Raw genomic sequence first — 121,896 nt, forward strand, 5'->3', positions numbered from 1 at the left:
GCTGTCTCGAGCCATTCTGTGTCTGTGAGGCTTATCATGGAACGATCTTCGTCCCGGACGAAGGAAAGTGCAAGGCTTTCCTGAGTATGACCACTTTATGACCTAGTATGATGAGCCACATGAGCGACGAGTGTCCTTCAATGAAGGCGACACCACGAAAAACGAAAAGAGCATGGCATTTGATTTATCCCACTGGCCGCCCAAATTAATATTGGTGGTTCGAGAAGCTCATATTAAACTTCTCAGGACTATGCTTGTTCTTCTGGTGCGGGAACTTGCAAGGGAGTAGTGCATCAAAAAAGAAGTGGTTTCCGCTGGTTAGTAACGGTGAGTAGGTGGCGTCGATTCATGACGATAACCCGGTTTGATGGTTGAAATTTAAAAAAACCAGGAACCTGCGGGTGATAAGGCTGAAGTCCTTTGAGTACAACCAGTGACTATTAGGTGGTGGCTACCGTAGACAATGCTGCAATTGTCCGCCTCTGAGTCATGAAAGACAACAAACAGGTACAAACAGTGGCTAATATAGTCACTATCAGCGAGTCCACTTTCTTTCAGCAACCACCAAGTACGAACAACACCAAGAAACCTATTCGGAGATCCATGACTCGTCATGCTAACCGTAAGCTGGCGGCATCGAAGATGCGATCAAGCACTCCGATGTGTTCCGTCGCTACCATCAAGCAATCCGCAGGCTCATCTTTGAGCCTCAAACGCCAGCACTTCAAGCAAGAACATCTCAAACGGCAGCGGAGGCGACTCGCTTTCGAAGTCCAAAAGGCAAAGCGTGAACGTTGGGCTCAAGCTGCTCGCGAAACACAACGAATTGTTCTTGGGGATGGCAAGTACGTCGAAGAGAAACTTCCTTCTACTCCTGTCTCATGTATCATACCCCCTACCCATGTCTCTTATCCTGATAACGCCTCCCCACAAGTAAACCCTTCTCATTCTCAAGGACAACACGCCATGACAGCAACGCATGTCACACACGACATATCATTACAAATCATCTTGAGCAAGCAGGGAACAACGTTCTTCCCTCATTGTTTGGCTGACTGGTGCAAGCCTCCCGCAGGCGCTCCTGCCCGAACCAAGTCAACTATATTTACGTTTGTTGCTGGCTCTACGCTCACGGCTGCTCGGCAACTTCACGGGCGGCGACCGGATCTTACTCGTAGTTCGCCGTATTCGCCCTCTACTACGTCAATCGGAGTTCTTTCCTTTGCTTCACCCAAACGTCCTGGCGGAGGCTATATAAACGGCGGTAATGAGCAAGAAGAGGTCCTAGCTAGGTCTTCATCGCTTGTAGCTAGTCTTCAGGCCGACCAAGCCAAGGAGTTTTACACCACCCACAAGAAATTTATTAGCGTCGACGGGGCTGGTCTCAATGATCACTCTATGATATACAGCCCAGGTGTCGTCGCCTTTCGTCAAGATGATAGCGATAACGCATCTCCGCTCACGACTGTGTCGTCAAATGACTTCATACCCCCTTATCTTATTAATGTTCTCTCAGCTGTGCCTGTTAACGCAGCTGCAATACGTCAGAACTACATCATCACACCATCAGACGCTCATATCTTTTTGGACGGTATACGCGACAAGATGCGGGACCGCATGGCGAGGGCACTTCGCATCTTTGAGGCACGCGGTGACCAAGCTATCGTCCTTGGTGCATTCGGATGCGGTTCTAGCGAGAACAAAGTTGAAATGGTCGCGGAGATCTGGGCAGACCTCCTTGTATACGGGGAAAGCGAAGAGAATCGTGAAGATGGGAAGACAACTATCCCGCACGCGGCGTTCAAAAACTCATTCGAAGAAGTTGTGTTTGCTGTTCCCGGTAAATTATTTGAACCGTTCAAAAAGGCATTTGATATGAGAGTTTTCGAAGCTGAGGTGTCTCGGGCAGCTAGTGAGTAGGATTCGAAGCCATTCCTAATATTTATTTTTGACGAGTTTTCCAGCCTAGTATATTATTTTTCTCATTAATATCGTGCTCTGTGAGCTTGACATCAATACTGTACTAATCTTTCTTACCTGTATCGTTCCATATCCTCTTCCTTCTGTGCATTGTCTGCGTGTATCAGTAGTACTCTTACATATATGCCCTCATGCCAGCGCGTGCTGTGGGGCCGAGTAGCAGTTGAGTAGCGAACGTAATTTAATTCTAGAATGCTCAAATTGAATGCTTGTCGTCTCATCATCGGACCGTTTAATGTCTGCCAGTAACTTTCATGACGCCATCCAGCGATTGTTCATAACGATGACTCATCCCATTAGGACAGCCTGAAAAGGTAAGTATATAAACGTCGCACTTACTAGTTCCACTTCAACGCTCAGCCTTTCTTCCCTGGAATCCGTGCGTCGAGCACTAGTACTGCAGTTAAAAAAGTCAACCTCGTCAGTCAGCAATAGATTCGTGCTATGATGCGTGCCAGTGCGTGGGGAATAAAGAGGCGTTGCTAGTAAGCCTGAGGGCGCTAGATGATGTGCACGTACGAAGTCTAGTAATTATTACGATTTTGCTAAGTGCTTATCTTTTCCCTAGCTTTCGTATTTCTTCTGCCGTTGGGTTGATGTTCTGCGACGAACCGAGTGTGAACCAGGGTTATCTCAGAGATTTTTCTCAAGGCTCAGAAAACCTGGTGGTTTTACCGTCACACCGCACGTGGACTCCTGCAGGCACACGGACCGAGATGAAGATGGAAGTTCGTGGACACTCTCGTATTTCATACGAACTTAACCTAAGGCTAGTGCTAGCCCGCTATGCCTTAGTCTCCCTTAGCAAGTTAGTCGGGCCTTTATAAAATAAAGCCAGTCGTTTAATCCTGATCTCATTAAGCTGTTACCGTAGGTTTGCAGACTACCCCGTTATCTCGAGTGATAAGCCAAATATCGGGCATCCGGTCCGCAGCTCCGTGACCTTCCGCACCACCTCCTTCATGATCAGTTGACCTCATCAATTTCGTTATGATGTTAAAGTTCGAGTCTATTCTCAAACAAGTACCCATCATTCCCTGGCACCCTTCTAGTCTTCCCCACTCCCAATGTCGTCTCGCCAACCTCGTATATTGATTTGTGGTCAGTCCTGATCCGTCGCGGCCACATTTCATATACTTACAGGATCGGTACTCGCAGGAAACCTGGTTTGGGCTCATGAAGACGCCAGACAGCTTTTTGATGGGCTCGCAGACATTGTTGTACGTTTATCATAGTTATTTCTCCTCGATATTCACATCTAAGACATGTCCTAGGTTATGGATTCCCCAAATCGCCCAGATTTCCTTGCTGGGCTAAAGACAGGAGGAAGGTACCACGGAATTGTGGGCATCTACCGGCACAACACCTCCGCAGACCATATCGGCGTTTTTGACGAAGAGATCATCGATGCTCTGGCTGAGACGGGGACTGTCCAATGGATCGCGCATAACGGTGCAGGTTACGATCAGATTGATGTTTTGCGATGCGCAAAGAAAGGTGACTACGCTACATTTTCAATGTCCTGAATCCGTTGGGTCTTTCACCCAATGAGCTTACATCTGATTTAGGCATCAGCGTGTCTAATACTCCTGGAGCTGTTGATGATGCGACTGCCACTACGGCGTTGTACCTTGTCATTTCTTGTCTCAGAAACTATGCTTGGGCCGAACAATCCCTTCGCCAAGGGACATTCAAATCGGTCCTCAATCCTGGGCGGGCTCATGATGTTACGGGACGCACGCTGGGTATCTTAGGCCTCGGCGGTATTGGTCTTAGGCTTGCTCATCTGGTACACGCATTCCCTATGCGCGTTGTCTATTACTCGAGGAATAAGTCTGCCAATGCACCAGAGTGGTGCGAGTACATCGACAGCTTGGAGGGGCTCTGTCGAGAAAGCGATGTTCTGAGCGTGCATGTTCCTTTACGTAACGAGACGGTTCATCTGGTTGGCGAGAAGGAGATTCGGACGATGAAGAAGGGCAGTATCATCGTGAATACCGCGCGTGGAAAGGTTATTGACGAGGAGGCGATGATTCGCGCTCTTGCAGATGGTCATGTGCGTGAGATTGTTTTCTGCTCTCTTTGCCACCTCTCAATTTACGACCGGGACAGCTGTCATCTGTTGGCCTGGACGTATACCCAAACGAACCTTTCATCAACCCGCGTTTACTCGAATTCCCGCAAAATGTACTCCTTCCTCACATGGGAACAGAGAACCAGGATTCCCAGCGTCACATGGAGGTTCGTGCGCTCACTAATTTGAGAGACTTCCTTCGCGATGGTCAAGGGAATGATCTGATCCCTGAGTTGCGGAGTAGATTGTGATGGTCAATTGTGGAACATTACAATATTCGGTGGGTCGCCATATGTGTGCATATGAGCGGCATTCCATCAGACATGGCTACCTAGGACATACGTACATAGTGTCGATCAAGGATAATCATTTACGAGACTCTAAGGCCAAGATTAGCACGAAAACAAACTTCTGAAACACTTAAACGCCCGTCGTTGAGCGCTGAATCCCACCTGAACGACGGTCGACAGGTGATGGTTCCTGGACTACTACCATCGTGACCACACAAGCTATCGAAATACCGAGCGGGCTGCGGTTGGCAGTCGTCGTCCAAACTGTTCAATGTAATTGTCAGTACTTGCTATTTGTGTTGCAGTCTAATGAAAACTGAACTTGCTCGTTTTCAGAACGTTGACTCCCGGTTTGGACCCACGGTGACGCTAACCTGTATTTAAATTAGTACTACACTTGGCAGCGCTTCAACTGACCGTTACTGATGCTAGTGATCTTTCCCCATGGTCATAGGAATGAAGTTGACAGATATCGTAAAAGCCGTTTTGCCGCTGTTAATCGCGATTTCAAGTTGAGAACTAGTGCAGTGCTATCCCGAACGGGAACATTGGCTTTTATTGGCGCAGCTCTAGTTTCACTCCCACCTTGAGCACAACGAGCAACACGATGACAGATACTATCTACACGTCGTCCTACCCATCTGTCCCCATTTGTTCTCGTTCTATCTTCACTCATATTCTTGGTGTCTCTTCCTCTTCCCCACGGGGCACAGTCGGTGGCTTCCCCGCTTCATCACCCGCATTCATAGATGCTCTTTCCGGTACAACAATTTCTCGCGGAAAACTTCGCTCATATGCTCTTCAGTTAGCATTCTCCCTTCATAGGCTTCCATCACCGCTAGAGAACCACACCAAGACAGTGCTCATTTTCTCTCCCAATTCAATCACATGGCCTGTCATGATGTTGGGTGCGGTAGCCGCTGGCTTCTGCGCGACGCTTGCAAACAGCGGATACACGTCGAATGAACTAAAGTATCAATACATTGATGCAGGGGCTCATCTTATATTCGTCCACCCTTCGTTGGTTGGGACGGCCCGGACCATGCTAAGATCCCTTGGATTATCTGAGCAGGAAATACGGAGCCGTGTCATCGTGGCTGAAGTTCAGTGGATCACGGGTATCAAGGACGCATCTATTCCAGATGACCAGCTGAAAGACCTCGTGACTATATCGCAACTACTTGGTCGCGGAGAGCTCAAAGAAGAAGTCAGCTTCGACGGCGAACGGTCAAACGAAACTGTATATCTCTGCTATTCCTCTGGCACAACAGGTCAACCAAAGGGTGTCGAGACCACCCATTACAATCTCATCTCCGTCCTCGAGATAATCAAACCGGTCTGGCCCAATTCCAAGCCATGTCTTACTCCGTCCATCCCTGTACAAGGTGGTGTAGATGTGTTCTTTGGGTGTCTGCCCTATTATCACATCTATGGCGGAGTCAAACTTCTCCTTTTGCCGTTATTCTTGGGTGTTCCTGGGGTTGTCATGGCAGGGTTTGACCCTGATGGCTTCTGTGCCGCTATCGCAAGATACCGCGTGACAGTCGGCTTTGTTGTACCTCCAATGCTAGTAGTATTTGCCAGACACCCAGGCAGGTCTTCTTCCTCATTCTTTCTCGCATCACCGCTTAAATTCCAGGTCTAACTGCGTATGGTACTATATATCAACCTATCTCGCATCATTATATAAGTGCCAATGCTCCTCGTGGATCCAACTCCCTTTAGGGTCTGTTGTGTGCACAAACACCCACTTGTCCTTTTCCCCTATCATATATCTCAGTTCTAACTTCTGACTGACACAATCCTACGTTTAGCTATTCAGAAACATGACCTCACCTCCCTCACGGTTCTCTTCTCAGGCGCCGCACCCCTCGGCGCCGAGCTTGTTTCGACCGTCATGAAGCGCATGAAAAGCGTTGGCGCAGATGTGAGTATTCCACAAGGTGTGTTTTCGTCTCGTTTTACTTTCCTGGAGTGCTGGGTCTCAAATCTTTGCATAGGCTATGGTCTCACCGAGACCTCACCGACGGTATTCCTCCTCCCTGTTTCTGACGCCAGTAGTCATATTGGGGCAGCAGGAGTACTTCTCCCAAACTTGGAGGTCAGGCTTGTTGGTGAAGCTGAAGGCGAAGTTCGCACTTCTTCCCTCATGTTTATCTAGGATAGGTCAATGATGAATCTCCACAGGCTCATACAGATATCCCAGGCGCTGGTGAGGTATGGGTGAGAGGGCCAACGATCATGAAGGTATTCTGCTTGTCAACATCCTTCAAACCAGTTTGATCATGCGTTTCATGTTAGGGATACCTAAACAAACCTACTGCAACTGCTGAAGCTATTACGCCTGATGGATGGTTCAAGACTGGTGATATCGGCGTACGGGACAAGGATGGGTTTTTCACAATCGTGGACCGGAGAAAAGAGTTGATCAAATATAAGGCGAGTCAGTCGCTGCAATGCGTCCAATTGTTATTTCTCATTTGGTCATGCACATAGGGTTTCCAAGGTGTGCTTCTATCCAATTTTCTTCAGGGTGACCACTCAACTGATAGCTAATGTATCAGTTCCTCCCGCCGAGCTGGAGTCAGTGCTATTACAGCACGCTGAGATTGCAGACGCGGCTGTAATCGGGATTGAGAGTAAGGAGGAAGCGACGGAATTGCCTCGGTGAGCCCATGATTATCTTCTCATGAACCATACCAATAGCTTATAACTCCCAAGCGCATATATAACACCTTCCCGCCCACTTTCACCCCAGGAAGCATCTTCATTCGCACTAAGTGTCCAAAATTGGGTTTCACAACGTGTAGCGTCACACAAACGACTGAGGGGAGGAGTTGTCATCATCGACACGATACCGAAAAGGTCCGGTTACATTGCTGCCTCTTTGCTCTATTGTCTGGCTGATGAGGCGAAATGACAGTGCTGCTGGAAAGATCCTTCGTCGTGAACTTCGCGAGCGCGCGAAGACTGATGTTGCTGAGGGACAATTGAAACCTCGTGCAAAGCTCTAGTCCTGGAATGGGCCAACCTCTGCTTGCGGGGTAAGGTAAACTTTCAATACCAAAGGACTCTAGAGTGCCCCATCTATTTTGCTGCATACTAACTTATAGAATCTATCGAATGTTTATTGTATATTACATTGGTGCTCACTAGTACTGTTGGTGCTGGGGCTCGGATGCATCACATGACCTCGTATATACCCCTTTCTGATGGCTGGAAGCACTTACGGTTCTTTCTTCTGCCTGAGATCCTCAGATCGGTTGACCTACATTTTGTCTCCAATGCCATACCCTCACACTCATGGTGATTGATCCGAGGGGCAATCATTAAGAAACAGATATAAACTTGGATTGGGTAAACTTCACCCTCGTCCGGTTTTACATTTATGACCATGCCTCTAAGGTCCGGAGTGTCCAAAATCGACGGGCTAAAATAATTCATTATGTAGCCCTAATATGTAGGTTTCTGAGATTGCCCTGAGAACGCGTTCTCCATGAACCATGGCGCTCGACATCGATCAGATCAAACCCCAACACAGCATCGGCTGAAATTTTACAAATCGATTCTTACAATAAAACTGACGGAAAATTCCAAGATCTAAATAAAATGATCATACTATCAGATCTAGCCAGGTAAGTGTGCTACCGACTTCAAGTATGGGCTTCATCAAAGGGACTATGCTGCACGTGACCGAGGTCTGTCCTGAGGTGCGGTAGGTGCAGAGGTATTCGCGGCGGGGGCAGCACTGAGACGTCGTTGGAAATAGTGGACAGCGGGTAATGACATGAAATACAAGATTGTGAAGCAAATGGCAATAGGGATAGCGATGAAGCCAATAATAAAGGTGGAGTAGTTTGTTGTTGACACGACAGAAGCGAGCATGGGGCGTGGTTTCAAATGTCTGGACGTAGGAACGCTAGCAGTAGCTTCCTCAAGAGACAAGACGGTTGCTGAAGGCGGCAGAGTAACGGCTGCCACGACTAAAGTTTTCCGAGAGGTGTTGAACTCCATTCCGCGGACCCCAGCCCCGACGGTTCGGAAAACTTGTTCTGGCGGTATCGGCCCGAGATATCGATGGTCCTCTGTGCTAAGAAACGTGTACTTGAACAATGCGCACTGAGCCGATGAGAAGCCGCGAAAAGAAAGCAAGGTCTCAGGTCTGAGAACAGTATTATAGATAGATGTTTGATCTTCCTTCGCTCCAGGACGCTCGACCAGCAGACTCTCGCATTTGTGAGATACCGAAAACACGTGGGGAGCTGAAGAAAAGAGATACAAGGTGTCCCTATAAGAATTCACAGTGATATGCATGTGCTTTGCGAGGAGGGCAAGGTGAAAGGTCGACCTGCACTGTTTAGCAAGCAAACAGATACCATCCAGATACATGTGCGTAAGACTGTCCCAGCGCTTGATAAGAGCTCGAAAAGCACCATGGAAACCAAGAACATGAATAGGTCGAAGTACTGATGCTGCGGTTCCTTCTATACGTGGGCCTAACTTAGATTGACCCGAAGAAACTTCAGAGATCCATTCGAAACGCTGCGGCTTGAGACTTGATAAGAGATCGAATAATGGCGAATCCACTCTTAGCCATAGAGCGTGTGAGGCTGTAGCCGTGGCAAGTTGTTGGTGAATCTCTGGAGTTGGCAGGCTCGATTCCAACGGGACTCCGATGTTAAAGCGAAACCTGAGCGTGCGAAGGTTTGGAAAAGGGGTAGCAGCGCTGAGCACGCTAGGTGCCGCAAAGCTCTGTTGCTGGGATGATGGTAAGAAATTAACTTCTATGCACTTGACGTATTCCCTATCGGCAGCTGTCAGAGTCGTCTGACTCGGGGAAATACAACGATGTATGAGGTGTAAGACTGACAACTCCGAGTGTAAGATGATCGTAGATAGAAATATGGGTTTTGCCAATAGAAAAACATGCCGGTTGATCATGAGCGCGTTGATAGTGCATTGGATGGTATCGTCAAAAACGAGACAGAGAATATGGCTCAGAATAATGTCTGGGAGAGTAGTAAGATGATCCGAGTGCCTAGGAAAACGCGAGATTAGCTTATTGTTTCCACTATAATTTGGCTTTTAAACCTGCTGTTTGGACTTTCAGCAGTTGCCATCATCGAGAGAGTAGATGTAATTCGATCAAGGAGTGTGCAAGAATCTGGCAAGAATCAACGTGAAAGTTCAACGCTCGGCGAAATGTCACGTGATGTTCATTTTCAATAGCAAGCAACTTGACTAACTTGTCCTAAACCACAAACAAACTGAGTCAAAGGACAACCAACACTGGTAACTAGAATTTTTGAAAGGGACGCCAGACTCAGAGATGTGTTCGGAACGTACGGAGCGCCCACTTCACCCTAGACCTTGACTCATAGGCTTATCCATCAATTATATCGAACATCTGCACCGGTCATACGGGCTTGGTCCAGTGGATAGATCCATCCGAAATTAGCTGCTCACAAAATTAGCAGTAATTGATTAAGCACCTACGAGGTCAGCTGACGGCCCAGCATATAATGATCTCGTCATTGTCTGAATGCTCTGAGCTCCAAACTGCATTGTCTGATATCCTCTCGACTGTACCATGCGTGCTTATTACTTTGACAACCTTGAGGGTGACCAACGTCTCCCGCATGACTCTGGCATGGATGTCTCAGATGAGATCTTGAAGTCCATTGGTGTCTTGCACTGGCACATTCCCATCGATTCTGAAGGCAAGTATGAGCAGGAGATTGCTGCTATCGCGAAGGAAAGGAATTACAAGAACCACGATGTTGTCGCTATCAGCAAAGAGGGCCTTGGCGATGAATTTGAAACAAAGATCAAGAACTTTTACCACGAGTGAGACTTGATATTTTCGTCCATTCGGAGTGTACTCACTAGGATATGTATCCAATAATCTCAGGCATATGCACGAAGATGAAGAGATCCGATATCTTCTTGAAGGCACCGGCTTCTTTGACGTTCGTGGTATGTAATAACCTAAACTCCAGAGCTTTTGATGGAATTTACGCTATGTAGAACACTCCAGTGAATCCTGGATTCGTTGCCACATGAGTGCTGGTGACCTCTTAGTACTCCCTGCGGGTATTTACCACCGCTTCAGTCTCGATATGAGCAATCGCGTCAGGACCATGAGACTGTTCAAGGTTTGCTCTCAGTCTGTTTTCTATTTTAGTATTCTGACTGCCCTTGCGCTCCAGGATGAGCCCAAGTGGATTGCGCATAACCGTGGCGATCAAACGGATGCTAACCCCTACCGCTTGGAGTACTTGAAGAGCATTCAGGTCCAGTAAATCAATATGTCTATTGTGGAGCATGTAATGTATACTATGAATGAAATATCCCAATTAACATTGCAATTTATAGTGTTCCGGCTTTCGCAGGCTGGAAACCGCTGCATCCCCCCACCTCTACTAACCTCCCTCTGGCCCAGCCAACAGACCCTCATCCTAGAGGGCAGTTGCCTGCTGCGGGTGCTAAGGAGCGGTCAGACTCAATGGTGCTCTGCCACTGAACGCTTCTGACATGGGCTTTGTTCCCCTGCCAGTTCGCTAATCACCTAACGAATGCACCACGTAACTGATCGCGGTCCTGAAATATCATTAGGTGTTGACGCTTTTCGCTAATTCCCTGCAACAGTACACATTCCAGTTCGATGTCCACACTGAGCATGAAGGCGATGAAGGTGCCCAACTTAAGTTATATGATGAAGTTCAATGCACTCGAATATCACGCGTCAAGAATTTTCCTCATAACATCGAGGCACGATGTAATAAGAGATAGTTTGAAGTAAGTACCTAAGTACTGTATACAGCAGCTACGTTGAGCGCGGGACATTCCATATCAGAAAGCGTACGAAAGCAAAAAAAGGAATAACAATACAGCGTCATCTATGAGTCAAGGTCAAGTAATACAGTTTTTCAGAGCCCCTGCCGATTAACAAAACAAACAAAAGTCGTAACGTGCGTAAGAAAAATGGGAATCCAGAATATTGTCCGGAATGGTCATCGGAGAAGGAAAAAAATTGCGGCTGGGTCTGACGACGGGTGGTCCGCATCGAGCTGGACCCTCAGAAAGTGGTGCAAATGGCGGAAATGACAGTGGGGGCGCTGATAAATCGCAATAGCGCGAAGAAAATATGGGAAATGGGGATGAGATCATAGGCAGCCGTAGCGGCACACCCTGGCCTCGACGTCTTCTGACTCTTCAGGAGTAGGTTCGCGTTCAGAAAAGACTTCTGCTGCTGGCATGGCCTCGCGCTGAAAAAATAATAATACATAAGCCACTTGTTCGTCTCGTATCAAATCCAAGACGACTCACAGCAAGAATCCCGGTGTTGGCGAGTGCAACAGCTTCAGGAGCTGCAACAGGTACAGGCGATGCAATTGCTGAAATGACATAACCCATCAATAAAAGAACATATCAGGAAGAGAATAGTTTAGACTCACCCAAGGTAGCAAAGCATGCGATCACGTAGATGGGAGTGAACTTGACAAACATAGTGCTTTGGGAAGTTGTTTTTTAATTGTTCTGTTTGACTTTTTGGAAAAAGCAGATCAGATCAAAAGCGGATGCGCAGAACAATAAGAGGTGCTCGTTGGAGTCATGAAACCTGTACGATAACATCTTTATAGTACCTTGTATGAGTCCTTCTGTGAGTTTTCAACTCCAGTCGACTCCTTGAGATTGCCAAAGGAGGTTGGTTCAAAAAGCTAACGACCAAATTTGGGTAGTACCTTCAGTCCGGATTGGGACGTTAGTTTGTTCGTCGCGTCACTTCGGTTTGCACACACTTGCACAGCTCCGCACGCATGCGGAGATAATCGATAAACCATGATAAAGAAGCAGTGATTGAAGACGTATTTGGATGTCCCCTTGTTAGCTGTCAGGAGAAGCAAAAATTACCGTCCTGTCTGGTCCCGCGCCAGTTAATCTACAGCGCCTGCCTTTTTGGGATGAAGGGGATGACATCAACTTGAAGTCGGTGCACTCGAGAGAACCTTTACGATTGTGCGTAAACGCTCTGCCCTCAGGGTCGACTACCAATCAATCGCAGAAGGGCATGTCATTTCTAAGGATACCATCAAAGACATTGGTATATACAAACCAAACTGAGCTCGTGATGATACACAAACTAGTAACGAAGACAGTGAGATATATAATATTAGTCAGTCGCATCGAGCGAAAGTCCCTCCGTACGAGATCAAAGGATAGGCTATCAAAATACATAGCAGAAGGACAGAGGAAACCGAGAAATGAGCGGACGGTGAGACGACACCAGCTCTCCAGAGAGTACTAGAAGACATAAACGCAGTGCATATACGCCCATAACGCGAGGGATGCTGCTAAATGAGCTAGGAAGCTAGCCATATATAAAATAAACGTACCTACTAGAGAAATTATAGGCATCCATAACGACATATACGGGCCTCCAGACCATTGTCAGGATCATCGAGGAGTACGGAGGGTTCCGCGATGGGTCCTCCGTCTTCGTCTCGTACCAAGGCGGCGGCGGCTTCATGCAGCTCCAAAAGCAGAGCAGGCTCGCGTCTCAATAAATCAACCTCGAGCAAAGCCTCGCGCTGCACGTCTTCTCGTTCAAAAACTTACAGGATACAAAAAGATGGCTTACAGCAACGACATCCTTGAAAAGAGCGATGCCCTCACTGGGTGGAAGAATGATGGGGATGGGACTTGCACACGCAAGGAAGGATCCTAGACAAAGTTTGAATCAAATAAAACTAGGGCAGACGATAATTCAAATACAAACGGCAAGCAAAAAGGAAGAGGGCGAGGACCGAGAATGGGATGGATTTGGGTGCCATAGTTGGTGGCTTTCGAAAAATGAATGTACCAGGAGTGGTTGGAGAAATCCGAGCCACAGAAAGAGGGGCACACGGCGATAATATGTGCGAGGTAAGGATGACAAGCGATACTGTGCTCGCACTTACAATATAAAGAGATTGCCTACGTTTGAAGAGACCTTTATACTAAGACCTTTTGTCTTTGTGTCTGTGATACGGATGTGGCCGAGGAGACAAGGCTATCGCGTTTTGCAATATCATCCGGGACCTGAGTAGAGCTTGAGCGACTCCATGTGGCCGATACCGCAACTCGGACTGGACCTACATTTTAGCATTCAGGCGTGAGCACATGGGCCACTCCTGATCCTTCCTCAGATTCTTGCGAAATTTGTACCTGTAACATGTCTCGTACTTCTATGGTAGATTTAATTCCATGTGCACTTCATCGAGGTGGCCGGGACTGTCGATAGCGAGATTTAAATCAAGCTAGGATGAGAGATGCGTTTGTGGTAAGATCAAGAAGTCGAGCAAACTGAGAAAAACAACACCTTCCGTAAAAGGCGACTAGTAGGAACAAGAGATCATCGCCTGTAGTGCAGATTTAGCAAGCCTGAGCTTTTGATGCCATGATGCGGCATCATGATTACTTCACTGATGCTATGCTATTGAATATTTGTGGTTTGAACGATAGGTGTCATAGTACAAGAAGGATGTTATGGCGCAAACTTTCTGAGCATATCAAGTGTAGTGACTGCTTGGCGATATATAATTATGGTTGAGAAATCGAGATGGATTTGTGAAACTTGAAGGAACATTAATATTGGGCCTACGCGCCGCCTTTGATAGCCTGAGTGCGCGTCACTTAGTCATCTGCTCCCTCATTAAAAATTTAGAAATTTATTGTAAACTAGCTGGCGTGAAGTTGTCAGACCTTTTACAGACGTCTTTTCTGAAGATTCCTACGGGCAGTCACAACATATGTGAGGATCTCTGCAAATATTTATTTAGCTTCAAAAAAGTCGTGAATCATTGAGTCGTATTGTCGTTAATCACGTGGCCAAAGCACGTGGTTCAGTACACCATCGCCCACACACAAGACAACAAACTAACACCTATACAACTTATCGAGAATATCCCAACAACCCGCCGCAGTCCAAACCATGCGTATGTGGCGATACCAAGAAGCGCCATGATAAAGCCGGCGCCACTCAGGACCAAAATTGTATAATAGCACCGAGTGATGAGATCCAGTGGGGAAGTGGACGTCCTGGATTGAAGCCGAACCCCAGAAGGCATCTGAAGGAGAGACTGTACAAGATACAAAGGAGGGACGGCTTTAAGTAAGAGCTGCTTTCCATTATTGATTTCTTGACGTAAACCAGTATCAGGGAGTTTGCCCAATGCGTCGGCTTTCGCATTGGAAGGGGAGGCTGCATCGACGGTCTTGTATCGGATGAGAACAAAAGACGTAACATATCCCAGAATTGCTAACACCGGCCGTAAGTGTCTCCTCGTGCTTCCAAGATGATGTCGGCACTCACAAGAACAGACATGGAAAATGAGGGCACCAGTCAAACATGCATAGACGAGTTCCCGATATTCCAAGCTTGCATTAACTGTCACCTGCGACGAGGAGGAGGTGAGGGTGAAGAGCTCTCCGTCGATGGAAGTAAGGAATGTCGTCTGATGGGTTGTTCCAGATTCATGTAATGAGAGTCACTGAGTGATGGCTTACTATAACAGTGAGTGTCTGAAGTCGTTGCATCCATGCTGCTATAAGTGCTGAATCGTCTCCCGCAGTTGTTTGTGCATCCTTTTGAGTCATGTTGTGGACTTGTTCATCACGTTGACCATCTGTGGCATTTCTCGATATTTCTGCTAGATTAACAGAATGTTATCAGATACATACCGAAACTAGGCCCTGGGTCGGCTCGTTCGAGGTCTCGTTGAGTAGACATGACAGTCATAAATTGCAGATTTATGTGCAAGAACGAAGCTGCGAGCCGGGCGCCTGCAGCATCCAGTTAGTGCATGTAAGAAAGCTACATTAAGATTCCTCACTGAGGTGCAACGAGGACTGCGTGCGCACTGGAGTGACAGACTTCTTGGAACTCACCTTTTATACCTGTATTGCGCCCAACAGCGTGGACTCACGGAAACCGATTAATCAACCGATTGCGCCAATACGGATCTCAAGTTGGCGTCGCCAACGTTGTTGATAACACGGAAACATTATAATTCCAGACATGGAACAAATTTCGTCACGATCCACGCCGCCATCAGTGGCAACTGTACAGGCAGTCGCCAGCGGCAGTCACGAATTGATTATGGAATGGATGGTTTGCTTATCGCTATAGCGCTCATCCATGGCGGGTTATTTTTTAACTGTCAAACCGTGTGTTCCAGTTCGGAAGCTAAGCACAAAGTGCGAGATCCGGGTTATGCATTAGTCGCTGTCTCCTGGTAGAGATCCACGAGCTCGAGCTCGACTGGCATCTGATGATGACAGACCGTGATGCATCGTTGTCATGAAATTTGCTAACAACGACCAGGCCATATATGCATGTCTGCCTCTGGACACTGATTAGTACATGTGAATACAAGATGTTAATTTAGAAACCGGAAAAAAATAGTTGCGTACCGTACATAGAGCGCTTAAAGTAGAAATCCTATCCAGGCCAGCATGCTCAGCCGATTAGTGAACATGATGCATGAGTTCAACGTTTGAACGCCTATGCGACGCATTCACAGCAGCAGAGGAAATGAAAACAACCTGCTTCAAATTGCAGACCGGCAATCCCCGCGACTGTCGCTCTAGGCCCAGCTGACAAAGCAAGTCCCCAGGACAGAGCACCACCATGACAGAATAGACTGCCAACTTCCGCTCAAGCGTAAGCGCTTAAGCCCCAGACGATGACGGATTCAAGACGCCTTGACCTGTGCAATAATGGTTTTCCTACGCTCCGATGGCCATGAATTTTGCATTTAATCTGTTATTGGTCACCCTTTCAGGCTAGATCTATTATCGGAGAAGTCGACTGTCGGTGCCGACACCTACCAGCTTCATCAAGCTTGGGAGGATCTACACTTGCAGCCAAAGTACGTATTTTACTGTATGCTCACGCAGATGCCACGCTAACACCAAGACAAACTGCCGTGAATATCCTCGCAACCTGCTGCAGTGTCAACCACGCGTAACCGGCGATACCAAGAAGTGCTAGAATCCAACCAACATTACTTAACACCAAAATCGTAAAATATTAGAGTCAGGAGATCCAGCGGAGAACGGACGTCCTATATCCGAATTTCCGGAGCAAATTCAAGGGCGCCGAGCTTTCAAACACGCCGGATGTCGATTTTACAACGACCCCATTATGATTGGAAACAGAACGCGGCACATTGCAGCTGTGCAGGAAAGGCAATCGCACGGAGGAATCTTGACTGGCATCGTTGACACGAATAAGAGCATGAATATAAGCGAACGATTCAAAGACTTCATAACAAATGGAAGACAACAAAACTACTGCCGTAGCGAGAATCATGATCTACACGAGCGCGAGAGCCGTTATTGGGAGAGAATAAATTCAGACTATCAGGGAGGAGAAGGCAGGTCTACGTTATCCTCCAAGCGGACTACCTTGGATTTAGGGACAAAAACACGATGCTCTTCAACCCAATTCAAGACCTTCTCAAAGTTTCTGCATCGGTGAGGAATGTTGAAGTTAGGGAAAGGATCTTTGACTCCCTCCACCCAGTCGTAAGTGAGCATCGTCACGTCGCCACGACACATAATGATCTGCCTGAGCATTTCGATGCAGTGATCTGGGACACGCCATAAGCAGATGTGGTCCGGGCAGGAAACAATATACCTACCGAGATGAATGCGAAAGTCTTGGGGGGATTCGTGGGCATCATGAACTGAGTACTCATCACCCCAGCTGACTCTGCGAAGCATATCCTACAGGGGAGTGAGTAAAGATTGACCACCCTCCCTGTATTACAACTGACTATGCAATGGAGCTGGTGGATGACTTCTACTGTGGCCATGTAACCTCCACCGTATTCTTCCGGGTACCTAGCCATGACGGGAGAAGGTTTCTCTCCTGTTCTGAGCAGTTGCTCAAGCGTCATACGTATTGGACGCGCTGGGAAATATCATATAGTCAGTGAATGTCTATGATGTAAGCGAAGCATAGGACGCAACCATCAAAAGATATCCTATCCCATGCGGCGTCAATCTCTGGAGACGGGCTGCCACGATATATGGAAGGGGTGCCCAGAGTTCCGTTGAATCTTATGATACCAATGGACTCAATAGCCTCGTTTGCTGGAGCTATGACGAGTAAGCAAGGTCCCGTGCGTTGATGCTGTCTGTCCACCTACAGTACAAAACTACGTCATCGATAGACGGCGACCGTGCCCATAGCACGAAGAACATCATTGTTATGGACACCAGCACACCATGGCTTACCCATGGTGACCAGCGAAGGAGACGGAAATTTGCAAGAGGTCTTGTTTCTGTATAGCTATCAAGGAGGTTCGTATCGTCACGATCGTCGACTCCATCGACAGGAGAATACGATGCAGAATATTCCTTACGCATAGCTGGCGCAAGAAAAGGATCTGAAGTCGGTAGGGTTTCAAGACACTTGGAATGCACTTGAAACAAAGTTGTACTCGGGGGCAAGCTGGAACCCAGGACCTGAGTACATAGAGGGGCTTGAATTTTGACTGATGGAACCCACGTTGGTTCTTGAACTGGCGGTCAAGCTGGCAGTACTGGTGTTCCTGGATTCAATCAAACTCGGGCTTCTCACTTCTCCGATCATTCAAAACCTGTTGCTTCCCATTGAATACTTTCCAGCGCTCCGCTGAGGCATGTGGCTTCCACATCAACGGCATGATAACATAACACGCCTGAGATACAGTTGATCGGAGAACATGTTCGAAATCAATACACTCCTAAATATTTCTCGCATCTACCCTCGTTTGTTCCCAACTGTCCCTACAATCCCCGAGTTCAGCAAACGGAGTTCACCCAGGGTCATGGTCAAAAAATTCTCGCAGTACTCTCCTGTCGATGTTATTGACAAAGATAATGTGGAGGAATCATTTGGTGATGCAGAAATGTTCCGTGCAGAACTTCGTCCCAAATTGCACATCCTTTGCATGTGGCCTATATTGAGCCATGGCGCGTTGATATGCACATCGATACTCTTTTTCGTGCTATGGATGGGCACGCCTTCGCCCCGTCTGCATGACGACATTCCTGTATACTGTGAGTGAACAGACATCCTCGGATAGTTGACTAATAGTGTTGATGATTTTTCACAGCTCCAGCAAGTGGTGCTGTTGACTCCATGATCGTAAGATTCAATGGGACTCTCGACTTTCCTTCGATCTATCGTGGTCCCTCCTTCCCCAGAAGTTGATGCCGCTTGGGCCAGGATAGCTCACGATGGTGCGTCGCCTAATTTCCCCCTCATCCTAATCAGTAGATGTTTACGTCCATGAAACCTCAGTGCTACCAACTCGGATGTCACTCGAGGAAATTCTCAAAGCCGGCGAAGTAGATTCACCTTCAAAGGTCAAATATCCAGCCGAATTTGGTGGGGGTTTCATGGTATCCATGGAAGCCCCCCACCAACTCCACTGTCTGGTGAGCCATACTACATCAAAAGTCTAGTCATCCTTGCCTCATGTTTTGTAGAATTTACTTCGTAAAGCCTCGTGGCCCAAGTATTACGGACCCATAGATATTTCGTTCCAGGACACGCCCGAAGTAGTCCGAATGCATCTTGGTACATCTGCTTTTTTTTATTCATGCACCTCCTGCTTATTGTATACAATACAGATCACTGCATTGAAATGATCAGGCAGAGTATCATGTGCAATGCCGATGTGACGATCATAACATGGGACTGGGTCCAGGGACACGAAATCCCATACCCCAATTTCAACACCCGCCACCAATGCAGGGACTACGAGAAAATCTTGGATTGGGCTATCGAGCATGCTGTCCATATTCCGGAATCGGCGATGACTCGTTTTGAAGATACGGTTGATATTCCCTTACCCTTCCATCTGATGCACGATGATGTATGACTTGCTGTTTACTTACTACATACATTCACGAGTATCTTGCAAGAGCGGAAATGATTGAGAGCTCAGTAGAATTAACGTGCTGTTTGTACATCAATGACGTAGAAATGAATGAATAATATATTTTGCAATTTACGCGCTCGATGGGTCAAGCTTCGAGTACGAAAAAGGAAGTTGGGTTTTGGACTTGGCACGGGATGTTTGTTGTTGTTCTCCAACTTGAACGTCGTGCTGGTCGATTCTTTCAGGTATCTTTAGTGCTGTTTATGTATCGGTATTCAAGTACTCATTTTTTTTAGCGTGTAGGCTCTTATTGTTGTCTGAGTCGCGCCTGAGATTCTGATAGCAAAGCCACAAACGGACAAGCAGTGATGAAAGTTTTGATTAATAGCTCGACACGGCTATAATCCACCTCCACGGGACATCGGTGAACTGACCTAGAACTTGGCTATAGATTTCCCTATACCGAGGCATTCTGAACGAAACCTCTTTCAAGTTACTCCTCTGCCCTGACCGTGTCGAGTCCAGCACGAGCGGTGATTAAAGACATCAAGTTCTCCGTTTTACTGTTGCGATCAGAAACTGGATCCCGGAACCGAAACTCGTTGCAATTTTTATCAAGTCCGTTTTCAAGACTTTGATGGTGCTGATAACGACTGGGAAGACCTAGGTTCACGCTGACAGGACTGCCACCACCTGACGTTAGTGCGGGCCATTAAAGAACCGAGGTGCGCTGCGTTGATTGCGGGGCCCTGACGTCGTAATAAACGACTTTATATTTCTTTTAGCAACGAAAATAAAGGACATGCTCTTTACACGCTCTATCCATATTGTCATATAGTGGTAAATAACTTTCTCAGGCTCAAAAATATTCTGATGTAGTTGAGGTTTACTTTGTTTAGCCCTAAAATGCGTACCGATAGTGGAAAGGGCTTGAACGAAGTTGGTGCTAGTGCATAGAACGGCACGTATCATCACCTCATGGGTACCAGTCAAAGATCAGGAAAAACTAGCCAACTAAGGTAGGCTGAGGCTGATATTTTTGTGTTTAGTATCGTCTTGTTCCAATATGGCAGGATCATCAACAAGAACTACTAGTGGAATACTAATAGGACCCTCTTTTCACTTATCAATGGTTCGGTTGACGACGTGCTATTCACAATGAGGCCTAACTAGACCGTCGCACACCCAACTTTTCACTCCGCTGCATCACTAAAGAACGAGGGCCAGACAGAGTTCTAAAATTAGCCACAGTACCACATGTTCGTCCTCTATGTCTCAAAATCAGTAGTTAGTCAAGTCCAGGCTCACCGTCACATGTATTTTCAGGCACCCTGCTCCGCTCACGTTGGATCAATTTTGTTGCGCTGATACAAAAATGAAAGAAATCATCTTCCTTGTCACCGACAATCTTACACATTCATGCTCCCCGAGGCACCAAGCTAAGATCAGCACGTCAACTGTATTGCGGATTGCGCGAGGACGCTGTTCTTCTTTTTATTTCCAGATGAATTTTGCCTAACTCATGCACGCGTGATGTAGCCTTTTCAATCGACTGAGATAACGCTATTTGATTGCGCGTGGACAATTTCAGCGTACGTACTACTCGGGCGAAAACATAAAAATTCTCGATGTATGCTAAAGCAGCCTGAGGAACAGATACTGGCAAAAGAATCACCAGACGGAAGCTACTGGACAGCAGGCAAACACCCGAAATACTTGTAAAATGTACGATCGTACGATCGTACTTGATGGAATTTCCATCAATGATTAAACGCTACCAGGACACACAGAAGCGTCAAGGTCAGAATGCGAGGATGTCGATGAGCCTCTGGCTATACATTTCAAAGATCCGGCATAATCGGCGGTACCCTTTATGAAATGAGCAAACTTTGCTCATACATGTATTTTTGGCACTCAAGAGACTTGCGCCGCAACAGTCCTTTAAGGCCTTAACCGTGTTTTATAGACAAATCATGTCTTACAGGCGTTCTTATCACTCTTCAAAAGCTGATCAATGTTTCGAGAAGATGTGGGGGAATAAAGGTATTTCCCAAGTTCAAGTTCGAGGCGTTTGCATCGCCGTAAGGTGAAGCTTTGAAGATCTGATCAACTGTCACTGTCACTTATCTCCCTAATCAGCGTGATTGACACTTGAACGTGCCGCGCATCATCGAGTACGGCGGTTCGGGTCATAATCCAATTTGCAGATGTGAAATGAGGCTGTTGTCCCTCTTTCTCGCATGAACTGAGCTGATCCGAAGATGAGAATTCGGGTTGGCGGTCTTGCCTCGTTGAGATTGTTAGTGATTTTTCAATGACTCTGATGGCTGATTATGTACGCTTAGGACAGCCCCTCACAAAAGTTCTGAGTGGATAATGCTTCAGCCAATTCAGGTGACCTGAGTCACGAGCGGGCGTACGAAAAGGTATAAAGTCCTCTTGAAGATCCCAATGTAGCGCATCGACAAAGCACCAGTCGCATTTCTTAACTCAAACATGAAGCTTACTCTCAGTGTCTTCAGTGCGCTCGCATTCATCGTGGTTCTTGCTACAGCACACCCCGTGCAAGATGCCAACGCTAAGCGTTCCTGTGAGTAGTGTTCAAATCACGAATCATCACTATGCAGAGGTTGATAAACATAACTTGCTGCCAGCTGTAGAGGAGCGCAAGGGAATTCACGCTGATGACTTCAACTACCGCAACTACGAAGTCAACGCTGATGACTACAATTACGGCTCGTACAAGAACGGGAAGCGCAAGGAAGTTCATGCCGATGACTTCAAATACAGCGATTACGAAGTCAACGCTGATGACTTCAATTACGGGTCGTACAAGAACGGGAAGCGCAAGGAAGTTCATGCCGATGACTTCAAATACAGCGATTACGAAGTCAACGCTGATGACTACAATTACGGGTCGTACAAGAACGGGAAGCGCGGGGAGCTTGATGCCGATGATTTCAACTACAGAAATTACGAAGTCAATGCTGATGACTTCAATTACCGCTCATACAAGAACGGTGCTGGAAGGAAACGCGAGGAACTTGATGGATGAATCCAAACATCGCCATTACCAGTGGACTTGGCGACAGGTTCTACGCAGGTGAGTTATCAAACCGTATGTCTCAATCTTTTGTGAAAGTCATCCATCGTATTAGATCTGGCATCCGAGTCACTGCAGCCTCACCCACAAATAACTACCCTGTAGTACATCCATCTGCAAATCTTGACTCCTTTATCTGATTGCTTGTTTTCTGACATGTTGGATGGCCATGTGATGGGATCTCGGTTGGCTCATGCTCTATTTACATTTCGACTCAAATACAGACCCGCTGAGCGTTCTTGCCATTAAGCTAATATCTGCTGACATTGCGTATTGCATTTTCCAACTCGTGTGTCGTCATCTCAAATTCTCTCAGGTTCCCGCTAAAATGAGATTAATTGTAACTTGCTCAGTGTTAGCTGGCTTTCGTCGAGGTAGATGCCATCGAGGAACAACTATATCTTCTTAATTTTGAATGTTCATACTACGGGAGACTACGTGTTTGGAGGTCAATGCATAGCATTGCCGCTACACGATTGAGTACTAGAGTACTAAGCACCCACCAGCACGACCGGCACCTGCTGAAATTCGACCTCCGTGCTTCACCTGTTGAACTTCTCCGAGATCAGCTTTCGCCACTCGACTTGTCCTTGGTGTATGATATGCCAAAATTTGTTCGGAAAACGAGCTAATTTTATTCATCTTGCAACTGGAATATTATACAAACAACCTCATATATTTGAGGATCCTCGTCCCATGCATATGCAAGGATTTAGGATGGAACAACATAGTAAGGGATCTGTAGACAATTTAAGGACTCCAGGACATGAATAAACTATATTAGCGGCTTCAGAACCTACTAGATTACAAACCATATCCACAAAAAACCCTCAGCATCGCAACTCGCCTCAATTGTCATGAAGCGAAGCGCCGAGCAGTCCTGGTTTCATGAACGGTACAGAGAAAGGCGGAAGATCAAATGGATTGGTGATGGTGGCACCCAGGGCTGTTGGGAATTCCTCCCCACTAGATGGAAAGAGTTTGAGATATGCACGAGAGGGCGTTCCAAATAGATACCAGGCAGGGTCAGTGACTTCTCCTGTCTCCTCAGAAGTTGGGGTTGAAGGCAATAATGGCAGATCGTATTGAGAGGGATGGTCATAGGCGAATGGATCCGCATTAAATGGGTCATCTAGACACAGAGAATTGGCTAGCGGCAGTGGTCGAGGCGTAGGATCATCGATGAAATCTCTGAAGTGGTTAGCTTGTCCAAAAAGGCCAACCGGGGAACATAGTGGTTTGGGATGCTTCGTATCAACAGACGTGATGAATATGGTGGGTGCGACGGCAACGTGTACTTTGGCTGATGTGGAGCGAGCAAACTTGCATAGCCACCGCTTCTCCTGCAGCTGTTGTCTTAAATTCCCAAGGTATCCAGACGCAAGTGAGTCTTTGAACTTGGGGGGACAAGAGGGAGCAGGGAGAGACAATCATATCAGAAGATGTTGGGGAGCCCTGGAAGCCGGACATCACGGTTAGCACCGATTCCGATTTTGGCACATTGCATCGTGTACTATTCAGGGATCTGATTGGAATGACGTTCTCCTGAAGCTTAGTATACTGGCTCTCGCCCAGCGAAAGCTTTTCCAGGGTTGCACCAAGCTGTCGCACGATGTAATCGCCCGTCGAATGAGAACGTAGGTTAAACATGGACGGAGATGATATTAGGGTAGGGGATACACCAGAGCTGTCTGAGAAGGGGTCTACAGGGGCCTTCGAAAGAAGAGCTAAAGTGGACTTCGAAGTGCGCATATCAAACAGCGATGAATGTGACGACTGCTCCGACGGGGCTATGCTCTGTTCAGCAGTGGTGAACCGGGTAGCAGACTCTGAGACAATGCGCGCATTATTGATTCCTGACAAGAGACTCGAATGGTCGGTGTTCCATTCGTAAGGTGGATGCCTGGAAGGAGGTGACAAGCTCATATCAGACTCAGGCTGGGGTGATGAGGCTGAAGTAGTCTTCTGCTCAACCGCGACCTTTCCCTTCAAACGATGGTGCCTAATGGACTTGAGAAGGTGGCTAAGTTTGATGGGCGAGACTTCAGCACTTGCACCGCGAGTCTTGCGATGGCGTTGCTGGTTTTTACCAGTCTTGAGCTTGCCGAGAGAGAAAGAAGGATGTAGCATTTCTGAGGATGTCGTAGAGCACAAGATCAGTAAACGTAAAAGCAGTCACCTGCTCACCCTGATTCACCGTCAAATATTAGAAAGATGACTGGCCCAATAAACTGGTCATTCCAATGATTTTGGGATGGTCTGGATGTGAATATTCACATCTCTGCGGCATAGAACGGCTGTCTTCCTGTGCGGCGGTTAAACCCAAACCCCAGCTTTCCACTTCAAGTCGGAGTGCGGACTTGAAATAAATTCAAAGATCGTTAAAACTGGCGACGTTGAGGAAATCTCAGTGTGAGTAATGGTGAGCTCACTTGATGGGACCAAGCTCTACCATAATGATACAAGCATAAAACCAAAAAGCAGGCGTTACCAGGGTTCGAACCTGGGTTACGGGAAATCGTATTATCAAAATCCCAAGTGATGACCACTACACTATAACGCCGGCGGTCTTCGGGCAGAAAATTACGTAATTGTAGACATACATCACTCCTCTATATTTTTAATCTTATTACTGACAGCTGATAGGCTGAAACTTTCACCGCATTCCCATGTGCTCCACACGCGCCAAAAATTGTGCTACCCCCAGAATTAAGCTATTTCAGTAACCTCTGCACTCGCACCGAGAACCACAATGGCGCAACCTGCTGGCACACCGGTTGATTTCCCAATCAACACCTTGCGGGTGTTGAGGCGTTTGCCGCAAAACATATAATAGGTGCGTATGAGAAGTCTTGTCGACTGTAGGCCCAGTCAAACCCAGTGGACACTCAGGCTCGTGAGGATTCTTGTGGCTACTAGGTCATCATTCGCTGATCCGATGCTCCAGGCACTCGATTCTCAAGGCCACGCCCCAACTGACCTGCAAACACGCGCACAACGCTGCAGGTAAAGTCTAGTCAGCTGAAACATGAATGAAGATCTCGAGCGAGCAGAAGCTGGTCCTAGTGTTCAGCACACAGATAATGGTATACACACCACACCATTCCATCAATACAGCAGAGTAATTGAGAAATGTGACAGATGGTCAACGTGAAGAGCAGGTCCGCGTCGCGACTAGAAATGGTTTAAATAATGTTGCAACGACACCAGGAGATAGCTCAGCGCTTGTGGCAGTGTGGATGCAACGACTTCAAATCCTCACCTTTATAGTAAGTCATTACTCGGTGACTCTGATTGCATGCCATTCTGGAATAAACCATCAGACAACATTTCTCGCTTCGATCGACGGAGGACTTTTTGAGCTCACCACGCCGTCGCAGATGCCACTTCAAGAATTTGTTTATGCATGCTTCGCTGGCGCCCTCGTTTTCCATGTTTGTGCTTGTGAGTGCCGGGATGCTTCGAGGAAGTGCAAGGCGCTCACGAGCTGACCTAGCAATTCTGGGATATATAGCATCATTTGCTCTCATTCGATATCAGCTCAGTGATGTAGCTCCTTCTGATACAAAGAACACCGAGGTGGGTGAATTTCTAATTCTGGTTTGCACCATCCTGAGATCATGCATGGGACGCAGCGAACGCTTATGACCATCCCTCCTTTTGATGCTATGAGCACCTTTTTTCAAGTTGTGCCCTTGAATTCGGGGCTCCAGATTACATCCAGGACGTCCATTCCTCCGCTGGATCTCCTGACCCGGTGCTATTTTACGACTTTGGCGTTGAGTAGTATCGGCTTCATTTTGGCTCTTCTTGGTATCGCTGGTTACGCGTGGGTGATACTGCAGCAAGTTGTAGGGATATTCACGGTAGTTTGTCTTGGTGTTAGCATCGTGGCATCTGTGTGGGCGGTGCTGTAAACTACGTACTTTGACTGCAGGTCTAGATTATCCCAGATTTGATAAAACTGACAGGTGTCAGCAGACAGTTCTAGCTTCACCTGCGAACATTCTATTCCCTACAGTATTTAAGCTCACGTTAAACTATTAGTAGGGCAGTTGATCTTTTCCCCCCGAATAACACTTGAGTTCGACCAGTCAAAAATATGTGACATTTAGAAAACGCACACACTTGAGAGTCGAAGTTTGAACATTTAATCCATTCGAAGTTCAATTCTCCAGTGCGCGTTACACAGCTGGCCACACAGTGTAGCAATTGTTTCGTCTTCAAGTTGTTCAACACAAATGCAAATAAACGCCAACTTTTAAAGTTGAGCTCAATCGTGTATTTGTTGCCTTCAGCTCCATGACTTTCTTCTTGCGATATTCATTATTAACCCTTCTCAAACTATTACAATGGGCACCTCTGCTGGCGACCCTGGATCCGTTCAGTTCTGTTCGGACCATCGACGGAGACTCTGCGGTCCTCGAGAGACACAATAACTTCCTGTGGCCAAACCCTCCAGCAAATTATCTTGCCGCCGGATTTGCCTCAAGCAATAGAAGCAGTCGTATTTCCGCTAATGACCACCATTCTCCCCCGTCTTCCTCCACTCTCACATATGCACTCTTGATCTCCCAGCACAAACACTATTTTTCAAATTTTGTGGACTCTCTAGGTCAGGCTATATGCTCCAGACTGTGCTTATCTATGCTGACATCTACATTAGCTCTGTTGTACTCTGACCAGTTGACTTATTTTAACAGCGGTTTTTGCAGCATCCTGGTCTTGGTTGCCCTCAACTTTGGTCTCATATGTCTCTATCCTGTTACTCGCCTCCAGTCTAAAAACAAGATTCGACCGGTACTCCTATCGTGTGGTAGCCTCGAAACTATCTTTCCTAGGGATAGCGAATATCCAAGTGCAGCTATTTCGCGCGAGCTATCTGGGACCGGCGAATCTACAGATGGGACGGAGAGTGTATGCGTCACTCCCGACCAAGAAGCGTACAACGGCGATCCAGGTTTTCTTGCTACACAACAATACATTTTGCGAGCTCCCAACAAACGTACCTTACACGAGGATCTGGAGAGTCCCAAACTTATGGGTGCAGCCTCACACCTATATAACAGTCGATATGTACTGCCACATGAAACAACTAGCAATCATAGTGATACCGAACGCACACCGAGTCAAGAGTCTGAGTCCTGCGATAATCCAGCGTCCCTGGACGTCCCACCTTCCCTCAAATCGTCGAGCTCTGCGGGTTTTGAACTTAACATCCACAATAGTAAGCCCCAGGACCCACGCCAACCCTCACGCCTGGCGCATCTCGTCCGTAACTTCCCGCCACTAGCTGAGGCTGTATCTCATGAAAAAGCAATACCCCACGATGCGCATCGGCCAGCTCGCAAGCATGATGGTGCAACTCACCATGGCGACCTCCAAATGACTATACCTGCAAGGCCCAATCATGACGAACACCTTTCCGTTTCAAGTAGCCAAGCTTCTTTTTCATCGATGGTTTCCCGAAAGCGAAGCTGGTCTTATGCGACTGGGATCGGTGTCGATTTCGAGGAAGACAGTGATTCAAGTTGCGAGGAAGGATCTTTCTGCAGCGAGTCGCCAGGGGATCAATTGGCTCTCGGATTATCTTCACCACAATCCATTGACAAGAACGAGAATCACGTCACATCCTGTCTTTCACAGTCAACGTCCAGACGCGATAATATACTAGGGTGCGGCTCTTTTTGTGATTCGGAACCCACAGCTATGCCATTCGATATGCACCGCCGCAGTGCCAGCACGCCGGTCCCTTCTAGCCGGGGCAATGAACATTCATCACATGGACTTGTCGCCACCGAGGTTAAACAGGGCGACAATCCGTCAAGTGGAACAGAACATAAATTTGATGGACCAGATTCATTCTGGGAGGCAGCTGTGCAAGAGAGATTGAGAGTCACCGCCACCTTTACGACTTCAGAGCCGCTCAAACCGAAGGGTGCCAGGACAACATTTGATCTGTCTCAAACTGCCGTCACTGATAACGACCAACCCGACAAAAATATTTCGAGCGGGTCCGCGGCTCGCTCGCCCCCCTGGTCTATTGTTGCGCAAAAGAAACTGTGTGTCCAGACTTCACCGCAACAGTTCGATTCCGGCGAAACACAGGATCAGCCCCCTGACGACAATGTTGTACCAAAGTCGGGGACGTCGGGGTTGGCTTCCAATCAAGCTGACAGGTATGTTGATCCGAACGGATCATAAACGTTCTCTGATAAGCGTCGATACAGCCTCACTAGTTTGACCCTACGTTCAGGCGCTTATGCGAAGTATGTTCCCCCGCAACGGCGTGTGGCCGGCGAGCTTGTCTATACTGTCTCACAGCAGACAAAACCCACGTCGCGTCGTTCGGAGCGCATGAAATTTGGATTTTCGTCGCCTATGTTGGAAACCAGATCTCATTCGTCTACCTTGTCTCCTTGGAGTCCGTTCGCACCACACGAATTTCTCTCTCCCACTTCAGAAGCAATCGCGTGGAAGCGTGGTGCGCTTTACTTGGCAAATCCTCCACCAAACGAATTTGCACATATTGATGAAATCGGAAACGAGAAATCTTGGTATGCAAAAACTAATTTGAAGGCGGCAGACCCAGACGACTGGTTGTTAGGCAACGTTACGGAGAAGCATGTTGGGGGAAAACGAACAGTGAAGGAGGGATATCAAGTAGATGCTCATACATCTCCGCAGCAGCGCTGTCATGGCCTGTGGAAGAACGGTCACCGTCGATGTGAAACATGATGAAGATGAAGCTTTCCCCCTTGAATGCTACGTGAATTTTAATGTTTTTTTTTCTACGTATTTGATTTGTCCAGTGACCATATGGTAGTTTTGATAGTTGTGGACTCGTGCTGTGTCATAGGTGACATTCGGCTATAGGCGTTTCCATTCTACGTCATTATGCCATGTCCTACGTGTATCGGGAAGACCCAATGTGTGCTAGTAACGTATTAGGCCCAAACTTCTATGATTCATGCGTTGAGTTTGATGTAAGTCCAAAGATTTCCATTCGGCCATCACCATGTGAGTTTCAATTCTGATCCAAAAGCGAAACGCTGGGGCTCAGTGGCAGACTCAGAACGCTTCTGTGTGCAGCAAGGATAAACCAAACCTACCTAAGCTAGTACTTGAACTCAAAATAATGATCAGGTGGTTGCGCCACTGCTTATCGTCATCTTCGCCACTTGGCCATCCGCGTCTTGGATCTCTACTTCTACATCCTGTGCAGCGTCCACAAGACCATCTTCTTCGTTATCATTCACGTCATCGTGGTTGGTTTCATCGAGCCTCATCTCCTGTACAAACCACCTTGCGCCCTCATCCCATCCAATCATCTCAGCTTCGCCCAGGGGCGACCTTCCAGCCTTATTTTTGATATCAATTGCATCGACCCCAGTAAATCGAACCAGCTTCTGCGCTACTTCGAGATGCTGGTTCACCGCTGCCCAGTGCAAAGCAGTCGAGCCGGCATTATTTTGTGCAGAGAGAATAGAAGGGGAGACAAGAGGAAGAAGATAATCCAACACGTCTACGAGATACCTTACGCGAATCAGTCCTCATGGTATCAAGAACGTTATACAATGAAATCGCGTCTCACCTATGTGTCCATTTCCGCATGTCATATGTAGCACGGTGTTTCCGTTGTCGTCATGGACGCTGGAGAGAGCACCTGAGCCGAATTTTGTTACAAAATCTTTGACTTCGTCGAGATCATCGTATCGACATGAAAGGAGGAGGTTTTCCTTGTCATCGTCTGTGGGCAGCGGCCATGTAGCCATTGTGAAAGATTTAGAAAATGATATGAAATCAGATTTGTTCGTCTGCATCTACAGCCCGAGATCCGACGACAGCCCGGTGGCAGTGTACCCTCTGCGACTTCCCGCCAACCTGGTGCTACGGATAAATGGAATTGGTACGAGCAAACCAAACTAGTACCGTATGGCTGTAATTGAACCTGTGCTGATTGCTCCCGGTTTGTTCCAACTACCACCATGATCTTCTCAGCAGGAACGTGCCACAACGGGTATTGTTGCGATAACGTCCGACTATCTCGAGGTTACTCCCAAACAGACTCGCTTCTGTTTCGCGACCCGGTTGGGATTCTACCAGTACTATATAGTTACGTCTCCATCATTGCTTCATGCAACTCTCAAACTGCTCTCCTCTTCCTTCCACTTTGCTCGCCTTTAAATCATGGCCCACATGAGTCCAGCCGTCACTCTTGTATGGGCAGCGCTTACAACTATGGTCTGTCTGATATTAGATTGTTCTATGGAAGAAATACTGATATCCATCTCCTTTAGTTTGAAGTCTTTCTAGTCTATCATCTCTGGTCCTTTGACCGTTTCAAATCTCTGAGGTTGGCGGATTTTCTACACATAATTTCGAGTGCCCTAAGCCCATTTGTACAGGTGGAATCATGGACCGCGTTCCGGTACATTCAAGCGGGTCATGACGGTGTGTCAGGGCTTCCTTCTTTTCCATTGTATCAATCACACTGGTCTCACATAATCTCACAGTATTCCTATTTGACCAGCATTCCGTTAATTACAATCTACGCTGTGGGCTTCTCCATTATCAAATACAATAATGGTTTCACTGTCATCCCTGGGATGGGTAGTGAGTGAGCCCAATCCACAATATTGACGTCTCTCGCTGACGCCAAATTTTCAAAGTCACGCCCACTCCGTACGAGCTGTGGAGTGACAGTGCACAAAGCGCAATCCTCCCTCTGTACCTGTGTTATTCATTCGCCTGGGCATTAGAGGTGTGAGTATGCTAAACCGATATTCACTGATACCGGCTCACATTTCAACCAAGGGTAACACACCTAGAAGGTTCATTTTTTATGCCTTGGCATATAAGTTCAGGCTAAATCGCGACCCGTAGAACTATGTTTTTGGTTTTTCCTGATTCGTTCTGGCTCTGCGAAACAAGATTGGTTCCGCAGCCTATATTTCAAAATATGGGCAATTGGGTCCATAGTCGCAATCATTTGTATGCCTCTTATAACGGTTTTCACACGGGAAGACCCCTACAAGGTCTGTCATTGCATGTTTGAACATCGGACAAAATTTGTAAACTCTGACTAGTGCGAGGCTTACACATTATTAGCCGGGGGTCTCGGAAGCTTGTCTTTAACAATATGGTTTCTTCCAATTTTGTGGACATTCCCCAAATTCCTTCAGAGCCTGGTAAGTTCATTCCGATCGGCAAGATTCTGATCTGGTCTGACCAACCCTATTCAGAAAAAAGCCGATGTTGATACGAATACAATCGTCAGGCTTACAAAGTTTCACGAGCTCAACGTAAGTTTTGCGCAGATGTGACATCATTGCTCAACTCATGTGCGATACATGGAAGTGTATTCGGGTCTTATTTCGTTTTCTCTTCACAATTCCGTTAGTGATATTGGGCATCGATGGCGTCAGACCGCATCAGCACATCAACGATAACATGTGCGTGTGTTACGCGCCTGTGTCTAAAATATGTCAACTGTCATGCTAAATTTGTCGTTTAGGTTTGCCACTGGTATGCAACTCCACCGGATGGGCTTGAGTCATCGACTCATCTTTCTAACTAGACTTATTGGGGATGATTTCGGGTATAGGCTGTGTCGTATCCTCTGGGATCACTCTTATCGTGCGTCATTTATAGGTGCTAGTCGTGCAAGTTGATTCGAAACGGTGAGCCTCAGATATTCTTCCCGCGCTCAATCAAGGCGGAAATGGCAAGTAGGGAGGCGGCTCGCGAGCTCCGTCGGTTCCCCCGATCAAACGCATTTGGAAAAGATCCTATGAATATGCAGCGCATATATCAACATGTGTCCTCAAATAAACTGCCTCCCTATGAAGTAGTAGCTCCCAGCCACTCAACACAGAAGATACCATTCGAAGAAATGTCGGACGAGGAGAATCAAAAATATTGGCCAAGCGAGATGTCACCTTCACTATGCATGCAACCAAATCGCAGAATGAAGGATGGGAATGTGGAAATGGGGACTGTCTTCACTCTCACAGACGATAATCTGCCGAAACGTAGTAAAGTTATGCGGAAGTCGGATATAAATCATCTTGTGTATAACTGGCGATCACCACTTGGTAGGGACTCCTATTAGTTCTACTGTTGTAGATGGGTGCTGATGGAGAAGTAGAAATTGACGAACCACCGCTTTGGTGCCGGTGATTTGGCGGTAAAAATGCACTGACGACATTGTCATCCTATTCGCTACATTTGCGGGCTACTTTGCTAACTCTGACTCGACACGCCTAAAACTTCACCGACGGGCGGCTACTTATGTACTCAGGCTAGCTCAGAACTGAACGAACAAATATGTAAATACTGTAAGTACATGCTGATCATATTCATAATGGATATGCACCGCAACACTGTAAATAATTATCATATTCGCATGGCGTCAAAATTATCAGATTATAGTGATGATGTCCCATTAATTGGTGCATGTTATTATAACATTGGAATACATCAAGATCAATGAGGGAACAATAGTGTCAAGGTCTGACTACAGGTACACTAGTGCTATGTTTGTGTTGTTCAGACTTTTTTTTATTTTTTTAAAATCCAATTTATGTCCAATTGGGATATAGTACCCTATGTAGGACAATGCTAACTAGGAAAAGGGGGACACCCATGTCCCCTGCCACATCTCCGGTTCCACAAATGCCCTGATAGAGGGGTGACCTCTATTAGTCTGCTGTTCCCACCAGCTATTTTAGATGCATGAACCTTCCAATCCGATGTCCTGCATGATGTGGGAATCATGCATGGACATGAATACTAGGTGACCCTCAAAAGACAAAGTCTGTTAGCTTAGTCCTCAGACTAGTCGACCAAGGACCGTGTTTCAAATCCTGCCAACCGCATTATTTTTTGAGACCATGTTTCAATTCCTGCCAACTGCATTATTTTTGAGACTATGTTTCAAATCCTGCCAACTGTATTATTTTTTACCTACTTTTCTTTAGTGTATCTTTGCTAGTAGTATTTAGTTACATAGTCTTCTGTAGTGTTTCTTTACTTTACTTTTTCATTAGGAAGCTTTGACTCACCTGACACTTCATAAAATTATACCTACAGTTGCGGACAGGCGAAGTCCACAAATTTTGTAGGGCCTGCATGTGATTTTTTCAGGCCAAACTGAGGCCCGATCCAAACTCAGGCAGTGAAAATACAGCTAAAAACACTGCTCCGAGGTTTTTCCCACGACATTTTTGGCACGCCAAATTTTTTGATGTCTCGTATGATACTTTCTTCATGACATGTCAATAAAACTATGACAGAACTGCTTTGATTGCCATCATCGCACGCTGCGAAACCTGACGGTGCTGTCTCTGTTTGCGCACAGCCCATTCTGCTGCTTTCCCAGTCAAACCTATTCTGTATGCACTCATAAAACGGTACGATCTGTTGATAAACCGCCGGATAACCTCGACTGGACAGGAATCAAGGATTTCCCGCGCCACTTTCTTGGCTGTTGCAAAGCTCGGTTTTGATGCCTCGCGGTAACGGTATTTGCACCAGCCCCAGTACTGCCTCAACAGTTAAGGCTATGAGTTAACTTCGGATATACGGACCACTTACCATCTTGATCGGATTCAGTTCACAGTGAAATTTTGGCAGAAAAATACACTCGTGACCCTTGCTTCTAATCAACTCCTCGAGCATCGATGTCTGACACGAGAAATCATCTTGTTGACTGAGGAGTCGTGCCATACAGCAACTTTTGTTATCGATTGGACAAACAGGAGAGCACTTCGCACGCAAGCCTTGGACATTAAATCCACGCTCCTCGAGAACAGTTTTCAGGCCCTTTGGTTCATCTTTTGCATTAGTCATCTTTTGCACGAGTCCGCGCTTCGAGATATCAGGATTATTTAGAGGGATGACTGTGTCGCGCTGCCGACGCTGCTTGCCACCATCAAACTTGTTCATGTTGAATGCTTTGAGAGCATCGGGAGGAAGAGATGCGTGGGCTGATGAGTTATCGAAAATGAAGAGAGCTTGGCAACCTGGGCTGCTGACTTCCTCGTGGATTTCAATTGCTGATTTTATCTGTTCGAGCAGGTTTTTGTGTGTCCACCAAGGGTCACCGTTGGCACCAGGATGAATGATTTTTCGGGCATCTTTTAGGATTGTGCTGTCAGAATCTTGCAAGATGAGCCGACCATGTTCCTCATTGATGAAATCAGACACGTGAATCAGACGTCCACGTCCCTTCTTGCGTAGAGGTTGCTTGTCGGGCTTTAACCTTGTACGAGAAAAATAAGCTGCAGTATCACCATGACCATCACAGAAGGCTCACCAAGCATTTCGAGCATTGTCGTTGGCGTGAAAACAACATTCATCATGCCAGTATGGCTTGATCTGACGTTCTCCTTGATTTAGTATTGGATCAATTCTCGTCAACTCTGGTCCTTCAAATCGAACCATCCGTGCCTCAAACTTTGCCATTGCTGGCAGGTAAACCTCCTGTCGATACTTCACAACATCTTCTCGCTCGTGACCATCCATGTAAACTCCTTTCCTTATCATAGTTTTCCGCCACCCAAGCTTTATCAACCACTGTCGAGCTGTGCGTTCGCTAATCGGGTTCTTGGGAACAATACCCAGTTCAGGAAAGATTGTTGTCGTTACTGCACTTTGCAGAGCTTGTGGTGTTACAGTTCCTGTTGGCAAATTTGATAGCCACGTTCGTGCACGATTCTGCACTGATTCGTCATGCAAGAAGGACCGAGCATTCTTGCTACCACCTTGCCTTTCAACAGGGAGCTGTTCGAATATTTGGTAGTGACGGGCCAGTGCACGGACTCGACGTGCAAACCAGTTGCCATTCCCGTCATGCCACTGACGAGCAATCTCTAAACTGGCACCAATGCGGGAGGCACCTTTGAGACGAAGAGTAGCGAAGTTGGATAGAATAAGAAGCTGATTGATACGAGAAAGGGGTAAAGCTTTCTGCCCAGCTCGAAGATCATTCTGGATTTGATTGCGAAGTGTTTTCCAGTCACGAATTTCGGTATTGGATGCAACTGTGCTGTCGAGCTCTTGTTCCCACTCCTCTGCATCACCCTCGCCTGAGATATCTTCCGGATTGTCATTTTCATTTGTCGTGTTGTCATGCACAGCATTGGTCTCGTCCGAATCACTGGCAGCGTCTCGATCATCGACAAAACTTGGATCTGACATCATCGAAACACTTCATGCATGAGGCAGGATTATCAAAGGGCTTGACTTGAATGCCAGCTCTGCTGGTTCACTAACTGGTGCATCTGATGAGTCAGAGAGTGCACCAGGAGCAATGGAGCCTCGCGTTTGCTGAAATCCGAATGAACTGAGCAATGTTTGGCCCCTCCAACTTTTCTGATAGCGTTGCTGTGTCCGCTTGGACTTGCTCATGACATCGGGGCCCTTAGCATAGGTTGCAGGTCGTGCTTCAGGGAGGTGAGGTGTATGGTATTTTTTGTTGCTTTTGCACTCATGCTTGCGCTTCGCTGCAGCTTTTTGCATCTTCCTTTGCAGCCTTTCAGGAATCCAGTCAGGATCCTTCCCATCTTCTGTTGCTGCCATCTCTGCAAGCTTCTTCCCAAATTCTTCGTCATTCAACACATCCAGTTCAACCTCTTCATCAATGTCCGATTCATCCGAGTCTGTTGATCCACGGTCAACATATTCATATTCTTGCTCGAAGTTGATCTTTAATCCATCGAAAGCCACTGTAAGTGTCTCATCCTCCAAATCAGACTGCCAGCCTGATTCCGTTTGACAAGGACTTGATTCTCGAGTCGAGCCCGCCGAACCCAATGCAGATGCAGGAGAAACACTTTGCGATACTTGATGTCGAAGACCGGTGATGTTTCGTGCTTTTTTTCTGGGACGGCCGCGAGCCATGATGAGTTCAATTGTCAATTGTACAGGTTTTTTCCCATGCCATTTTTTGACGGACTCATGTTTTTCTGATTATCGATTCAAAGACAACTCAGCGAAAGCAATCGATTGCACATTTTTCCATATTTTTAGCGAATTTTTAGGGGGCACGCCAAATTTTGGACACTGGAAATGTCAAAATGGCAGCCATGAGAAATTGGCTCGTTCAAATGTATTCTAGATGTCCATTAGTCTATGAAAACACTGCTTCTAACACTTTCCGTTAAGTTGTGCGTCCCAGAAAATTCGGTCTGTAAATTTGCGGACTTCGCCTGTCCACAACTGTACAGGGTATGATGTCATAAGGCTCCACAGATACTCCTGCAGGTATTCTGGTGAAAGATATTATGTCATCAAGCTGTAGATTATTCTACTCCAAAATGACTCACTCTGACTCATTCATGGAAAGTTCTGGAATCTTTTGCTCCACAATGATGTCATAGCTCCCTATTTTATTCTTTTATTAGGGTTTGACCCAATATTTTGATTGGTCCTCCTTATTTTTTGTTGTTTGTGAACCTAGGTTACTTTCCCATGCTAAATGTATATAAGGAGAGCCAATTCTCCACCAAAATAATATGATTTCCCATTTGTAGCTATCTGCCTATCAGATATTTCACTTGCAAAGTTAGTCCCTTTGAAGTGAGAACAAGTGCAGGGAAAAGAATTCCCTTGAGATTATAAGTATCTTACCTTAGAAACTTATCTAGTGCTATAGACCAAGTGTTCTCGGTCACATATATTATCTTTGAGACCCCTTTGTCTCATTGCTCTGTGCCCTTTGACTAAGCGATCTTAGTCATCTATCATATTGTTGAGACCACGTCTCACTAGTTGTCCCATAGACCAAGTGATCTTGGTCAAGTTCCAGTCCCATTTGTTCAAGCAATCTTGAACATATAATATATAGTTGAGACCGTTATCTCACAGTCAAGTGCCCATAGACCAAGTGATCTTGGTCATATTTTGTATATTTGAGACCACGTCTCACTAGTTCCAGTAACCAAGTCCAAAGCCTAGAAGGAGATTTCCTAGGCAAATATGTCCCAGAAACTGAATTACATGTCTAGAAGCTTATTCCTAGACAAGAGATTTGAGTTTCAATAAAGAAAATTAAAGCTCCAGCTAGGTTGATCTTTACAAAAGATTAGTTTAGTGAGCCTCCCAAGAACTCACACATTATTTACCATGAAATACGAAAAGTCTCTAGCGAGTAGAGGTGAGCACGCAGGACGGTAGGAGCTAGACGTTAATATATTATCTCAGTATCTTGGTAAGAGACTCGTATGGTGTAGTAAGTACCTAGACATTAATATATTCTACTTGACTATCAGCTCAGTACGGAAGGAGGGAAAATGGATCTACTCACATCTCAGTATCTTGGTAAGAGACTGAGATGCAACTACTGTAATATGCCTTGTATATAGTATGAACGGGTGAGTTAGGAATAAATTTTCTGACATATGGGAGATAGAGGAGAACGAGAACGTCGGCCGAATGCATCAATTGCGCTCGTACCTTGTCCGACGTCGATGACGTCGGTACCTATTCCTCTGTGTCCAACAAAGTCGTAGACGGTGTTAATCGAGGACTGGCAAGAAGTCTTATCCAAAGTGTAATTGTGGTGTCATTACATTTACACGACTTTATATAAGACCCTCGGTTATTAAGACACTGCAGGACCATTACCGTGCGGTTTGTGATAAGTTGGTCCTGGACATATGTTGTGGATGATACAAGTACTTGGGTGCCCACCTTTGAAGACACCCATGACACGCTCAAAGACATGATGGAAAGACCAAATGGAGCACTCGACTGGTCTAGAAAGCATAACTCAAGATTCAAAGTCAACAAATTTGTGCTCATCGACTTCACTCACAGCAAAACTCGCAATCGACCACCTCTCGTCATTCAAAACACCACCATACATCCCACTGAGCACCATTGTTTCTTAGGCTTATTAGTTGACCAAGAACTAACATGGAAATATCACACAGGGCACGCAATAGCTAAAGGAACGGAATACATCCTCCAACTACGAAGACTCTCAAGGCCAGCAAACGGAATATCGGCAAAACTCATGCATCAATTGTATCTAACTGTAGCAGTACTGAAGTTCACCTACGGAGCGAATCTGTGGTTCAGACCTATCTACCGAAATGACCTCATAGCGGAACAAAGAGGATCAATGGGAATAGCTAAGCGATTAGCTAAAGTCCAAAGAATTGCAGCGTTAAGTATCACCGGAGCCATGAGAACAATGGCCATGGACAACCTGGACAACTACGCTAACCTAATCCCACTTCCCCTCCTCCTCCAAAAGATATGCCACCGTGCAGCACTACACTTAGCCACCCTCCTACAACGTCACCCGCTATACGATCACCTGCAGCACATCACCAGGCATCGCAACATAGCCTGTCACTGCTCATCTCTCCATAACCTGTTAGACACTTACCAAATCTTCTCCAAGGATGTCGAAATGTTTGATCCCGCCAACAGATCCAACAAAAGGAACCCGAATGCCCACCACACACACATCACAAGGAAGGTAAAGGACACCATCAAGGAACAACGAAAGCTCAAAGACAAAGTGCAAATATTCACAGACGGTTCGGGACACAACGGAGGAATAGGCGCAGTGGCAGTTCTAATAAGAGAAGGACAAGTACCCAGAACATTGAAGTACTACCTCGGAATGGACCGGAAACACACAGTCTATGAAGCAGAAGTAGTCAGCCTATCACTAGCAGCAAAACTAATCGCTACAGAAAGAAACATGACCTACCCAGCATCAATCTTCGTGGACAATCAAGCAGCCATACAATCCAGTGAGAGCCGGTATATGAACTCAGGCAGCTATTTAGTAGATCACTTCTGCAGACTCACAGTGCAGCTTGCTAAGAGAAGAGACGACAGAGGCCTCAACTTTGACCTCACAGTAAGATGGATCCCAGGACACAAGGGAGTAGCAGGGAATGAGTTAGCTGACACAGCAGTGAAGGAAGCAGTGGAAGGAGAGGAGAAAATGAGCCTGAGAAGACGTCTACCACTATTCCTTCAAGATGGAAAGCTCCCAGACAGCATATCAGTGCTAAAGCAATGGTACCAATCAGATCTGAACAACAAGTGGGCCGATATTTGGAAAAGCTCACCCAGATACACACACCTATCAGCCATAGATCCCAGCACACCATCCAACAAGTTCATAAAGCTTGTCGCTACCCTCCCAAGATGCCAGACCAGCATAATCACTCAGCTCCAAACCAACCACTCCCCCCTCAACCAGCATCTACACCGCATAGGAAAAAGTGACTCACCATATTGTCCACACTGCCCGCAAACAATAGAAACCGTACCACATTTCCTATTCGACTGTCACCAATACACTAGAGAATGCCACTTTCTCAACAACGCAAAGCCAGCTCCCTCACCTACCTGCTCACATCCGAAAAAGCCAAAGTCCATTCATGTGATACGTCAACAGCACGGGAAGATTTAAGTCCACATTCGGCGAGATTCAGACTGACTAAATGTACATGACTCAAGCATGTAAAATAATGTAACAGGAACACATACTCAAAACAAAACCAATAACTCCAAGACAGAAGGGAATATAGGTGCGGGTCACCTAGTAGAGGAAGAGAAGCAGAAGAGATATCAATAGTCGGGTACAAGCATCAAAATGCGACAATGACAAGAAAATCACCACACCCGCCTTCAATCTCCAAAGTAGCTCACAAACTACATCATCATCATTCCCCTTGTATGAAATCGGCGTCAGCCTTTGCCTGACAACAAGCTGACAGAGTACGCATACATCCACTCACCAAAAGCACAGATTACTATAATTACATATGTTAGATAACAGGAGTAAGCCCCCTGAGTATAGGGCTATGTCCAACATAGGGTCTACAACCCCAAAGGACAATAAATTGGATTTTTTTAAAAAAAAAAAGTACTTGGGTGTGACACTGTGTACGAAGGGAAAGATGCAGCACAGAGATTTAAGTAAAATAAGGTAAGGAATACGGGAGGTCTAGCTGTGTGTTGATCTGCAGCTAGGGAGCTAGAGGGTCCTGTTTTCCAGCCAGAAGAACTTTTCTCCACTCAAATAATGGCCTGTTGAGGCCATTGACTGATCTGCTGGAGTAATGCAGTTCCTGTCGTCTTCGAGCGATGATTTTTGAGTTGGCGTCCTGCGCCTCTATTGCTTGATTGATTAACATGAGGATTGTCTGTAATAAGGTATTTAGGCAATTATTGTCTGTCATTGTGGATTTGGGGGGAAACATCACCAAAGGTTGAGCCCAAATGTCCTGTGCTGTTGACATAATGAATGAGTGGTGTACTTGCTTTAGGGTTGGACAATAAATATGATAGAGAATAGGTGCGGCGACAGAGGCTCATTCCTGACTAGGCTTGTAGATACTGTCTTTACCTTATGTTTGCTATTTTGTAGCTTACATAAGGAAGTTACCTCTTCACCAGTTTCCAGCACCTTGAGTTTGAGTCTTTGTAGTTTCCTCTCTCTCTGAGCTTAGAGCTTAGTACAGAAACCTTTTAGGGTCGAACACTGTCTTCTAGACAATGTAGCTAGGCAGCAAGACCCAACATTATTCAGACTAACCATCTGAATTGTTGAACCTTCAGCAGAAATACTGCAGGGGAGAACTACTTTGCATAGGTATGGTGGTAGGTGTCACTTAGGGCTGGATTCCCTAGGTGATTCTGCAGCTCGTTTGGCCTCTCGATCTGCTATCTCATTCCCCTCCACACCATCATGCTCCAAGATCCATCTTACGGTAACCTTGAAGTGGTGGTCTCAACTAGATTTCTTAAGGTCAGCTATTAGGCTGCGAAAGTGATCTATCAAATAGTGACCTGGCTTAGTTGAGGAAATGTCACCAGATTTAATGGTAGCCTGATTGTCGATGAAGATAGAAACAGGATATATGATGTCGTCTTCTGATGAGAGTAATTGAGCGACCAGAGTGAGACTGACAGCTTCTGTCTCGTAAACAGTGTGTTCATCCTTGGAGCCCAGGTGATATTGCAGAATCTTCAGCTGTGGGCAGCCATTATGAATGAGAATGGCCGCTGCTCCCACCTTGTTGTCAATGCCGGAGCCGTCACTATAGATCTTAATTTTGTCCCTATTCTCATCATGGTCCTGAATGGCAAGTTCTCTTGAGCTGGCAATAGCGGTGCAATAAGGGGTCTGAGAGCTTGGAGGGTGCCTGTTGTGTGTAATGATTTCTATGGAATTCATGTCAAGTTTGGTGGCATAGTAAAGATGATGAAGGGAGGATCTGTGACAGTGGGTGGCAGGGGGGGGGGGGGGGGGGGGGGGGGTGCCACTAAGTGTATGGTGGTTTGGTAACATAGGTTTTGAATCCTGTGGTCAAGGGGGAGCAGTTTTGCATGAGCTTCCAACATGTCCAATGCCATCGTGTGCATGGCTCTGGTGATACTCAGGGCTACGAGGTGTTGGACTCTCCCTAACCACTTAACGACACCCATTGATCCATGCTGTGAGGTGTCACCATCTCCTACAAATAGCAGATAGCACCAAAGACTGACCACATACAGCATTTTTGGGAGGGCTACTGCTAGATATAGCTGTCTCATTAGTGATAGTGGTATTCCTGATGAAGTGGATGAGAGACAACACAGCTGAAACACGTAAGCAGTTCTCTTTGCCAATGTGTATGCAATGTGATCCTTCCAATGGAGTTCCTGATCTAGAATGATGCCTAGGAAGCGAGCGATGTTGTTGGGGTGATCGTGGTGCCTTTGGTTATAAGGGGAGGGTGTTCCTTTTCTGAGTTGAGGGAGAAATCTACTAAAGCAAACTTGGAGTTATGAACTGCGGCCCATTCATATCCACCACCTGGTCATTCTAACATGTGTTTGAGGGTGGTGTGAGTCTCATGGAAGGATAACCCTATGGCAATGAATGCAGTGTTGTCAACAAATGCGAGTGTCTTTTCATTCTTACCATGACCAACAGCTATATCAACAAGGTCAGAGTCATAGATGATATATAGAATGATGGAGAGTGGGTCTCCTTGGCTGATTCCATTTTGTATCAGGATCCATTCAGAAAGATGACTGTCGAATTTGAGTTCCAGGGACTTACATCTTTACACAACCAACAAAGTGGATTTACTGCATATTGAATGCCCCTGAAATATGTTATCTTAGCTGACGTTGTGTTTGACTAGCGGTGTAGAGCCTCGCATCTCCACAGGCACTTCCCTCTGAATTCTCCCACTTTCCCTACAAACTCCAGCTCTAATCCATAGGATATGTCTGGCGCATTAGCGCACTTATATTTTATTTCACAGGTTCCACGCGCGCCCTTGCAGGTTCACGCACTTTGCACATCCACACTTGCAATGTCCATGCACTCGTCCGTCCATCCATCCCATGTCCTTAGATGTTCATTGGTGCGTTTTCCCATCATATTCCCTTTTTGATTAATTAGTTTCCATCGCTAATACTCAGCTCTGCACTTCACGTGTAACTGAGACCCTGTTACATACATTGCATACTATTTTTAGTCTGTTCAGCTCGTTACATTGACTGTCTAAAGTCGCGCGCTTCAGTTCTCAGTCTCCGTCTTAGCATCAGCCAACCTTAGTTGGGGTGTTAACACTCGTCTTGCCTCATCTTTCCCCTGCTTCTCTTGCTCGCGCGTGTTACCTTCGCATCACACACCTCAACCTTTGCCTTTCGCACTTGCGTGTTCACCTTTTGTACATTGCATTGTTTCCACTTTGCGCGTTACTTAGCCCTAGTACTTCATTAGTTGTTTGATGTCCCTCTTTTTACAAAGAGAGGTTTCCTTTACTCAATTAGCTGCCCTTGGGACAACGATTTCACTCGCGCCCGGGTCTATCTGTGTTTGCTTAGCTTAGCACCAACTTTCCCCACAGTTTAGATTTCTCATCTTCAGTGGGTCAGCATCTCTGTGGTTGAAATTCTCAATTTTCTACAGTATCAAACTGTTAATGGTATAGTGGCCACTCTTCCTAGGTTCATTGAACCAAGTACCAGATAAGAAATCGTGTGAATTCCTACCAGCCAAATGGTTATTGGTCGAGATACTCATGGGCAGATTGTCTTGCCCGAAGTGGAAGCCACAGCAGCAAGTCTCGCGATTGTAAACTTTCTGAGCCTCATCAATTTCAGAACGACGCATCGTCCCAAACTCAGGCCTTCGAGCAACTAAAGCTTGAAATGCTAACAGTTTGTCGCCGGTAAGCGACTTCCCAGAGCTAGTGGTTACCTGGGTACTGCACACAGAGTGTGGTGTTGACGGGCAAGGGGGACTTTCAACCAGAAGAGCTGCCACAGCAACCTTAGGTGTGCTACCTGCTTCCAGAACCAATTTTATTGCAAGGCACCCCTTTTCCTGTTGTGCCCTCTGATCAAGGACCCTTCCACTTTGTAGCTTCAGGAATGAAGATGAATCTTCACCAGACAGTACTTCAAGGAGATATACAAAAAGTGTTCGCTTCACCATAGGAATAAGCGAAGGGTGGTCAACTCCGTGGAGAATAATAGAAGTGGCAACTGAAACATACTTTTGATGTTCAGCGACTTGCAGCGTAATCCAGTTGAGGCAGCCAGCCTCATCCTTCATAGCCATGGTCACACAGGACCACAAGTTCTCACGCTCAACATAGAACCTCAATCTCAAAATATTGAGCATGTCGAAACAACTCAGTTCGGGGAGGGAGTCGGGAGTCTTAGCGTCTTTGGTGGAAGACATGATCTCGAAAAATTTCGGAGCAAGGCTCAATGGCGTCTTTAGAGTAAAGAGTATGTTGGTTTGTAAGACCAACACAGAGTCAAAAGAAGAGAAGATGACAAAAGGATAGAGAAGAAGTAAAATAAAACAAAAAAAGTTGCTGTTCAGACTTTAGAGCCACCTTTGTGATGGCAGGTAGAAGTCCTTTCGAACTTTAGATGATGGCACAACGATAACTGAAGAGTTCCTTTGCAATGTTAACCAGATACAAGCCTAGTTGTGATTGAAAGAAATCTGGGGACTTCCTACAAACACGATATTATATACTAGGTAGTGTACGGAGTCCGTGATAAAATAGAATAACAAATAACAAGAAAATAAACATACGCTTGAACATACGGTCCTCGGCTACTGACGTTAGCCGAGTCTGGAGCGTTCTAGTCCTTCGATCGTACTCGTGTGCGGCTGAACCTTTCCATAACCGCCACAACCTTTCGACACTGAGGTAATAGCGTGGGAAAAGTACTAGTGTTGTCAGAACTATTCAACTGAAACTGAATGCTATCACAACGATTTGTGCTTGTTCATCGTGATGTGGTCGGTAGCGTACCGTCTTCCATCCATCTCAATGCGGCATTCATTTTCTCAATTTCAGCAAACACATATTCAACGCTCAAGTTTCGATACGGGCTCCATGCTGCAAGCGATGGTTTGATTGCGCCGAGTGTCACGCGGAGTCGGAAGATCATATGTTAAGGAAGACAGCTGAGATGGTGTTCATGTGCAAGAAGTGCAAGAAGGCCTTTAGGAAAGACATGTCAAACTACGAGGAGAGCGATGAGTTTTGCCCGCACTGCGACAATCACTATGTAAGCGACGACGCGTTCTTGCGACCGAGATCTCATGACACTACTCATAGGTCATTGATGCCAAGACGCCGCAGGCAGTGATTGGAGTTGAAGGCGAAGATGCGCGAGTTGATGCACGGTGAGGTCTTTTTTTTTTTTGGCGAAATATTGCTCATGGGTTGATTCCTTTGCATAGGATGCTCAAAGATGATCGTGTTCAACAGGATCCAACGCGATCCATTTTTTCAAGGGATTTTACGGATAGAGTGGGATGATATCTCTCTCTCGATACCCTTGCGTTCCCTGCTTTCTGCCTGTGTTGCATGCTATCACTTTAGATCGATCACTTGTTCAGCGCTGCAGCACCTAATACTCAGCCATTTACACACTGTGGGTCATGTCTGAGATGTGACTCAGAATGCACACTCCCGGAATCCTACTCGACTGTAACACTCTCAATCATATCTAACGCGGAGTAACGTTTAGTCGATCAAAACATATGCATCTCACATGCAGCAACACTGACACCATCAACTAGTGAAATTCCATCCACAGAGTATAGGATGGAATCACGGTTCACCCGCGTGTGCTGACTTGAGTAGTGCCTAGCTCCCAACGTGGACTGTAGACATCCCCCAATCCATTCCATCTCTCACCAGTGCCTGCTACTACATTGTAGCGGAATGCTTGGTACGGGTCTCCATGCCGCAGTCCTGTCGCTAGATGCACATCTGCCGCCCTGGGTTAGGGTTCGCCCTGCAGTCTCCGGAATGCTCGTGTGAGTCTGCGCCCGGTTCAAAGTTTAGTGAATATTAGACTAATATTTTCATGCTGGCAGGTGTTTTTGGCACGCTCAAGACCTGCCAGCAAAAAGCGATACCAGGATGTATGGGCTCGGCTCGCATCGGTTGTTTTGCCGTTCAGATCACGATCTGCGGTGGCAATGGTAGCCTGCTAGCAGCTATATGCAAATCTTATGTTGCGTTAGCTCCTGGAGACTGCTACTGGCAGTTGCTGCATCATGCTTCTTGACCCCTGGCTTGATCAAGGATTGTCGTTTTCGTACTGGAATCAAAATTTCCAGTGGATCTGGATGAATCGGGATACCCAGGGTAATGCAGATGCGGCAGCAATCGCATATGTGCACTGGAACCACATGGGACAAAGTGTTCAATTCACGACATGTTCATTATGTAAATGACGTCATGAGCTAGTATGTTGAAGCTCAATTCTTACATAAATAATACAGAATTATGTGCATCCCATTAGGGATGTTCAATTCTAAACTGTCGTTGTCAATGTCGACTTGACCTTACGACCGTCCTCTCGTAAACTACTTACGCAGACCCTGAACCTTTCCTGATTTAGCCGCTACCGTGTCGGTTAAACCTTCGCATGGGAGACATTCTACACCTTATCGCAGAGTATCCTCGTCCCAGCCCAGGTTAGCTACCTGAACATTCCCATGTAGGAGTAGTAATTTTCCTAAACATTTATTCATGATACTTTTGAATCATTGATTTGGGGAAAGATTTAAAAATTATTGAGCAATACTACATAGAATGGTTTACTAGGAATAGGATTAGGACGAGGATACTCTGTGAAAAGTAGATTTCGCAATAAACATGAAAAGCTTTGAGTAGTTAAATTGGGCTCTAACAGCAATTGCAAGGAAGGATAGTGACATAGTCACGGTAGAGTGGTAGACGCAAGGTTTGACGACTAAATCAGGAAAGGTTCAGGGTCCACGTAAGTAATGTACGAGAGGACGGCCGTAAGGTCAAGTCGACATTGACCATCCCATTCGCACAACGCGGTCTGACGTTGGGCGGGAGCGTCATCTCAATATTCTTTGCGCGCTAGTCCTGCCACTCGTCCAATCGGATTTCAAACGAGTTACGATACATACATTAACCAGTACTACTAGAGTTCAATCTCGGGGTCACTCTCGGAGATGCGGCCACGTTTTCGTTGCTCGTGGGACTAATATTTTCCTACTCGTCACTGGGAGCCAACGGGCCCATCGGGAGCAGGGTAGACTTGGATTTATTACACATCAAGTGAAACAGGTTTGTCCTCCCGCCCTCTCTGCTTGCACCATCAGCCCACTTGCAATGAAGGCTATCAGCAGTAGGACCATTGTCCTTGCTTCGCTTGTGGGATTTGCTGTGGGAGGTAAGATCTACACTCTGAACGAGTGTGTTCGTGGTGAAGGCTTCTATGACTCCTTCAATTTCGAGAACATCACTGACCCCACCCACGGGCGTGTGTATGTCCTATCGCCATGCATGTAATTCGTTCATTTTTAATTGAATGACAGGACGTATGTCAACCGAACAACGGCAGAAAGCCTCAACTTGACTTATGCCACGAGTGACACCTTCATCTTGCGCGCGGATGACACTACGGTTTTGGGCGTCAATGACACGGGTCGAAATTCGGTCAGGATTCGGTCCAATCGTTGGTACCATGAGCATGTTGTTGTGTAAGTGGTTCCTCGTGGATGAGTCTCACTAACTGACGCATTGTCATTAATAGTTTTGACATACAGCACATGCCCGAAGGATGCGGGTGAGCTTATTTAATTTGTTCGAGGGTCCTATCGCTTACATATCTTGAAATAGAACATGGCCCGTAAGTAGGCCGTTCCGATGACGCAAGTTTATATTAACAGATAACAGGCTATCTGGGAAACCAAAGAGTCCGATTGGCCTGCCAGTGTTTGTTCCTTTTCCTTGTGTGATAACTCTACCATCTTGACGTACATCCCTTCACCAGGGTGAAATCGATATCCTCGAGGGCGCAAACAATGTGGTGCCTAACCAGTCGACGCTTCACACTAGCCACAGTTCGTTCACTATAACACTTGTAACTGTGCTATTTTTCAACATAACACAGATTGCTCCATGTCAAATCACACTCACCAAACAGGGTATGTTTGATGATCTTGATCCGTCACTGCATTGAAATTCGTCCGGCTAAAATGTTCACTGTTTAGAACCTTTCTAACAACCAACTGTGATGCTTCAGGTGATGTCGCCACAGCTGATTCCGATCTCGTACTAAAATGCAATAGTCGCTTACAATGTTGGGTGTGGTGTACAGCACACTCGAGACAACAACAGTTTTGGTCCAGGATTCAACCGCATTGGCGGAGGATGGTGCGTTACGGGCCCAGAAACTTACTTTCAGTGCTCTTGCGGCTTACAAGTTCATCTGCAGGTATGCCATGGAACGCACACTTCACTATATCAAGGTTTGGTTCTGGGAGAGAGATGACCCATGTGTTCCCCTCGACGTTCGTACCGGTGCATGGATCATCGATACTGAACACTGGGTAATAGTTTTCGCATCTTTTTTGAATTATGCTTACACATGATTTGACTCCCAGGGCATTCCTGCCGCCAACTTTCGTAACAGCACTGAGTGTGACATCCGGTCTCACTTTGGAGCCAACAACATTATCATTGATCTGACGTTTTGTGAGTCTTGGATTGTTTTCTAGTGGTCTTGCATGCTCATGCCCCGCGCAGGCGGCGACTGGGCCGGCAACCCGGCTATCTACAATGCTTCTGGATGTCCGTTAGACTGCGTGACTTATGTCAACAGTAAGTATTCCTGTGCAACTGACCAGTATAACTGCGAACCCTTTTCAGACAACCCTAGCGCATTCACAAACGCCTACTTCCAGATCTCGTCCATGACCGTCTACGAATAGATGTCGCAGAGCGGGCGTTTAGTGTGTTGTTTTCTTATTAGTAGGTCAAAAATAATCATTGTCGATGGTGCAGATTATATACCCATGGATGTTACTTCACTTACATACCGTAGAATGCGAGAATATTCGTTCCGAGATTCTGCAGATTGATGGGAAGAGCGTATGGCTCCCTGAGACCAATGCAAATGGATAAAATGTTTGGTTGGTTTCAGGTCAAAATCAATGTGATGTATCCTCCCGGTGAACGGCACTGGCGTCATGATACACCCATGGTGTATTACGACGTCAGAATTATTCACTGGCAACGAAACTTTAAAAGCGTGTTTCATCATTGTTCTAGATGAAAGAAGGTTGCGTGGATTTACAGTCTGAGATATCAGCAGCAGAATTTGCAGCCAAATACCACACGCATAAACACTCCTGTTCGTGTATCGCTCTTAAAACAGAAACTAAGCTGATGTAGTGCTAACAGCCGAAAAGTAACTACTAACCTGTTATCTGAGAGTCTTGCACATTTAGGAAGGTGACCCGAGATCCAAGAAGGAATCACCGGCAAGGACAGGCTCAACCTTCGTTCCGATATGTGTCATCTACACAGCAGAAATTATTTAGTCTGATACTGATGAATTCGATGGATAGTTACCAGTTGGTCATGCCCCCCCTTCCGCCACCGCTGCCGTATCCGCTGAGGGAGTATGAACATAAAATTTAGAAACCTGCTCTTCCATTCTCCCATTCTTGCTACATTTCCACTGCACCTGACTAAATTCCTCTTGCTGTGCGCCTCTAAAACTGTCTTCCGGTGGCTTGCAACGCATCCTAATCAGGTTTCAGAGGTAGCTGTGTTTTAAGCGCAACAAAGCCTTTGATTCATCTTGAAGTGTTAATGGCGCTATTGAAACAGCTTTGATGGCCTTCAATGTCCTTTGAACGAAATTCTAGAGCTAGAGCGTACTGCCTTTATGAGCGCTATAGCCACGATTTGAATTATCAAATTCGCGTGGCAGTTCACGCACCGAATGGCACCGCCACTGGCAATTGAGGCGTGTATACGCACTCTCAAGAACAAACTAACGGACGACTCAGTTTGCTTTGAAACGACGACATTCCGTACTTCAAATTTAATTGTTGCACTTCTCCTGATTGTCATTTTCGCCATAAATCACGAATTATGTCTGCCAGGAGGCAGTCATCGACAACATCTTTGGCCAAATATGCACGGACCACATCACCCGATGCCAACATTCGCTCTTTGGATTTCTGCAACTCTTTTTGGGGTGTTGACGATGGAGGTGTAAATGTATTGTTTGCTCGAATGCGCGGAGCAGCAAGGACAATGGAGGAGTTGAGAAATTTCTGGAAGGAGAGGTAACTTGACTTTCGTATGTTTTTCTAATTGACCTTTACACTTGTCTGCAGATCTGCGATCGAGGAAGATTATGCAAAACGGCTTGCGAAGTTGGCCAAAATGTCAATCGGCAAGGATGAAATAGGGTGAGTTCCTCAAATTCTTTGAACCCTGACTTTCGCCTGCGGGCCGCTCTTGTCGGTCGGGCGGGATGACATAGGTGTGGCTCTGCAAGTTGCAGAACTACACGTTGTTCCACAAAGCACTTAGGGATATGTATTTCCCGTCTCATTACTCGGGTCGAATACACAGCGTTCAGCTGCGTGGTGGCGCAACTTTGCATCTTGACGTGTGGCTTACGCCTGGGTTTCATTACTGATCGCAACTCGCAGGGAACTACGGAACTCCGTGGATACGTTGCGTTTGGAAACCGATAAGCAAGCTGGGTTTCACCTGCAGCTTTCGCAGCAAATACGGAATGATCTCGAGGGTCAGGCCGCGGCTTTCTCCGCAAGGCAACAACACCACAAGAAGACGTATCAAGCCGCTATCGAGAAGGAGTTCAAAGTGAAGCAAACACGCGAACAGCACGCAAGCAAAGCTCGGGAGAAATATGAATCTGATTGCCTTCGTATCAACTCCTATACTGCTCAATCGACGCTGGTTCAGGGCAAAGATCTCGAGAAAATTCACCTGAAGCTCGAGCGTGCCCAGCAAACAGTGCAAGTGAACGAAAATGATTACGCTCAGTTTACTCGGGTGTTGCAAGAAACTATGCAGAAATGGGAGCAGGATTGGAAGGCCTTCTGTGACACATGTCAAGATCTTGAGGAAGAGCGAATGGAGTTTATGAAGGATAATATGTGGGCCTATGCCAACTCCGTATCAACAGTATGTGTCTCAGACGATGAGGTAAGTCTTTCACCGTATCATTGGCTATCACTGTTTAGCAATCGGTCCATATAGTCTTGCGAGAAAATGCGACTCGCCTTGGAACAGATGGAACCGGAGAAGGAGATGGAGAATTTTGTTCGTGATTACGCAACGGGAAATGCGATACCCGAACCACCGGCGTTCGTCAACTATACCAGTTCCGATGCAGTGCCCTCATCTTCTGCTCGCATTGCTACTCGTCCTGCAACCTATGCTCGAACATCCCAGAGGTCATCGGCAGGGCGTAGTGCACCACCTCCGGAACCCGAAGACGCTTACGACGATACAAACCATGCAGGTGTAGGGGCGATTGGTGCAGGAAGTCGCAGCTCTCCTGCTGAATCTACTCTCGCAAGAAGTCAGACTCAAAAATCTCAAAGTGGACGCTCTCAAACGAACGGTGTCAACGGACACGTCTCCCCTCTCCATGATGTTCAATCTCAAGCGTCCCAAACCCAGAGGCGTGATAGTACAGCCTCTGCTCTTCGGTCTACACAAGATCTTAGGCTTACACGAGAGTCCCATGTGGATCCAGTTGACCCTACGGTCTCTAACACGCAGTTAGTTATCGGATCGCAGACTTGGAATGTTGATCCGAACAAGGACCCGCAACAGCAGAGAGGCCAACCTCGGACTTCGCCTCCTGTCGGAGAACAAAATGACCCATTAGTCAGGCAAATGGCTGAGCTGAGCACTGCAGCTGCCCAGAACTTGGCAAGACGTCCCACCGTTCGCAGGGATACACTCTCGGGACAAGATCCCCGCAAAGCCACTACTGAATCTCTTGTTACCCCCTCTTCAGCTCACTCCGGCAATCGCGATTTCCGCAATTCAGCTGAAGTCGTGGTTGGGCCTTACCCTCTGGCACCGTCGCGATCGAGCTCTCCAAATCCTCCTAAACCTGTTCTTGCAGCCCCTCCGCCTCCTTCACTTCCACCTTCTTCGAATCTCCCAGTCGAGCAAGTGCTCAATAACTATGGCCGTACGTTCCCAGGAGAACAACGGTCTCGTAGTAGGGCCAATAGCTTTGTTGGTCCGCCACCTCCTGTTAACAATTACCAAACCCAAGATCCAAATGGGGTACGCCCTACTAGTAGGGGGGGTTATCCTGGTGTTGGTACTCAAAATCTAGGTCCTCAGCCTCCAACAGGGTCACTTGTTCGTGCGCCGTCGATGGCTCAAAGACCAATCACGCCCAACAACCCAGTTGGCATTGCTCTCGGCCCAGATGGACGTGTTGTTGTGGATCATATGGCACATCAGCCCCCACGACAACCACCTTACGTCCAAGCGCAACCACCCAGCGCTCAATCATACCCAGGGTATAATAATAATGACAGCCGGCAGCCGCAGCCTCGCGTAGATTACGGTACTGTGGCAACTTATGGTGCGCCTGCTCCACAACCGCAACCTTACAGCAACTATAATCACCCGCCTCAACGTCCTCAATATGATTCTCAGCCTGTTGTTCCCTACCAGCCGCCGCCGCCGCCGCTGTCATCGCAGCCTTACAACTACGGTCCGCCTGCGCGGAATCCATCAATTACGACTCACCCAAGTCAAAGTACCATCAATCATCAACACCCTCAGCAACCATATTATGGTCATAACACGAATACCTACCGTGCGCCAAGCCCTGTCATGACACGCACACCTTCTCCACAGCTCCCACGTCATCCACCACCTCCTACAGGCGCTTATACTGACGATGGCCGCCCCATCCTATTTTACGGTATGTTCCATGGCTTGAAAATGAACATTGGTGTGTTTATAACATAAATCGTACCCTCACAGTAAAAGCACTGTACGATTACGCAGCAACCATTGACGAAGAATTTGATTTCCAAGCGGGCGATATTATTGCCGTAACTGATACCCCAGAAGATGGGTGGTGGAGCGGAGAGTTGCTTGACGAGATTAGACGACAGGCTGGTAGGCACGTGTTCCCAAGCAATTTCGTATGTTTGTTCTAGTCATATAGCTCTCACTCGCTTTCAGCGCGCTGCTCATTTACACCATTCTTTTGCTTACTTCACATACCTGCTATGTTTCCTTACTGATGCCAAACCCGTGACGAATCTCTTGACGCTTGTGATGTGGTACACATTCTTTTCGTCGACCTTATCTACTGGTGGATAAACATTTTGGTCCATACGTGCTATATTTCATGTTCGCTGATAAGTCCGTGCGAGTGGCAGCAATGGATCTGATAATCTTCCCGAGCCTCTCCTCCATGATTCTAGAAATTGTGACCTCGTCACGCGATGTAACGTTAAAGTGTGACTTGTAGGGGCCCGATAGTAAGTATTTCACATCAGGCTGCTGTCACCGATACGACACGTTACATTAAACGTTCATTTTGAGATAGCTGTGCAGACTCGTGCGCGTTTCTGTCTATATGCAAACTAGTGCCATCTCCAAGTCTCATACTTACCATCAACTTTCGAGTCTAATAGTACACGTGCAGGCAACCAAGGGGTAACGATGAGTTGTCCTTTGTCTCATGATCATTTGCACCAGCTGTTTATGTCAAACTGCAGAATGCTCATTCTTTGCCAGCGCCTCGAATAAGCCGGTTATGACGGTTATTTCCCAGCCCAGGAACCATGCTGAAACATGGCAGTGGAAATTGTGTATATTGGGAGAGATTGACATACTTATAAGGCTCAGCGCTTCATATCATCGGCTCTGGTTCAATTCTATCCGAGCAAGGATAACGGTCATCGCATTTGTCTTCACCCGAAGTCGGCTCCGGTGACATCTCGAAGTATTAAAGGCCCACTTCTTGGTGAGTTATCTGTAGTAACTTCGTAGCTTCGCACTTTACCTTATCTTGAAATCGTTACAGCTCTTGTGGTTCATCAATACTCGAACGTTGACCCTTGACGCTCCCGACAATCCTTGAACATACAAACCATCATGCGTCCATACGCCATTTACGAGCACCCCGATTTCAGCCTCTCCACTGAATCGGTATCAACGCTACGAAAGATCGCAGCGGCTTTGACTGCCGTTGCTGCATCCAGCGCAGCTGTATATGAATACATCGCCTACGCTGGGGTTGGGCGGTGAAGGTTAGTCGCACTTAAATCGGTTTTTGGTCGGGTCATTGAGTTCCCCTGCAGTTCTGCGCTTCTTCAGGCCTGAGGCGATACCAATGGATGTCTGAGTGTTCCGTGAAACACGAGACATCGCCTCCTGTCAATCGTCGGAGAGTCGATTTGTAGGATCTAGAGCATATGAAGACTTCAATAGAAGCAGGGGACGGGCTTACGCAGACCCCAAATCGGATCGAGGGGTAAAGCCAAATGTAAGAGTCAAGAGTTAACGGTGTATGGTTAGATGCGGTTACTGCAGACGGTTGCCATCCGGTATGGATTCTGAACCACTATGTATCATCAGTTAGGGCATTCTTTTGTTGTACCAATCATCTCCCCATCATTCTTATGTCATATGTGATACAATGCCATGGTTCTTTTTTTTACTGCTATCATAACAGTCACTATTTTATAGCGTTTCTTGTGCAATCTGCTTCCAAGCTCGGTCAGGCAAGCCTAAGGGTCACCGCAAAATGCGAATGTTCTATGATGGAGAAGGAAAGTACAAAAGATGGATCTACAGCTGTTGTATCCTCTGCTGGACCTTTTCCCTGACAGTTTGATACGCATTCATAATCGTCTGCTCATTGATTACAATCTCAGTTGTGTCGGCCTTTGGTCGACTAACTCTGGATGCGATTGTCGTCGAATCCGTTTCCACAATAATTCTGTGAAGACGGCGGTGAGTATGGGTTGGATCATTAATCAAAAAAACGCTTTACCCATCATCGATTGTTTCATCTAGGCACAAAAGAACCATGTCGAGGTTCTCCAGCACAGCCCGCTTCTCAACTTGATTCCGCAACAGCAAATGTACAGCGTCAGAGAACGCAGTGAGAGCAGAGTAAAGCATGATTTCGTTCTCTGTTGCACCGCCGATGATGTAGAAGATGAGGTCTAATGTATGTCGGAAGACTGCAAGACGACCGTCGTAGAGTATGATATCGGCTGAAAGTGTATGCATCTAGCTGTGAGTAGGTTTTGCTGTTGCACATGCAGCTACGCACCTCCAGGCTTTTTTGTTTTCTGCCACAGGCCCTTTTCAAATGCTCGTTGGTCCTTCAATGTCAAAAGTTCCTTGGACTCGCCCTGAGGATGACCTTTGGGTCGGTAGTACTTGGCAAGGACACGATGTCCTTCAGCGTCTAAGATGAGGAACGCGTTTACACTATATAATGACAGATTCATCTTCAAAAATGAGACACAAAGTTAGCCTTGCTCTGTTACAGTAGATGAGTCCAACCTTCATCGACGTGGCCAACAAATCGTTAATACTGACCACTTGTGGAAAGCATCCGAATAATGTACTAACGTCAAAAAAGGAAATTATGACATTGACTCTAAGACAGACTACACTAGTGCCACCTACTGGCGTTAGACGTGTTTCATTTCGTCTGCGACCTCCGAGAAAACCCTAAAATTTTCAACTTTGATGATGTCACTCCGGTTTAAGCTTGTATTTTTTACGCCAAAAACTCATACCGAGGCGATCCTGAGCATGCTGTTCAAACAATGCCCAAATGTACTCGGTAAGATTGGTCAGTATGAGGAATGCGCGTTCATCACTCCTGGAGTCGGTGAGTCTTGCTGAGGCAGTGGCTGTCAATTGATTACGTCTGGACAACCTGTCTGAGGTCATCCATAGGGCAGTTCAAGCCAGGACCAGGCGCTCGACCTCTCACTGGAGAGCCTGGCAAGCTCGAATACGTGGATGAGGATAGGGTAGAAATTGTGGTTAATGACCAAGGCGATAAAGTACAACTCAAGGATGCGATCAGTCATTTGAAAGCGGCAAGATATGTTTTTCATAAAATTGGACGTGAGCGTCCTGACATTTGGCCTTCAGGTTCATCCATACGAAGAGGTTGCATATGATGTCTACAGACTTGAGGACGTTTAGGTCACGCAATCCCTTACTCGCCTTGGCTGTCTCTTGGACGGCTTGTCGTTATCTCAATTTGAAATACAGCTGAGCCAAATGACCCAATCCGCTTGTAGCGGGTACCACTGGTCGGGTGAAGACGTCTTGTTCCTCCACCACCTCACACTTTGGTTATGCGAAATGAAAAACACGTCTTGGTCAACAGTGACTCATCTTGCATCGTGGTGCGGGATTTCCCTGAAATTGATGCAGCTATTACTAAAGCCGTCCCGCAAGTGTCCGAATATGTGTGCTTATAGCCATGGGCGCGACTCATATTCCAACTTCGGCCGCCCCGCAATATTTGATGTGCATTGCTGCAAACATGTTCACATCCCATCAGTCAAATGACGTTTTCTCAGCTGGTTCAAAGGGCGCGTGGTTATCTGCAAGTGATATGTCGCATCCCCAATCAGATTGCGGTTTTTCGTGTCACTTCTGTTTCAGAACATACTTACAAAGTGGCAGACCTGATGTATCATCGCACGACCAGTGGAGCTACCACAATACTCAATATCGAGTGTATTCGAACGTCCCTTATCGTCGCCGCAAATGCTGTGCATCGGAGTGTTGGACCGCTGTGCTTTGCAGTCATTTAGGTGCGTTTACGAGCGCTAAGTTCAGTGCCAAAGGTCACAACACTGCCTAGTTGACACCTATCAGCGTGGTTGGAGCGCTTGACACCCTTAGGTTTTTCTCGCCTCACCTGTCCCGTCAGCCTGATCGTGCTGTGGAAGCATGCGGCTGGCCTTATGAACCTTTCATACTCCCCGAGGGGTGTGTTCGAGGCACGGTGCAAGATATAAACTGGAGTTCATCATGGGGTTCACACAGCTTTCAAACGAGTAGCTATATAGAAGCTTCATTTCCCTGCTTCTTGTCACCTCCTTCTTTTCACAGAACCCGGCGATGGGTCTAGATTATTCCACCTTCTCCATCAGGTGCGTTGATAGGCGTCACTGTCGAGTATATATTTGACGTCATTCATTGCACTGTAGAGATGCCTTGGGTCCTCAGACAGTCTTACTACAGCGTTCGACGACGACGACCAGCGTCGTTTCACGGGATCGCACTCTTGCGAAACAGGAAGCCTTTCTGCCACGCAATCAGGCGGATGCAGCGCGAAATCTAGATGACGTCAGTTCCACAAGGTGATTATTAGCAACAGCTATCGTCATTATACAGCGTATTAAATCACGATGGCTCGGCACCGCAGTTGTCCAATACATCAGTCCTTTAATACAAGTCTACAACACACACATTCCATTTCTCCGCTACTTCCATTTCCAAATATGTCCGAGAGTTGCATCCCTACCTGCCCCTGCTTCGCGATCCACAATACGTCATCTGCTCATGTCTATCAGGAACACCGCTTCCCAGATCCGTCCATTGCATGTGACACAAACCATCAGCTCCTGCTATATGATTCAACATATCCTTCTCAAGAGATAGCCCTGGCACCTGTAGAACAGTGTTCGTAAGTCATACGTTGCTAAATTTATTCCAATTCTTTACTGATGCTCTATGAAGCAATGGGAACCAACCCATCGAGTCTGGAAGCTTCTCAAGGACCGCAGGTCAGGGCTATCAGTATGACGCACTATCCCTGGACACCACCTTCGATCATTCCTATTTAACCACCGACGATAACAGCGAAATGACGCATCCTACATCGCCTCCCTTTTCTCTGGATAGTTTTGACAGCACGCGTCCTCCTTGGATCTGCCAGCATCCTGAACCACGCAATCGTCCCCCATATCCTTTGCGCGCAGTGCCTTTCCCTCTTACCGACTTGTTTCCTGGATCTTCTTCCCTCACCGCACAAGAAGAGACAGTCGGCGTCTCTCATTTGCCTCAGTTGAACGCTCAAGAAAGCGAGCAGCTTAACAGCTTCGGTGATACCGCTGGGTTATCTCGGTTATCACATCACATTCCTACACACCTACCACCGCGCCCTTATTCCGCAGATCCCCCGCGTACCGGAGTCCTGGGGAAACGATTGAGGAGAAGGTCCTCGGATTCTGACCTTACAGATCGGGACACTACAATAGCTGCACCGCCTCAGGCATGCGATTCCCGCTCAGAATCCAGGATTAATCTTACAGTCGCAGCACCGCATGGTGCTCAGCCACCTGTGCATCTCCGTGCACAGCACGCTAAGGTCACTGCCGTCGTGGAGCCATCTCGTCATCAACAACCAGTACCAAAAAAGGTGGATTGTGATAACTGCTTAGTCGACGAGACTGTCGTGCGGATGAGAGAACGACCTTTCCTGCATGTTTACGAATGCCAATGGGACAAGAGTCACTCCCCATGTGGTATGCATATCGAAGGTGATCAGGCCAGCGTCACAGATCATCTCGCTAGGTTTCATGGTTTCACGGGTGGTGAAGGAGATACCGCTTGTCTCTGGGACGGATGTACCTCAAAAAAGCGCACCGCTATGAAAGGTACCAGCATCGCTCGTCACCTCGTCACGCATATCGGCTACAAAATAAAATGTACCGCCTGCAACGTCGAATATGCGCGTGAAGATGCGTGTAGGAGAAGTCACGCAAACGCGAGATCAGATTGCCAGCGGATGCGGATAACCCCTGTCCACGGTACCGGGGTTATTACGCTGAAGGTCTCAACCTACGAACACCCCGCAAAGAAAAGACATGTCGCGGACGCGCAGACCCAAAATTCTATTTATCACAGCCGTTCTACCTAATCACTTCATGATATGCCGACCTTCCTTTTGTCTTTCTTTCTTTAATTTCCACTTAGATGCTAGGGCTCGTATACCCCGTTCTCAAACCTCATGATAGAGCCCGTCTCATAACTTATTGATATCTATCGACACACATACTTGTGTAGTCCATTCATTTCCGTATCCATATACTAATTAGATTCTCGGGTTTTAAAGTTATATGGATCTCACCCTCATTGTCGTAGTGTTATGCTTATTATGTAGTCGTCACTTATACCCTTTATAAAGTTCTAACGCGTTTCCTTGATCGAGTGTAATCTAATGGATGAATAACATTGTGATTGCAATTTTCAACTACGCGAGAATCAGACTAGAAGGAAGTCGTGCCTTCTAGTATATAGGAGGATCATTTCGGACGCACTAGTACGTTGTCGTGCTACTCTTGGTGCGATCCTGTCCAAGTGGAACAACTTGAACGTGCAGGTACTTGACGGTGAAACTCTTTTCAAGCCTTCACTTCGGCAGCGTTATGAAGGAGGCGGCCTGATGCTTCATTCCAGGACAGTATTTCTTCCAAGATTAGAGTCCTCAAGGTAAACACACCTGTTATTGCTAGTCAGAATCATTCAACGTACATGATAAAAATCCATCTCGAAGCGAGATGTCAGTACGAACTACGAACCGAGCTCATGTTGCCCGTCCGAGTCAGCGTCGCGTTACGACTGGCCAGCCCCCGATGAGACCCCAAGTGGATTTAGTGGTGAGTTTGAGTCCCTGTTCGTCCCGTAATCTAGTAGTCGGTCCCTTGATAGATGGAGCCGCCCGCGTTCAAGTTATCTACAGGTCAAATATTGGGTTGAGCTGAGTTCGTCGGGATCATAAACAGTATCCATAATCGGCTTAGGTACTATACAAATAGTAGTAAATACCTGCTGGAAACATCCCTACATACATTTGAAATGCAAATGCCTCGTGATGAATACTACATGCTGAACTTTGCCGACATCATCTCATCGTACGCCCCAAAATTTACCCTGCCAAACGGACACTCGCAATATATAGGCGGCGGCCACTGTGTCACGAGTGCGCAATCTCTACAGCCAACATGCTCGAGATTTTGTCTGGTGGATTAATCGCAGGTACAGTAGTTCCAAGGTAGTTTCGGGATATGTGTATGGGCCAGACTGAAGTATCATCAACACGAACAAATGCTGTGCGGAATGCAAATACACTTCCGTGGTTTGATCAATGGGTTTTGCTTGCCACGCCACTTTAAAATCGACTACACCAACTCTCTCATTTCGCGAAGACGACTATCGATCAATTACCAAGTTCAGGTTGGTCAATGAGTCTAATTATTAATATACTAGCACGCCCATACTTCGTATCAAAACCGGCACAAATATCTTCATGGAAAATCTCGCTGGACCATCAACTCGCCCCAGTTCCCGTCTCATAGCAATCCTGTCATCAACCTTTTCTTCATTTCTAATCAGAAGCAGAAGTTCTAGATATACCTGCCCGATGAGGTTTAGGTACGGAGCGACTTCCAACCACCGACAAACCATTGCACCGATACGATATCGCTATAAGAGACATGCAACAGCTTGTGCGCGCCTTCTATGGGAAGCCTCCCATGATTATCTCTCAAGTCTTGCTACAATTCCCTGACCTGTCAATTTCTGTCAAATTCCAACAACATGCAACTCGTCCTCAGTGCTCGGAATGTGTTGTGGCGGTAGAGGTTGGCGTTCGGGCTTATCAAAGTGTGCATTAAAATGTGTCCTTCCTCTCCCGCCCTTGCTTCCCACTTGGACACTTGAGGGACACGTCTCACCCCACAAATAAAGTTTCACATTTTACTCGCCTGGATATATTTCCGCTGGGATTACAGCGTTTGTTCGCCACTGGTAAGCATCATCTTCCAATTTGCGAAAGATCCAATGTGGTCACTACGCCAGGACCTTCTCTCGAGACTAGGCTCATCTTGATGCATTTAAGCTTCAATGCTGGATTAACGACGGAGATCGTATGAGAGACGATCTCACATTTTTTCCCTCACATGGGATGTATCGATGGCGTGACATCACCCGTCCCGCTATGCACTCTTGAGTTTTAAGACGAGAATCCTGGCACAGGAGTTCAGGCGTATGTTGCAGAATTATCCCGAAGGCGCATGAGAAGCTTCATCCGGGATGCCCCCTTCAGGTACGACGTATGTAACTGCTTTCTTGCAACATAATGCTGTCTGTACAGATCGTAGATGAACGATAGAATGCAAACTGAATGTGGTGCCACTGTTTCGACTTCAAAGCACGAGGATCAGACGTCTTCGGCGCACGCTTGATACTTACAGTGACGCCGAGACTAAGTACTGAATACTAGGTGTTGGCATGAAATGTTCAAGGCCTCTTGATATCTAACCCAAATGTTGTTGACTCAGAATGTATTCTAGCAGGTGCCAGATGATTGTGGAGAAGAGATAAAATACGATCACAGCATACTACGCATACTACTAGCCATTCAGTTAGTTCCACGCAGCCTGAGCATACAGACCCAGTGCTGCGTCAGCCAGTGTCGGACTGTACAGCGAAACATCAGCGGTTGTGTAGTTCTGCGCATTCTGCAAGCTGTTGAGAATGGTAAGAACTTCTGCTTCAATGAAGTCAACGAAGATAAGATCAATAACCGTATCGTCTGTCGCATTAGGGGGGTTCGAGCCGATATAGTCTGGAACCGAATAGTAGGGCAACGCCAAGTGCAGCGTGTCGTCCCCAGCACCAGGACATGACTAAGTCACTGCTGTGAGCATGTCAGAGCGAGTGCGAGGAAGGGTTACTTACATCGGTCGTGACATATCCAAGCGTCAAATTGCCTGCCATTGCTTCTCGTCTACCCAGTCCAGCACGCCGATCCATCTCCTCTAACCAGGCTCTGTACCGAGTGTCAACAACCCCACGGCTCCAAAGTTCCTTTTCGATTTCATCTCGCTTCCGTTTCTCGCTCGCGCCCGCATTGTTCAAAGCTGGAAGGACCTGGTTTGCGATGCCAAATGATATGTTGGAGATATACAAGAATGAATCCGTGAATGGCGAGGCGGTGAGCTGATCGTTCTTTGTGAATGGCCCCTGCAAGACATTGAAGCGTAGAGATCCCGAATTAGTGATAAATATGGCTGGGATGGAATCACGCGTGTTGTTAATAGAGAGAGCGTATGGGACAGCCTGACAATGGCGTTAATAATTGAGGTTTCTGAAAAGTCAGGTCTTACATCTGCAATAAAAAGAGATAGAATGGATTCGTTGGAAGGATATGGGTTCCTAGCATATGATTGAACTGGTAACTTGTGCGATATATACGGAGTACCCACTGGTTGATGGTATAATCTTGTGGGGCTGTTCCGTAGAGATAGGATAAATCAAAACTGACCGCAAGCGCCTGGAGGCCGTCAGTGATCGAGCGTCCGTAGGCGGTGTCAAACGTTTGGTTTGACATTTGGGTGTGGTACTGATTGTGGCACGTGGATTAGTACATCATTGCGAAACTGATACCACACTTTACCTCGTAAGTCACACGGTTCTGGTCCAAATACCTCCTTGTGAAAGAAATGTTGTTGGCGTTGCCCATGGCAGTTTCAAGGTCCGCGCCTGAGTTCCTGGGTCAGATCTTGGAAATATTGTTTTCGTTAAACAATGTACTCATCCAGCCTAAAAGAATGTAAGATGCTGCACCAACTGATCTTTGACGCTCACATACCGATTGTTTCCATGTAGCGTCCGCTCTCGAGAGCCATAGAACGACCATCATACTGTTGACAGTCACGAATGTGGCTATGTCCTAAGTCCGCGGTGAGAAAGTCAGTTGAAAACATTAAATGGGTGGCCTCCACCTCCAAAGATTAGGATGGGCGTCAAAGGGTGCACAGCACGAACAGCGTTAAAGACAGTAGGCCCTAGAAAAACCAATTCATCGTATCATCAAACCTTACAATTGCTGTAGTTGGCCTACAGTTGTCATAAGAAACTGGCATGTGTCTGAGATCACGTTAAAAATATTTTTTCAGAAATCATCAGATCAACCTACCCAATAAGTACAAACACGTCAGGTTCTTCCGCGATGGCCTCGGCGAACTGTGAAATTGATCAGAATCTGCTTTGGATCACCTAGACGCCTGGGATAACGTACCCATTGCTCATTGACCATATCAGCCACAGTTTGTACAGTCGTGTTCACATCATTCCCAGTGAAATCATATAGGACTCCAAGAGAAGTGATGCGACGACCTCTGTTACACTGAATCAATAAAGTCCCACCTTGAATTCATAGGATCTCTTACTTCCTTGTGGTGAACTTGGTGTAGCGATCTGCGGAAAAGACTTGAAGCGTAGTCAAACTATTTGAAATTTGATCTTACTGCCAACTGGCACACTCTCAGGCTCGCCATCCGAGTTGAAAATAGTGATGTTGACATTGGAGGACAAGTACCGCCCATCAAGATGAGGGACAAAGTTCGTGTACCTGAGAGGAGGTTAGTCCATTTTGCAAATATAGGCCATGTTTGTGCAGCATCGAACAGAAGGTGGTGATTGGATTAAACATAGATATCGCAAAGGAAACCAAATAAGATGCAAAAAAAATATTGTCAGTCAAACCGAATCTTGCTCAGAATGTTCAGAACCCACATATCATATGTATTCGCATAGATGTATAGTTCATGGCTATAAAAGTAACCTTGTCAGTTCAACCCGATATCAACGGGAGGCAGATAGGGAGAGGGCCAGGACTCGATACTCACTTTCCGATAGCCATGACATCGTATGGAAGGCGTTCAAGAAACTTGTTTGACTTTTGAAGACACGTGGAAGGGATTAATTTTGAGACCGTAACAGCAATAAAACAACAGACCTCGTGCGCGTCGACACCACCAGGAGGGTAACCATCAGATAGCCCAGTTCCTGAAAGGTGTATTGGATAGTGTCCTTGACAAATGCCAGATCGATACATACCGTCGTGTAGATCCCCCGAGTCAACCAAAAGTAGGTCGACATCCTTTTCCTGCAATAGGAAATATATACAACAAAGTCAGGATCCAGACTGGTGGACGAACGATGGCGATATTCTTCATATGCGTCACGAAACTAGCAAAATCTCCAAGGTCCCCACTACAATACGCGCAAAGTGACGCGGTTGAGTTGTGCCTCAAATTAGTTTCTCTAAACACTCACCTATAGTCTGGTTCAGGGAATGACAGCTTTTGGTGTCCGAGTAACCAACCATGAGTATCGGTGGTGTGAATCACATTGAAATCTCCCCAGACGAGAGGTCGGTAGGGAGGTGTGATTGGAACCTGCGGGTACTCGCGCTTGTTTAAATGTCCATGAGCATGGGCATCACGAGCCTGCAAGTGATCGCCTGTGCAAGCAGCACCGCGGAGCGCGAGACCAAGAAGAACAGCGGCAGGCAAAATCATGCCGGAAGGGGCGGTTGAATCCAAGAGCGCTTTTTCCAAAAGAGACTCCGAGATGCGTTTAATAGCAAATTCAGACAAGCTGAGATTAAGGCTCCTCTACCAATCAAAAGGCCGTCCCTAGCCCATAGATGAGCGGCCGCATCTAGGAGAGAGATAAAGTATTCGAACCGCATGATCATGATGTGGTTTTTGCGCAAGTAGCACGGCCCCGGGTCCAAACTCCCACAGTTTACCACCATCCATGCGGTCGTGACCCAGTGTACACCTGGTCAAGGACACACGTTCCTACTTGTCACCATCTTGAGCCGTCTGATATAATCCCACTAATGACAGACGAACTTCCTTCCAAGTTGGAGGGTATCATTCATACTGCCGACTAGCATAAGATCATGCCTGAGCTTTGCGCACTTTCTCACACAAGACCTTCACTCATGCTTGAGTCCTTTCGCGAGAGTTCAACGGTTGCCTCCAAGTATCGTATCGTACTAAGTTCAGAATTCTGGTGTAATTGGACTATCGTGGAATATTTTCCTCCGTCCGCTGCGGCACCGCATTTCGTAAAATAATTTTGGGCGAATACGACAAGGCGAGTGCACGTGTTAGTAAGTATGTAATGCTGTGCGGACTTGGCCTGTACCACGTGACTATTGTTCTTGCCTCGTTGTCAAACTCTCCCCCTAGTTCATGCACATGCATCATGCATCATGCCTCAGGCCAGCCCATTATTTTCATAGCAACCTATCACATCTGCTGTAGAACCCTCTGAATCTAATCCGATACTTCTGTCGTCGGCGTTCCACATACTCAGCGCTCAGCACAGGAATTCAAGCGATCTGAAACGACTATCGAATCTTTCTGCCGTCAACACCAAGCGCTAATATGCTGGGACGTAGCGTATATCCACCATGTGCTGCCTTCCACGATGGAAGCACATCCAAATACAATCACACGGGCTTCCGCGGGATCGCATAATGGCATGGTTTGCGGTACTGGCACCGCTCAGCATTACATTTATGGTTTGGTGCAGTTCATTGGATCTTCGCCTTACTCAAAGCTGCGCTGCCATGGACAAGTTACTACGATACTTTCACTGGAAGTAGAACAACACTTGTTTGTCTCCACAGTGCAACGGATCTGGAATTGGAGTGAGGGAAATGTTATCGCCAGTTCTTGTCAATTCACACTATTACGTCGGACACCACCTCGTTACTGGTAGTCACTTGTCGGGTCTGGCCTTCATCGGTCTATTCCGTGTCCGATTGATGCATTTCTTGATATCCCTGTTATCACAGGTCGCCAGCCTCGTACTGAATTCAGGTCCCTCCACCATCCCGTTTACCTCGGTACACTTGGCTCCTCCGAGATATCATAACACACATACGCAAGATATGATATGCATACGTTATTTTTCCTATGATGCGTGCTTACAGTTGCTCGTTTAGGAGACAGGCGATTTGTCTAGGTCTGTTTCCTGTATCTGCAGCTAGTCGTTCCGCCTACTGGACCTGGGAATCTTAGCTGTTGTCAGTGAAATTTTAAGGGACGTGTCAGTCGGGTGGTTGCTAATCCCATCCCCAATAGACGGATCAAAAATTGATCTACCCGCCGGTGCCACGAAGGTTTCCAATCTGACGCTCATCATACAGAATTCGTTTCAGAAAACCGTCCAACGTGAAATATTTATTTCCCGGTTTGCTTGTGTTGATCCGCTCTGGGGTAGTAACATTGGCAGATCAGAAGTGATTATCGTCCATTCAACTTGCCTGTTTGAATGTTGCAACGACACAGCGCGTAACAACCTGTCTCTTCCACCACCAATGTAACGGGATGTCACAAACCCGATAGCTCAGTGGAAATCTGGCGATTATAGCCAACACTCGTGCCTCTTGTCGAGCTGCGGTGGGGCACAGCGCCAGAAAGCAGACAATAAAAGCAACCCATCTGCAGAACCCAGAAGACACAGAAACCAACACCTCCCTGATCCGATATGAACACAGTTCGGTTAGTGGCGACATTCTTTGACATTTCTTTTTGGCTCACTGTTAATTATTTTAGTTCGTCTGAAACCATCATGGTCCATGATATGCTCGAGGAGTATAACATGTCGAGTCCCATCCTCATTGACCGGGATATCCTACGTGACCGTGACGCCAGGGTCACAGTGCACCCGTGTGAGTGGGACGGCTGCACGATCCACATTGCTGTGGATCACAAGGAGGTTTCCAAACATCTCCAGCGTCATCATGATATCAACACAAGTGCCACGAGCGAGGACACGCAGCAAATTACGTGTCGTTGGATGGGGTGTCTCGATGCTCATATGAAACCAGGAAACCTCACCCGTCACATACTCTCACACCTTGGAGTACGATGGGTCTGCTCGACGTGTGAAGCTTCGCTTTCGCGCGAGGATGCCTTTCGAAGGCATTCTCTCGAAAAATCAGGCTGCCAGCATGCGAAAGCCATCGTTAAGTACAAAGACGGATCATTAGTGATTGACACAGCACACCTTGAAGGGGGTTGGTCGGCTTTACAAAACGTTATTTGCATCTAATGCAGTCCTTCGGTGTTATCTTACAGTGATATCCTCATCGTTTTGTGTTCCGGCCCCGCATGCATCTCCCTATAGCTCCTGTTCGTTATCGGTAATCGTGAAGTGTGTCCTACTATATACTCCTACTAATTAGTTGATCTACGCTATTTGTACTGGAAATTGTATTTTTACTCGAGTTTCGTTGTGGTATCGACCATTAATTTATGGGATTAAAGTTTTGACCCCACTCAGCCACATTCCAAGGCCTGAATTTGACCCCTACAACTCAAGTCATTCCCTTGCTTCGACGTGGCAGTGTACTGGAAAGCATAGGTTCGGTAATTCGTACATCCAACATCTGACTGAAGTGACAAAAACGAGCATACATGTGTAGCGGCACTGTCCTGCGCCGGCGCATAATAAGGCTGCAAGAAACGTATAATGGGAAAATCATGGCAACGACAGACGACGGCGTTTGGCACGACTATCATCAGATTCGGATTCTCTGCACTCCTCTCGTTTTGAATTCTTTAGGTGGCGCAGCTTAGAATCTAACCGAGCAAACTGCTTCCCACAACTACCGCATTCCGTTTTGTTGCTCAGATGAACCGCAACGATGTGCCGTGGTATACTCTCTTTCTTCATCTCCTTTCCGCAGCCCTCCCACTGGCACGGCATCCTGACTTTGTCGCCGCCAGGTTTTATACCGTGGAGTAGTTGGAGGTGCTTCGTCACTTCGGACTTGTCGGTAGTCAGAAGTGAGAAGCAGGACCCACCATCCCAGCGACATAAGCTTGGAATGTCGTCCGTATTATCCATCAATGACGTACAGTCGCGCTTTGTCTCCTCTGACCACGGCGGTGTAGGCGAATGAAGATCAGATCCGCTACAAAAACTAGATGGATAGATATCGCTGGAGTTCTGTGCGTGAGGTTGTATGTCGTATGATGGTGGTTCTATGTGAAGATCGTGGGTGTGCTCATATCCCCACTGGCACTGTGCATCATAGCAAGATGAACTCCCATCAAAAGATGATGCATCAGGCGACTGCGGGAGAGGATAGGAACTCCACGTCTGGGATAGAGCGTCATCCATAGAGGGGGTCATGGAAAGCTCTGGAGAGAGACCATTGGAAAAATCGAAGAAAGGTTCCGAGTTGAGGTTGCAACCTTCCAAATGGCCAGACTCGCTAGGATAAGAGGCATCCATGCTGTTGTCTGGATCAAGAGCAATGTTTGAAAGGGGCTGGGGAATGAGATCGGACTCGATAGGAGATATATCACTAAAGCTGGACAACTCCGAGTCAAATGCAAAGGGCGCCTCCATGATGCTCGTTGTTGTGTTGAACATGTTCCAATCGGAGTCCCCGCACAGTGTCCATTCATCGGCAATGACCGAAGGACATTCATGACGTTGAGTTACATGAGGAGACAAACTGCAATGAACCCCTCCGTAAGCACGTTCGGATAGGCGGGCAATCACACGAACCAGTGATGGATTAACTTGGGTAATTGGTCCAGCACTAAGTGTTGCACTATAGGATAGCAAGGGCAGGCATTTGATTGTCCCTGTCTTTCAGCCGCGTGCAGCCTGAAAAGGATGTAAGACCAAGTTATTCTGAGAGTATAAGTATTCATACTTGAGTGACATTGCAAGAATTTTCAGCGCATCTTGCCAGAAGGAAACGAGGTGGAGTGTGTTGGTCGACATTCTTTGACTGTGTATCTGAAGTACGGATACCTGCCAAGAGAGACTTTATATCTGCCCATAGTAGCCATATCAGATGGAATGGCTGGTTGGCTGGCCTACGTGAAGTGATTGGCTTCTCTTCCGATGGCCCAACCAATGCCTTGATTAGAACGTGTAACCTGGCCATAGATATGACTCACCCAATAATGTGTAAGTTTAGCTTGGCCGATTGCGTCCCGATCAAAATCTGCCCTCCTTGGCTGTTGATTGTGGGGTTGGGGATATATCGGATTTCCAAGGCCAAGTTACGAGTTGGCCGAGGGAATGATCCGACTAGCCTGCGCAAGGCCAAGATTTCGTAAAAAAAAATGACCATATATTGCTCATTGTCGCACGCCTATTTGGAGTTACATGTCCTGGTTCATCGCTAATTGACAGTGTAATGGAGAAAGTCACAGTGAAACACAGGATTACATGCCTTTAATGCCACTCACCATTCTACTATCGATGAGGCTGGCCTTCATTGACACATGCGGGTCACGCGGCATGGCTGGCTTCCATGATGGGTTGAGCGCTAAGCGCAAAATGGCATAGCGAGACACATGTCTGGGGCCATGGCTGCAGGCCATCATGGCCATGGGAATGGCAGCCAAGCCACATTGGTTGGCCGGCGTTGGTTGTTCATATGACTGCCAACGCCATAATGATATTAATAGTTTGATAATAGAAGTTAGGGCCATACCTGTTCCGCTGGCAATGGCAGTGTCAAGGCCAACACAGCAATCTTACTTCTGTCACGTGAACGTCACGTCACGCTTGGGAAGTTGGGTACCCCTCATGCTTCCGATGAATAATAGGTAGTAGTAGTATTAGAACAAGAAGCATAGCGAAATGGCAGACTTACAATAGAAGAGTAGATAGAGAGCGAAAATATGCACTTGTCTATGCATTTGTCCCCAAAGCGGGAGCTTGCATCTACGTGGAGACAGGAAAAATACAAGAAAAATTGTCAGTTGTAGTTCCTTGCACCACAAAACGAACTCTGCACAATTTGTTAGAAAGTACGCTCAGCGTTGGTGAACAACGACTGAAAACAGAGGACGAAACTCCAACTCTAACACAATTCACTCGCAAGAAGCCAACGAAAGAGAGAGAAATGTCGCTTTTCAGGACAGGTGATTCCAACGTACTGAAGTCATTGCAATCTCTTGCAAGTGAAACGTATCAACAAGAGATGCGGCGAGAGCAAAAAAAATTGCATTGATAGTCGTGCAGCTGTTGATCCATTCGATATCATAGAATAGCATGGTGGTGGAGAGATAGATATGAGGCAAAAGGTTAAAGATAAGTTTTCAGCCTGAGGCTACAACTTCTAAGCGTGAAAGTAGAAAAGGTGGGATAATGTGGCTCTATTTGTAGGCCGCTGGTGCTAGCCTGCACAGCCGATAAAGGTACAAATCCCCCACCATCATGGCTTGCTCGACCGATAGGAAAGATTAAGAAGGCAGAAGGCAAAAAAGGCAGACCATGGGTTGCAGTTCCAGGACAATCGGTGCAATGTCTGAAAAGCGGAGAGAGCGGCGTTGGGTTTGCATTTTTGGGGTGTTGTACCGTGGCCCAGTAGGTTTTTTTGCACCGCGCAAATAAGTGGTGCACCCGTCGAGTTCGAGTATACATGGAGCAGACGAGATTCAGGCAATTTGGTGTCGTACGGCGTGCAAATTGGGTAGAATATATCGTATGTGACCCATTATTTAAATGGCTCACCTGTGAGGCTAAGCGCCTGCATTACTTGAAGGTCAAGACTTTTTTTTGACATCGAATGACACATCTATAATCAGATACACTTCCATCGCAAAATGAAACTCAACTGGAATGCGTTCACGGCATGAACCCTGCATCACGAAAAAGTCTCAGGTTGATTCTTGCATCGAGATGCCAGAGGAAATGTCGATTCTTTCTCATTACAGTGGTCATTCTCGATATCCAATGCTGAGCAAAGTGCCGTGGCTCACTCGAGTTTATGTGGCACCTTTACTGCCTCACCAGATGGCGCAAATTCATCGGCGCCTCGTGGACATGAACCCAGGCTCGACAGCAATCAGTCGTCACCGCTGCCTTGATTATGGTCTCATGTTCTCTCAAGGGTGGCTATAGCCTATCTAATCACGGAACATGAGTCACGGCGCACCCGCGGCACGGACGGCTGCGTGTGCCGTTGGCGTCGCAGTGGGGCCTTTTGGTGCTGCTATACGATCGATCGTGCAAGAGAGCAAATAACCCGGAGTGCCTGAGATGAAGAATTCGTCACTCAACCAAGGTCGGGAAACTGGCATCGAGTCCCGTGTGATATTCAAGACGCACCTAATGAATCTAAATGCTGATCCGTGTAGCATGCCCGTTTCTTTCCGTTGTGGATTAGGAACCTCAATGCAACGACGACGGGTTTGGTGCATCACACACCTAGCGTACTACATCCGTCCAAGACTCCATATCCGTCCAATCGGAAAGGTCGTAGGCCTCGACGCTATCCGGCGTGTTTGACGGTCATATAAGCTTGTGGGTGAGACATCATTCTTCGGTACTATACCAGCGGGGTTGATGCACTAGGCAGGGGTCGCGTGCTGCACCTTTGGGCGGCAGACTGCCAATATGTGCCATCACCGCAAAATGATGGTGATTTTCAGGCTTAAGTTCAAGTTAAACCAGCGGCGATTTGTGCATTCAACATGAATGGCACTGTGGATGTCGGACAGCTGGTTCCTTGACACCTCCATAGATCTCCGGATTTTGTGGCGCCGCAATATTCATCGTTTCTGCCTCCGTCGTCGGTTTGAGGATTAACGTATAGTACTGTGGTATTGGCCTACGTGACAACTCAGCTCCAGTTATTGAATGCATGCCCGTTGTTTCTTGGCCTTACATTAATGAATGGCATGGAACAAATTTTTCTTCAAGGCCTTCTACATCGACTGTCATCCAAGCTTCATGTTTTTCAGATCTCCAGATTATGGGCGACAAAGAAATGATGTCCGAGTGGTCAACGATGTCGTTTCAGAGGGCGTGTACAAGGCGTGCATACCTAGTACTGCAGTTGGTACAGTTACTGCGGTATTGCAATGATGAGCTGTGACTGCCACGTCACCGTGACGTCCTTCAACACGATCACCAATTATCCGGCGGAGGCATTCCCTTCGCGATTAGTACGTACATTCTCAGTTCTGGCTCTGGCCTTGCTCTGGCCCTTGTATTGGGCAGATGCGGCCTTTACAAACCTACATCTCGGTTGTACAATCCTACCCATCTTCATTCATAAAAGCTTATCAGGCCTTCGGCCGCTGCAGGCTGAACTTCAGCTTTTTCAGATATGTCAGCGGCTCGGGTGACTTTGTGTGGTTAAGAAACCGTTTTCCACTAGTGATGGTGACCAGGGACTTGTATATTCTCCCTTCAATGCTCAGGTAATCATGGACTATTTCGAGCTCCTTGTCTCGCGTCTCTTGAACCACTGGGCCGGTGATGCTTGAAGTTGACTTTTAAACCCGTTGGAATCACAAGTAGCTTGGGTCATTAAATTCAAGCGACGAAGAACGTTACGTTGGTTACTACATATGGGTAATGGCTTCACTCATTACATGTGTGCTATAGGGGCAATGCGCTTCGTACATGATAAAAACCTGGTCGGCAGCGAGTAAGTTCGACTGCTTACATGATATCTGAAATGCTCACCCGCGCCAGCTGTGCAATTTAGCATTTGCTGCACTAGCGTTTCAGACCGAGTGATGACTATGTTCATGCTCCCTCAAAAGATCTGAGCGGGCAAAGACTTTGTCGCATTGCCCACATGGCCAGCGCAACCCCAGATGCTTGGCTATATGGCGAGGCATATTGCGACGCTGGGATTCTCCCCCGCATGGGGATTCGTAGCCTGAGCGGAGTACAGCCCACCTGCACTCCATTTTAGTTTTCTCTGAACCATTAACATTATGCACCGTATTCAGATGCGAGAGCATCGATCGAAGACCTGCTGGTACGAGCTCAGAGCACTTTCGATGTGTGGTCTCATCCATCCAGTGACATTTTTGCATACTATCTGGGGCGCCAATCTCCGTGGAATCGTCTTGGGAGGGTTCGGGGTGGTCCTCTGCACCAGAACTGGCCTCATTGGGCGGATGAGCTGCCAAATATTCCTCCAACGCTTGCAGAAGCTCAGCTTCTGAGATCTCTTTTGGAGTTTCTCTGTCGTGGATGAACTTTCCATAGAAAAACATGGCGAGCTCCCAGTCCTACAGGAAACATTGAGCCGAAAATATTATCCGTCCCCATAATGCACGCACCTCCTCGTTGAAGTGAAGTGACATGTTGTCAGCTTCATCATCCACCATGTTCAGTAAGTCTGCCATAGGCGTATTGCTGTTGAAACTTCCTCAACCCCTCTAATGGTTACTTACAGTGCAAATTAGCTCACCTGTCGAAGTCCTGGGACCGATAATTCCTGAGAACGAGACATCGCTCGTTCTTTATGGACCAGTGTCCCCGCCAGCTGGTAGGTCACAAAGTCACTAACGATCGGACTATTGGAAGGGTCCCAGGTCTCATATGCGATAGCAGCCATTGGTTTCTATTGGATGGCCAAGGCTGGCATGACCGAGTTCCATGGACGGCGGGGCTCATTAATCCGCAATCTTGTAGTGGTCGTTCAACCAATTACCACCGAAACCGGTATGCCGACAGGCTTGGTTAAGCAACACGCCAGGAACGTGACCAAGAGAATATCCAACAGATCCATTTGAGGTGCAAAGTGCGCATCACTTGGGTCCGTTTCGTTTGTGAGATCGAGTCATCATCATCTTATCGGGCCTACCATTCATAACATGTTGGCCAAGTGGCACGTACTACACGCATCCTCCGACAGATCCAAAAGGAAAACGCAAAGAGCGCATCGCTCCGAGTCGGGTCCGTCCGTCCGTGTAATTGAGTCATGATCTTATCGGGCTTGCCATTCATAAATTGCGGGTCAAGTGGCACTTACTACCTGTATATCCCACAACAAATCCAAAAGAAAACACGAAAAAAACGCATCGGATGGGCGCTGCGATGGTAGTTTTGATGAGAGAACCTGGTTGATTTTGACGCTTGGCGATGCGTGAGAGCAACTTGAACTCGAACACCATGATCGATAAGCTCAAGTACCCTGCCGAAGGTTCGCAATGCGCTCCCAACTTGAAACCCATTACGCACAGATTCTGTCCTCTTTGCATGTCTGGTAACGACTATATTGGCTCGATGTTCACGAATAGATTCGCCCGAGACTCGTTCGTCTGCAACGACTCGTGGTACCCAACCACTGCAGCGGTCGATTAGCGCGCAATGGGCGGTAATTCGAAAAGAAGGAACAATTGTCACCTTTCTTCCATCAATGTCTGACTACGGAAGACTAAGGCGATAAAAAAATTTACCTGAACCTTTTTCTTCCACAACTACGACGAGCTGTCACTTGAGTCAAACACATATATTCACCCCAGGGTAAGCGTCAAATCTACATCATTTTCAATCAAGAGCATTTACATCCATGACAGCATTATAATCATTCAATCCTTTCGCACCGTCGATGAAGAGATCATCCCAGATGTGTATTAACACGCTGCCAAACTCAGGAACCTTTCCTGAGTCAACTGTAAGCACCGACGTTTTATATTGACACTATCGTTGATCATCGGTTAGGATCCGCTCATGATGTTGGAGCTGAATACAGAAGCATACGCAAGGCAAGAGGTATAAAAAACAAATCTCCCCTCGCGGTGTTCAAAAGCAACTCCCGGCTAGGCTCTCTTACCCGCTGTTCCTTTTCCGCTGTAAAACCTCAACAATGTCTATCGAGCTTGTGTTTTGCCATCCATACAATTTTTTATACTCCACGTAAGCACTTATTCTTTGCGAGATTTTGATTTTGGGATCTGGACGATTGATTGAGTTTAACCAAGGTTGCAAATTAACTAGCAAGGAGGCGGATTTTTTTATACTCAGCGACACCGTGATGCCATCTGACTACCAGAATTCAAGGTTGAAATTGGAAAGCTTAAGCCGTAGATAGCATGTGAAGAGGCGGCCCCAAATCCCTGTAAGTTGAATTGACGGTTCCAGATGGAGCTTATCTACGAACATCGTACTGGAAATCGTCTGTTCGAGTGGTGTAGCTTCTGATAACTGACTCGCAGAGGAATCGGGCGACGGCCTACTTATGCACAGTTTATATAAATAAGTGCGAATCCGGAGACAGTGTCATGTAAAAGAAATAAATATGCTTCGGAATGAGTATTTGTCGAAGAAATGCAAGTAAGACCTCATATGTACAGGTAACGATCAGAGTCCATGTTCAACGTGTTTTACGTGACTCTGCCCCGACTAACAACTCACTTTCGATGTCGATATGTCCTGATGTCTTCAACCTCTCAATGAGAACGTCTCCAAAAGCAGTCATGGGAGTCAAGATGCCACCACGTGTGCTTATCTGAGGCAAGGTTGCACTATCCAAAACCAACGCAAGCGCACATTCTGAAATCATTACTGAAAGGTTGAATGAACAGCTAATTAATGGTTCACTGGGAGCATAAACGGAGCTTACTGGATGATAAGAAGTATCCAGGGTCACCTTGACCGCGGAAAATACTTCGTACAACGATCTTTTCTCCTTGGGAGTTGGGACTGGACGTAGTTATGTTAGTGATTTTAATAGAGCCACCGCGTAGTTGTCTGCATGTGGCATGACATGAGTTGTAAGATCAATAAATTTAATTGCACTCACTTCTCAGAAGGGCCTTCACCAGGACCGGGAATTATTCTCCGGGCTAACATTCTCGCCTGTTGAACCGCACGCATTCATTTCCTCTGCTACAAGGACAGGGAGGATATTACTAACAGGCGGGAAGTAAACAAGCAATGCCGCCAACGCGGCAAATATGATTGAATACATCATAGCGTATATTGCACTCGGCAGAATCACGAACTCCTCGTACTTGAAGTTCGGACCGTAGGACAATGGAGCGACAGCAGTCTCATTATGATGGTTGAGACGGCGCGCGAGTTCATACAGACCCCATGAGCGCTGCACGACCTGAGAATTGGTGATTGCCATGAAATACCACGCCCCGTAAACGGGTTGGTCAGAGTATGGCAAGGTATAAAGCATGCGGGGTCGAGGAGAATGGGTGCCTTTCACTGGTAAACAACTTGAAGTCAGCCCCCACCGCGTCCATCTATGCAGCGAGATAAACCTGGGCTCAACACGAAATTCTGCCTTATCGCGAGCAGTTTGTGCTTTGGGACATCTTCCAATGCAGTGAGGATTGTGGAGAAAGTGCCTCCTGAAATAGAAGCACCGCCAAGCTTCCATGCCGAAGTAGAGAGGTCGATTGTGGTAGAGGGCCCACCGAAGGATTTAAGTGTTTTGTTCGCGACGAATGCAATAATATCAGAAGGTACCGAGTCTAACCCGCAGCAAGGCACCACAATTGAACCTGACTTGACAGCTGCGTAGTCGAGTCTAGAAGTGGTCAAGTTGGCACTTCTCAAAATCAGCACGGGCTTCCACATACTCGAAGATAATATCCTTTATCCAGTGAACTTCGCCAGTCAAGTCCACGTAATGTTTCCCATGATGTACACAAGCTCGAACGACAGAAGTTCCCCACCGCCAGTATGGACCAATGGTGTTAATTACAACCCTGGCCTGTTGTACCACAGCACCCACATCACTGGGATTCGTAACGTCCATAATGAATGCTGGTACATCGTCTTTCGAGAGATTGAGCCTTTTAAAAACTTTCTCGAGTGCTGACTGCGACCGTGCAGCAAGACCAAACGTGAATGACGAACGCTGCGGATGTAAAGCGAGGTACTGAGCTATGAGACGACCAGTATAGCCTTGAGGCCCGTTAGTTGACTGCTGTTGTACAATATCATGTGTAGCCATACCTGTCGCACCAAGAACAACTATGTCGACCATGATGAGAAACAAAGATTCGCAAGGCGTCACAGGTGCAGTGCAAGTACCTCTGCATACGTAAGTAAACCGGCTATTAATTTCCGTGACTACCATGACATAATTTTTGTCCGCGAATGTTCGACTTTCTGCAGGATAACAGCAAAGATGTACACATTGTATTAATACCTTAAGAGTTAGGATAGCCTCTACCTAGTACCAATCAATCATCAAACATGGTTCTATCCATCCGAACCCCAAAATTTTGTTTTACTTCCATACCCAAGAGTTTCATCTTCCCAACCTGACAAATGTGATATTGGTATCTTAGCATGTCCGTATTGCGAAAAACTCACCTCAACTCTTTCACTCTGAACCTTCCTTAGTTCCATAAGCTCTTCCTTGCTCAGATAACTTTCGTGCTCGGCAGGTGCTTTCTTGTGTCGTAAAGAGTGAGCCCGTAAATCAGCCTCAGGATCATAGGAGTCTTCTGCTGGTGGAACGAACTCGCCGGCTCGCAACGACGTCATTCGTCGTTCGTATGCCTCCATGTGGTAATATTTCTCGTGAGGGAGGGTTGCTACCAAACGCTAAACGATATCGGCGAAAAGCTACATGATGATGTTACATACCAGTGTTATAATCTTCAATAAAAACAGCGAATTCTTTGCGCTCCTGGTCCTTGGATATGGCCTCCGGATTAATTTTGCGCTCTTCCAGAAGCCACGTGCGGAATTCTTGGGTTTTGTTGTAGAAGCTAGGGGGAAAAATTAGCCACATGACTGCGGCTGTTGCAATTGGACTGACTCGGTTTCGTTGATAATTCCGTATTTACCCCACTGAGCACCAGAGGCAGTCCCATGCCTTTTCTTCTGCGAGAAACGGGTTCGCTGATGGTTATAATTCTTAGGATTACTCACTTTCTTTTCCTTCTTTTCTCTTCTTCTTTCCCTTTTCTCCTCACGGCTGCGGTGCTTATCTTTCTTCTTACGACGCCTTCGCTCCGAATCAGTGTCCGACAAACTTGACACAGAACTTGATCTTGAGCGTGAACGCTTGTGTCTGTGCTTTTCCCTGTCTTTAGGACGTTCACGCCTTTCCTCAGAGTGTGAGCGCTCGCGGCCACGAGAGCGGGACCGAGACCTTGGCCGTTGACGATTGTGTCTGGGGCTGCGAGACCGTGATCTTGAGCGCCTACGTGAGCGAAGGGGGGAACGTGACCGACGAGGTGCGTCACTCTCGGTATCCATTCCTAAACGTCGGCTATGACCAGAAGTATTTCTGTCTGCTAAGAGAGACTCTCTGTTCCTTGTAGTTCTCCTGTCATGAGTGTCTCTATCCTGACCTCTAGATCGGCTTCGACTCCTCCGAGTTTGATTTGAGGACATGAGTTTTCCACAAAAGATCTAAATTCGAACAAGGTGATTCAAGTAGCAGCGTGAGAATATTCCAGCCACAATTTAATTGCGGTTGTTTGGATCAGAAGCTTTTGCCAAACAACAACGTTCATGATCTTACAAGGGTCGACCAGATGCCATCAACCTAATTTTTTTTCGTGCAGGTTCGGCACTCTACGCGAAGGACTAGTCTTATTCCCGCTTCATCTCATTTTGGCTTTCCATCGTTCGGACGCTGTCATATCGGCAGGCGCTTTGCCACTTCTTCTTGATCTCCTGTATACTCGGTACTTCTCATGAATGGCCATCACCACCTCCTAAATCATATACGTCTTGTTGTGTTGCCTATCATATGTCAGGCCTGTTTCTGGGGTAGCACGAGCTGAACACATGTTACCACGTGGGGGCATTGCGCCTCGGCTTTAACGTGATCGCGGCTTGGCAGACCTCAAATTTCATATTTTGTGGCATGTCTGCCAACTTGAAATGGCCGTTATGAACCTCCTGTGCGTCACATCTGGCTATTCACCACGACTAAACTCTATAAACCGATCGGTCGCAGTCTTGCATACTGCGGATTGCATTGGTTACAGCTCCATTTTCGACTCATCTCTACAACTGGCTGCCCGAGTGTTCGTCGAATGGCCGTATTACTAGTGGAAAACAAACACGTGAACCTCCTGCCTGATATTTCCGAACAGGAAAGTGAAAGTTGCACAGAATGGGCCAAATAGTGCTTCTTTGACATTTCACACATCGCAGAGTGTGGCCTAGAAACCACATCCTTACAAGTATAAAACGCTCCTTCTTTCCCGCTTTAGCTCGTGCTGGCTCACAAGTACTACTCATTTGAGCGGTATTTTGAAAACTCAAGCTTCGCTTCTATTCCTATGTCTTTCAAAGAAAGACCTTTCTCTGATTCCTGGTACGCTTTCGTTGCCTAGCGATTCATTACTTCCTTGAATTGCTCATCATACATTATGACAGCGGTGAAGATCCCTTCAATTGCTCACCCATGCAGGAGACAACGTCTCTGACTCCCCCAAGATCTTCAACCATTTTCAGTGTTGAAGCACCATGGTTGTTGTACGCTAGTCTCTTTGCTGTTTGGCGAGTTCCACTGCTTATCAATGTTGCTTTTGTCTAGCTCCACCTCCTACACAGATGAGGTTACTACACTGTGGGTGGTAGGATCTTTCTTTGTTTAAGCCCCTCTCATGAATGAAACAGTAGAACTGGGATAATTCCATCTGATGATCCTTTTCTCCCGAGAAGCCATCAGAATTTTCAGGGCGACTCATTTATTGATTATGGCGCATTGAGGCACGATGATGATAGCTTGCCTGCGAGTTCCCCTGGGAATATGGTGTCAACAACCATGATTTCTCAGACTGCTGACAGTGCCTGGTTGACCAGTGCATCTGCAACTCTACCTCCGGAACTCGAGACATATGCTCACAATTCATACCAACCAATTCATTCACCTCTTTCGCACGTGGTAGCTAGCAGCTCTTTAATGTGGCCTGTGCATGGACCAGTCCATACTCGGACCGTCCATTCATTAGACGTCTTGCATGAAGACCACAGGACTTCAATGCTGCAAGGAAGTCCTCAGTCCCCGGCGCAAGTACTACCCAACATCTCATGGTATCCTCAAGTAGTGGCTCCAGGCAGCTCCGCGAGCGCTGTGTTTCATTCTCCTTCCCTCCGATCGAGGCCGACGTCATCGGCTCTTGGACATGAAAGTGCACCTCAATGTTCAGTTTCTCGGCATGATGAAACCGCTACAACAGGTCCATGGACGACTGGTAGTACGGAGTCAGCTGGCCATGAACCTACGTCCCAATCACCGCGTCGGAGACGCAGAGCCTCATGGTCGAGTTATGCCGATCGGCCCACAAAAGCTCTGCGCTGCAACGGGATTGTCCTTGATGAAGAAGACGTCAAGGAGGCTAGGAGTATTAATGACGGTCTCGTTATCACTTATCTCTGTCGCTGGACCCACAACGGGCAGGAATGCGGTATGCACATCATAGGCGATCGTATACGATTAGCAAGGCATATACAGAGGTGGCACAGGGCTTACGCGGAAGACAGTCAAAAGCAGGCCCCTTGCCGCTGGGGTGGCTGTGGGAAGGTAATGAAGAGAGAGAATGTCGTTCGACATGTTATAGTCACCCATCTCAAGATGAAATGGCGCTGCTCGGTATGTCGCATCAGGCTGTCTCGCGATGATGCCTCTACAAGGCATTTCGAACGGGTGAAACCCTGCAGGCATGGTGTTGCGACGGTTGAAGGAGGGCCAGAAGCGCAGGAGGTGAACGTTTGTCAAGGTTTGGAGTTGTGATCGACCCTCACACCGATGACTTTAATGCGGACATATCTATCTCAAGCGAACAATAATTCTATGCTACAGACAGCACTGATGAATATTTTTGATTCGATATATGTGTTGTAGTCGTAGGTTCACCGGTCACCGGTCATACACTGGCACATGCTTGAACTTGACTCCCCCTTAAACTCTTGGACAGATTTGCATGTTCTACAGTCTAAGTGTTATAATATTTTTTTATTTATGATATCTCACTTGCCTCACTGAGGCTGCAAATAATCCTTTGTAACAACTGTCAACTTCTTGTCGCTCGAATGCAACTCAAATGTCTCTGAAACAACTTCTTGCGTTCTCCTGGAATAAGAAATGCACGTTTTTCCCTTTTAACTCCTGCCTTAGACCGCGTCGTGTACTAGTAATAGTACTAGCAGTACAAGTTTCAGTCGTCGCTCACTCCAGCCTTGGACACATTTAATTAACATGTCACCATCATAATACATCGAATTATTGTCGACCTCGTCCTATACCCTTCGATTGTTCGACGACTCGACTGGAAGAGCTTATCAACACCATATATCCTCCACACGCATTCGCACTTTAATTCAGAACGCGGCGCCACTCGAAGTTTGCTTCGTACTACCCGCCGTCGGAGTAACCTCGGTCTCCCCTAGACAGACCTTTATAAATCCTTTCTTCTAACAATAACGTGCGTCGTCGCATTTCCTTTGCTTGAAATTTACGCGTGCACTCCTCACTCACTTGCTAAACAAGCCCCGAAGTAACATGGACGGTTTTTAAAAAATTCTGCTCACCCTGTTAGTAGACGGTATCCGAGCGCTACTAGATCACAAAGGCACTTTCACTCAATACAAATGGGTTGGTGACACCGACAAGCGGCGCTCGCCGGTACCTGCCCCGCCTCACCAACACATAAACCACATCTCTCAGTCTGCTACTGGTCATCCATTCGCATGTCATCGGTCTTCTGAAATTCTGGCCAGTACCCGTGACATATCGCGCAGGGCAGGTTATAAAGTGTTGGTGTGTGTGTGTGGTGTCGATTTTGGAATTGGTACACATACCAGCCTCACTCGTGACCGGGTGGCCCACATACTCGGCGTGCTGCGCCATTTAACTTCTTATGCATCCATTTTCTGCTGGCAACCACTTCACCACAGAACGTTGATACATCAGACATTTGATGTCTGTAATACTACGTTGTCTGAGGCAGGAAGTCTAACTGCCGAGATCTTTTGGGAAAAAAGTCCGCGTGTATGAATATCGGATAAACTCATATTCCTCAATCCTCAAGATAAAGAACTTTTGACTTATGGCATGACGCACTGACCCAAGCAGCTAAGCCGCATCATCTGCTTTACTGGTTCCTTGCGTCATGCCGCTACCCGCGGAATTTAGCATGGATAACACCATGAGTTTGCAAGTCATCTTTGATCATGCGCTTCAAGCCATCGCAAACAATGATTTCGATACTATTTCGTCATCGTCGGCAAGAGTATGGTCCTCTGTCGCAAGAATCCGTCGGGGTCGTCAATGTTATGGCAGAGCCTCCTGTTTCTCCAGGTAGAGTTTGCTATCTTCGCAGCCTTCCATTCCAATTTACCATGTGCAACGTCCAGACTTGATGGTTGTCAGTTCCATTAACCACATCGTACCGCCCCTCCAGTCATCCGTAGATGGACATGCCACAGAGAGGCTGACCACATATTGCTCTTCAGCCAAACGCTACCCACCTGTGTCTCTCCATAGTGCTTGGCGGTCAGGAGAAAGTCAAGTGCACGTGGCTCCAGTGCTCGAGTATTCTTTATAAATATAGCCACACTTGCCATGTGGACAACATTCATTTCCGCAAGGTCAAAGCTATATGCACTCGTTGTAAAACAGAATTCACGCACACGTAGGCGAAGACGAAGCATGAACTTACGTGTTCTAGTGCACACTCCAAACGTAAATGATGAACCCACTGTGTCACAGTATCATGTTATTTCACCTAGAACACACCTCTTCCCCGATTCTAGAATGACGATCTACTATATTATTGTACTCATTCCCTGTATTAAAAATACGTACTTAATACTGAGGTTGCCGATAAGGCATCTTCTCCGTCCGTCCGAATACCCTATAATCGAGTGCAAGTTGCTGACCCGTGAATCGACTTGCGTGACCGACTGACCGGGATAATACTGAGTTATGGGCGAGTGAGGTAATTATTATGACCATGAATGCTCGAGCAGGTCTTTCATGATTGACGCTCGCTCGCTGCCAGGTAAGAAGAGAACCCCAGACGAAGACAAGCGATATGATTGGTAATAGCAATGTCAACTTTGTCAAGGAGATACAGACGGACTATTTTCGAGCAGAATCTTGACCATCTTGGAATGTCGTACCGTACTGGTGACCGTCGGCGTCGTATATGATCTGAAGAATTAACATCATGCTGTGCATTCGGTTGACCTGGTTGCCCACTGCAGCCTGCACCTTGGTCATCATCTGATGCCTGCGGTGGGCCCAAACGGAGTGGTTTCAATCAATAATTTCGGTGAATGACAATACTGATGAGTCGTGGCCAAACCCTTCTTTCCTTTGGGCGAAGTTTGAACTGAGACTGAGAGTTCTTGTCAGCATAACATCAAATTATGTAAGTCAGCTTTACAACGAAAAAGGAAATAATGGCCGCCGGCATCCCAAAAAGTCGATTCGGTCGACACAGGTCAAAACTCAAGCTACATTTGGTGTAGGTCAGGACAGCGCTCGTCTTGTACTCGGCGGTTAAGTCTGTTCCACCAATAGCGTCGTTTCATCACCAGCGCCGTAAGCTCACTGTAAGCATTAAACTTATTTTTGATAAGCGAAAATTACGCCTTTTGCTGATGCCGCGATCGTCGTGTCTGTAAAGTTGCGCGACCGAGTTACGAAGTTTGCAGAACTTCAGAAGCACGCCAAACAGAAGAAGATCTATTTCTCGTGCTGACCAACAAGATGTCCAAGTCGCGCCGCTCTCTCTCAAGTGCAGTGGGCAAGCGTTCATCCCTGATGTTCACCTCCAGCTCCAGCGCAACCGCCAGCGAGCTTTCCGTCGTTCCGGAGTCATCCGTCGTGTCTACATCTGCTCATTCTATATTACCGGTCTCGTCTGCTCCAATGCCTCAGGCATACGCATATTCACACCAACGAAGCCCTTCTCCCCCAGCTTCGAGTTATTTCCCAACTGTGTCCGCTATACAGAGCGGTGAACCACAGCCTACACCAGGCGCCTCTACACATTTTGCATATAGCACAACCCTTAGAAGACATCATGCCGAAGGCCCTGTTCTTCAATTACCTTCGAATTTCAGTGGGGTGACTTCTAGCGACGGACTACCATCACTCTGGCAGAAGGCAAAGGGTGTCCTTGCACGCCGACTCTCGGACAGCACTGCGGAAACCCGTTATGAACTGGTGTCAGCGGGAGAGTGGTCCAGCCAGTCGAGACTTCGAGAGGATCGAGATAGAAGGGACACTCCTTCTGCACGTTTTGCTCATTGGACAGTTGAGGCGAGTATGTCCTTTAAAATTTGTTGACCTTGCATACGTGTACCGCACTGCCCCTTCACAATGTTTCTAGAAATCCAGGATGGAAGCAAATGGATTTCTGATTGCGCTATTTTTATCTTCGCATAATCCGAAAGGGGTGAAAATAGATGCGGTATCAATGAACTGACACAAATTGCCTTATTAGGACACTCTCGCACACTTCAAGACATCAGCAGTCTCTGGTCTTCCTAGTTCATCAATTCTGACGCTGCAGGATACCCATGGATACAATGAATTCTCCGTATCTATGCCTGAGCCAGCTCTGCTCAAGTTTGCTAAGACCATCTACGAGAGCCCACTCATCCTGCTTCTATGTGGCAGCGCTGTGATTAGTGCGGTCATGGGAAATACTGATGATGCAATCAGTATCACGGTGGCAGTGCTCATAGTATTGACTGGTAAGTATCTGCGGGATATCATTGACGTATCTCATTTTCTTTAGTTGGCTTTGTGCAAGAACAACGCTCGGAGAAAAGCCTGGAAGCGCTCAACAAGCTTGTGCCACACCACTGCCACGTAATCCGGTGCGGCACGAATATTTTATCAGATACTCCATTATCTGAATCTTCACAAATATTCACAGTGATCAGCGTGATATTCACATTCTGGCCAATGAGCTGGTTCCTGGAGATATTGTTGCGCTCTCATCGGGAGACCGTGTTCCCGCGGATATGCGTATCATCAAGGCAGTTGACCTCGAAATCGACGAGAGTAGTCTGACTGGTGAGACCAACGCACGTCGAAAGGATTCCTATCCTTGCGTCTCTCAAGTTTCTATGCCCGCAACTGTTTCGAGTAGCCCAGATATCGCGCTAGCTGAACGGTCATGCATTGGATACATGGGAACTTTGGTTCGGAACGGTGAGTAAATACTAAGAGTGGCATCCGTGTACTTAGGACCCACACTACCTTTAGGTCACGGCATGGGTGTCGTGATCGCGACTGGCACTCAAACAGAATTTGGTGTGATCTTTTCCATGATGCAGGATGTAGGTGGCTTTTGAACTCTTGATCAGGAGCATTCTTAATTCTAAATAGGTCGAGGAAAAACGTACGCCTCTTCAATTGAGCATGGACGAGCTGGCCAAGAAGTTGTCGGTCATGTCTTTCGGCATTATTGGGGTCATTTGCCTTATTGGCATGTGGCAGCAGCGGCCCTGGTTAGACATGTTCACCATCGGAGGTAGCTGATTCCATTAACGACACCTTTTCTCGTTTAACTTTTTATGCAGTATCTCTTGCGGTAGCAGCCATCCCAGAGGGCCTCCCTATCGTCACGACTGTCACATTAGCTCTTGGTGTATTAAGAATGTCGAAGAGAAAGGCCATCGTAAAAAAACTTCATTCCGTCGAAGCCTTGGGCTGCATTTCTGTCATCTGCTCTGACAAGACTGGTCAGTCCATAACTGCATTCTTTTTGTCTTTTGCTGCAATTGATGTTACAGGCACCTTGACAAAGAATGAACAGACAGTTACAGAGGTGTATGTCGTTGATGAGAACATTCACGTGGATGAACCTCGGTCAACAATATCCTCGGCAGTTAGGAAGCTTCTGGAAATCGGCTCTTTATGCAACAATTCCTCGATGTCCAAGGATGGCGAAGGCAAATACGTCGGACAGTCGACCGACGTAGCATTGATAAATATTTTGTCTTCATTCAATATACCAGATCAACGGCAGGTATGTTTGCACCAACGGCGTCATCAGTGTTCTCTACTGAAATCGATCCAAGTATTTCACCCGCCTTTCGGAAAAATCTTTCAACTCGGAACAAAAGTACATGGCCGTCAGCGGTATTCACTCCTACTCCACAGCTGTCCATTCAGGTCCTCACAGCGAAATGTACTACATCAAGGGATCCATTGACGCCATTTTGGATCGTTGCAAGTACTACTTTGTTACGGACAGCTCAACACCTGTCTTAGACGCTAGCACGCGCAGCCTCATACTGAACAACGCTCAAGCAACAGCATCACGGGGCCTCCGAGTAATTGCTATGGCTTATGGATACGGATCTGTTGATTCTCCACGTCAAGATTCTGCACAACCGCAACACCGTGCCACCCAATCGGTGTCAGCGTCGCGTACCCCGGTGCCTGACGAGGACAAGACCAATCTAGTATTTGTTGGGTTCCAGGCCATGTTTGATCCCCCACGCAAGGGAGTCGCGGATGCTATCGGCTTGCTCCAGAACGGCGGGGTACAAGTTGTTATGATCACTGGGGACGCCGAACAGACAGCCTTGGCTATCGCCCAAAAATTGGGGCTCCGTGTTGGCCCTACACATGCTCATGATGCCCAGCTCCGCAAATATTGTCTGACTGGAAAGGATCTCGACCAGATGAGCCGTTCACAACTCATCGAGCGGGTAGGCAGCGTGAGCGTGTTCGCGCGGACAACACCGCGACACAAAATGGCAATTGTTGAAGCCTTTCAAGCTCGTGGAGCTGTGGTAGCCATGACTGGGGATGGGGGTGAGTGCTATCTATATCATGCTATAAGTAAGCTTATATAACTTTGCCTACTTTTCCTTCGACCGATTCGCTAGTCAATGACGCGCCAGCGCTTAAAATGGCAGACATCGGTGTGTCGATGGGGAAAAGTGGCACCGATGTTGCGAAAGAAGCCGCCGATGCTATCCTTGTGGATGACGATTTCAGCACAATATTACCTGCTGTTGAGGAGGGTGAGCAATCTGTTCCTCGAATCATTGCCACGTAACCAACCAAACTGTTCTAAAGGCAAAGCGATCTTTCACAACATCCAAAACTTCTTGTCTTTCCAGCTCAGCACAGCTGCCGCTGCATTGACGCTCATTACACTTAGTACGCTGTTTGGGTTCAGCAACCCCCTCAACGCCATGCAGATACTTTTTATTAATATTTTGATGGACGGTACGTTCTCTGGATTGCCCTCGCATAGCGAATGTCTGATCTGGTCCTAGGACCTCCAAGTCAATCGTTAGGTGTCGACCCAGTAGATCCAGCAGTTATGCGAAGACCTCCACGGAAGAAAAACGAGTCAATAATAACGAAACGCCTGTTATACCGCGTCCTTTTCTCAGCGGCTACCATTGTCTGCGGAACCTCTTTCATTTATACCACTGCGTTGGGCGATGATCTTGTATCGAGGCGGGAACAAACTATGGTCAGTTCTTGTACTTCTGAATTCTGCTTGCCACAACTTATATGTTGAATAGACTTTCACGTGCTTCGTCTTCCTTGATCTTGTGTCTGCAGTGCAGAACCGCGGTCTTGGATGCGGCTTGATACAAAACAAGATGCTTGTGACAACCGTATCGGTGTCATTCCTCGTCCAGCTGGCACTCATTTATGTTCCATTTATGCAAGCGATCTTCCAGACAGATGCTCTTGGTTGGGAGGACATATTGACCATCTTTCTCATAGCTGTAACGTCTTTCATGTTACATGAGGGACGGAGATATTTCGAGAGAGCGGTCCAGTCAAAAGAAACGTATGCTAATCTCGCGGAAGAGATGGCGTGATATTTCTTTGATGGAGAGGCTTAGTATCTAGGCACGGATATATAACTGAATAGAGAGATGGATAACTATATTGTCTACATTGTACTACACATTATAACCTTTTACATACTCGAGATCAAACTACCCACACATAACTATAGCACAATTGGAAGCATCTAAACTAAGTCATCACTTTATAGGGAGTGAAGGCTGGGGGAATAATCATCCAGGATGGCGCGCCAAGAGGGACTGCTCGAGGAGCAACACCAGTAGCAAGACGAGATTGCGAGTAGCATTCTGTACGGAGTTCCTAGATGAATAAGTCAGTGATGTAAGCAATGTTTGACAAGCAAGCTAACGTACCTCAAAACTCCATGACCGAAGACCTGGTGTCGCCGAGATACTCTGAAATATATCGGAGGCATCTTGCGCCTCTTCATCGGTACAGATTTGCATATCATGTGACATGTTGCCATCGCAAGAAGTGGGATCGACCAGAGAAGGAGCGACGACGACATGACCTTGAACAGTGCCTGTGGCCATGATCGCACGTGCTCGAGCAGGAAGAGGAACCATTGCTCTCTTAGGAATAGCCCCCTGCCAAACCGCTGCTGCCCTCGAGATAAAAATACCCTCATCATCTTCTGCAATTTCAAAAGATAGGTTCAAGGGCGTATCTTTTCCTCCTGCACCGCCGGTCAGCTTAGAGCTCGTTTGTTCTGGAGGCGTGTAGTAGTGGCCGTAACCGTTGATGGGTGGTGTATCGTTGGAGACCGTCAGACCGAGCGTTCCGACAGCAGGCATGATTGAAGAGAGGGAATTTGGGGGTGGAAGATTGTTTTTTTTTGCTGGTACGCTAGAATTTTTTATAGGTGATGCTCACAGGGAAGTTGCTATAGTGGATTGACGTCAATTATTAAGTTCACCCCAATCGGTAAAATGAAGAAGAAAGATAACGCAATCAAGCACCTCATTAACAAGGCATATGCGGTCAGAACAAGACCAGTTGGTCAATGAGATTGACGCCGTCAACGCATAAATCGTATGGTGGCGTGGTATGTAGTGCACGATTGTGGGCTTGTGGCTGGCTGGTGGTGGATAAGACCCAAAGGAATTAAAGAAAATATTCACACATCGTCCGTCCACTAGCCGAGCGCTATTGAACTATCAAACACGTGACACGCGTGGCGTCCTAGTGCGCGTCGAACTTTTGTAAGCTTTTTTTGACCATCAGGACATTGATGCTACTAGTCAGTACTAGTCCTACATTCACCCGGAATATGTCACCTGGAATGCCCAGGCATAATCTACTTGGTCGACTTGATCCTGAGGCACCACGACAGTCAAGATACCCGATCCATCCATGTTCCACTCAAGGCTCTGCGAATTCTTTGATGGACCCAGCAGCACAACATTGTCTCCCTTTTGAATTGGTAGCACCACGCCACCCGCATCCACTGTGACTTTCCCATTGCTCGGTTTGTTGAATGCGATGATGCAAAATGTTTTTGGTGTGGTGAGGAACCTAAATGATCCCGTCGGATCTTGGGACGCTTGGTACCAGTAATCCTGATACGCATACTCAAGAAAGAGTGCCAAAGGAGTATTCGTGACATACCGTTGCATAGACACAGTCACCTGCATACTTCAGCCATTTGCCGGCAGCGCGGAGGTTGTCTGCCATCGGCGCAATGATGTCACCCTCTGCGGTGGGTCCGACATCGAGTAAACTGTGGAATGAAATAAAACGAGTAGCAAAAGCAATGGTGTCGTTCCCTTACTAGTTTCCATTCTTGCTCACAATATCGACCAGTGTCTGGATAATGGTCGTTCCGTTCTTGTACTCGCTCGCATTGGTGGCAGAATTCAAGCCGTAACTAAACGGGTCCATCCCTTCGCTTGTCTCCCAGTGGCGAGGGTACAGGGTACCGAACGTCGCGTATTCCGGTGTGTCAAAATCCGGGACCGCACCACAACCTCGAGTGGTTATTACATTAGACATACCTGACAGTTCGCAACAAAGACAACCTACGATCATTCATGGTAACCTGATAGCCATTCTGCATCGCATGGTTATAGAACTGTGCAGCAAATTCCAATGTCTTATTGGGACCTCCAATGTCGCACCACTAGCCCCCGTCAGCGCATACCGAGAAGTCAGTCTAATAACAGGGCTGACCATGATCTCCGTGTCATAGTCCAACGCTAAAGACAGCATCTGGGGGTATTGAAAATCCTCGATGTAGTCGCTTATATTCAATATTCCAGTATAAGGCTCCAGTTCAGACGTATTGAATGCGTTGTGCGCCAAGCCTCCTGGCCATGCACTAAACCCATACTTGGAGAAGTATGGATTGAACCTGCAGGAGATCAGAAACAGGAGCCATACTTGTGGAATCGGTACTCTTACCATTCGGGAAGTGAGTAGTATGTTCCACGATGAAGGTCAGGATAATCGGATTTGGCGGTGTCCATGAGCTCTTTGACAAAGTCACGATGTGGGTTAAGGTATACACTACTTCTATGTGTGGTATTTTTTGTATCAAACAGTGCATAACCGTCGTGATGTTTCTGCAATGCGGCACGGTCAGACCTGATCGACGACCAACAAAGAGCAGTTCGCACAGTAACGATGACAAAGTACTTTGCCCCAGCTTCGGAGAACAGATCTAACCAAGCACTGGGATTCCAATTAGACGCCGTGAAGTTAGCAATAAAGTCATCATATACGACGTCCTGAAGTGCACAATCATGAATGTCAATGCTGACTGAAAGCTCATTACGATTACCTTCCCATAAGTGTCTAAGTGATGTACCCACGTCGGCGAATTAGCGTTCGAAGGATTATGGAGACTCCAGCTGCTCTTGTGTCAGAATTGCCCGCGTATGATGGAGATCCTCCTTACTCATACCACTCGGCATATGAACTAGGCGGGCCCTATCTAAAATGCATCAACTAACGTGAGCGTCAAAGACAGCGCAAACGCACTTACCCAAGCAGGAACACTGTAGATGCCCCAGTGAATGCTGCGAATGCATAAGTTTATGGATCACATGAATTCTCGGGAATAATCTGGTACTGACAAGATTCCATACTTCGCCTGGTTCCACCAAGTGGGCGTCTCATGTGTAGCCAGCACATCAGTGTCCGCTGTCCATTCTGTCCGCAGCGGGATGATGGGCCAGCCTACGGAAGTCCCAACAACATTCCCAAATTCATCTTTGATAGTGACTGTCGCATTTCCCCTCCCGTTGTTATTGAGAACGAAAACGTCCAGGCGAGCCTGGTCTGCAGGGACCAGGCGATACACGAGGCCAGGTGTGATTGTGGAGACCCCCTCGCCTGTTACTGTAATCTCGTACCGCGAGTTTAAAGATGCGTTCGAGGACGTCGCGTAACTTGCTGGGAGTAGATTCGCGAGGGTGATAGCGACGGCTTGAGCTCGCTGCCCGTTGATGTCCTCCCACCTCGTGCTGAACTGGGCACTGCGAATAGAGAGCTGGGGCACCAGAGGACCACTGGCAGGTTCAAAAGAAGGTGTTATAGAGAGTGCAAATATATGGAGTCTGTTCGAGGTAGAAGATATTTTTGGGAGCGTGATGCTTTCAAGCGGCGCACGAGAGGGTACCGACAGCGATAATTGAAAGATTCGGCTAGAATTAAAATTCTTATTAGGTGAATATCCTTCGAAATGGTATGGTCTGTTATGGGTCAAAGGTCAGTAAGAGTTGGAAAATACGAGGCGCATTTTACGTTTGAATATCTCCTGCGTTGACATTAGACCATGTGAACCAGTCTTTCCCGATGACTGAATGCTATCCGTGAGCTGGCAGAGTACGCACAGGGTTCAAGGGAAGCTAACATGGCAAGGACTTGACTGAATTATCCGCATAGTTGAGGCTGAATGTTCCGCTTATTCCGCCTGAGAATTCAACTCAATGCGTTAAAGGTTGCGGATAGTTGACTGCACTTACCACCAGGCGAACTATCCCCTGCATATATGATGTGCAACTCATGAACATAAGTTGCGTTCGAGAGTTTCACAACTTGGCCTGCAGCAATGACATTGTCTTTGGTTTGTCCCCAAGTTGATGGCAGATCATACTGAAGATCGCTGAGTGAATAGATGACACGTCATCGTTATTCTCACCGAGATTCCATTATACAACCACGGGCCCTCGGGTAGGTACTCTGCTGGATACGTAGCGCCATTCCCGTCGAAGTTGCCAGTGGTGCCATCTAGCGAAGCAGCTTGGTTATCGAAGAGACCGTTTAGTGGAATGACAACAGATGGAAATGGGATGAGGGAAGACTTTACAGTGCTAAAATAGGAGAACAAAGCCGAGCACAGTAATGGCACACCAAAGACTCTCATGGCGGCCTGGAAGGGAGGCTGCTCGGCGAGGATGCATGCCTTTTCTATCCATAGCTAGGCAAAATATCGGTGTTATGCCGCTCGGACAAACAATAGGGTCTGACCATGGTCATAGTACTAGAAGTCATGTTCACGGCATATGCTTGTGACATGCTGAAATGATTCGAGAACTTGGAGACGAGAATGAGGTTTGACGTGGCCGCCCTTGTGTTAATTATGCTATTAGAAAGGTTTTTCCGTGCGAGATTCAGCAAGCCTTGGAAGTTCCAACCAGAGATATCTGAAGAATTGCTGGGGAAATGATCAAGCATGATAAATCAGGCGGGGACAGGATATCACTAAGACTAGTATACTTCACCATGAATTGCGTTCTGGTTCCAAAGCAAGTGTAATGTTGCGTTGCACCGTGATAGACGACGGGTTAGGTGTTACTAGTCGAGGAATGCATTGAGCCAACCTAGCGGACCGTGCGGACCGGCTTGTTAGTTCAAAAATGCACGTGATATTTTTCACACACACTTACAATAAGATCCCCAGTTTTCTAAATGCCTTGCCGCCCTTGCGTCGAGGGAGGGGATGGGCCATTCGAGGCTTCCATGGAAGTCCGAGTCTGTGGATAAGTGAGTCTGGAGACATGATCAATCAGCCTGATTTCATTTGCAATTAAGTAGTCAGAGCCGCCGCTCATCCGACTTGGGAGTCTGGACCCCCACGGGCTGGCACAACGATGAACAGCGCAGAATGTTCAAGAATATCTGGATTCCTCTCCTGGTCATTTGCAAGTCCCGCATAGCAGCCACTGACACGCTGCTGGGCTAACCCCTTCCCATATGAAATAGCGAATCCTTTCCTGAATTGGCGTTAGGTCACCGTGCGATCTTATCGTAGGTATAAATGATCATGCGTCTACCATCTAACTGCAATCATATACCATCATCACTCTTACGAAATGGTCAAGTTATACGGTTTTCCCGGTTCCACATGCACCCGCCTCGTCGCTCTCGTCTGCAAAGAAAAGAACATTCCATATGAATTGACCCAGGTCAACTTGATGAAAGGTGAACAGAAGGCCCCATCTTTCACCGCCATTCAGCCATTCGGTCAGGTCCCATACATCGTGAGCCAAATCCTGTCCAGATCTATCCCATTCGCTGATTTGTGCCCTCAAAGGATGACGATGGTTTCATTCTATACGAGTCCCGCGCGATCGCAAGATACATCATCAAGAAACACCCTAACCAGGGCACCCCCTTGATCCCCAGCGACCCCAAGGCCGAGGCCCTGTTCGAACAAGCAGCTTCGATTGAGACGTTCAATTTCAACGCTTTTGTCGCCCCCATCGTCGCGGAAAAAGTGTTCAAGCCGTAAGTAATTCTCTTCCTCGATCCAATGTAGCTTAGACAATTTCTTAAGGCGCCGTGGTCTGCAACCAGATGAGGCACGTGTCAGCGAGCTGTTGGCGACCCTCCAGAGCAAGATGGATGCGTATGAGGTGATCCTCAGCAAACAGAAGTACCTTGCTGGCGACGTGCGTCTGATTTCTTTCTTCATGGTCTGCTCTGGTTATGAACTAACAATATCTGCTGGCTAGTCTGTCACGCTTGCTGATTTGTCCCACCTGCCGTATGGCACTGCGTTCTACGGACTCGGAGGTGTCTTTGCTGAGGTATTTGACAGCAGGCCTAACCTTGCTAGGTAGGAATTCAGACGTCAACTGCCCTGGATATGATTTAATCGTTTGATGCCCAGGTGGTGGAAGGACATCTCTAACAGGCCTGCTTGGCTTGCCGTCAAGGATGGTGCATGAGCCCATGGGATGAGTTTTTGTTCAACAATTGATTGTAAGATACCTTCGGAAAGAAGTGCAGTGTCGTTGTATGTAACACCAGTAGAACTCCAGTTTGATATCTACTGCTCCGAGATTCATCGCAAGGAAAACGAGAACTATACTACTTGTATTGTGGCGAGGATCGTGCAGTTGATTTGCAGCAAAATTGGGAGTTCGACGTACGCCAAATCATATTTCACCAGCTTCGCTGGCAATCCAAGACTCTGAAATTTACGTGTCAGTTTGCTCTGTTCACAGAGTTTCAAAGTTCCACCAGTTCGATCAACCAAGTATGGTACCGCAGGTGCGTGAGAGCAGGAATCAGCACCCTTCTGACTCGACGACTGTTTTACAAAGCCAACATCCTTGCCGGCTTCATCACAGTGCTCGTACATGAATATTTACGAGTCCACACAACTGAAGTGTTCATAACTGCGTAGTGTCCATTTCCGTGTCCTTGAATTATATCATCGAAGATCACCATGAGGACATAGACGACTCCGACAGCTACCGCAAACCATGTCGATATCAATTATCAACCATGCTCAGCGCTCAGTTTTAGCACCTGCAGGACCACTCCAAGCGCATACAACACTCGCAATATCAGTTATATGTGTTATGGTAGCTTTCTAAAGGACGTTTTACTGCAGTGAAGGCCCAGACGTGCAGGAAGGCCGGGGACGGATGGGCATTGGGATCATGGGAAGGGTCTGGCAGAATGAGAAAGGTGGGAGGGAAGGACACGTGAGCGTAGACTTGAGGCAGTGTATGAGTAAACATCTCGTCACATTGGTAATTGGAATCTCGTATTCATCGCTGCCTCTGGAGTTCGAGCGGGAGGCGGTGAGCGGTGAGCAGATTTAATGGTACCGGTAGGTGGTTTTGTCATCAAGCGGTGTTTACATAAATTGATCTGAATTTTGGCCAGATCCTTTCTGGGGCTTGTTCTGAGCAATCGGTAACCCGCCACTGGTCAAAGTACTGCGCATGCTCACCTTGCCATCAATAAGACTTGGTAATATATTCGTTCAGAGCGCGGCAAAGCAAAACGCTTTCTATGGGGTGAACCGAAAACCGCTGAGGCGACACCAAGCAGGCACTAGTAACGCTAGGATTCATCACACAAGTATCATACAATCACCAGCTCGGACTCGTAGCATCCAAGTCTGGTGTTTGGATCGCTCTTCCTCACAAAACCTTTACCTGAGCCCTGCGCGTATAGCCTGTTTGATACATGGTTACCTAGATCAAGATTGGTAAGTAACTAGTTCCTCGTCGCTCGAGTCCTCCATTTAAGTACTAGCAGGGACCTAGTTCGAGGACAAATTACTCAGCATGTGTAATATTCTGTCGTCATTGAGTCATCATCCATATATTCATGCAGAGCCATACAAGAGCCATCAATAGGTATAAATACTGATGCGTTCACTGAATTCTATCATTCAAACACTCAGCTCGCATATCCTCCTCATACCCAGCTAATCTCGCAAAATGGTCAAGTTGTACGGCTTTCCCCTGTCCACATGCACGCGTCTCGTCGCCCTCATCTGCAAGGAAAAGAATATCCCATATGAGTTCATCCAGGTTGACTTGGTGAAAGGTGAACAGAAGGCTTCGTCTTACACCGCCATTCACCCATTCGGTCAGGTCCCATACATCGTGAGTCAACTCATGATCAGATTTTATGATGTGATTGCTGATTTGCCCCGTCGAAAGGATGACGATGGTTTCATTCTATACGAGTCCCGCGCGATAGCAAGATACCTCATCAGGAAATACCCCAACCAGGGCACCCCCTTGATTCCCAGCGACCCCAAGGCTAATGCCCTGTTTGAACAAGCCGCTTCGATCGAGGCGTTCAACTTCACCACCTTTATTCAGCCAATTGTTTATGAAAAGCTTTTCAAGCCGTGAGTAATTCTCTTCCTTAATCCGACGTAGCTTAGATGACTTCTCAAGGCGCCGTGGTCTGCAAACAGACGAGGAACGTGTCAGCGTGATGTTGGCGATGCTCCAGGGCAAGATGGATGCGTATGAGGTGATCCTCGGCAAACAGAAGTACCTTGCTGGCGACGTGCGTTGATTCATTTTGTGATGGTCTGCTCTGGTTATGAACTAATAATATCTGCTGGCTATTTAGTCCATCACGTTAGCTGATTTGTCCCACCTGGCGCTTGGCGCTTTGTTTTACGGACTCGGAGGTGCCTTTGCTGAGGTATTTGACAGCAGGCCTAACCTTCTCAGGTAAGAGTTGAGATGTCAGCTGTCACGGATATGATTTAATGGTTTGATACGCAGGTGGTGGAAGGACATCTCTAACAGACCTGCTTGGCTTGCCGTCAAGGATGGTCCGTGAAGTCTTGTACAATAAGTCCGGAAAGAAGTGCGGTTTCGTTGCATGTAACACCAATAAAATTCAGTTTTGACATTTGCTACTTGATTCATCGCAAGAGCGAGAACTCCGCCATTCATGAAATGGCGAGGATGCATTTACAATTGAAAATATTTGCGCACGACGGTAAATAAGAATCTACATCTGCGCATGCCTCAGATCTCAGGTATGAGTAACAATGTCGGAGATCGTGTACGACTCATCAGTAAAAGTAGCAGAACATGACGGGGCCTTACAAACGGCCTGCAGCAAGTGTAACGAAAAGGCGACAGAGCATGCATGCAGACATTCGACTCAGACGAAGCCTTAGTTGTATACCCTCTGAGATCTCTCCGGACGCTCACAAAGGTATTGAAATACTTTGCGTTGAAACGACATTATAGTTGCTTTGGACATTATTATTTGCGAAGGTGGCGAGTGAGAATTTCATACGCTACAACTTTGCGGGTGAAATGACGGGCCTTCAGTCATAAAATAGAAGACCTGTTGAGACCAGCACCACCACGGAGTTCTAGGAACCACTTCATCTCCAGGAATCAGCGCCCTTCCGACTCGATGACCGTTATACAAAGCCAACATCCTTGCCGGCTTCATCATAGTGCTCGCAGATTTATGAGTGCACGCAACTGAAGCCGCGTCACGGTACTCCTTCTAGCCAATATAGTAGTACGAATGCAACATTCATGCGAGTCAGGCTAGAGCAGACATTTGACCCAATTGACGAACCTAAATTACATGCTGGGGGATACAGTGTGTGAGGCTACTGCTAACCACGTCGATATCTGATGACCCATGCTCAGTGTTGGCACCTGCGAAACCACACAACACTCGCAATATCATATATTTGTCAACCTTGCAAGTTCTATACGCCATGCTAGCTCTCTAAAGGACCTTGCGCTGCAGTGCAAATAAGGCAGGCACAGGCGACAGGAAGAGGGATGGATGGGATCATGGGACGCACAGGAAGGGTCCGAAGGGGGCATCATGAGAAAGATGGATGGGAAGGACAACGGACGCATTAAAGTAGACTTGAGGCGATGGTATGAGTACAACATTCCGCGACAGTCGCAATTAGAATCTCGTATTCATAAGTACTGAGATACTCTGCTTCCACACAAGCGGATCCGGAAGGTGGTGAGCAAGGTAGTTTCGTCATCAAGCGATGTTTAAATTTATATGGAGTTTGCCGGACTTGCTCCAGACTTTCAGATCAATCGGTAACCCGCACTAACAGTAAAAGTACTGCTGCGCATGCTCACTAATATTATTGATATCAACGGTCGTCGGTAATCTATTCGTTGGCACAGCAAAGCACATCACCTTCTATGGTGTTAACCGAAAACCGCTGAGGCGACACCAAGCAGGTATGTACTTAACGCTAGAACTCATCATACAAGTATCCTACAATGACCAGCTTGGACTCCGGAGGACTCGCAGCATACAAGTCTAGTGTTTGGATCGCTCTTCCTCACAAAAGCTTCACCTGAGCCCTGGCGCGCATAGCCCGCTGACACATAGTTACCTAGGTCAAGATTGGTAAGTAGCTAGCTCCTCGTCGTTCGAGTCCTCCATTTAAGTGCTAGCAAGGACCTAATTCGAGGACAGATCACTCAGCACGTGCAATATTCTGTCGTCATCATTTATCATCTGTATATTCATGCAGAGCCATACAAGAGCCATCTACAGGTATAAATACTCATGCGTTCACCGAATTCTGTCATTCAAACACTCTCAGCTCGCATATCCTCCTCATATCCAGCTAATCTCGCAAAATGGTCAAGTTATACGGCTTTCCCAACTCCACATGCACGCGCCTCGTCGCCCTCATCTGCAAGGAAAAGAATATCCCATACGAGTTGATCCAGGTCAACTTCATGAAAGGTGAACAGAAGGCCCCGTCTTACACCGCCATTCAGCCATTCGGTCAGATCCCATACATCGTGAGTCAACTCATGATCAGAAGTCATGATGTGATCGCTTATTTGCGCCCTCAAAGGATGACGACGGGTTCATTCTATACGAGTCCCGCGCGATAGCAAGATACCTCATCAGGAAATACCCCAACCAGGGCACCCCCTTGATTCCCAGCGACCCCAAGGCTAATGCTCTGTTCGAACAAGCCGCTTCGATCGAGGCGTTCAACTTCAATACATTTGTTCAGCCAATTGTTAATGAAAAGCTTTTTAAGCCGTGAGTAATTTTCTTCCTTGGTCCGACGTAGCTTAGATGATTTATCAAGGCGCCGTGGTCTGCAATCAAATGAGGAGCTTGTCAGCGTGCTGTTAGGGTTACTCCAGAGCAAGTTGGATGCGTATGAGGTGATCCTAAGCAAACAGAAGTACCTTGCTGGTGACGTGCGTCTGATTTCTTTCTTGATGGTCTGGCTATGAACTAACAATATCTGCTGGCTAGTCTGTCACGCTTGCTGATTTGTCCCACCTGCCGTATGGCACTGCGTTTTACGGACTCGGAGGTGTCTTTGCTGAGGTATTTGACAGCAGGCCTAACCTTTCCAGGTAAGAGTTGAGATGTCAACTGTCGCGGATATGATTTAATCGTTTGATACGCAGGTGGTGGAAGGACATTTCTAACAGACCTGCTTGGCTTGCCGTCAAGGATGGTGCGTGAGGTGTTTTTCAATAGATCAGGAAATGTCCAGAAAGCAGTGCGATCTCGTCGCATGTAACACCAATAGATGTTCAGTTTTGACATTTGCTACTTGATTCAACCCAAGAGCGAGAAATCCGCCGATCATGAAATGGCGGGGATGGATCTACAATTGGAAATATCTGCGCACGAGTGTAAATGGGCCTTCTCATGGCTGACTCGACAAACGGCCTGCAACAAGTGAGAGTAACGAAAAGGCGACAAAGCAAGCATTCAGGCGTTCGACTCAGACGAAGCCTTAGTTGTATACCCTTTGAGATCTCTCCTCTCTCACAACAGGACGTTCACAGAGGGATTGAAATGCTTTGCGTTTCCCAGACACGACATCATAGCCGCTTTGGACACTGCTATTTGCAAAGGTGGTGAGTAATAATTCTATACGCTACAAATTTGCGGCTGAAATGATGGGCCTTCAGTCATAAAGTAGAACTCTTGGGACCGGCACCATTGCGGAGTTCTGGGAACCACTTCATCGTGCACCGCCTCGATGTTGCATCTACAGCTGTATTTGGTACCGCCCATCATTCGTATATGCGGTGTTAATATCCGAGGATCGTTTTATGGTGCGAATTTACATCTCAATGGTAAATAGGTGAAGGACGCCGCTGGTAGTGCAAACATATCTTGGTGGTATGCTCTACAGCTAGGTGGTTTTATTGTGTCGTGCATCCATCAAAGATAATGACTTATTAGAATTTGCAAGACATATCTCTCCCTAGAGATTCTGCTTACAATCCTCGATCACGAAGAACAAAGGATGACGATTATTACTCACACTCAATAGGACTCGGGTAAGTAATCTTCATATCATATCGATTCTTTCCGCAGTACATACTTGTACTATCCGAAACTCAGATCATCCGAATCTCCGCTACTCTTCGATGCACGGATCATGTCATTCACAGGTATGTTTGCTGATTGTCTGCTCGTACCTGCTACAACAACAAGTGTCCATCCACTTATTCACTTCTTCCTAGTATACCAACTATCCGGACTGTGATAGTCTTTTCCCTCCGGTCTCGGGGTGTTGTGTTCAATGGTGGTACAGGTATGTGCATCTGACTTGACAATATGATCTCATCGGAGTTAGGCTGTATAATTGCGTGCGTGCGTCGTTCTTTCACCTCCCACACAGAATATAGTTTTGCCAGTCCGGCTGGCAAAACTGCTTCAAATAGTTCTGCCGGTAACACTGGTACTGAGTGCATTTTTCCTTCAGATCGGTGGAACTAGATATAGCCAGTAAGTGCCTCGCTTTACCCAAAAAAAAATCACGTGTTTACATACATTCCAAGAAATGAAACGGCGTAAGATGGATTGCAGGATGATATTTTGAAACACGAGGGCACGAACCACCGCACTGAAGGAAAAAGATATCCGAATTCAAGGGCCTGACCAGGTCATAGTCTAGTTGCATGTTTGAAAAGGGACTGCAAATGAATAAAAAGTTCTTCCTGCGTCACCTGGACCATGAGGAATAACATTCGGAAATAAAGTATAAAAAGCCGTCTTCCTAGTGATTGTCTCATTCAAATCGTCTTGAACCCATATCACATCTCCAGGCTCACAAACAATGCGTATTTTCTCTGTCCTCGCCGTTGCTACCTCTTTGATGGCGATAGTATCCGCCAGTCCCACCAACATGAACCGTCAAATTGATCCTAATGGAAAGTGCCCTGCATTGTGTACAACAAACAATGCTGCTCTAACCAAATTTGTAAGGCGCTGGGCACGTTCGTTGTGAGTATAAGTATTTTTGCATCTTGGTTTAACCACATGACCCACCTGCCTGGTAGATCGTCTGGACGTGTATAAACCGCAGCGAATGAGTGCCATGTCGCGACAGTGAAATATAGTGAGTCGTGTTTCTACTCCAATCAACATCGGTGCAGATGATGGCTTATGGCATAATATCAGGGTTACTACTAGCTTGATGTTGAGTTGATCAACGTCTTGCTTCTCACTGCCGCTGGAGCAATCATTGGAGTCTTGGAATAGGGGAAACCCCAGATACTCGATATGACTTAAGAGTTTTGCAGTCAGTGTATATCTATATCGAAAGTTGTCATTGTCGAACTGCGAAAGATCGAGGTCCAGAAATCTGAAATCATAAGGAAAACCCTGAGGTTGCCCTGAGGCCCCATTTTAGACTAGCTATAGCTAGTAGACGCGTTTGTTTTGTCACGATTCTGTAACGATAATCACGTGACGTTCGTTAGTCACTGACTGCCGCAAAATTTCAAGTACTTATTATCTTGCTCAGCGACATCAACTGCGGTCGAACGTGTCTTCTCGCAGGCTCGGCAGCTCCTTCAATTTACTCGCAACCGACTCGCACCATCAAATTTGCGCCTTTCTCTGCCTTGGAGTCTGTGGCAGAAGTCGAGTTTCCGACCAGTGTTATCCGTGCGGAACCCCTAATACACGTGAGTAGCCATACAAGAGCCATAGCCTGGAGTATAAATAATCATGCAAACCCCCAGCTTGTATATCATCATCATTCATTCCCAGCTAATCTTGCAAAATGGTCAAGTTATATGGTTCTCCAATTTCCACCTGCACGCGCCTCGTCGCTCTTGTCTGCAAAGAAAAGAATATTCCATATGAGTTGATCCAGGTCGACTTGTTCAAAGGTGAACAGAAGGCCCCGTCTTTCACGGCCCTTCAACCATTCGGTCAGGTCCCATACATCGTGAGTCAACTCATGATCAGAAGTCATGATGTGATTGCTTATTTGCGCCCTCAAAGGATGACGACGGGTTCATTCTATACGAGTCCCGCGCGATAGCAAGATACCTCATCATGAAATACCCCAACCAGGGGACCCCCTTGATTCCCAGCGACCCCAAGGCTAATGCGCTGTTTGAACAAGCCGCTTCGATCGAGATTTTCAACTTCAACACTTCTATCCAGCCAATTGTCTTCGAAAAAGTGTTCAAGCCGTGAGTGGTTGTCTTTCTTGATCCAACGTAGCTTAGACGATTTCTCGAGGCGCCGCGGTCTGCAACCAAATGAGGAGCGTGTCAACGAGATGTTGGCGATCCTCCAGAGCAAGTTGGATGCGTATGAGGTGATCCTCAGCAAACAGAAGTACCTTGCTGGTGATGTGCGTCTGATTTATCACTTGACGTATACCTTGGCTATGAACTGACAGTATCTGCTGGCTATGTAGTCTGTCACCCTCGCTGATTTGTGCCACCTGCCCCAAGGCACCGCGTTTTGCGGAGCTGGCTTTGCTGAGGTGTTCGAGAGTAGGTCTAACCTCGCTAGGTAAGTTTGAGATGCTAGCTGCCGTAGATGAGATTTGATCATTTGATACGCAGGTGGTGGAAGGACATCTCTAACAGGCCTGCGTGGCTTGCCGTCAAGGATGGTGCGTAAGATCTTACCCAATAGGTTAGGAAACGCTCGGAAAGCAGTGTAGTCCCGTTGTACGTATGTAATATCAATAAAAGTACTGTTTGATATTTGCTGTTTGATTCATTGCAAGGAGAACGAGGACTGAGCCATTCATAAAATGGTGAGGATGCATTTACAATTGGAAATCTCTACGTATAAGATCTATGCATATATAATGCGAGGAGAGGATAAAGTAGGATGTTCCCCCCGTTTACGGTGGTGGCCCTGGACAGACTTCGGCTTCAGGGTGAGCGACCGCTCTGTCTCTTTACGTGGCGGGAACGTACCGAGGCACAAGTGTCAGGAACATTGAGTAAAGAGTGGACATTTCGAGCGAAGCAGACGCGTCTCGCCGCTTTCGCGTTACACTTATCATTTACTAGATCCCGCATTTCGCAGCTCAGTTTATTTTTTTATCATATTATACCAGGCTAGTACTCATATGAGGTTAGCCTACTTTGATTTTTCACTAAACAACAAACACAGCAAGTGGTGAGCCACCATCATGACAGCCATGTCTGTTATCACGATGTTGATGTGCGAGCGAACAACTTTTTGACAGTTCTCACTGATATATGTAAGTGGAGAACTCCGGTCAAGATTGAGAGCGTGGTTATGCAGGTGATGATCATAATGATTTACGAGATGAACATGCTCCTCTGAGAATCCTTGACCCTGGGAGTGTGTGCGTTGTTGCGTAGAGTTGGCATGGACTGCTTCCATCTATATGAACTTCCTGATAATATCGTCCGAGCATATGGATCTTCTCACCAGTTAATATTGGTCCAAAGCCAGGATCGACGACGTCGCAGTGTGTCATGCCGCCGGCGGGTGACGCCGACTGTATAAATGGTACGACTTAACTTCGACTTCTGATCATGGGGAACGAACGCCTAAAAGACCGGAAAATGTCCAAGTGGTCGACCGTTGTCCGAACTACGTTCGATTCGTTGTCTGGTTTACATACGCCTCGGGATCATATCGCGATGGGATTCGACGACGACGCAGACAGACTTAAAATTACGAACGCGGTTGTCCATGTGGTATCCTTCTCCAATTGAGTTCACGGCTCTTGTATGATGTGTTGGTCGTCGTGTTTAGTACTATTTTGAATCAAGGGTTCAGTTAACACGCCGCCCTTATGTACTATATTTTCCCAGATTGACAACTTGTCTGAAAGTACTTATGTCCGTTTGCTCCGTTTCCCATTTCATCCTCTCTCTTGACTGTCACGCTTCATGAAACTTTGCATGAACTTGCCCAGGACAGTGATAACCAGCTGTGCGTTTCTCCTCGCTTTCAACACTGACGACCTGATCTACGTCCTTGAGCTGATCGTCTGAACCAGCAGAACGTCCTAATCATTGTAACACAATCCGGTCTCTCAAGACTCTCATCGCTCGTTTTTAATTGCTTACAATATGCCACCTCGACGTGGCACTCCTGCTCTCAATTCTCTCAGCCCCCAGGATGCCGCAGTGCATTCTTCTTCTACCCCGACCTCTCCTGCCCACTTCCAATTTCCTCAAGCACGTTCCAATTCTCCATCTGGTTTTGCTCATCTCCTCTCTAAACCTTCAAGGTGGTTTCGAAAGCCATCTGATCCACGCTTGGCGTCGGGAACAACTGAACCTCGATGCAGTACCAGCTCAGTGGCCGTACGCAAACCAAAGATATCCCGCCCAACAGACCCACGTCCTATTTTTCAGGGTTTTCAACCGGAACCCTATGTTAGCGACGCGAGCAAGTGAGTTTGATTTTGCAACTTGCATTTGATGACCCTTTCCTCTATTATACCTCATTTTCGGATAAGGTCACCGCTCGTGCCTTGAATATTACGCGTACATTGAATGTTCAACACATATTTTCTTGTTTTAAAGTTGGCTATGCGTCGTAATGCACGTACTGATAACTCAATGCGCTTCTTAGGTCCGTTCTAGATCTTTCGTCTAAGAAGTCCTTCGATTTACAACGTCCTTTTCCCACTTCACAACCATCCTCTCCTGATACCAACGGAAGCCTTGGCGATCTTCGCAGCATATCCCGTAAAACTTGGTCAAAATCCGCAGATGATCTTGGAAGCTTCTCGGCGTCTTCGTATTCTTCTGCAGACATATCTTTTCAACACAGAGTGGAAGAATACAGGAACAGAAGCAATAGCAGTGCAACATTGCATCCCACTTCCGCAGGCTCTGGTCCCGGAAGCCCCGTGAAGCATATATTCCCAACCATTGTCACCAATAGCCCTATCTCATCTTCACCTCCTGAGGGTGGGCTCGCATCTCCCGACCCTGGCATTTCTATCTCTGTCTCCTCGCCCCCTTCAGACACGTTCTTTTCCCCTCCAGCAGAGGAGCCACCTCCTGTTCATTCCCGTAACACGTCATTTGCGCCTCGATTACCTTCTAAGCTATCCGCATCTAAGCTAGGCTTTGCGCCATCAAGCCCCAAAAGGAAGGGATCAGGTTCCGAGCGAGACGCCGAATCTACAAAGGATAAAGATAGTGATCGAAATGGTTCCAGTGGCGCGCGTGGTGTCTTTTCCTTCACTCTTGCGAGTCCTTCCAGCAAACATCCATCACCCAACCCAACCCCCCTCAGCAGCCAAAACACAACATCGTCGCCTTCACCGTTACTTGCGCCTACTATGCTCAAGCCCGATTCACATGACAGTCGCGATTCACGTCGTACATCTCAGATCGTCTATAACGCTGGCTTTATCAATCGCATGGGAGATGCCGCACCATCAATCTATGCGCACTATCGGCCATACAGTACTGCTACGAATCTGACGCTGTCGAAAGGATGGAAGGCAGCCAAGGCAGAGCTTAAAGGGTCGAAGTTGTACTTCTACAAAGTGCCCAGCGACCGTAGCGCTGCCATCAAAGAACTCTTTCCTACTGAGATCGTCCCTGCCCTCGAGGAGGGTGAGATGGAAGGCGAAGCTGATAACTTGGATGATCTAAGGGCTAGTAGGGGCAGAGATGATGGTACAGGTGGCAGGAAGAAACGTGCATATTGGGGTCGAAGGACGCATCCTGACCTAGTTCACGGCGACAGTGGCATCGAGAAAGGGACCTTTGAGGCTCTCTCACATGAAGCCGTATTCGCCACGACTTTCCTCCAGCCTTCCATAGAGGGCGAGGTGCAAGGTGCTTCTACAGGTGAACCTCGTAGATCGGAGTGGAGAGATTTCTGTTCTGCTGTGTTGCTCTGCTTGCCCATCCTTGTAGGGCGAGAATCATTTGAGAACGAGTTTACTCGTCTATGTGAAAATCTCGTAAGTGGCGCCGAGGAGAGGACAAAGGATTTTGAGCGCTCGTGCGTCTCATGGATGGCCGGCGAGTATCTCCGCTACCATGGTACGCCTGCTGATGAACCTGGTTGGGATGTTTGGCGAAAGGAAACGATACCCGCTTTTTCATGGAATGAAAGTTCTGCCTCCGGAATGCCTAAATCCACTTCTACGCAAGCCGTTTTTGCGCCTTCTCCAAACCCTGGCATCTACTCTCCCTCAATGACTGGAACTACATTCTCTCCAAACCTAGGTACATTCTCCCCCCGTCCAGGCGACGACGCCAAGATGGTATCTCTAATGGAAGCCTTGGGTACAGGATTGCAAGCCTCCGCATCACCCGTGAAGCCTCTTCCCTCACGACAACAGCGCTCCCAGCATCCATTCACTGATCCTAAACAGCGTGTATGGACATTACTAACGCAAGACGGCTTTACCCGTGAAGTGCTCTCTCTCCTTGACCCCACCACTGTCGCCCATAGTTTGAGAGTCTTCCATCAACGTATCCTTCAGCAACTTCCTGACAACCTCACAGCCGACCATATCTTGAAGGCAGATAGTGATCCCATCGCTTCTCCAGATTCAGGTGATTGTGCACCGGCCGGCTCGTCGCCATCAGCAGCACTATTCGGGAGCGACGACCGGCCGCACTGGCTCACACGACTACTTCTCATGCAGATTTTAGGTGCTGATTCATCGTGCAGCTCTGGAGTGGAGCGCAATGCGTCGTCACGCACGCATTCGCGCTCTGAAGTGATATCCATGTGGGCGAGGATTGGAGAGCTTTGTCGGGTTGCGGGTGATGAGTGTTCGTGGATGGCTATCTCTGCTGCGCTGTGTTCGCGACCTGTCGCACGGCTTAGCAAAGCATGGAGGCGAGCGGATCGTCAGAGTATTATGTCCGTGGAGTCTTGGATCTACCCTGGAGGTGATGGGCAGGTCGCGTTTATCAACGGGCCTCTTTTGACGCCTTGGGGTGGGGAGGTTAGGGATCGAGCGAAGTATTTCCTCGAGCAAGCTAGAGAAGAAAGGACGGACGAGGTGTGGGCGGCAAAGCCTCTTTTACAGACCAGGAATTTGTTCGAGGGCTTTCGGACGAAGATTTCGTTATGCCCTAGGAATACCCTGACGGACAATCTTCCTCATGACGTCGAGAAACTCCTCAGCTTTTGGCAAGATTTTGCGGAGGAGAAAGGTAATCAGTCCTCCATATTAGCGTCCAAGTTCCAACGGTATGTTGAACAGCCGACATCTTGAGGCAGAAACATGTTGACCTGCAAATAGGGTGGATCAATTCATGTCGCTTTCGTTGGCTGCAGAAGCGAGGTGCAAAGGACTGTTTGAGCCATTTTTCTGGTCCCATTCCATGTCTACGCCACATACGCTTTGTCATCCCCTTACGCCCCTGCTGTTCGTAGATCCGCTGCCGACTGTCACACTCCTTGATCGAGGACAGATTTGGCGTGGCCGGCTAGAGAGTGGACCGACGAAGCTCAGTGTTGACGAGCTCCAGCGTCTCCGCGGACTTGATGTGACGCTGACTCCCGCATTTCGTAGGGCGGATGCCTCGTCCAGTAAAGACAAGTTATTCAACATCGGTGATGTCGACATTCGGGAGACTGCCATTCCTGTTTATGAAGGAGAACTTCTCCTCGTTGCTCGCAGCGACCTAGATTCACTGTCCTCATCCCGGTCTCCTTCTCGTGCGCCATCAAGACCTCCGAGTTCTATAGTGGAGGGGTGCAATCTCGACAAATCTATGACGCGTTCACCTTCTATCCGTGTAAAGCCTGGATCGTCTCAGGGTCTCGAGCGGAAGAGCAGCATTGCACGCCGAAGCTCGTTGCCTTCTATATCTTCTCGACCTAACGCTATCGTGACGGAAGTATCGTCAGAGCGGCCCATTCGTGTCATCGTCCAAGCTGGAACTTTGGACCGCCTGGTCAATGTCCTCGTGCATGGCCTTCAGGGCGTTTCAGTCGCTGTAGCTGATGATAATGGCGAGACGTCTTTAAGAGACGGCAAAACTAGAGACCTTGTTGTTGATCGGACTGAGTTTGCGCGGGTGTGGTGGCATGTGTTCCGGAGTTTTGTGACCCCTATCGTCTTTTTCGAGGTATGGTAGCTTCATCTCTATGTTTGAGATGGCTTAATTTATATATTCTATAGCTACTCCGCAAACGCTTTTTGAGCAGTCGACCCTCCAGCCAGCCCTCTGCAAACAGTTATCTCCACGTGATACAATTTCGGTCAGAAGTGCTGGAGGCGATTAAGGACTGGATAACGTCTGGAGGAGGAGCTCAGGACTGTCTCGATGATGTTCAGTTGTTTGAAGCTGTGCGGTCTTTCTTGGATCGTCCATTCGATCGCTCTTCCTTTGATGCTCCGAGTACGGTTGAAAATGACGTTAGCCAAGCTTGGGATGTTCTTGACAGCGCTCGTCAAATAACATACACGGCGTTCGTAACACAGACTCGACGCCCTCCTTCTGTCTTCTTAACTGATACCCGAACGCTAAAGTCGACACCTCGGGCGCGATCCTTTGGTAATCAACCACCGGACCTTGATGCGATCAGCGCCGACGAGCTCGTCGAGAATTTGAACGCTATGGGTTCAGCAGCGTTGAGCAATATAAACGAGGAGGTTTGTCTTCCCCTTACTAACTTCCAATATGGGTGCTCATTTTTCTTTCAGGACCTCTTCATCACCGCTGATCTGTTAGAGGTGCAAAGCGCAGACCGTACCGGCTGGTTCTCAACTCGGGAAGTTCCATCAACAGATGACATTGACATACAGTCCATGTATTCCCACCTAACGGACGTTCAGCCATCTTCGTTAATATCCGAGCTTTCTCAGGATACTATCTACCGTCTCCTACCGCCTAGCATCCGCAGCTGTATCCGTGCCTTTAACATCCTTCGGAAATGGACGATTTCTCAGCTCATCGCACCGAAACTTGGGATCCGACTACGGCAGGCAAGAATGGACCTTTTCCTTCGAGCCATCGAGATTGCCCGTCTAAGGAGCATGAACGCTGGTTTTGCGTCCCTCGGGTGTGGGGACCGACCTTGTGTCCGGTCTTTCGTCGAGGCTGTCCTAACCTCGGCCATCGTCAGTCCAGAGAGCCGTGTGCACCATCGTCCATGGCAAAATGTTGCGAATATTCGGGGGGTTCAGTGCGATAGCCTTGTAGGACTTCTCTCAAGACCGGCTATGCCCAAGAAGTCGTATGGAGATGCTCTCGCTGTAGATATCAGCTGGATTTTAGAGCGTATTCTCGAGTTGGTGAGCATACCGAATGTGGTCATGACAACGGGCGAGAACAATCAGTGCATCATAAACTTGGATAAGCGCAGGTAAGGTCAATTATGGCCATGAGGTACAGTCTGCTGACAGGTTTCTAAGGCATCTTTGCAATCTTATCATGACTACTCCGTCGCTCTCGAAGAGGAGCCGTCCCCGCGAAGAGGTTGATCGGAAAGACTTTGAACGGTTGAACAACATCGAGAGAGAGATGAACTCGGTTTCACTCGACCATCGAAGTATCAGAGACGAGGCCCAGCGGGAGGCTCTACAAGCTCAAGGCAATGGTTCGGCATCTGTCAGGAAGACCGTACGCCCATTCCAGAAGTTAGTTGCGGCACAACAAGAGAAGTACAAGCGAGACAAGTATCTCCATGACCGGCTTAGCAAGGACAAAAAGCAGGAGCAATTACGCAATGAGCGGAGAGATGATCAAATTAACAAGGCGATGCGGTCGCGAAAGCCGATGACTCAGGTTCAGAAGCAACACCGGATGAAGAAGAGCTACTCCTCTGCGTTTTTCCAATTGATGAGGCCTATCTCTAGTGCATTTACTGATAGCATGCACGCTACGGCATTGAAGCGATCGCCTGCTGAATTGGACTTCTCGCCCTCTGGTAAACCTTCTTTGGTTCTTTCGGTCGTTGACGCTCGAGTTGCCCAATTTATCAATAACGAGAGGTCGTTCACATTTCAGCTGGACACCGAAGACGGCGGACATTATTTGCTGCAGGCTATTTCTAAACAAGAGATGGTACGATGGATCGAGCAAATCAACCGTGTTGCGAGACTTGCTGCTAAACGCCGCTTAACGTATCTTGGAAATTCACCAAAGCCGCAACTTGCAGACCATATCCATGATCATCCATCAGCTACTACAGCTTCGCGGGATCCCAGAGCTGGTAAGGTATTCCATCACCTCCATGTTCCTGTCTCTCATAGGTTTCTAGTCTTTGGAGTCGAACTGGAGTTCCTCCTCGAGCGTGAAGCTAATGGCGCACAGCCTGAGATTGGATCGATACCGTCGGTTATTCTGAGTTGCCTGTCTGAAGTCGAGTTCCGTGGCCTTAGTGAAGTTGGCATCTGTATGTTCTAGTGTCGCTTTCTCCTGCAGAGGCCTGACTTTTTCGTTTACAGATCGTGTTGCTGGTGCTACTTCTGAAGTTAATGCTCTCCGTGACGCCTTCAACAGAGGTATGAATTCTATCTAAAATGGGCTGCAGATAATTAAGTGATGATTTACTAGGCGAGCGGCCTATCACCTCCGATAACGATATCCATGCCGTGTGCGACTTGATCAAGTCATGGTTCAGGTTGCTCCCCGAGCCTGTCTTCCCATCGTCATCTTATTTCAACGTTATCGAGGCAATGAGTAAAGTCCATTCCATCGCTAGTCTTTTTTCAATGTTGATGTTCTTGCAGAGCTAGAGAATCTTAATTCGCGGCTTGCATGCATACGAAGTGTTGTGCACGGACTTCCTCAGGCAAACTTTGACCTTCTGAAGAGGATCGCTGAACATCTCGATAGGTGAATTTTTGTGCTTGTCTCATTCGTCAGCTGAATGATACTGATGCTACTACTCTAGGGTGACCGACTATGAGGAACACAATCAAATGACAGCTGAAGCCCTTGCAATCGTTTTCAGCCCGAACCTCCTTCGTGCACCGCAAAATGACTTTGCCCTGATCTTGTCGAACATGGGACATACCCACAAACTTGTGAAAGCCCTGATCAGTCATGTACGTGATGTAGCACCATTTATTGTTCCTTCACTGATTCTTGCTGCAGTTCCATGTAATCTTTGACGACGAGCTTGAAGCTGACCACGACGTAGAAGAGGATGAAATGGAGGAACCTATCCTCGAGGAAGACGAAGAGGAGATAGACTCTCCAGCTGCGGGCGATGAGTCATAAACCACGGACGCTCATGTATACGGCCACACCTAACCCCCCATCTACAACGGACTCCTTGTTATCATCATAACCCTTACCCTTTTGCATTCCGTTCTCTGGGTCACCTACGATCGTTTGTGGATTATCTATCATGGACATTGTACAGTACCACACTCCCCACAGTACAGTATTCTCGCTGCTCATCCTGACGCTCTTTTGGCTTCATCCTTTCTTTATTCCCATTACTTGTGACTTTTCTGGTGTGCGCAAAATTATTGTAATGCAGTCTAGATGCTCCTGTAGCACTGTCTTAATTTTCATCCCAGTCACTTGCTTGTTGACGGACCTTGAGTGGTGCTGAATGTGGATTTATCCGTCCTCAAACTGCTTAATATTTGTCGGGAGTGCATTCAGGAGGTGGTGAGGGAAAATGACCATTGAAAGAGTCTTGGTGGAAAAGTGGGGATAAGAGGGCGCGACCCCGGCTGTGTAGAAAAGGTTGACGACGTTGATGATTCGCAACACGGTCGCATTCGGTGAATGCGACCAAGAGGAGAACACCAGTCGTTGGCAGAACTGGATGGGAACCTGGCTTGTACCTAGGTTTTTTTTGAGACTCCGCGAATCAAGTTCAATCCATCCACCATATCCTTGAAGCACACCTTGGACCTCCTCAAAGCGAATGACGGGATTGTTTGCATAAATTTCAGATTTGTGAAACTTCGCAATGGTGCTTAAAGTCCTTGCAGTGGCAGTCAATGCCATGCTCCCATCCAAATACTACGTGCACGCGTTCATTTCAATCCTTGTCATTGTAGTGGTTCGCGCATTTGCACGAGGGCGCACAACGAACCGTGAACGGGACATGCATGCCAGGGTAGTCCTCCTTACAGTATGTATGCTACCCTCCCACGTGCATCCGTATCACTCACTTGATCAGGGAGGGTTCACTCCGTTAGGCCTAACGCTCATGCAGAACCTTGCTCAGCGAGGCGTACATATCATTGCTCTTTCTCCCAAGCCAGTCCAAGACTCTGAAGTAGAAATTCTCATAAATCTCTTGCGATCGACCACCAAGAACGACCAGATATTCGCAGACGAGTGTGATCTGACATCTGCTTCTTCCGTCCGTTCTTTTTGCTCCCGTTTCCTTACAGCAAAGGAGACTAGACTAGATGCTATCATATTTGCACACGAGTACCAGCAGCTAGGCTCCATGATCGATCGCCAGAATTCCGTTGTACTAACCCAGGAAAGACAAAACGCTTCATTAGCATCATTCTTAATTCTCACTCTTCTACTTCCCGTCCTCCTTGTTGCGCCCGCCGAACGCGACATACGCATCATCAACGTCGTGAACCCTTTCTACGCAGCCGCCGCACCCTCTTTTTCCCCAACGTCCAAGCCATCTCCATCATCCTCTCTCTTTCACCAAGAAGGCTGGCGCTCCCTTCAGATGGTCATTTTTACCCGCCACCTCCAGCGTGTCCTCGATGCACTACCATCTGGAGGGCAAGTACCGAAGACAGACGACTCCACTATCCACGTTGTCAGCGACAAGTTGCAAAAGTCCAACATTGTCGCCGTATCCGTATGTCCCGGACTCTCTAGATCAGATACCATCGCACCGCTGTTGAATGCAGTTCGTGGACCGAATCAATCCACATTTGGCATTGCTCTGTCAGATTATTCATTTGATTTGAATACCTAAATACTGACGATTCTCCAGGTACATACTCCTTCAACCGTTCCTTCGCCTTCTCACAAAATCCACGACATCTGCTATGCAGTCCGTCCTACATGTACTTTTTCTCCCAACACCTTTTAAGAGCAATGCCCGCCAAGGCACAAATGATCCAGAAGAAGTGCTCAAGGCAGGCGCACTCTACCGCGAGTGTGCGGTTGTTAACTTGCGGATACCAAGCCCTGCAATGGCTGACGCTGACGATGCGCAGGTACCGGACGATGGGGAATTGGGGGGCGTGCATCTTGGTCAAGCAGTGTGGGAGGGCCTCGAGGGTGCGTTGAAGGAGTGGGAGAAAGTGGGCCTGCAAGGCGATGAGAAGGCTAGGTGTGATGATGGTCTGTCGGTTGATACCCCGAGCAGTTAGAGGTGGGTGAATTTGGTTGGTTGGTCTAAGACGATGCTGATCATGGATGGATGTAGGATGCGGACTTGTGTATATTAGATTAGGGGGAATACCATCTTACTTGGATATCATCGCTCCATCTTTATGGAATATCCTGTATTCGGGAATATTTACTACTGCTGCGGCATCACTCCCTGCTATGGCTCACATAATCAAATTTGTACAACACGATACCTCGTGAGTTATCTATGCTCCCTGTGTTTCGTGGAGTGATATGTTCTGGTTAATGCACATGCGTGTGCATAGTGGAGCGTAGATGCACCAGGAAGTTGCTAGCCAGTACTCAGAGTTGGGCGAAAGGGAAAGTCAAGCCATTCATCAATCTGAGCCTCGAGTACCTTGTTCTGACTCAGGAGGCGTACATAGTGGACTTGGGTGATTTGGTTGTGAACTACATGAACGGATCCTCCGACCCTGGAGAAGGACTGGTCGTGAAGTGATGGAAGCCTTGCTTACTGAGAACGTCGTCTGGCGTATTGCTATTTGCAGAGCTTTGCAGCGAGTGTTTTTACTGTTGGTCTTGACCTAGTCGAGTTGTACATATTTCAATGCATATATTCAAGCTCAAGTTCCACCGTATCCCCTTTCTCAGTCTAGTACACGCGTTCTTCAATGTTAAATGTAATAAGACCTTGCTGATCTTAGGGGAAGCCCGACAACCACTTCTAGATGACCCAATGATACTCAAAGTGTCAAGGTACGTTGTGATGTAGGCTCGATTAATGAGTCGAGAACAGGACACGATCAACAAAGGCCGATCCACTACTGGAGTGAAAGTAAAATTTTGATCAGCATCAAATAAGCAAGCGAGTTGATGTCCACGCTACCGGAAAGAATTCTACGCGTGAAGTGGGCGACCGAGTGAGCGCATGTATGCATCAAATTCTCTTCCTTCCAACGACGAGTCAGTGCGAAGACAAGCGCTGCGCAGAGGTCGACCCTCTACAAATCTCCCAGTCGTGTTCGTTTAGTGAGGCGACACGCCTGATCACCAAAATTGATCACGGCTTGTATCATGTGGTGGTTTTAAGTGTAAATTCAGATACTACTCACTGGTGACATTTGTAACTCTGAAAGTTCCAACAGTAAGGTTAATGTTTACAGAGCGCTCTCTAGTAGAGGGAAATCTATCTAGTATGAGCGGCATCGAACGACCCGACGATGACTCAAGTTCACCATTAGTCAGTATGTAAAAATTGTTTTAATGGAAAATGTTGATGATGGAGCAGAAAGACGAGGATGAATAAGCAATGAGCCTACCCTTGTATGCGCGCTATGAAGAAACCTAATTTCTGTTGATGTCGATGAACTTCATACATGCATGAATATTATATGTTCAGAGTACTGTGATAAAGTTGAGTTGTGAGTAAGGGAGAACATTCATGGAGGATGTGACGTACATGTATTAATATTGCAATGTCATAGACTATCATCCAGTGGCAAAAACATCATCGAGACAGAGCGAGAAGATAAATCGATCTCTTATGCTGCTGCTGCAACCAATGCTGCCGATGGCTCGGTGAGAGTAAGCTTCTCAAGAGCATCCTCGAACTGGTCGTCATCGCTATCCTCATCATCATCATCATCATCATCATCATCATCATCATCATCCTCATCTTCTTCACTTTCCTGCGATGCAGACCCGTCGTCATCTGGAGATTCGTCTTCAAAATCAAGCTGTCATTCATATTAGTACATCTCACGAAAGAAGATCCACATAACATACAGGATCATAGACAACTCTAATGATCAGACTGCAGCTCGGACATGTCGCGATATCCTCATAGTTGGCGAGCTGCTTGCGAGAAATCTCGAAGCGGTCACCGCAGGGGCAGGGATAGTGATAGACACCTTTTACCTCATCCCATGCCATATCTTCAATTTCAATCTCGTCGTAATAAGCCCCCATGAGGGATTCGTTGCCAGATAGCCAGTGGTGGTCGATTGACTTGAGTCACAGCTTCACAGCCTGATCTAAATTCTGAGTCGGCGGTTATTTGTAATAATCACGTGATACCACTGATTCACGCCTCTTCACGAGTTAGATTAATATTCAATCTGCGAATGTGTCTTCGCACAATTTATCTGCTAAACCGTTGCGCCATTGGTAACACGAGCAACAACCATTCAAGTTTGCTTAGGATGAGAATACAGTGTAAAACCTACTCAGGGTGACGTCGTCAATCTTTAAAAAGTTGTACGAGTTGCCATATGAACTTCTAGGATTCTGGCGCTTCGTAAAACTTACATTGCGCTCAACGATCTCGTCTCTCATCCCTGAAGAAATTCCGAAACCAATGCAAGATAAATCTGGCTTAGGAATTTGAAGTCTGTGATGCTGTTACAATTCAAATTAGATTAGTATTCATCGAGCGCCTACACTGTACACACCGAGATCCATAAAGGAGGACAAACTTGTTTCCGTCCACACCCTCGGAAAGACTCTTGATCTTATGAACAGCTAATTTTGGGATGGAGGTCTATACTCGACCGTCCTGCGACGATTCTGCGTGTCGACGCCTTCACGTGAAAATAAATGCACTTGACTACAGCATTTGCAAAAGGCGGCTTGCGCGTGAACATCCATCGAGTCAAATAGATGATGACAGGCAGAATTCACTCATGCATTCGGAGATCTTGAATCAAGTTGAATTGGCCACGTTGTTGCTCCTACAGGAAGCAAAGGTTGAATATAAAATATATAAGTCTATCACGCACAAAGCACGCATATCCTCCAATAGACCGATCACTGACGAATGAGGTTAAAACACGCATGACATTAGATTGGAAACGCAACTTGATCACTGGGATACTCCGGAGCAGCCGCCAGCGCTGAATGTAGAGCAAACCGTGAGTAAAACTTGTGATAAAAATGATGATAGTTAGTGATCTGCATAACTGCCCATGCGGGAACGATCACACAAGTTGAACATTGAACATTGAATGTTGAATGTTGAACGTTTGAACGTTTGGAACTTGGCGAGAACTTCTAAACATTCAAAAGGTGGTGATGGAAATAGCGTCGGCAGGACCCGACACCGCACAACGAATTTTCAAACACCGTCACATCAACAATATTATGGCCACTTGGAATTAACTTAGACGGCCTACCGTGTCTAGTATCTACAAACTACTAATAGCATGTCTTGCATACTCTGACCGTATGTGGTGGGCATAATTGACGGCGAGGCGAATCCTTACATCGTTTAGATGTGAGCTCTTTACCATCAGTGCTGTTGCTCTAACAACTTGAATACACTCACGATCATTCGTATTTATCGAATAACATAGGTGCCACCTGTCGATTTCTAGCGAACACATGCAGTCTCAGCTTTGTGTTTAGGCTTAGGCTCTACGTTACTATGTTGCCGGACAGCATTTACATGCTGGGTCGCCCCACATTTTCGCCAGAATGACCCTTTGCTGCTCTTTACCAGTTAGGCTCTTGTCCATGTTATGTTTTTCCTCCGAAAGATTCATACATATTTTTCCTCTGACAGAATCATATACATGTTGGCCAATCTGCCCGTATCCCATTAAGGTGATGCCTTTTGTGGCAGTCAATGCAGCTGCCGGCGCGGTGCTACTGATAATAACAAGTGCCTCATGTTGACTCCAGACAACCACCGGGTAGAGGGGCGTGGTTAATCTTTTGGCACTCGCGAATAACTCATATTATCGCTCACAGTTTAAAGAACACTTCCGGAAGATGCTTGCAATATGTCCAATTTCATTTCAACCAACCAGTAAACGCCCTGTGGCAACTACCGCGGACCTCACAGCCGTTGTCAAATCATGATGTTGAGTTATTAATTTGGGCGAGACACTACGTCGAATCTACCATATCTGATTATATACCAGGGAAATTCAAGTTTCATACGCCAACATCCATCACAGATCTGAACTGACCGTGAGTTGAGGGTTCTCTTGCCAACAGTGCTGAGAAGCTCTTGATAAACAGTCTATAGGGATCATCCTGCGAACCAATCAAATCTCCCGACGATACTGCCATATTTACCCAAGTTCTGGAAAGTTTGCTAGCTTCAAAAGCTCGTGTTATCATGGAACTCACGTATCACCTATTTCACCAACCTTATTCTCTATGATTCCTCCTCACGCTGGGTTGCTGTTATGCAGCAGAATGACCAAATCATCCTCTCAGACAAAATATATCTCTTCTATTTCAGTTTTGCCAGATGACCTCCTCCTTGTCATCTTTCACGCAGTCGCAGACGACATCTACGGCACTGACGGGCAGCTGCGCCTCGATTGCGTGGCGCTCGCAAGTGTTTGTCGTGGATGGCGGTCCCTTGTTCTCAGTACCTCTCGTTTCTGGACGCGCCTGCATATGATGACAAAGTTCGGCGCCCTTTCCAAGGAACATCTCGAAATGCATGTCACGAGATCCGCAAATGCGCTCGTTGACGTCGTCATATATATTGCAAGGCCTCCGGACCCATGGGGTCAAGCTGCTTGGACTCTAGTCTTTGACGGAGCCAAGGTATGCCTTCAAGTCCTGCGGGAGTGTAGCCACAGATGGAGGAGCCTCAAAATTATTAATGAGATCGACAATCACTCGGGCCTTTTCGGCTGTGTTCTGTCAGAGCTGGGTCTCCCTCACGCACCAGCACTGAAAAATATAGAGATTATCTGTCACAGCAGCGGTTGGATCACTTCATTGAAGGAATCCTTCCAGTTTCTATCGACCACGTACACTCCCTCACTGAAGATGTTGAAATTGGAGGGATGTGACTCAAGCATACTGCCTGAGCAGTTCGATGCATCATCCCTGAGACATGTCAGCCTCAAGTTCTTGCGTCAATTTAGCCACACTCCTCCAAACAGTCTCGATGTCTTTCGCAACTTCCTGTCATGTGCACGGAATCTCGTTTCTCTTGAGGTGCACCGACGGGTCTTTTTTGTGGAGCACGCAAAAACAGACAACGAAGTAGATCCCATCATACTTCCTGCCCTCCGAACTCTCCACATCATTATGGGCGCAGAGAAGCCAGCCTATCTCAGCGGCATCCTCGGGAACATTACTGCCCCGAATTTATGTCACCTCGCTATCCACGGTGATTCGCTGGCATGGGAGGAAAGTAGTCTTATCGACTTTTCCTCGCCAGCATTCTTCCTCCGGCAGGACGAGGTACCGAAGTTCCCGACTGTGTGCCAGCTGACAATGAAGAACATGCTCCAGTCGGTCTATGGGCCCGGGAAGAATTTGCACTCTATCTTCACCGCGCTCCCTCATGTGACAGAAGTTGTACTTGACCATGATGTTAGGGAGATCGCCAATTCCCTCGTAATGGAATTGTACGATAAGAAAGTGCCGCCACTATGGCCGTACCTGCGGCAGCTCACAATCGAAATGACACCCACGACAACATTCCACTACCTCCCGCAGCTCTGCGAGTGGCTGCGTCTCCGGCGCGCGAGTGGGCTGTCGCTGCCTGCGGTGACCATCCGCTACGGGCTCCAGCGAGCTGGGGTGAAGAAGGACGCAAGGGATTTGATGATCATTAGGAAAATTGTAAATGATGCGACGGGGTACCGCGCATCTGATACGAGAGAGGTAGTGAAACAGCTTGGAAAACTAGATGCGTTGGTGGATCTGAGGGTTGACTCATGGATCTATGACTGAGTGAAGTATCTAGTATCGATACATACACGTATGCTATCTTATTTTAGTGACATCCACCACGAAAATGAGACGTAGACTATGTACATTTTAATCTTCAGTGAATCTACTAAACACATTTTGTTCGACAGCGCTCAAGTTTGCGCCCTGGCATGATGAGACGCACTGCGTGGCCATGGGTGTTGTCACTCCAATGGTTATATATTGCATGACTGTATAGATTAGACTGAATCGTAGTCTACAATTCATCACAACATCCAAATACACGGATTGCTTGTACACGAATGGGATCTGGTGATCAGACGCGAGAGGACGAGACGGGGAGAACGAGATCTATATATAAGAGAATGTATTCACTTCCTGGACAGCCCTGGACAGAGTCACAGTGCCCACACAAGGGGTTCTCTCTGCACAACTTTGTACAGAGTTGTACAGAGTGTACATTAGACTGTTACAGAGACAAGACAGAAGGCTACAGAGGCGGGACACAAAGCAAGATTAAGTATCGCCTTGCTTGCAAAGCGGTATGCGACAAAATCTGACGGACTATGTGCCAATGCAGATAGATGTTACTCAGAATACGAGACAACATGATATGCGATGTTGGTAGTGTTTGAATGAGGCCATATATCTTATTCTGATACGAATATTACTGCAACCCAACAGAAAAATCCAGGTCCATGCAGGCAAGCAAGCCGAACCCTAGTTAAAGTAATTAGCTGCGATAAAAATTTGGTGAAGATTACATAATCAGCGTTGGTACAATGAGCATAATTAATATTGTGAGCGTTGAACCAGAACGTTCAACGTTCAACCGTCAAGGTGAAAATTTGGAGCTTCCCTAATCAGATCGTCTTACTTTGTGGTGTCTATCCCGCTCGTCACGTTCGTCGTCAGGATATCATTATTACTCTTTGCATCTTTGTATGGCTTCTCTCGATATCATCATCAATACAACCATGATCAGTGGCATGATGCCAGTCATCCGTTTCGACAGCCTTTCGAACTCAGGCTTAGGCACGGTCAATAAATTCAAACAGCCACTTTTCTCAGCAGTACGACCGTCTGTCTAAGAACAACTTCAAGTATACTAATTCACTCTGAACTAGATATTGCACCATCAACCATGATACCAAAGCGAAGGCAGAAGTATGACTCGCTGTGGTGATATGCCGCTCGGCTCAAATGATCACTGGTTTGCAGACTTTAATTTCTTCAAATTCATCCTAAGGCGCGCAGGTGAGGCATGTGATTGATTCTTGGTTGCAGAGTGATCTGCTCATACTCACGTCGTAAACACACTCGTAGCCGTCACAGCAATTTTGTTCTATCCAGCAGAAGTCGGGACACCAATCGAAAGACCTAGACGATGTTATGAAAGCAAGAACAACAACGGCGAGGAACGATAAACGCATTAGTGTGAGTGACGTAGAATTTTCTGAGGGGGTTCTCGAATGATATCTTTGAGGGTGGAAACACTGGGACGATGAACGACTTTTATACCCTGGTTCTGGTCGATTTGGCAGAATCGTTATTGCTGTCAGATGGCACAAAATTGGTTGAACATGCAGGGGCGCATTCAGTTGGTCATTACCATTTGTCATCACCTGCTGGCAATATCGACGACTTTCTTCTTACGGTCATCCCAATCTCTCACTCATCGTATCATCATTTGGTACCATGGCAGAGTCATGTTAGGTAGTACGTGCGTCGAAATGATAACCAAAAGCACGCTCGTTACGCACTCACTCCGTACATTGTTCATGCTCGCTGTTGCACACAGCGAGCTCGATTATTTCACCATTTCAACGAATTTTTGTAATTCTTTCACTGTACCATATTAAATAATGTATATCTCGCACTTTTAGACCTAATTGAGTGTACAGAGTTGAATGAATATGGCAGAGGTAGGCTGCCAAGTGACACACCTCATCCCTTGAGCCTCAAGGATGTCTCCGATATTACAGGATCGAGATGTCCTCGAAGAACCTAGGCTTTCAGTCTAATTTCTACATTACCGGAATATAACAAATATTACAAATGGCTGTGCCTTTGGGATGACCGTCGGCCGCCTAAGAAGTAAGTTGACGATGTTGCCAGCAGGTTATGACGAATTGTTGTAACCAATTGGATCCGCCCCTCCCTGTGTTCCAATTTTGTGCCATCTGACAGCAATAACGATTCTGCCAAAGCGACCAGAACCAGGGTATAAAAGTTGGTCATTGTCCTACAGTGTTTCCCCATCCTCAGAGACACCATTCGAGAAAGAAAATCTTACGTCATCTCGCACAGAAAATGCGTTTATCGTTCCTAGCCGTTGTTGTTCTTGCTTTCGTATCATCAGCATCGTCTGTCAGTGCATGTGTCGGCTATGGGATCATCTGCTTGACAAATAAAGATTGCTGTGATGGATATGAATGTATACCTGAAGTGAGTATGCGCAGATCGCTCTGCAACCAAGAATCAATCACATGACTCATCTGCGCGCCTTAGGATGAAAATGTCAGTTTCTGCACACCGGGGATCATATAAGCCGAGCGGCATATCGCCACAGAGAGTCGTGCTTCTGCTTTCGCTTTGCTATCATGGTTGATGTGGTGCAATATCTAGTTCGGAGCTAATCAGTACACTTCAAGTTGTTTTTAGACAGACCGTGACGGTCATAGTGCTGAGCAAAGTGGCTGTTTGAATTTATCTGAAATTGATCAACCATGCCTAAGCTTGAGTTCGAGAGGCCGTTGAAACGGATGATCATTGCTATCGATGACTTATATAGTATTAGGGGGGGCTTGCGAAGATGGAACGCACTGCGCAGGTTGAATCGGTTCGTCTAATGTCGACATCGAAGGCTGCCATTAGGAAATCTCGAGTTTAACTTTTACTCACCTTTATCCAACTTTTCGCATCAAATAGTAGGGAGGCGGAAAAAAGTAGAAGTTACTTTTTTAAGTAGATTTCTCTACTCCCAGCGTGAGGAGGAACCATAGAGAATAAGGTTGGTGAAATGTTGGATGCGTGAGTTCCATGATAACACGAGCTTTTGAAGCTAGCAGACTTTCCAGAACATGTGGGTAATATGGCAGTGTCGCAGGATGATTCCTATAGACTGTTTATCAAGAGCTGTTGGCAAGAGAACGCTCAACCCAGTGGCGGTCAGTTCAGATTTGTGATGTATGTCGGCGTATGAAACTTGAATTTCCCTGGTATATAATCAGATATGGTAGATTCGACGGTTACTACTGGGTAAGCACGCTCGTCACGTGCTCACTTCGTGCATTGTTCATACTCGCTGTTGTACACAGCGAGCTCGATTATTTCACCATTTTAACACATTTTGTGATTCTTTCACTGTACCATGTCATATGTCATTGAATGATGTATATCTCGCATTTTTAGACCTAATCAAGTGCACATAATTGAATGAATACGGCAGAGGTAGGCTGCATAAGTCCGATTGTCCTCGAAAAACCTATGCTTTCAGTCCACTTTCTACATTACCGGAATATTACAAATGGCGCTGTGCGTTTTGTCAATGTCGTCCGCTCTAAATCCAACAGCTCACTGGAGGTTCGAATGATACGATGAGTGAGAGACTGGGATGACCGTAAGAAGAAAGTCGTCGATAGGTGATGACAAATGGTAATAGCAACTGAATACGCCCCTGCATGTTCAACCAATTTTGTGCCATCTGACAGCAATAACTATTCTGCCAAATCGACCAGAACCAGGGTATAAAAGTTGTTCATCGTCCCACAGTGTTTCCCCATCCTCAAAGATATCATTTGAGAACCCCCTCAGAAAATTCTACGTCACTCGCACAGAAAATGCGTTTATTGTTCCTCGCCGCTGT

General features: G+C 47.1%; 42 protein-coding genes and 1 non-coding gene across 43 annotated transcripts; 25 read left to right on the plus strand and 18 right to left on the minus strand.

Moving 5' to 3' along the window:
* Positions 1-565: 565 nt before the first annotated feature.
* On the plus strand, positions 566-2,204 carry EDB93DRAFT_1157989 (uncharacterized protein). The gene is made up of 2 exons (XM_041449945.1): positions 566-1,912; positions 1,965-2,204. The coding sequence occupies exons 1-2, from the start codon at positions 604-606 to the stop codon at positions 1,967-1,969; spliced, it is 1,314 nt and encodes a 437-aa protein (XP_041305724.1). The 5' UTR covers positions 566-603; the 3' UTR covers positions 1,970-2,204.
* Positions 2,205-3,047: 843 nt separating this feature from the next.
* Positions 3,048-4,305, plus strand: EDB93DRAFT_1241595 (D-isomer specific 2-hydroxyacid dehydrogenase; the record flags this gene model as incomplete). Its single annotated transcript, XM_041451895.1, has 5 exons — positions 3,048-3,081; positions 3,139-3,200; positions 3,255-3,477; positions 3,549-4,036; positions 4,093-4,305. The coding sequence occupies 5 exons, from the start codon at positions 3,048-3,050 to the stop codon at positions 4,303-4,305; spliced, it is 1,020 nt and encodes a 339-aa protein (XP_041305725.1).
* A 646-nt stretch (positions 4,306-4,951) lies between these two features.
* Positions 4,952-7,358, plus strand: EDB93DRAFT_1252302 (AMP binding protein; the record flags this gene model as incomplete). The annotated part of the gene is made up of 9 exons (XM_041453271.1): positions 4,952-5,983; positions 6,167-6,287; positions 6,345-6,475; positions 6,532-6,591; positions 6,646-6,787; positions 6,841-6,852; positions 6,909-7,011; positions 7,066-7,209; positions 7,268-7,358. The coding sequence occupies 9 exons, from the start codon at positions 4,952-4,954 to the stop codon at positions 7,356-7,358; spliced, it is 1,836 nt and encodes a 611-aa protein (XP_041305726.1).
* A 323-nt stretch (positions 7,359-7,681) lies between these two features.
* Positions 7,682-9,538, minus strand: EDB93DRAFT_1158047 (uncharacterized protein). Its single transcript, XM_041449946.1, has 2 exons — positions 9,436-9,538; positions 7,682-9,382 (listed from the first exon to the last, which is right to left on the minus strand). The coding sequence occupies exons 1-2, from the start codon at positions 9,465-9,467 to the stop codon at positions 8,023-8,025; spliced, it is 1,392 nt and encodes a 463-aa protein (XP_041305727.1). The 5' UTR covers positions 9,468-9,538; the 3' UTR covers positions 7,682-8,022.
* Positions 9,539-10,765, plus strand: EDB93DRAFT_1158049 (Acireductone dioxygenase ARD family). Its single transcript, XM_041449947.1, has 4 exons — positions 9,539-10,191; positions 10,256-10,320; positions 10,372-10,499; positions 10,554-10,765. The coding sequence occupies exons 1-4, from the start codon at positions 9,935-9,937 to the stop codon at positions 10,644-10,646; spliced, it is 543 nt and encodes a 180-aa protein (XP_041305728.1). The 5' UTR covers positions 9,539-9,934; the 3' UTR covers positions 10,647-10,765.
* A 228-nt stretch (positions 10,766-10,993) lies between these two features.
* Positions 10,994-12,033, minus strand: EDB93DRAFT_1329723 (uncharacterized protein). Its single transcript, XM_041455148.1, has 2 exons — positions 11,674-12,033; positions 10,994-11,612 (listed from the first exon to the last, which is right to left on the minus strand). Exons 1-2 carry the CDS (start codon positions 11,751-11,753, stop codon positions 11,423-11,425), a joined length of 270 nt encoding a protein of 89 aa, XP_041305729.1. The 5' UTR covers positions 11,754-12,033; the 3' UTR covers positions 10,994-11,422.
* A 719-nt stretch (positions 12,034-12,752) lies between these two features.
* On the minus strand, positions 12,753-13,178 carry EDB93DRAFT_1252306 (uncharacterized protein; the record flags this gene model as incomplete). Its single annotated transcript, XM_041453272.1, has 3 exons — positions 12,753-12,935; positions 12,986-13,068; positions 13,124-13,178. The coding sequence occupies 3 exons, from the start codon at positions 13,176-13,178 to the stop codon at positions 12,753-12,755; spliced, it is 321 nt and encodes a 106-aa protein (XP_041305730.1).
* An 860-nt stretch (positions 13,179-14,038) lies between these two features.
* Positions 14,039-15,115, minus strand: EDB93DRAFT_1293186 (uncharacterized protein; the record flags this gene model as incomplete). The annotated part of the gene is made up of 4 exons (XM_041454586.1): positions 14,039-14,644; positions 14,699-14,840; positions 14,893-15,032; positions 15,067-15,115. The coding sequence occupies 4 exons, from the start codon at positions 15,113-15,115 to the stop codon at positions 14,229-14,231; spliced, it is 747 nt and encodes a 248-aa protein (XP_041305731.1). The 3' UTR covers positions 14,039-14,228.
* Positions 15,116-16,749: 1,634 nt separating this feature from the next.
* On the minus strand, positions 16,750-17,760 carry EDB93DRAFT_1329726 (uncharacterized protein; the record flags this gene model as incomplete). The annotated part of the gene is made up of 5 exons (XM_041455149.1): positions 16,750-16,979; positions 17,031-17,115; positions 17,166-17,302; positions 17,362-17,490; positions 17,541-17,760. The coding sequence occupies 5 exons, from the start codon at positions 17,758-17,760 to the stop codon at positions 16,750-16,752; spliced, it is 801 nt and encodes a 266-aa protein (XP_041305732.1).
* A 338-nt stretch (positions 17,761-18,098) lies between these two features.
* On the plus strand, positions 18,099-19,262 carry EDB93DRAFT_1105499 (uncharacterized protein; the record flags this gene model as incomplete). Its single annotated transcript, XM_041447513.1, has 5 exons — positions 18,099-18,435; positions 18,492-18,584; positions 18,680-18,816; positions 18,868-18,958; positions 19,012-19,262. 5 exons carry the CDS (start codon positions 18,099-18,101, stop codon positions 19,260-19,262), a joined length of 909 nt encoding a protein of 302 aa, XP_041305733.1.
* Positions 19,263-21,758: 2,496 nt separating this feature from the next.
* EDB93DRAFT_1105500 (uncharacterized protein) lies at positions 21,759-22,317 on the plus strand (the record flags this gene model as incomplete). Its single annotated transcript, XM_041447514.1, has 2 exons — positions 21,759-21,852; positions 21,917-22,317. The coding sequence occupies 2 exons, from the start codon at positions 21,759-21,761 to the stop codon at positions 22,315-22,317; spliced, it is 495 nt and encodes a 164-aa protein (XP_041305734.1).
* Positions 22,318-22,982: 665 nt separating this feature from the next.
* Positions 22,983-24,878, minus strand: EDB93DRAFT_1158100 (uncharacterized protein). The gene is made up of 2 exons (XM_041449948.1): positions 23,794-24,878; positions 22,983-23,762 (listed from the first exon to the last, which is right to left on the minus strand). Exons 1-2 carry the CDS (start codon positions 24,493-24,495, stop codon positions 23,214-23,216), a joined length of 1,251 nt encoding a protein of 416 aa, XP_041305735.1. The 5' UTR covers positions 24,496-24,878; the 3' UTR covers positions 22,983-23,213.
* EDB93DRAFT_t79 lies at positions 24,848-24,928 on the minus strand. Its single transcript has one exon. It is a non-coding gene; the product is annotated as a tRNA-Gln (tRNA).
* Positions 24,929-25,011: 83 nt separating this feature from the next.
* EDB93DRAFT_1158104 (uncharacterized protein) lies at positions 25,012-26,466 on the plus strand. Its single transcript, XM_041449949.1, has 6 exons — positions 25,012-25,257; positions 25,313-25,451; positions 25,507-25,634; positions 25,689-25,809; positions 25,862-25,944; positions 26,001-26,466. The coding sequence occupies exons 2-6, from the start codon at positions 25,394-25,396 to the stop codon at positions 26,280-26,282; spliced, it is 672 nt and encodes a 223-aa protein (XP_041305736.1). The 5' UTR covers positions 25,012-25,257; positions 25,313-25,393; the 3' UTR covers positions 26,283-26,466.
* A 159-nt stretch (positions 26,467-26,625) lies between these two features.
* On the plus strand, positions 26,626-29,276 carry EDB93DRAFT_610207 (uncharacterized protein). The gene is made up of 3 exons (XM_041456855.1): positions 26,626-26,980; positions 27,032-28,544; positions 28,605-29,276. The coding sequence occupies exons 1-3, from the start codon at positions 26,668-26,670 to the stop codon at positions 29,101-29,103; spliced, it is 2,325 nt and encodes a 774-aa protein (XP_041305737.1). The 5' UTR covers positions 26,626-26,667; the 3' UTR covers positions 29,104-29,276.
* A 231-nt stretch (positions 29,277-29,507) lies between these two features.
* EDB93DRAFT_1088962 (ankyrin repeat-containing domain protein) lies at positions 29,508-30,140 on the minus strand (the record flags this gene model as incomplete). Its single annotated transcript, XM_041446173.1, has 2 exons — positions 29,508-29,890; positions 29,960-30,140. The coding sequence occupies 2 exons, from the start codon at positions 30,138-30,140 to the stop codon at positions 29,508-29,510; spliced, it is 564 nt and encodes a 187-aa protein (XP_041305738.1).
* Positions 30,141-30,555: 415 nt separating this feature from the next.
* EDB93DRAFT_1252314 (uncharacterized protein) lies at positions 30,556-32,479 on the plus strand (the record flags this gene model as incomplete). Its single annotated transcript, XM_041453273.1, has 13 exons — positions 30,556-30,609; positions 30,666-30,721; positions 30,774-30,819; positions 30,882-30,981; positions 31,038-31,131; positions 31,183-31,199; positions 31,252-31,403; positions 31,455-31,556; positions 31,611-31,670; positions 31,726-31,820; positions 31,883-31,893; positions 31,946-32,004; positions 32,060-32,479. 13 exons carry the CDS (start codon positions 30,556-30,558, stop codon positions 32,477-32,479), a joined length of 1,266 nt encoding a protein of 421 aa, XP_041305739.1.
* A 10,824-nt stretch (positions 32,480-43,303) lies between these two features.
* On the minus strand, positions 43,304-44,086 carry EDB93DRAFT_1252317 (uncharacterized protein; the record flags this gene model as incomplete). The annotated part of the gene is made up of 1 exon (XM_041453274.1): positions 43,304-44,086. The coding sequence occupies one exon, from the start codon at positions 44,084-44,086 to the stop codon at positions 43,304-43,306; it is 783 nt and encodes a 260-aa protein (XP_041305740.1).
* A 29-nt stretch (positions 44,087-44,115) lies between these two features.
* EDB93DRAFT_1241601 (uncharacterized protein) lies at positions 44,116-45,188 on the plus strand (the record flags this gene model as incomplete). The annotated part of the gene is made up of 4 exons (XM_041451896.1): positions 44,116-44,120; positions 44,721-44,934; positions 44,985-45,052; positions 45,110-45,188. 4 exons carry the CDS (start codon positions 44,116-44,118, stop codon positions 45,186-45,188), a joined length of 366 nt encoding a protein of 121 aa, XP_041305741.1.
* A 1,839-nt stretch (positions 45,189-47,027) lies between these two features.
* EDB93DRAFT_1088849 (glycoside hydrolase family 16 protein) lies at positions 47,028-48,631 on the plus strand (the record flags this gene model as incomplete). The annotated part of the gene is made up of 13 exons (XM_041446170.1): positions 47,028-47,182; positions 47,234-47,398; positions 47,452-47,484; positions 47,538-47,547; positions 47,595-47,633; positions 47,692-47,761; positions 47,812-47,845; positions 47,912-47,943; positions 47,990-48,074; positions 48,136-48,250; positions 48,305-48,395; positions 48,447-48,521; positions 48,570-48,631. The coding sequence occupies 13 exons, from the start codon at positions 47,028-47,030 to the stop codon at positions 48,629-48,631; spliced, it is 966 nt and encodes a 321-aa protein (XP_041305742.1).
* Positions 48,632-49,659: 1,028 nt separating this feature from the next.
* Positions 49,660-53,216, plus strand: EDB93DRAFT_1158144 (uncharacterized protein). The gene is made up of 5 exons (XM_041449950.1): positions 49,660-49,999; positions 50,051-50,125; positions 50,372-50,891; positions 50,946-52,644; positions 52,707-53,216. Exons 1-5 carry the CDS (start codon positions 49,803-49,805, stop codon positions 52,883-52,885), a joined length of 2,670 nt encoding a protein of 889 aa, XP_041305743.1. The 5' UTR covers positions 49,660-49,802; the 3' UTR covers positions 52,886-53,216.
* Positions 53,217-54,455: 1,239 nt separating this feature from the next.
* EDB93DRAFT_1158148 (Longin-like domain-containing protein) lies at positions 54,456-55,303 on the minus strand. The gene is made up of 4 exons (XM_041449951.1): positions 55,254-55,303; positions 55,018-55,198; positions 54,733-54,958; positions 54,456-54,678 (listed from the first exon to the last, which is right to left on the minus strand). Exons 1-4 carry the CDS (start codon positions 55,257-55,259, stop codon positions 54,528-54,530), a joined length of 564 nt encoding a protein of 187 aa, XP_041305744.1. The 5' UTR covers positions 55,260-55,303; the 3' UTR covers positions 54,456-54,527.
* Positions 55,304-55,445: 142 nt separating this feature from the next.
* On the plus strand, positions 55,446-55,910 carry EDB93DRAFT_1241605 (GTP cyclohydrolase 1 type 2/Nif3; the record flags this gene model as incomplete). Its single annotated transcript, XM_041451897.1, has 3 exons — positions 55,446-55,587; positions 55,656-55,801; positions 55,857-55,910. The coding sequence occupies 3 exons, from the start codon at positions 55,446-55,448 to the stop codon at positions 55,908-55,910; spliced, it is 342 nt and encodes a 113-aa protein (XP_041305745.1).
* A 933-nt stretch (positions 55,911-56,843) lies between these two features.
* EDB93DRAFT_610622 (uncharacterized protein) lies at positions 56,844-58,118 on the plus strand. The gene is made up of 4 exons (XM_041456856.1): positions 56,844-56,872; positions 56,930-57,408; positions 57,462-57,929; positions 58,016-58,118. Exons 2-4 carry the CDS (start codon positions 57,131-57,133, stop codon positions 58,026-58,028), a joined length of 759 nt encoding a protein of 252 aa, XP_041305746.1. The 5' UTR covers positions 56,844-56,872; positions 56,930-57,130; the 3' UTR covers positions 58,029-58,118.
* Positions 58,119-58,203: 85 nt separating this feature from the next.
* Positions 58,204-58,467, plus strand: EDB93DRAFT_1049477 (uncharacterized protein; the record flags this gene model as incomplete). Its single annotated transcript, XM_041444659.1, has 1 exon — positions 58,204-58,467. A coding segment is annotated over one exon (264 nt), but the record flags the coding sequence as incomplete, so codon positions are not given.
* Positions 58,468-61,150: 2,683 nt separating this feature from the next.
* Positions 61,151-64,093, minus strand: EDB93DRAFT_1241606 (Metallo-dependent phosphatase-like protein; the record flags this gene model as incomplete). The annotated part of the gene is made up of 19 exons (XM_041451898.1): positions 61,151-61,414; positions 61,467-61,847; positions 61,895-61,943; positions 61,994-62,130; positions 62,185-62,278; positions 62,376-62,460; positions 62,513-62,575; positions 62,632-62,657; positions 62,707-62,753; positions 62,809-62,908; positions 62,960-62,987; positions 63,038-63,141; positions 63,306-63,341; positions 63,419-63,468; positions 63,529-63,578; positions 63,630-63,678; positions 63,731-63,785; positions 63,849-63,985; positions 64,076-64,093. 19 exons carry the CDS (start codon positions 64,091-64,093, stop codon positions 61,151-61,153), a joined length of 1,773 nt encoding a protein of 590 aa, XP_041305748.1.
* A 1,631-nt stretch (positions 64,094-65,724) lies between these two features.
* Positions 65,725-66,862, plus strand: EDB93DRAFT_610834 (uncharacterized protein). The gene is made up of 2 exons (XM_041456858.1): positions 65,725-66,094; positions 66,149-66,862. Exons 1-2 carry the CDS (start codon positions 66,081-66,083, stop codon positions 66,645-66,647), a joined length of 513 nt encoding a protein of 170 aa, XP_041305749.1. The 5' UTR covers positions 65,725-66,080; the 3' UTR covers positions 66,648-66,862.
* Positions 66,862-68,567, minus strand: EDB93DRAFT_610824 (uncharacterized protein). Its single transcript, XM_041456857.1, has 4 exons — positions 68,516-68,567; positions 68,266-68,453; positions 68,115-68,216; positions 66,862-68,061 (listed from the first exon to the last, which is right to left on the minus strand). Exons 2-4 carry the CDS (start codon positions 68,334-68,336, stop codon positions 67,077-67,079), a joined length of 1,158 nt encoding a protein of 385 aa, XP_041305750.1. The 5' UTR covers positions 68,337-68,453; positions 68,516-68,567; the 3' UTR covers positions 66,862-67,076.
* A 3,292-nt stretch (positions 68,568-71,859) lies between these two features.
* Positions 71,860-72,792, minus strand: EDB93DRAFT_611079 (uncharacterized protein). Its single transcript, XM_041456859.1, has 3 exons — positions 72,784-72,792; positions 72,045-72,728; positions 71,860-71,992 (listed from the first exon to the last, which is right to left on the minus strand). Exon 2 carries the CDS (start codon positions 72,584-72,586, stop codon positions 72,086-72,088), a length of 501 nt encoding a protein of 166 aa, XP_041305751.1. The 5' UTR covers positions 72,587-72,728; positions 72,784-72,792; the 3' UTR covers positions 71,860-71,992; positions 72,045-72,085.
* Positions 72,793-74,691: 1,899 nt separating this feature from the next.
* Positions 74,692-76,320, minus strand: EDB93DRAFT_1241607 (Saccharopine dehydrogenase-domain-containing protein; the record flags this gene model as incomplete). The annotated part of the gene is made up of 7 exons (XM_041451899.1): positions 74,692-74,882; positions 74,941-75,068; positions 75,121-75,176; positions 75,235-75,533; positions 75,590-75,858; positions 75,911-76,238; positions 76,290-76,320. The coding sequence occupies 7 exons, from the start codon at positions 76,318-76,320 to the stop codon at positions 74,692-74,694; spliced, it is 1,302 nt and encodes a 433-aa protein (XP_041305752.1).
* A 199-nt stretch (positions 76,321-76,519) lies between these two features.
* On the minus strand, positions 76,520-77,546 carry EDB93DRAFT_1252327 (uncharacterized protein; the record flags this gene model as incomplete). Its single annotated transcript, XM_041453275.1, has 4 exons — positions 76,520-76,600; positions 76,653-76,876; positions 76,929-77,053; positions 77,104-77,546. The coding sequence occupies 4 exons, from the start codon at positions 77,544-77,546 to the stop codon at positions 76,520-76,522; spliced, it is 873 nt and encodes a 290-aa protein (XP_041305753.1).
* A 1,037-nt stretch (positions 77,547-78,583) lies between these two features.
* On the plus strand, positions 78,584-80,040 carry EDB93DRAFT_1252328 (uncharacterized protein; the record flags this gene model as incomplete). Its single annotated transcript, XM_041453276.1, has 4 exons — positions 78,584-78,618; positions 78,681-78,779; positions 78,841-78,873; positions 78,924-80,040. The coding sequence occupies 4 exons, from the start codon at positions 78,584-78,586 to the stop codon at positions 80,038-80,040; spliced, it is 1,284 nt and encodes a 427-aa protein (XP_041305754.1).
* A 2,741-nt stretch (positions 80,041-82,781) lies between these two features.
* EDB93DRAFT_611333 (uncharacterized protein) lies at positions 82,782-87,413 on the plus strand. Its single transcript, XM_041456860.1, has 14 exons — positions 82,782-82,865; positions 82,940-83,577; positions 83,762-84,014; positions 84,059-84,140; positions 84,200-84,477; positions 84,532-84,605; positions 84,655-84,799; positions 84,849-85,010; positions 85,062-85,297; positions 85,350-86,091; positions 86,166-86,303; positions 86,359-86,511; positions 86,562-86,764; positions 86,817-87,413. Exons 2-14 carry the CDS (start codon positions 83,023-83,025, stop codon positions 87,120-87,122), a joined length of 3,327 nt encoding a protein of 1,108 aa, XP_041305755.1. The 5' UTR covers positions 82,782-82,865; positions 82,940-83,022; the 3' UTR covers positions 87,123-87,413.
* Positions 87,283-87,905, minus strand: EDB93DRAFT_1252330 (uncharacterized protein; the record flags this gene model as incomplete). The annotated part of the gene is made up of 2 exons (XM_041453277.1): positions 87,283-87,411; positions 87,465-87,905. The coding sequence occupies 2 exons, from the start codon at positions 87,903-87,905 to the stop codon at positions 87,283-87,285; spliced, it is 570 nt and encodes a 189-aa protein (XP_041305756.1).
* A 465-nt stretch (positions 87,906-88,370) lies between these two features.
* On the minus strand, positions 88,371-91,477 carry EDB93DRAFT_1241610 (glycoside hydrolase family 29 protein; the record flags this gene model as incomplete). The annotated part of the gene is made up of 15 exons (XM_041451900.1): positions 88,371-88,670; positions 88,720-88,831; positions 88,883-89,078; positions 89,134-89,230; positions 89,281-89,461; positions 89,512-89,672; positions 89,727-89,837; positions 89,891-89,960; positions 90,008-90,039; positions 90,095-90,128; positions 90,186-90,803; positions 90,856-90,910; positions 90,965-91,024; positions 91,077-91,206; positions 91,253-91,477. The coding sequence occupies 15 exons, from the start codon at positions 91,475-91,477 to the stop codon at positions 88,371-88,373; spliced, it is 2,382 nt and encodes a 793-aa protein (XP_041305757.1).
* A 949-nt stretch (positions 91,478-92,426) lies between these two features.
* EDB93DRAFT_1252332 (glutathione S-transferase) lies at positions 92,427-93,284 on the plus strand (the record flags this gene model as incomplete). The annotated part of the gene is made up of 5 exons (XM_041453278.1): positions 92,427-92,594; positions 92,648-92,841; positions 92,891-93,005; positions 93,069-93,172; positions 93,227-93,284. The coding sequence occupies 5 exons, from the start codon at positions 92,427-92,429 to the stop codon at positions 93,282-93,284; spliced, it is 639 nt and encodes a 212-aa protein (XP_041305758.1).
* Positions 93,285-94,796: 1,512 nt separating this feature from the next.
* Positions 94,797-95,913, plus strand: EDB93DRAFT_1329747 (glutathione S-transferase; the record flags this gene model as incomplete). The annotated part of the gene is made up of 5 exons (XM_041455150.1): positions 94,797-94,964; positions 95,022-95,215; positions 95,265-95,379; positions 95,446-95,549; positions 95,604-95,913. 5 exons carry the CDS (start codon positions 94,797-94,799, stop codon positions 95,659-95,661), a joined length of 639 nt encoding a protein of 212 aa, XP_041305759.1. The 3' UTR covers positions 95,662-95,913.
* A 1,474-nt stretch (positions 95,914-97,387) lies between these two features.
* Positions 97,388-98,414, plus strand: EDB93DRAFT_611471 (glutathione S-transferase). The gene is made up of 5 exons (XM_041456862.1): positions 97,388-97,637; positions 97,694-97,887; positions 97,937-98,051; positions 98,110-98,213; positions 98,268-98,414. The coding sequence occupies exons 1-5, from the start codon at positions 97,470-97,472 to the stop codon at positions 98,323-98,325; spliced, it is 639 nt and encodes a 212-aa protein (XP_041305760.1). The 5' UTR covers positions 97,388-97,469; the 3' UTR covers positions 98,326-98,414.
* A 2,474-nt stretch (positions 98,415-100,888) lies between these two features.
* On the plus strand, positions 100,889-102,080 carry EDB93DRAFT_1241613 (glutathione S-transferase; the record flags this gene model as incomplete). Its single annotated transcript, XM_041451901.1, has 6 exons — positions 100,889-101,056; positions 101,113-101,306; positions 101,356-101,470; positions 101,537-101,634; positions 101,688-101,737; positions 102,055-102,080. The coding sequence occupies 6 exons, from the start codon at positions 100,889-100,891 to the stop codon at positions 102,078-102,080; spliced, it is 651 nt and encodes a 216-aa protein (XP_041305761.1).
* Positions 102,081-103,184: 1,104 nt separating this feature from the next.
* On the plus strand, positions 103,185-110,276 carry EDB93DRAFT_1088823 (uncharacterized protein; the record flags this gene model as incomplete). Its single annotated transcript, XM_041446166.1, has 12 exons — positions 103,185-103,510; positions 103,693-106,290; positions 106,343-107,174; positions 107,228-107,701; positions 107,753-108,414; positions 108,464-109,263; positions 109,312-109,446; positions 109,499-109,555; positions 109,608-109,733; positions 109,784-109,889; positions 109,948-110,101; positions 110,151-110,276. The coding sequence occupies 12 exons, from the start codon at positions 103,185-103,187 to the stop codon at positions 110,274-110,276; spliced, it is 6,396 nt and encodes a 2,131-aa protein (XP_041305762.1).
* A 706-nt stretch (positions 110,277-110,982) lies between these two features.
* EDB93DRAFT_1293342 (uncharacterized protein) lies at positions 110,983-112,749 on the plus strand (the record flags this gene model as incomplete). The annotated part of the gene is made up of 3 exons (XM_041454587.1): positions 110,983-111,147; positions 111,196-111,935; positions 111,985-112,749. The coding sequence occupies 3 exons, from the start codon at positions 110,983-110,985 to the stop codon at positions 112,364-112,366; spliced, it is 1,287 nt and encodes a 428-aa protein (XP_041305763.1). The 3' UTR covers positions 112,367-112,749.
* A 1,138-nt stretch (positions 112,750-113,887) lies between these two features.
* On the minus strand, positions 113,888-114,314 carry EDB93DRAFT_1241616 (zf-CSL-domain-containing protein; the record flags this gene model as incomplete). Its single annotated transcript, XM_041451902.1, has 2 exons — positions 113,888-114,082; positions 114,132-114,314. The coding sequence occupies 2 exons, from the start codon at positions 114,312-114,314 to the stop codon at positions 113,888-113,890; spliced, it is 378 nt and encodes a 125-aa protein (XP_041305764.1).
* Positions 114,315-116,546: 2,232 nt separating this feature from the next.
* Positions 116,547-118,049, plus strand: EDB93DRAFT_1105527 (uncharacterized protein; the record flags this gene model as incomplete). Its single annotated transcript, XM_041447515.1, has 1 exon — positions 116,547-118,049. The coding sequence occupies one exon, from the start codon at positions 116,547-116,549 to the stop codon at positions 118,047-118,049; it is 1,503 nt and encodes a 500-aa protein (XP_041305765.1).
* Between the last annotated feature and the right edge of the window lie 3,847 nt (positions 118,050-121,896).

Source organism: Suillus bovinus (assembly GCF_016758785.1).
Source record: "Suillus bovinus strain UH-Sbo-P2 chromosome Unknown EDB93scaffold_45, whole genome shotgun sequence".
Lineage (NCBI taxonomy): Eukaryota > Fungi > Basidiomycota > Agaricomycetes > Boletales > Suillaceae > Suillus > Suillus bovinus.

Coding starts and splice junctions, on each gene's coding strand:
- EDB93DRAFT_1157989 (XM_041449945.1), top strand. CDS start 604: ATGACTCGTCATGCTAACCGTAAGCTGGCGGCATCGAAGATGCGATCA.
- EDB93DRAFT_1158047 (XM_041449946.1), bottom strand. CDS start 9,467: ATGATGGCAACTGCTGAAAGTCCAAACAGCAG. Junction 9,383..9,435: donor GCTGAAAGTCCAAACAGCAG/GTTTAAAAGCCA, acceptor GCGTTTTCCTAG/GCACTCGGATCATCTTACTA.
- EDB93DRAFT_1158049 (XM_041449947.1), top strand. CDS start 9,935: ATGCGTGCTTATTACTTTGACAACCTTGAGGGTGACCAACGTCTCCCG. Junction 10,192..10,255: donor ATCAAGAACTTTTACCACGA/GTGAGACTTGAT, acceptor CAATAATCTCAG/GCATATGCACGAAGATGAAG. Junction 10,321..10,371: donor CGGCTTCTTTGACGTTCGTG/GTATGTAATAAC, acceptor TACGCTATGTAG/AACACTCCAGTGAATCCTGG.
- EDB93DRAFT_1329723 (XM_041455148.1), bottom strand. CDS start 11,753: ATGTCATTTCAGCAATTGCATCGCCTGTACCTGTTGCAGCTCCTGAAG. Junction 11,613..11,673: donor CCAACACCGGGATTCTTGCT/GTGAGTCGTCTT, acceptor TTATTTTTTCAG/CGCGAGGCCATGCCAGCAGC.
- EDB93DRAFT_1158100 (XM_041449948.1), bottom strand. CDS start 24,495: ATGCTACATCCTTCTTTCTCTCTCGGCAAGCTCAAGACTGGTAAAAAC. Junction 23,763..23,793: donor CAACATCTTCTGATATGATT/GTCTCTCCCTGC, acceptor TGTCCCCCCAAG/TTCAAAGACTCACTTGCGTC.
- EDB93DRAFT_1158104 (XM_041449949.1), top strand. CDS start 25,394: ATGAATGAAGATCTCGAGCGAGCAGAAGCTGGTCCTAGTGTTCAGCAC. Junction 25,452..25,506: donor TGTTCAGCACACAGATAATG/GTATACACACCA, acceptor GAAATGTGACAG/ATGGTCAACGTGAAGAGCAG. Junction 25,635..25,688: donor TTCAAATCCTCACCTTTATA/GTAAGTCATTAC, acceptor ATAAACCATCAG/ACAACATTTCTCGCTTCGAT.
- EDB93DRAFT_610207 (XM_041456855.1), top strand. CDS start 26,668: ATGACTTTCTTCTTGCGATATTCATTATTAACCCTTCTCAAACTATTA. Junction 26,981..27,031: donor AAATTTTGTGGACTCTCTAG/GTCAGGCTATAT, acceptor CATCTACATTAG/CTCTGTTGTACTCTGACCAG. Junction 28,545..28,604: donor GCTTCCAATCAAGCTGACAG/GTATGTTGATCC, acceptor CAGCCTCACTAG/TTTGACCCTACGTTCAGGCG.
- EDB93DRAFT_1158144 (XM_041449950.1), top strand. CDS start 49,803: ATGTCTGCCAGGAGGCAGTCATCGACAACATCTTTGGCCAAATATGCA. Junction 50,000..50,050: donor AGAAATTTCTGGAAGGAGAG/GTAACTTGACTT, acceptor ACTTGTCTGCAG/ATCTGCGATCGAGGAAGATT. Junction 50,892..50,945: donor TATGTGTCTCAGACGATGAG/GTAAGTCTTTCA, acceptor CGGTCCATATAG/TCTTGCGAGAAAATGCGACT.
- EDB93DRAFT_1158148 (XM_041449951.1), bottom strand. Junction 54,959..55,017: donor GAAAACAAAAAAGCCTGGAG/GTGCGTAGCTGC, acceptor ATACACTTTCAG/CCGATATCATACTCTACGAC. Junction 54,679..54,732: donor GATGAAACAATCGATGATGG/GTAAAGCGTTTT, acceptor CCGTCTTCACAG/AATTATTGTGGAAACGGATT.
- EDB93DRAFT_610622 (XM_041456856.1), top strand. CDS start 57,131: ATGGCTCGGCACCGCAGTTGTCCAATACATCAGTCCTTTAATACAAGT. Junction 57,409..57,461: donor GCACCTGTAGAACAGTGTTC/GTAAGTCATACG, acceptor TGCTCTATGAAG/CAATGGGAACCAACCCATCG.
- EDB93DRAFT_610824 (XM_041456857.1), bottom strand. CDS start 68,336: ATGTCGACCAACACACTCCACCTCGTTTCCTTCTGGCAAGATGCGCTG. Junction 68,217..68,265: donor ATTCTTGCAATGTCACTCAA/GTATGAATACTT, acceptor CATCCTTTTCAG/GCTGCACGCGGCTGAAAGAC. Junction 68,062..68,114: donor CCCAAGTTAATCCATCACTG/GTTCGTGTGATT, acceptor GGTTCATTGCAG/TTTGTCTCCTCATGTAACTC.
- EDB93DRAFT_611079 (XM_041456859.1), bottom strand. CDS start 72,586: ATGTTTTTCTATGGAAAGTTCATCCACGACAGAGAAACTCCAAAAGAG.
- EDB93DRAFT_611333 (XM_041456860.1), top strand. CDS start 83,023: ATGTCCAAGTCGCGCCGCTCTCTCTCAAGTGCAGTGGGCAAGCGTTCA. Junction 84,606..84,654: donor TCTTTTCCATGATGCAGGAT/GTAGGTGGCTTT, acceptor AATTCTAAATAG/GTCGAGGAAAAACGTACGCC. Junction 86,304..86,358: donor ATTACCTGCTGTTGAGGAGG/GTGAGCAATCTG, acceptor ACTGTTCTAAAG/GCAAAGCGATCTTTCACAAC.
- EDB93DRAFT_611471 (XM_041456862.1), top strand. CDS start 97,470: ATGGTCAAGTTATACGGCTTTCCCAACTCCACATGCACGCGCCTCGTC. Junction 97,638..97,693: donor TCGGTCAGATCCCATACATC/GTGAGTCAACTC, acceptor GCGCCCTCAAAG/GATGACGACGGGTTCATTCT. Junction 98,214..98,267: donor AGCAGGCCTAACCTTTCCAG/GTAAGAGTTGAG, acceptor TTTGATACGCAG/GTGGTGGAAGGACATTTCTA.